This window comes from Pinus tabuliformis, chromosome Q, assembly GCF_031772625.1.
Source record: "Pinus tabuliformis cultivar Carrire ecotype Pingquan chromosome Q, CPIR1, whole genome shotgun sequence".
NCBI classification, from domain to species: domain Eukaryota; kingdom Viridiplantae; phylum Streptophyta; class Pinopsida; order Pinales; family Pinaceae; genus Pinus; species Pinus tabuliformis.
In genome coordinates this window covers 396,620,993-396,765,171 of record NC_142296.1, presented here as the reverse complement: position 1 = coordinate 396,765,171, position 144,179 = coordinate 396,620,993, and the positions used below count along the sequence as shown (strand labels likewise).

General features: G+C 38.3%; 1 protein-coding gene across 2 annotated transcripts; it reads left to right on the top strand.

The window, feature by feature from the left end:
• The first annotated feature begins 24,159 nt into the window (after nucleotides 1–24,159).
• Nucleotides 24,160–74,181, top strand: HIRA (histone chaperone HIRA-like protein). Of its 2 annotated transcripts, XM_089384498.1 has the most exons (10): nucleotides 24,160–24,623; nucleotides 69,318–69,593; nucleotides 69,739–69,990; nucleotides 70,085–70,494; nucleotides 70,606–71,656; nucleotides 71,844–72,051; nucleotides 72,227–72,467; nucleotides 72,626–72,751; nucleotides 73,474–73,591; nucleotides 73,705–74,181. In XM_089384498.1, exons 1-10 carry the CDS (start codon nucleotides 24,516–24,518, stop codon nucleotides 73,876–73,878), a joined length of 2,964 nt encoding a protein of 987 aa, XP_089240624.1. In that variant the 5' UTR covers nucleotides 24,160–24,515; the 3' UTR covers nucleotides 73,879–74,181. The 2 variants fall into 2 exon arrangements, with proteins under 2 accessions (XP_089240624.1, XP_089240625.1); XM_089384499.1 differs by lacking the exon at nucleotides 24,160–24,623 and having other exon boundaries at nucleotides 69,457–69,593; nucleotides 69,736–69,990.
• Nucleotides 74,182–144,179: the final 69,998 nt, after the last annotated feature.

Sequence of the window (144,179 nt, the reverse complement as noted above, 5' to 3'; positions counted from 1 at the left end):
AATCCACCTACATTCGATGGTGAAATCAAGAAAGGAGAAGATCACTAACTATAAAACGTCATAATCATCTATTTACTCATAATAATCCAATCTCCTGGATACGACGACAATTTCAAGATACTCCATATCCCTTATGAGGATGAATGCCACCGCTACTTTCCCTCCCATCCTTGATTGTCGAAGATCAGGTTATCACTTAAATGAGTGATCTATGTTATATGTCATTACACTTTCTTATAACAAAGGCTAAGAAACAATAATACAAGAGGCCAAGAAGGTGAGTGAGCACCCAACCAAGTAAAATCCTAGTTGTTGGGACTAAAGGAGTACTTTCATGTTCACAACTACTTGGGAAACATGAAAGCCGAAGTAGCTATATTCAACATGAGTGAAAGGGATTCTATATGGCGTGAAAACCTCAAAAATGTAAAAGGAATTAGTGAGAGGAATATAACTTGGAAACAATTTGATAAATACTTTAGCAGGAAATACTTATCAAAAAGATACTATGATGGGAATATTAGGAAGTTCCATGACCTGAAGTTGGGATAATTGACTATGGATTATTATGTCGATAGAATTTTGGAATTATTGTCCTATGTTCCATATATCAAATATGAGAAAGTAAAAAAAAAAATGTTTCTTAGCATGCTACATTAGTCCTACCTGGACTAAATAGAGTTTGATGAGCCCAAGTCTCCTGACAATATAACAAGAAAGGCCAAGTATTATTATGAGCAATCAAGGCGCTAACCAAAGCTACAAAAATCTAGGAAGAAGAAATACAAAATTAGCTCAAAAGAGGAGAGTTCAAATCACAGCAACACAAGACTTTAGGAAATGGTATGAAGATAAGTTACCTAAGCAAGGGTGCTAAGTGGGAACAAGCAAATACATACCATAAAAGAAATGAGAAGGGATTAGAAAAAGGGACCCTTGAAATGTTGGGGTTGTAGAGAAGAAATTATACTCGAAGATTGTTCCCATAGGTAAGAGGAAAACAAGAGGATTTATGACGTGTAAGAAGCTACGATCGTCAATGATGTGGCACAACCAATGCCTTAAATCCACACAGTTGTGGTGAACTAATGTACAGACAACCAGGCATTAGTGTTTGAAGTAGAAGGCATAATCACTCAATGACCTGATTCCATTTTGATTGACCATGGAGCTAACCTTAGCTATGTTGTGTCCCAAGTTGTTGATGTCTGTGTCCTTCAACAAAATAAGCATTAGAAACCATGGTTGGTCCAGCTAGCTACAAGAACAAAAGAAAAGTGAGTGAGTTAGTGGAAGCTTGAATAATTGAAACAAATGGGTTACACATGTGGAAAACATTGAACATATTGCCCTTATGTTCATATGATGTTGTGATCAACATGGATTGGTTGGTAGCATACTAGGTCAAGTTAGATTGCTACAACAATATTTTGGAATGTGTGGATGAAAATGGTCACCATAGGACCCTCAAAGGCATATCAAAAGTTATAGTTGTGAAACAATTATCAACTATCAACTAAAGATATACTACAAGAAATGACACTATTGTTCATGTACTAAAATCAACAATGTATAAAGAGACAAAGCTTTAAGACTATCCCATATTGCAAGAATTCCAAGATGTATTTCCATAAAGATACTAAGATTACCACCTAAGTGAGATATGGACTTCTCAATAGAGCTCATGCCGAGAGAAATATTATTATCTCAAGTACATTATAGGATAAGCACAATTAAGCTGGTGGAGTTGAAGCTGCAGTTAAAATAGACGTTGGACAAGGGATATATTATGCTAAGTGTGTCTCCTTAGGAAGCACCAACCTTGTTTGTGAAGAAGAAAAATGTGACACTCATTTTGTCCATTGATTATTGACAACTGAACAAAGTAAGTATGAAGAACAAGTACCCTTTGCCATGGATCAGTTTGATCAATTAAGGGGGGCCAAAGTGTTCCCTGAGATAGAATTAAGATCGGGATACCTTTAAGTCATGATAAAACATGAGGATATTCATAACACATTGTTTGGGACCCAATATGGACACTATGAGTTCATGGTTGTGCATTTTTGGCTTACCAATGTATGGGCTACTTTCATGTGCCTAATGAACAACATCCTCCGTAAGTACTTAGATAAATTTGTATTGATCTTCATTAATGACATACTTATCTATTCAAAGGCTGTGAAAGAGCACAAAGAACAACTTAAGATCATGTTGCAAGTGTTGAGGGGGTATTAGTTATATGCTAAGTTCAACGATTACGACTTCTATCAAAAGAAAAATGCATTGTTTAGGTCACTTGATCTCCAAATAAGGGTTCACAGTTGATCTTGACAAGTCAAACGTATTCATGGATTGGCCATCCTAAGGATTGTTACTAAAGTGAAATCATTCAATTCATACAAGGATTCTCCAACATCGACACTATGATCCCTTCACTGCAAATCAGAGTAGTGAAGTTTGTCCAATCAAAGGAATGTGAAGAAAGCTTCTAGAAGCTAAAGTAACTCCCTATCAATGTACTAATATGGAAGATTGCAAATCCAAACAAATATTTCTTGGTGTCACTTATGCATGCAAAGAAGGGTTGGGATGAGTCCTTATGCAAGATGGATATGCAATCAACTACAAGTCTAAGAAGCATAATGAGCACAAGAAGCATTATGTCATGCATGATTTGGAACTCACAACTATTATCCATGCCTTTAAGATCTGACAACATTACTTGCTCGGTCGTAAATTTGTATTATTCCCTTCACTATAGGTTCAAATAATTATTTAATTAGCCCCTTTTGATTTCCAGACAATCTAGGTGGATGACACTCATTAGTGAATAAAACTTTGATATTCAACACACAAAAGGAAAATAAAATTGTGTGGTGGATCAATTAAGCCATAACATGTACGTAATGATCAATACCTATGGGACTAGTTTGAGAATTAATATAAAAATGTGCTTTAAATATGATGCATGTTTTAAGCATGTTAAGGAATGCTTACAACAAAGGATTGATGGACCAATGTGTGTAGGATATCAATTTCCTAAGGATGAAGTGCTAATGTACCAAGACAAGATGTACATACTAGACATTAATGAATTGAGAAAGCTCATCATGGATAAACTACATAAAAAACCTTATTTTGGACATGCTGGTTATAAGAAGATGATTATAGCCACAAGGAAGTTATAGTATTGGCTTGGGATGAAGAAGGAAGTTGTGGAATACATTTCTAGATGTTTGGAATGCCGAAAAGTCAAGGATGAGCATAACCATTTGATAGGTTTGTTGCAACCTCTCCAAATTTCAGAATGGAAGTAGGAAACCGTAGTTATGGATTTCATCAGAGGGCTACCAAAAATTGCAAGAAAAAATGATGCAATAATAGTAGTGGTGGAAAAGCTAAGCAGCTCATTTCATTGCAATGAAATACACCTCCATGGCAATTGATATTACTGAAATGTCCATTATTATTTTTAATATTGTATTGTATGCCAAAGGTAATTGTGTCTAATCGAGACATTAAGTTCACCTCAAGATCCTGGAAAGCATTTTTTGAAGGAATTGGATTATGTTTAACATCCAATACATCCTTAGATGAATGGGAAAACATAAAGGACAAAACAGATTGTAGAAGATATGCTTCACATGTAAGTTATGGTTAAGCCTGCTAAATGGGAGGATTATCTACCATTGGCAGAATTTGCATACAATAATGGTTATTATGAATTATTGAAAATGAGTCATTTGAGGCACTATATGGTTGGAAATGTAATATCATAACTAGTTGGGACCATTCAGTGGATCGAATTACAATTGGACCTAACATGCTAAAGGAAATAGAATAGGAAGTCCCATAAACAAAGCAGAGGTTGAAGGTTGCCTAGGATCCCTAGAAGAGTTACATAAATAAAAACAAAACCCATGGGGAATTTAAGGTGGGGGATCATGTGTATCTTCGATTTAAGCCTCAAAGAAATTACTTGAGATTGGGAACCTGTGCCAAATTGGTGCCCCACTACTATGGATCGTTCGAGATTTTGAATAGAGTTGGAACAATGCATACAACTTTTCCTTACCTCCAAATGTTAAAAGACATGATGTATTCCATGTGTCTTTGTTTAAGAAATATGTTTATGATTCTAATCACATTATTTATTGGGTTGTGATCTAGGTGGAACTAGAAGGAGAATTCCATCCCAAGCCTAAATGCATACTAGATAGAAAGGAGACATTGCTTTGAAACTAATCCATCATGCCAATCAAGGTGTAGTGGAAACACTTTGGAGTAGATGAAGCCACATGGGAACTGGAGGATGCCAAAAGAGAGGCATATCCATTTTTGCTTATTGCATAAGATATTATTGTGTATATAAGAACACTAAGGACGATCTTCCTTCAAGGGGGTGGGGATTGTGACAACCCCATTTTGAACCTTGGGATTACTATAAATAATTATCTAAAATTGCTTGTAATGACATTTAAATGCCATCCTGATGACAAACCAAGTTGAACAATTTCAAAATGATGCATATGTAAATATTTCTTTCATAAGTAAAAAAGTTGAGGATCTAACCAGGAATGTGAGTACTGACACAAACTATGATATCTCGAGTGGGAACTACTGAGGGGGTTACAGGAAACTAACCATGGTTGTTATCGCCAAAACACCTCACCTGGAGATCTATGCCAACATCTAAATTTTAAGTTGTATTACCTAGTTTTCCCACTAATCCATAATTCATTGAATGAAGCAACCACCTGCCACATTTATCGAGGTTGAGTGGTGGTTGTGGAGTACTCTCATAATTCATTAGTCAGCATGAGCAAGTACCCATATCATTGAGGATTAACCCATGAATGGTGTGGGGAAATGGGGAGAAACATGTGAATTAGAGATACACAAATTCATTTAGATCATACTCGGAGAGATTGAATACACAAAGATGCCTAAAGCGGTGATTTCATGAGTAGAGAGCTACCATTTTTTAGTGGAAAGAATATTGGATTGTTTTGAGTGTTTATATGGAGTTTTGGGTGCCCAAATATGTACAAAAAAAGTTCCAACACATATTGGAACATTGTTGGTGTGTTTTGGGCTCTTCAAAAATGAATTTTGCATGCTAATTTCTCACCAAAGAACTCAAGAACTTGAGTGAGTGGTGATGGCCGCAAATTAATGAGTGTTGGACCAATGTGATAAGCAATGGGTAAGGAAATAATTGAGGATTGTAGAGTAGTGAAGGGACTTCTATATTGCTATGCTAACTAACTAAGGCACCAAAGATTTTTGGAGACCCCTGGTTTAGTAGGTAGAGTAGTTCTTTGATGTTTTTTTTTTTTCTTTTTTTTTTCTTTTTTGAGGGAGAGTTGCCTTCATCCATCCCAAATTTCTAAGTTCTAATAACTTCCCCTCACGGTATAATAACTTGGTTAAGGGTGGCCAATTGTAGAAAGCATTGGTGTAATTGAACCTACAATTGGGTGGAAAAGACTCATTCCCAAATGGGTTGTACACTTGAAATTCCATCTAATTGTTGCCTATAATTCGTATGATTGTTGTTCATTTTCTCTTTGAATTTTGTTGGTAAGATTAGAGATTGAAAATTATATTTATTTTCTTATATGGAATTCATAATGTGGTACACAAGTTAAAATTTTGTATATCTTTGATTAAAAGGTTTGTTGTGAGTGCAAGAGGATTTTCATGTTAAAGACACACACACACACATCTGTGTGTGTCTACAAAAGGGATTTGTTGTTGGATATAAGGTTGCATAATTAATGGAACCATGGTAAATTTGGGAGAAGTTTGATTATTACCATGAAATAGTGAAAGTTGTAATGTTTAATTTTCAGATCATGAAAATTTATTCATATGATTATGGAAGATATGCTTATTCATGCAAAAAAATTAAGTTATGTTTGACTTAATATGTGTCAGCCATCATTTATAGCAATTTGAGCTACAATTTTTTTGGGGGAATAATTTGATGTCTAACCATTTTCATTCCTACTTATTTATGTGTTAAGAAATGCATAAATTGTGGTGGGCACAACTCGATAAGTATGCTTAATTATGCTTAATTACATAATGTTTCCTACCTATTTTGATACAGAGACTTGCATAGATTATGGTGGGTAGTGACTCTTGGTAATTTATGTTTATTTACATGAGTTTGAAGAATGTCCGAAAATACTTTCTTTGGGAATTGAATTGAATCTTGCAATATATATACATATATAAAAACAATGTCTACATAAATTTTAGAGTTAGTAAATACTAGTTAAAAGTCATATTTATTTAAGTGAATCTTATCAATTTTGGTAAAAATCCATTTCAAAAGTTAAAATCTTTTTAATACATTATATATATGAGAATATTTATATACATGTAATTTACTTATATTCATGAATTTTCCATTTATAATGAAAACTAGGATTTTGAACAAAAAAAATTCTACTTAATTAATAACATTGAAACTTGATGCGGAGAATACTCTTAATTAGTATGATTAATTCATTCCATAAAAATAATCCTATTCAATGTATAATGAAAGTTTTCTTAAACTTAATGGAGATCTTGTTAAACCTTAAGCTTTTACCAAGTAAAAATATTAAATTTCATATATAACCCATAATCCTAGTGAAATGGGATAAAATTTCTAAGAGCCGAATATTACATTTCATGGACGATAATACCACAAGGAATTGAGCAATTAATGAAATTGGATAAAGTTTCTAAATGTAAAATATTAAACTTCATTAGGGAAATAATACCATCGAGAATAGAATTTGGATAAAGTTTCTGACAGTCAAATATTAAATTTCTCTGGAGATAATCTCATTGGGAATAGATGAAATTGGATAAAATTTATGGAAGCCAAATACTAAATTGGATAAAGTTTATCCAAGTCAAATATTAAATTTCACATGGAAGGCAATATCATCGGGAATAGGTGGAAGTGGATTTCATAGGGAAGGTAATACCATCGGGAATAGGTGGAAGTGGATTTCATGGGGAAGGTAATACCATCGGGAATGGATGAAATTGGATAAAGTTGTTAGAAATTTTTGAATTTTTTTATAAAAGTCAAATATATTGGTATTAACGAAATTGAATAAAGCCATTAAATTGGGGAGTCATTTATGAAGACGGAGGCATTGTCTGGACAGTTAAAAGTGGTGAGAATGTCGATAAATATTTTTCAAAAAAATCTTATAGAGGCAGTGTCCGAATCATGTTTTTGATGGTGGAAATGGATTCAGCGCCATCAAAAACTTCTAAAATAATTAAAATTATAAAATTTGACAATTTTTATCTAGATTCACAAAAATCATACCAGATTTTTTCAAAATATAACTAAAATTTCCATAACTTTCAAAAATACAACTTAAATTTGTGAAAGTAGATAAAGTTTCTCTAAATATTAAATTTCACACCACATATAATATACCGTAAGAATTTGATGAATAAAATTGGATGAAGTTTCTAAAAGTCAAACGTTAAGTTTCATGGATAATACTTTTTGGACCATACAAAATTGAATTAAGTTTCTAAAAGTTAAATCCTAAATTTCACAAATCGCTCATAAATTTCTAAAAGTCAAATCCTAAATTTCACGCATTGCGAATGAGCCCATAAACTTTCAATCTTAGGCACTTCTAAATTGTGCACGTGAGTAAATTATTAATTTCATAATGGTGTGATAATTAAATGTATTGTTATATAATTATATGATCTTAAATATATTAAGTTATTAATTAAAGATTTAATTAATTTTGTGTAAGTTAATTAATCACTAGGTCATATGATTTTGGTGTTAACATGGCACTACTCCTATAATAATATATAGATCTAGGGTATTATTATCTGTCGCATAGAAGTTACATAATAACACTGATATAGTGTTAAAAGTGAAAATCTTCAAATGATCATTGCAGTGATTTCAACTCTGATTTCAATAAAATTTATATCGCAAAAAAGCTCTCAACGAGTTTAAGTGATGGTGATCTCATAAAATAGTTTTGCATTGAATTAGAAAAGTGAAAATTTGGTTCCCCTTATCCTTGATCAGACTTTAAGGGATTGGATAGTTGTTAAAGTCATGAAAATTCTGAGACGTGTATAGTTGGAAATGTCACTACCTTAGTTTTCCCTTCAAGCTCTGTTTGGAAAAATTATGACTCATTTGAACCTCCCTCCAGAAGTTACACTTTCTCCATCCCTAAATACATAGGGTAGCTTTATTGACTCCACTTTGTGGGGACTATTAGAGAGCTCCTTATAGACTATAGTCCCTTAAGGAGAGACATTGACCATGGTGGGAGTTGCAGTAACGAATTTTTTTTAGAGTGATGGTCAATATTGATGCTAATTATATAGGCATGGTAATATAAGACTTGGAGGGCTAAGTGGATTTGATTAAGAAAACCCTTAACAAGTGCCAACTTCTAGTTAGTTTACTTCATGGTCAAATGCAGTTTCAAATACTTTTGGTTTTAGATCAATATGTCAAACAATACACCTACAAACACTCAGTTTTAAGGATATAAACGATGTGTACTATATTCTTTGGAAATATTTGTTCCTTACATTGGGTACTACGACAACTAAGGTCAATAGATGAAACATTAAACTAGAAGATTTGAGTGTAGTTCCCTTATATATACATATATAAATCTTTACCATTACTTAGAGATAATAAAAAAATAACGTTCTGAGACATTATAGGGACAAATTTATCTAGATCATTTTTCTTTTTAAAAGTTAGAACTTATGAGCGTAATTAAGAGGGTGCTATTTTTTTTGGTGCCTTAAATCTCCATCAACGTGTATTGATTCAAAGGGTGGTTTTCATGAAGCTTGATATAAGGAGTAAAATTATGCCTTATGTAACAAGTTATGCATTCAATACATCATTGATGAGACATTTTATTCTAAATTAACCACAAGACAAACTCATCTATGTTAGGGACATGAGATTGTTTATGTTCTCGAGTTCCAATAAGCAAGATGGCGACAATTTCACTAGAAATAAAACTTAACCTACACCCTTCCTACATAGAGGTCCCTAATAGTTCTAAGAAAGGATCCCATGGTTACCATATTCATATTTATTATTAGGCTTTTGGTTATTATTCTTGATAATTATATTTTTATTTATAATTACAAGTCATTTTCCTTATTTACTAGCTTCTCTTGAAGGTTGGACTTCCTTCATGAGTTCAACTTAGACTCTTATGAGGGGATTCTTATTTACAAATATTCCAAAACATTAGCCTGGATGTTTATTTAGTGTGCCATATTTCTTTTTAATACATTTTATTTTAAGTCAAATATGCCTATTTCTATTCTCAATAAGTACGCCCAACCTTTATGCTTTCATGAGGAACGTTGTTTTTATTTGTAGTGTCTTTTCTAGTTTGTCCTTCTTCAAGTGTCTTCTTCTCTTTTCTTTAAGCAAAACAAGATGAGGTTTGAGGCTCTTTTATTATGTTCACGTTCCAATTCTATTAGTTTGTCCATTTCGTCTTGGATGAGTTTGATATCCAACTTGCCTTTGAGATTGTTTAAAGCTAAATTATTGTTCAATTTATATTCCAACCTTTTGATTTTGTTTGTTTGCTATTTTCAAAGGCTGAAGTTTTAACCTTCCCCTTCTTGGGTATGGTTTACTTTCTTGTATTTGTTTTCCATGTCTTGTAGTTTATTCCCCTTATTTGCAATTTATTTTGCAATGTTCTTACTCTAGTTTTTCTTTATTTTTGGATCATATCTCCAAATGCTAAGAAGTTAGAACTAAGCATTTATATGTCCAATCGAAATTTAGCTCCACTCTCCTCCCTACGTCTATTTAGAGATCTAGTGTATTCACAAAGAGAGTCTATAGTCATTTTTCCAGGCCTCCCTAGTTTATCTAGGTTAGGAACTATAACTTTAATATAGAAGTGGATGCTACATCACTCAATAGTGTAAGAAAAAATAAATTAAATGAGGAATGGACATCTAAAACGAATTTCACACTAAGGGTGGTAGGTATGGGGGGGATCATATATGATCTTGAGGGATAACAAGTAATAAAGTATGCTTGGGGACTACAAGTTGTAACTAGCAATGAATTGGAGGTAATCACGATTTATCAAGGATTAGCAATGCTCAAGGAGAAAGGGTTTCACAATGCAATAGTGGTTGGAGAATCATCAATAATCATAAGGTATTTATTCCACCAATATCTTCTTTGCCTTTCCCATCTCACTTAGAGGGTTATTGCATTTCTTATGATTTCACAAAAAATAATTCTTTCAAGTTTTACAAGCATGCAACAGGGGTCCAATATCTGAGTCAATATAGGTACATAAATGGATGAAGGTTTATTAAAACTAAATGGGGACTCCTCTTTTTTCATCCCTGTTACAAAAAATTGCCACTTTTTGAGATGGGTATGTTATTCAACAACAAGTGCCTCATGAATTAGGTATAAAGAGATGGGAAGTTATGGCTACCACAATGCTTAATCCACCATTATCCTCCTCTATCGACATTTGTGTTTATGCGTAGTATGATAAGGAAGTTGATTTGTGCATGTGGGTTTATTGATATGTTCATGTTCATGGGGCCCAATGGCATTATTAACATTTTGCTCTTAGCTTTTATGGCACCAAGGATGTGATTTTGGGGGGTTTTAGACTTGGACAAATTGGTCAGGGTGTTGCATACTCTCAAGTTGACATATTATGGCACTGGGAGAGACTTGGCCTAGAACATCCATATCTCTATGAAAGAAATGACTCATTACCATTATAGGGACACATTTTATGTCCTATGTGAGCTTATGGAGTTCAAATAGGGAGTTAAATGTTGTAAGCACATGGTAGTTGAAGCTTAGTGTTGTGTGCTAAATTCCATTGTCAACTGTAATTGTTAGTAGGATGATTAAGAAAATAGTCTCAAAACCAAGAATTAGGTCAAGGACTAAGGCATAGTGGAAACTACCACTCATTTTCTTAAGTTGAAAGAACTAGAATTAAAAGTGGATTGATCGACAAAAGTACTTGAAACTTGAGTCTTAAAATAGTTATTTGCATTATTTGGTTAGTATAATTTTGGCTCAACTCCACCTCTTCCATAAGGTGATTTTCTCTCCCCTCCTTTCGTTTTCTAAATCTATTGGACACTCTTCTCTCTGTGGTTTCTCCTTCGCTAAGGATAAGGATATGGACACTTAGTGCTCCACCGCTTCATGGTTTGAAATGCTAAGAGGATGAAGACAATCCATTGTATTTAATATATCCACTTGAGAGATAGACTCAATTTCAATACCCAAATTTAATAAATCCACTTTAGAGATGTTGCTAAAGTTCATGCCACGAGGTATTTTAAGCATGAATACAATTGTATAAACCACAAGCGTTACCATTGTCTATATCATAAATAAAAATAAAAAGGCCATATAGGCAACACAAAAATAACCATTATGTTGTGATAGGTACACTCTGTATACCACATGGAGCATTTATGTCATTAAGGTTTGGGGCCAAACTATGGAACTAACTCCAACCATAGGGCATTATCATTGTTAGGACAAGGGAGAGGTGGCCAACTATAACATTCCTATTATGGTGCTTTATATGTCCATAAACAAAATGGGAAACCCTATGGAACATACCACTACTATACCTGTGAGAATGCATTGAAGTGGGATAGGACTAGACATCTAGAGGGACTTGATTCATGGTCTAAGGAGCCACCCCAAATATTCTAGAAACTTGCAAAGATGCCTTAGCCCTAGTTCTACCTTGCCATCCTACACCTGGGTTTGGGCACCATCATATGATCACCATCCCTTGTCGTACACGATTGCTTGCTAATAAAAATTAAGAAGATATCATGCTCAATCCATACACTACCCATCATTTGCAAATCTCAATCAATTAAAATAGTATTTTGAAACAAAGAAAGATAATAGGTCTGAGGAGGTTAATTAGTTAGTCAATGAAGCGAACTTACAACAATATTGAACATTTTTTACACAAAAATCATATTAAATATTTCTAAATGGAAAATAAATAAATTATGTTCTAATTAATTGTCATGTTGGCAAAACTTGAAGTCCCAGGGTAGCTTATCCCAAGAAGGAAGACTTCTAGGTGGTTGTGGTCGATAATGACTAGCTAGAGAGCCATGGATATCATATCCAAAATGACTTAACAATAAGGTAGAACTCAAACTTGTGTTTAATAATTTATTCCTTGTGACAAATGGGGTAGTTGTGTTGGATCACTCCCAAATATTGGATTTGTTGGTTAGGTGGAAGACCATCCCATGTCCAAGCTCAAGAAAGACAACTTTGTTTGCTTATAAGGTATTTTTAAAGTTTGTTAAGCTTAACATTTTCAAAACAAGTATTGTACTCCATCAAAATAACCACAAGTTAAAAAACAAAGAACATACAACTCTTAAACCCTCTTTTTTTTCAATTACTTGAAATAAGTCATTCCATTTACTTATGGGAATTGTGAATTTCAACTCTATACATTTAAAAGGAAAATTTTAGAACCTTGCATTTTTTTTTAAATTTACATTTAAAAATTATTAATCATTATCAAATGTTCTTTTAGTAATTAATAATATTATTTAATTTGTTTATATAAAATTATTAATCACTATTAAAGATTCTCTTAGTAATTAATAGTATTATTTAATTTGTTTATATAAAATTATTAATCACTATTAAATATTCTTTTAGTAATTAATAATATTATTTAATTTGTTTATATAAAAATTATTATTAATAAATTATTTTGAAACTTTATTTTACAAGAAAAGGTTTGTCTGACTCTTACATTTTTTAGAATTTTTCACTGCACCACTAAACAATATTTATTCAAATTAGGGAGATTTGACAACTTAAAATTGTAATTCCATCATTTCCTATTAAATTTTAAATATTATATAATAAAATAATTTAAATATTATATAAAAAAGTATAATTATAAGAATATTTTCAAAACACCAATATAATATTATTATTGCACATCTACATAAATATTATAATAAATATACATATCAAAATTTTGGAATCCCTAATATGTCGAAGGCGTTTTATTATGAGGTTTTGCCTCATGACATTGTTCCTAGATACATCGATCGCCACGTAAGCACGTCCATTCAACTTTAGAATCTCCCACTCAATATGATGATTTCTTTGTGGCTTGGTGGAACTGGGTTGCTCCCCTTTTATATATATGTAACCTATAGATCACACAACTCACTGACATTTGAGGGATGTTTGAGTTTTGGAGAGGGAGAAATGGCTCTTCTGATGTTTGTAGGCTTCCTTATTGTGGCGGCCTCCGTAGGTGCAACTGATATAAATTATGCAACTGGGAAGTCATATTCCTGAGAAGATGGATTGTATGGTGATTGTGTTTATGGTTACATGGGTGGATTTAGTTCTCTTCAAACTGATTCTTTCTCTAATGAACTTGTTTTGAATGGATGCACTACGTTGGAGGATGGCCACGAATTTCGTTCATCCATCAACCATCACGAAAAAAATGACTTGGAGGCTCTTATGTCCTTTAAAATGCACGGATCCATCTGGAAAGCTTTCCAATTGGACAACTAAGAATTCAAAGGAGGTATGCTCTTGGTACGCCATTACATGTAGGCCACACACTAAAAGGGTCGTTGTCGTAGTACTTCCTGGACCTGATGATTTTATATACAATGTGGATCCTAAATTGCAATTGGGGGGTATGCTTTCACCATCTCTAGGCAACCTCTCCTTATTGACACGTTGAATCTTTCTAATAATAATTTAAGAGAGGAATTCCACCAGAATTCGTGCAACTTAAAGTGCTGGCAATACTCGATCTCAATTTTAATTGGCTTGGGAGATCTATCCCAAGATCATTGTTTAACTGCACATGTCTTAAATGGATAGACCTTGCACGTAACAGTCTAAGAAGGCCCATACCATCAGAGATTGGTCATCTAGTCGAGTTGGAACATCTCTTTTTGGACGAGATTTATGGTATTAGTGGAAGTCTTCCAAATTCAATTAGCAATTGCACATCTCTCCATGACCTGACGATTGGTCCCTCTAATCTGAGTGGTCCCATCCCTTCCACTTTTGGTTCGATGAGAAGTCTAATCTTCGTTTATCTTGAAGAGAACTCATTAAGTGGTCACATCCCTCCAACTCTAGGAAATTGTAGTGAGCTATCATATCTCGACATTTTTTCGAATGATTTGATTGGGAGAATCCCAATTGAATTGGGTTTGTTGCAGAAATTAGAGTCACTCCAACTCACCTTCAACAATCTGGAGAGCGCTATCCCTCCATCTTTGGAAAACTACTCTTCACTTGAATATTTAAGTTTGGGGAAGAATCGGTTGTCCGACAACTTCCCACCCCAATTGGGCAATTTGAGAAAACTTAGAAATCTGGATATTAATAGTGAGATTCTCTATTTCAGTAAATTTGACGAAGCTAATGATATTCAAAGGGGTAATATTTCAGGTTCTATCCCTTTTGAAATAGGGAACTGCAGCAAGCTTGTGTGGCTGGATTTAAGTGGGAACATAATTCAAAGCCCATTACCCATGAGCATATTCCAACTTCTCCTCTTATGGCTACTATCTCTCAGTTCAAATAGTCTCACAGGATGCATACCTGAAGCCATTGACAATTTGAGTCAGTTGAGTTACCTAAATCTTGGTACAAATAAGTTTAGTGGTGGTATATCAGAAGCCATTACAAATTTGAGCCATCTTGAATCACTTTCTTTGGGGAACAACAATCTTAGAGGTACAATTCCAAAAGGGATAGGAAATCTTATAAATCTTACATTTATAGATTTGAATTCAAACATTTTAAGTGGATGTATTCCCCATAGAATAGGTCAATTAAAAATTCTCAGTGATATAGACATACATAATAATAATATTTTTGGAAGTATTCCAGATAATATTAGTGGTTTGGTTTCACTTATTCCAACAACTTATCTAAGACTTTTCCCACATCTCTAGCAGCTTGTACCAATATCGAGCTACTTGATTTAAGTAAAAATGAATTGATAGGGGAACTTCCTGTTTATTTGGCATCTTTTCATAACTTGAATGTTTTAAGCATTGGGAATAATAACTTTCATGGTGACATTCCAAAATGGATCACAAATTTTACCAAGTTGCATTGGTTGGACTTATCCAATAACAAATTTAGTGGGAAAATCCCATGTTCTCTTGAGAGACTTCAAGGATTTGCAATCAATGTATCTTTGCAAAATAATGAAGTGATTTCTAGAAATCACAATGCACCAAAAAATACAATATTTGAAGAAATCACAATTCAAATGATCGGTAGTGAATATAATCTACCATATGTGCTACCGACCCTCACTATCTTTGATTTATCTGACAATAATCTTATAGGGAAAATACCCACAAGCATAGGAAGTCTGAGTAGCTTGTTTTTGCTCAATTTATCTTGGAACCAATTGGAAGGGCCAATACCCACCTCTCTTAGTAACATATCAACTTTGGAAGTGTTGGATTTGGCCAAAAATAATTTGACTAGACCAATTCTAGAAGAACTCTCTAAGTTACATTGGTTGAAGTTTTTAAATGTTTCATCTAACAGACTTTCGAGGTTAATTGCATCAGGCACACAATTTTCAACTTTCAATGCATCTTCATTTCAAGGGAATTTGGGTTTATGGGGTGCCCTTTAGATCGATGCAATCAAAAAGAAAAATCAACAAATGAAGGTATTACTACTATAAATAGTGATCACATTAAAGTACAAAGATGGTGGCATCATACGAATGAAAATATATCATTGATAGCATTAGTAATAGGACTGGGGATTGGATTTGGAAATGTAATTGCTATCTTCCTAATGTGGAAGAGAGCTAGAAATTGGGTATTGGGGAAGTCTCCTAAGAAAACCCAAACCTTTTATGGCATGTATAGACCTCCTATGTAAACAAAGCATTATCTCTTATTAAATATGAATAAAGAAGTCCATTACTATTTTGAGAAGGGAATGAATGATTTGAGAAGCATGCACTTTCTTTGTTGTTTGCAAAATCCCGTTGATCTGGTCTCAGTGTGTTGAGAGGAGGTGGATATTGTAGATCACTCTGTTGCTTGATTCCTTCCTTCCATTATGGGAAAGGATGGGCATGACAAGCATGGTTAGTGAACACGTATATGCCTAGAACATGCCATGCCATTTCTGTAATCTGTGAAGTTTTTTTTGCCAAAGTGGGGAAACATTCTGGGGATTGCTATTACTACTAGTCCCACAAAACGGCTTGAAGTCGAAGTAGGCACCAGTTAACTACGACGACATCGAATGCTGTATTTCTTGTTATTACACCACACTGTTATCCTCTCTGACATTCAGATTCACATTTTAACAATAAATTTACAGTAGGAATGTCAGATTCACATTTTAACAATAAATTTACAGTAGGAATGTCAGATTCTCATTTTAACAATAAATTTACAGTATTCCTAAATGATGAATGAACTGAAAAATTCATAATCTTCCGTTAACCTACGAAGTTGGGCCCAACTTTTTTGAGCGAACCAATTCTCACAAGGTCGAGTCTTCATGGGTATGGATCATGATCCCAACAAACAAATCATTGGTAAAGAGAAGTTTATTATAATTAAAGAATTGGTACGATGAAGTTTATCATGTGTTTTCTTCTTTCCATTTTTTGGATACTATATTACATGTTACATTTTTTATCTTAAAAAAAAACTTGAACTTGGAACCTTGGGACTAAAGTCATATGTTTTCTACTTAATTTCACATCATAATTTTCTTTGAACATTTACATCACAATTATTTTTTTCTAAAACTTTCAAATGACATTCATAGACAAATTGGAACGAGTGAAATTGTAATTTGTCCACAACCGTCCCTTCAGGATTACGTGTACGTAAATATGAACATGGAAAAGACTTTGCCGTGAGACAAACTGCAGGTCTATCGTTTGAAGTTTATATTAAAAAGATTTTTCCATAATAATTTTTTTTTTAAGTTTTTATCTTTAAGAAAAAAGTTAAATATATTTTTGATAAAATTTATTTTAAATTTATCTTTGCGAAATTGTAATATTGGATTAATGAATTTTTTTTAATGTAAATATGGAGTTAATATCCTCTAATACTCTTCAATCAAACTGTGCATTATTAAAATTTAATATAATATTTGCAATTTATGAATTTGAAATGTTTTTTTCTCAAATTTAAAGTAAAAAAATACAAATTTCTTTCCCATTAATTTAAATAGCATAAAAAGAGCTGATTTATAAAGTTTTTAGACTATGTCGGAGTTATCTAATATTGTAATATTTTTCCCCCAAATCATATGGTTGGAGATTTTATATGCGCTGTGGAATGGAGACAAAAGATGTCAATGGTGACTATTTCAGAAGCTATCTTAGCTATATCATGAAGGAAAACATGCATGTAACTCCCTTGAATTCCTCCTTCATTACAGGCATGTGCGTAGTGAAATTGGTGTCCAAAAGAAGGAGATGGAGGATGCACCACCTCGAAGAATACACATAGAAGACCTCTGAAGGTTTAGAGTAGGAGGGGGAAAACATTGTTCAACTATGGATGACTATGCCTTTTGGCTCTGGGGCTTAGGATTGTTCAGTTGTGGATGGCTAAATTGTTTCATCATTTCACGTGGGTGCCTTCTCCTAACCATCTGGGGGACTTTACATATATCCTTATGATCCTTAATTCGCAAGTAAGCATTCCAACACTGAAAGAAACTGAACAGGAATGCGTTGAAATAACCATAGTAGGGGCATGGGAATTGTGAGTTTTATCCGACAAAGCATGGAAACTCTCAAGACTTTGTACGCATCTTCCTCTGAAGAAGAAGGAGACAACGACATAGAAACAATTCCAAACAAGAAAGCAAAACTGGAAGAAATGGCTTACAAGATACAATCGCTTTGCCCCTCCACCTCCTGATCTACCACCACCTGCCCAAGGGGTTGCTCTTCACACATAATTCAACTTCTACACAATGGGGAAGATGAATAAATAAATGAGAAATTTAAGTCAAAATCGCGGGTAGAGGAGTTAGAAGGCCAAGTAGTGAGCGGGTATTTTTTAAATGCACTTGGTGGGTTTGTTTATTAAAATGGACTACACAGCCCATGTCACAACAACCTTGCTTCTAAATTAACTAAGTGGTTTTTTTTTCTCAAATTGAGATGATTATTCTGTAAATATTCTTCACACAACAATTGTTAAACTAAGGAAATATTTAATATTCAACCCTGTTGTTTTGTATCCGATCAGGAATTTTCCTGTCATTTTCATAATCTGAATTGTCACCAATTTCAAGGATAAACCTTTAATTTTTTCAACAACCCCTGATTAACTCTTATTTATAGCTATATGCATTATGATAGTTTGCTTCACATTGTTTAAGGATTAACTTTTTTTTATGAGGTTGCTAGACTAGGGGACTGTTTTTGCTTAGGGTTAGGCCTATGATTGACCGTGAAACTGAATGTTCATTTCTATTTATTGCTTTTTAATGCAAGTGAGTGATACAAGAAACATATCCCGAAAAGAACATATGTCCATGTCCTTAGGTTTCTGTGCTAGGTATGGAAGGTAGCTTTCCCGCCATATTTTCCTGGGACTTGGACATAGCCTCACCTCTTCGAAACTTATGCTCTGCAGATGGGTCATACCGCATTGAGACTAGAACCCTATCAGGTGGGGCAGACCATTTTGAGAATGGAACCCTGGTGCATAGTGTAACACTCTGTTGACCTCACCAATGACTCAATACCCAATTGTTAGTAAATGTTATTTTTTTAAGTGCTACCGTTAAAGCCAAAGACAAGCGTTACAACTAGTCTAAAGAGATTGAGCACTACAAGTGGCGTGTTTACGCAGGGAAAACAACCCTTAAAGGGAAAATCACTACACCTAAGTACTTATGTTTCACTAGGCTGTTGGTTTTTAAATTTTCAAAGGTGAGGCTTGTTTTGCATTTAGATAGTTAACTGCATAACAGTTTGACTCACAAAGTAGTTTTTGTTAGGGTTATTGTTATGATCTTGTTGCCCCATATAATTGCTTGGTTCAATCTACATTTTTTTTTAGTCTTTCCTCTCTCACTAAGCACAAAAATAGACCATTGGAGTTCAAGGACAGTCACAGGTTGATGAAAGCATATTACATGAGGAGATTTCATGGTGGCACAATTGGCATAGTTGAGAAAGGAAGCCCTATAACAGGAACACCTTATTCTTATTATTCAAAAGATTATGATCATTCAACTTATAAAGTTTCGTACAACCCCAAAATATTACACAAAATAATGTACAAACTATTACCTCCCCAGTCTTCCTATCGACGTTCCTTTGCACCTCTTGGTGCAAATGCTAGTCATTATATGGCAAGCACTCTCACTTACTAAATAATCACGATTTAATAGATAATAAGATTACAAAGCTATTTGTAGCCCTGAGCATTATTATTATCATGAAAGCACTCCCACTTACTAATTAATCACGATTTAATAGATAATAAGATTCCAAAGTTATTTGTAAGTAATCTGATTATTGATTTTTTTTAATAAGGTTGTGTGGTTTATATGTAGAGATATGAGAGCCTAGCATAACTAGTTTAGGGAGGTTTTGCTTACATTAAAATAATTTGTGTTGAGTTTTTTTTCAATAATAATTTATATCAATAAATAGAGTTTCACACTATTAAAAAATTATATTTTATATACATTTATTTAACACAATACCATAAAATATGGCAAAGTTTAAAATTAAAAGTTTTTAATTTAATTTTTTTATAGTTTGATTTACAATATAATATATTATTGTTTAAATTTTAATAATTTATTGGTCACTTACAACATTATTAGTTGTGTAATTTAAAAGTGAATATTTTACTAACTACTATTAATTAACCTTTAAGATCATCCATTATAATATTAGTTAACGGTCAAACCCATGGTGCAATAGAGTTGAGTTTAAATTCTTATGACCCACTCACAACATTACCCATAGGCTATAAAGTTTGGAAGTAAGCACTTTGTCAATTATCACCGCTTGATCCTCAAGGTCATCCATTGTTATATTCATTAAGAACTCAATATATAATGAATAGATTTAAAATTCAAATCAATGTGGTCCACCATTTACTTACAACATTATTGATAGGCAAGATATGTTATGTATTAGTTAAGGAACTAATATTTAACACAACAACAAAGTGAAGCATCATGCTATCACACGCGGTGCACTCCATAGCTAATCAAAAGAGTGAAGGAGGAAGGGAGTGGAGTCAACCACCTAATATTTTACAACAACTAAGAACCATATTGGGAGGAAGGAAAGGGAGGGACACCATTAGGTTAATCATTAATGTCTTTATTGATACATCCTTGGGGTTTTGGTTGATTTTATGGGATGTTTTACTTAGGTTTCGAGGTTTCTTAAGAAGTAAAGTTTTATATAGTACAAAAAAGGAAATCTAGCTAATGAAATAAGAAAAAAATAAAAAACCATGAAGGAAATGAAGATGGAAGGAATATATCTAGACTTAAAAAAGGGTTGTAAATTTTGTTGAAGCTATCCAAGAGGGTAAACTCTCATAATATTACACACTACCACCAATCTCTTCATGCTTGTACATGGACAATGTCATAAAACACATTAATTTGTTACAATAAATGATGAACAATATTATCCTATGATAGATGCTACTAACCCTCCATTATGAGGTTCTCTCCTTGCAACAACGACATCAATAACCCTCCTTGAAGATATAATTGAAGAATTGAAGAGAAAACTCTCAAGAGTAAGCTCCCAAATCCAAATAATCAAGGGTGTAACCCTCCTCCTCCCACATTTACCCACTTTCACTGATATGCCCAAGGTAAACATGAGAAGAGGGTCACTATGATAAGACTCAACCTCCTATATGACTTAAGGAAATGGAGCTAACAACTTGAGACCTTATTGACTTCCCTCAGGTGCTATAGGACCTTCATGAGCAACCCAACCCCTTGAGGTGTCCAACCCCTGAGATAACTCTCTTTTCTACTGATCTAGAGCCTTAGTCGCTCCCTTGCCAAGGCATGCAAGCGACTATAAGCCTCCAGTCACTCCCATAGGCCTGCGTGTTAGCGCCCCGAATTTTGAGCCACTTTTTCAAGGCCAGGGCTCAGGCCTCTGCCCAAAACTCAGTGAAACTTCCAGAAATGATAAATGACATAGAAACAAAGCTTATAAACCAAAACTTGAACCGAGACTTGACTTGACCCCTCCCAATTGAGACTGACATTTTGTCAAAGACATGGTAAACATGCAATCTATAGGTCAATAATGCAAACCTGAACATGGGGATCTAAAATTTATTTGAGGTTAAATAAGAAGGACCAATGCCTTCTCACAATAGCTATCATAACACCAATTAGGTCATGCATTCATTAACTAGACATCCATTAATGGAAATATGATAAGATCCATACTTAGATATATCAATTAACCATGCTTATAACTAGCATATAACGAGATAAATAACAATGACAAAACAACCATTAGAGCTACATAATAACAAGTACATTTACTCATCAAAAGCAAGAGGAACTTAGCTCTTATTAACCACATGCAAAAGCCAACCAAGTCAGGGACTTCCACGTACCACCTGACCATAGATTGGGCTGAACCAAATCTTTCTTTCACCCAGTCACCCCCATGTCATATTCTAAGCATGAATGTGTGATCTCATGGGATAAACCAATTCATAAACAACCAAGGGAATCTAGAGGTTAAACCACCTCCACCCTCACCATACCGTGATCTCACTAAACCAGTTTCGAGATCACAAAACCAAACCGAGCTTGGATGCCTCTGAATTCCTTCACCATCCCTTGAGGAATTTTCTTGTCTCCACCCACCTGTTAAGGGCTTCCTAGAGAAAACCATCTCCACCCCAACCCTTGGGATTTTCCTGAGACCACCTCACCGAGATCCAAAACTTTTCAACAATCCAAAGCTCCACCAAGAAAGAATCCTATCACACCATGGCTATCCAGAAATGGCAAGGCAAGGCTAAAACCACTGTTAAAACCCGACAAAATCCATGCCACCGACAACAAAGAAACCAAAATACACACATGCATATGCCATGCATGCCAAAACCAGCTAGGAAATCATACATGCAATCTGTTACCTACAAGTATTCGCGTTGAAGTTGCCAGATCCAATCTTTCCTTGCTTGATCCTTGCTTCCTTTGCTTTCCTTGTCTTTCCTTTGCTTTCCTTTGCTTGATTGCTTTCCTTCTCTTCTTGGTGCTCTTCTACTCTCTGAGACTAACTCCAAAACTGAATTGACAAAAAGCTACCAACTGATGCTCTGATGTCTTTCTATTCTTGATGCCTCTAATTTCTTCATTTTTCCATTATTTTCTTCACTTTCCTCCTCACATGCACCTTGTGATCTTTCACCTCCCTTTTCTCCTAATTTCCTTTATTTTCATAAAAATATGTCAATTAATGCCTCTTTGCCTTTTCAAAGCCTTTGACATTGCCTTTGACAACTTCCCCTTAGCCATAAACACAAGAAGTGATGCCCACTAAGATATTTTGCCCAACATTCAACTTGGAATAAGTGTCCCATGACCTTGGTCTTATTTTGCCTTTATTAACTTTTATTACATGAACTTTTGACCCGGGGTTGTTACAAAGGGTAACACAGGGGATGAAACACAAAAAAGGGAAGAGCAAGCAAAGTGAGTGTAAATCCTTATGATGAGGGAGTAATGGAGACATTACTTTCAACAATCCAAGTGCTCAGGAGAAGGTGAGATACAATCCTCATTATAAATATGATAAAATTTTGGCAATATATGAAAAAGAGAGAGAAAATGTTCTAAATGATATAAAATCAAGGCTATTTATAAACATGACAATCACATAGGTGAAAACTCGTATCCCAAATAACCATCTATGAAAGTAGGAGCCTCCAAATACTTAACTATGGGTCAAACACAAGTATCTACTATTTTTCCTGGAAAAGGCCTTTGTTCTACCTATTCACAAGATGTCAGTGTGGATCGACATGTACAACCCACAAATGACATGCCATACGAAGATTGAGAAGGGTAAAGATCATTTTTGATCGTGTCAACCCTTATGGGTGTCCAAAACCAATATTTAACTAAGGGAGGGAATGAGCCTATTATTCAAGCCAATCCAACATCACATTTTTTTCTCTTCATTTCAATATTTCTCCTCAAATTTTCATTGTAGTTAGACATTTGAAAATTGACAAGAGTAGGACTAGAGTTGGGGTAGGAGTCCCTTAGTTACCTAGTCAAGGTAGACCTTCCGAGGCATAAGAATTTCAAGAAAGCACCTCTAACTGACATAGATAGAGCAAGTCAAGCACACATGCAAGGGGTTGATCAAAGAAAAATATAAATTGTCTAACCAACAAAAACCAAAAAAGTAAATAAGACCAAAAAATTCCCTTGAAAGTCAATAATGAAGATGTTGTTTAAGTAGTAAACATTAAACAGAGAAACATATTCACATATTTAAACTTATGCACATGGTTGATTTGTGTGAGATTTAGTCCCCATTAAATCTTAAATTTAAATCTCATAAAAATACGAGAAAAATTAATAATGAAACCAATTGTTAAAGTTACACTATCCCAAAATACATTAAACCTCTATCACTTCTCACACAATTTCATCGACCTATTTCATTATTAAATTAATTATTCTTCCATCCTGAAAATTAACCTTGACCTTCACACAATCTAAATTCATACTCCAAATTAAAAAATAAATGAAAACAAACAAAAACAAAACAACTACCCATTCCAAAATTCTCTCGAAATGTTTACCATAAATTCTTCATCGATGCAAAACCCAAACCCATGCACTAGGATTTGAAAAAGTATGGTGGAAATAGCTATAATAAAACTCCACAACAACCTTTGTATCCCAAAAGATATGAACTCCATTTAAATTTTCGAGAGCATCACCAAGCCCCTTTTTTGGGATTGATGTTAGATCCTCCATTGAGATTAGGGTTTTGCTTATCCTCCACTCAGGTTAGGTTTTTGGTTATGAAGTGCAAGGGCTAGGTGAAGAGTGAGGGGTAGGCCAACAAGGTATCCTCCCTCTCTTTTTGATATTCTTAGGTCTCGATAAGAACTCGCGTGATTACCCTTTGCATCATTTTGATTAATTCAAGTCTCAATTGCATCGCTCTTGGGGAACATCGTTTCGACGCCATTCGCATTCCAGTGATTTTCATATGTTGTTTGCATTTAAAGTTGGGGTGTAGATTTCGATGGAGTTTGGCACCCATTTGCGGTCAAATCTGGGAACAGATAGTTCTGTGATCCTATAGCCATCAGATTCCCACCGGAAAGCTGGGTATTAGCATTATTGATTGCAAGCTGTGTAACAAAGAGGAACGAACATGATCGTTGAGAAACCGACATGGGTGATCCATGGGGGCCTGCAGATATTCTCCATCGACATTCAGCCCGGTGGTCTTCGCTTCGCCACCGCTGGAGGAGACCATAAGGTTAGTTCATTGTCATTTTTATTATTTGTCCTGTGCTCATTCTCTCCACTATTTTCGTAAAATGCTATCCGTTGATTGAAGTACTCTGTTCTCATGATTTTATGGCACGAGCGTACTATTAGTTTTTCTGACGCATCTGATGAATTTATTACTTCTGATGAGTTCGTGCCTTGTGAGGTCCAGTCATAGCTGTTATTCCGTATCATGAAATGGCCCAACTGGAATTTGCAGAGAAAAAACAGCCCTAACCCTAACCCTAACTCTAGCGTTTTCCCACCATAACAATCGACGAGAATGGTCTCAGATGCACGATGTCTGTTAGTGCCAGTTCTAGTTCTGGGTATGGCTACAACAAGAATTTATGTTAGTTTTATGAACACTAAACTCGAACGAATGCAAACTGAAATGAAATGGGACTTTTGTTGTCGTGCTCTGAAGACCAAAACAGGATCTATGGAATGTCATGTAAAATGGAGTACACAAGATTATGCAGCTTTATATGTACTTTTTTCCCCAGGGAAAACTTCATTCTTTTTCTTTTTATTAACAAACATGATTACACATGATCCAGTGAGTCTTTGTATGCACTCGAGAAAACCAAGAGAAACTGAGCTGTAATTGTCATAAAATATTTCTCATTTGGTGTAATTTGCAAAAACAGCCCTCCTCTACCAGTGTATCCTAAATCTGTTTGCAGTGAAAGGATAATCTATCAAGCCACATCTTCTAAACAAAAGAAATTGATATCCACTGGACCAAAAGAATGAGCTAAAATTTAAAGGAACACCTCTGGTTTATAACCCCAAAATTCCCATCAGAACAGGCTGAAATGAACAGTAAAATATTAAAGGCCAGAAGCTAAGTCACATGGTTCAAATACGAGTTCAGGTTTGGATCGAATTCAAATTTTTTGATGATGTTTTGATGAGGTTCGAACTTCAAGGTTGAAGTTTCGACAAACTTTGTGACATGGGCTAGAAGTCCTCACGAAAGTGAACACCACTGGCATCATAAATCCGTACCTCATATGTGCATCCAGGAGTGAGAGTTCTTCCTTCATTGCTGCTCTATCAGCAGCACTGTTTTTCAACCTGATTATGTAAGCAATTTCAAAAGGCTGAAAACTGCTTGGTGTCAAGGAGCCTGAAGCAATATATTATTAAGAGCTGATTGCTAGCTATAGCTTCCACCACCACCTGGGAGTCCGTGTAAACATCAGGAGAAGACAGTTTGAGGAAGACTTATATTTTGAGGATCAAATAGGCAGCAGAGATATTAGATAAATTGTTTGAAGCCCAACCTAGGCCCATTTTGAAAAAGATTCTTTTGCCATTCCATGAAACCAGGCCACTTACTTCAGCCATCCCCAGGTTTCAGCTGGATGATTCAGCTAAAAACCATAGTTTACTGTGGGGAAAGAATGAGGGGATTTACCTTACACTGTCTTGGGAGCTTAATCTTTGCACTTGACTCACAAGGCAGTGCAGCCTCCAAATTAATGATCACCTGCATTTGAGATGGGTATGTAGAAAGGAAATGGAAACATTTTGACACAAAGATATTGATCACATAATCTGTAGAGGTAAGCCATGAGTATGGCTATATCCTTTACATTGAGAAAGCCAAACGTTTAGTTCTTCCACAATGCAAGGGCCATTCCTTCTCAGCTGATTATGGACAAACAAACCTAACAAGTTCCAAACATCCATTGGAAAACGGTAGTGAGTGAATAAATGAACAGTGGTTTCAGTTTTGTCATTTTACAAAAGGGATAAAACCTAGCCTTTGTCATCCTTCGTTGTGGATGACTTTAGAGGTCAAAGCTTGATTTGACACCACTAGCCAAAAGAACAATTTTACTGTTGGACGAGACTCTAACTTCCATAATATCTCTGGCCACAAAAGAACGAGAAACAAAACACCTGTGTCACTTGGGAGATTATTTGGAAACCTTTATCAACAACATACATTTTCGAGTCTATATTAGCCATCTAGATCAGCTGGTCCTAGACATTTTTGGATACAACCTCTTTAGAGATGGGTTGTCTAACATTCCCACTCCTTTGTTGTTTCACCTTCTAGTGAAACAAGAGATTGCATATTTCCGCTTACTAACACCATTTTCTAAGAGGGAAGCAGAGGATAAATGTTAAATTTGGACAACTAGGTCCAAACTCCATGTTCTGATGCTCAGATTAAGAGGCTAATATTTTTGTTGGATTCCTCTTTCTGAGAGGTGTAAAATCCATATAAAAATAGTCTTAATCCGATGAGCAGAACTTATATTTTGAATTTATTATTCTTAATAAATTATATGTGCAAGGTCAGCCAGTTTTGTAATGTAGGCTCACATGCCCAACAGATGTGTCACACACCCTCATTGATGGATATATATATAGGAAAAGTTGGAGAGAATTTCAACACAACTCACATCTTCCTCTCTCATCCTAAAAGTACGAGCTACCTGGAGGACGAATTTCAGCCCCACGTGGGAAGGACGAAGAGGATTTTTTCTGCTGCTAGGGTTTCTGCTGCTAGGGTTTCGCAGAAGTTTGACCAGCGTTGACTTTGGTCAACGCTTGGTCCAAACAAGTTGAAAACTTGTGGGAGGTTCGATTTTTGAAGGCCATACTACCTGGCACAAAAATCGAGGTCAAAGGGTTGACCGTTTTGCTGCTGCGTTGACTTTTAGCTTGCTGCCCCTGCGTTGACTTTTCAGGACAGCGTTGACTTTTGTAGAACTGACTTGGGTTGACTCATCTACTGGTTGGAGGGTTGTTGTGACACATGCTGGGCTGACTGACCAAAGGAGACTTTGCTGGTTGAAGCATCCTGTTGACCGTCGAAACGAACACATACATTTTTCTTGTTTCTGATTTGTCTTCTGTAAGATCTGCTTATATGTTCTATCTGCATTTTGCTTATCTACTTGTATGATTGCTGTGAGAAAAGTGAAATTGCTCTTAGCATAGAACATCTATAAAACTTTACATGGTATCAGAGCTGAGGTGAAGACAAACTCTATCTATAGCAATCGGAGAAGGGAATGAAGGCTCTGATCAATAAAGTCCCTCGGCTTGTCTGCGCAGTTCTAATGCGCACGGTTCAGAAGCGTAAGAAGATGAGACGCAGGTGTTAATTCCTGTCGGTGGAATTAACAGCGAGGGAAGATATTGATGACAGGATATATGGCTGATAACTGTCTCTATACGCTCGAGAGCTAAGGGTTACGCAGATCGAGGTTTGAGGCAGGATTGCAGTCAGAGCTCGACCAGCGGATTGGGCATATGGTAATGCAGGTTGTATGAATGTCGAAGTGTTCGAATAGCGGCAGCAGCAACCGGGTATCTCGACCATATTGCGTTCGGATAGTAACTGTGTATATATAGCTGCATGGGTGATAAGCGCTGAGCTTATAAACGCGCAGGGGTATACATATATATACAACGGACTGTCGAACGAAAGGATTGTTACGTGGACAGAACCGAAGTCTGTCACGTGGACAGCAGTAAATAAAATACAGGTTTATGAAACAACGCGTGGACAGTCACGGGCTTGTATATACAAGTTGGTACGTTGAGATTAAACAGAAGGATAGTCGCTGGGGTATACGATTGCGCTATATAAGCGTTGGGGCGTTTGAAGATTAGCGCAGAAGGGGATATACAACAGTGGACCAATCAAATAAAACGAATGGTCGTTTTATTAGAATTTCACGGATAGCAAACTGTGGGCGGCTGGGTGTATGTGAAGCGCAGGTTTGTTAACAACCTGTAACGTGGACAGAGATCTCCAGGACGTTGGTGGACATCACGTGAACGGGAAACGGCAAACGCTGAAGGTTGCATACACAGTGAGCGGTCAGGTTTCGATAACGACGCGTGGTCAGAGATCCAATGCGAAGAAGTGTTGATGGCCTGACGCGTGGGCAGTTAAATATACACGCGGGTTCGTAGGAGAATCCGACAGGTGTGCAGTAAAAATTATATACGCAGAAAGACACGGGAGTTGTGTGCAGAATCACTGTGTGCCAACACGTGGACAGCTGTGAACATAATAGCGGGCGGGTTTATGAGGACGCGGAATCTCCGAATAAACAGCACGCAAAAATTAAACTGATTGAGCGGTCTGTTCCGTGGGCAGAGGCAGATGATACAACGCAGGTTGGACGTGCGACTGCCACGTGGACGCAGGATACAGCGTAGATAATCTTGTGCAGATTATTGAAGTCTGTTTTGTACATAGTAGAGTACGAGACTGTGCAGAACCGAATTAAAGGCGGATTTGTGGTGCGGGTTGACCACATTCCTGTTAAAGGGGTTGGCATATGTTGTAAAGGCGGTCGGGCCTGTTTATTATCATTTCTAAGAGTGGCTGCGGATCTGCCCAGCACTCTTGTTGTAACTGTGAAAGGTTGTTATAATATAAATTGTTACGGGCGAACTCGTGTGGGAGTTGCCCTTCACATATATCTTGCGCACAATTGTTGTTATTGTGGTTTTGGTATATGGCTATTAAGTCTGATGATCAAGATTTTGAGGACTGACAATGGCACTGAATATGAGTCAAATGAGTTCAAAGACTTTTGCAGAGAAGCTGGCATTAAGAGGGAGACTACCACTGCATATACTCCTGAGCAGAATGGTGTTGCTGAACGCAAGAATAGGACTATTGTGGAAGCTGCCCGTGCCATGCTATGTGACCAAGGTCTTCCAAAGTTTCTGTGGGGAGAAGCTGCAAATACTGCTGTGTACATTCAAAACCGATGCCCTCATTCCGCTTTGGACTCCAAAACTCCCGAAGAGGTTTTCTCTGGTAAGAAACCTGATGTCTCACATTTTAGAATTTTTGGATGTCCTGTCTATTTTCATGTGCCGAAAGAAAAGAGAAGTAAGCTGGATGCTATTGGGAAGAAAGGAATGTTTACAGTGAGACTTCTAAGGCATATAGAGTCTATGTACCTGGTCAAAGGGAAGTAGAGATAAGCCATGATGTCACTTTTGACGAAGATGCTTCCCTGAAGAAAGTAGTAGATCTTCCTAGATCTGAAGAAAACCATGAAGAAAAACCTGGAAATCTGGAAGAACCCCAGGATGAGACTATGCCTGATGTTGAAGGGCCAATGGACCCTATTGATCCTTCCCCTTCTCTAGGAAAGAGGCCATCATGGCTCAGGGACACCCTCGAAGATGCTTAGGGTCATGCTGCCCCAAGGGGAACATTCCGAGAAAGCAAGAAGCCGTGTAGATACCAAGGGTATCTAGCTGCCATGAGTACTATTATACAATCTGAACCTGGATCTTTTGAGGAAGCCATCAAGCATCAAGTCTGGAAGGATGCTATGCATGAAGAATATGAGGCTATTATGAAGAATGATGTCTGGGATGTGGTCCCAAGACCGAAGGACAAATCTGTAGTCACCGCTAAGATTAAACATGGATCTGATGGGAGTGCTGAAAAGTTTAAGGCAAGATTTGTTGCCCGTGGCTTCTCTCAAAAGGAAGGAATTGACTATGACGATATATTTGCACCTGTGGCTCGATATACCACCATCCGATCCATCATAGCCCTTGTTGCTACGCAAGGATGGAGTCTTCATCAGATGGATGTCAAGACCGCTTTTCTGCATGGTGCAATAAAGGAAGAGGTGTATGTAGAACAACCTCTGGGATTTGAAGTTCAAGATCGAGACACTTATGTCTGCAGGTTGAAGAAAGCCCTCTATGGGTTAAAGCAAGCACCCAGAGCTTGGTATGAGAGGATGGATAGTTACTTGATGAAGCTGGGCTTCACTCGAAGCAATGCTGATCCAAACCTTTACTTTAAGGTTGTGGAAGGAAAGCCTCTCATTCTAGTGCTGTATGTGGACGACCTCTTCCTGACAGGTGATGACCCTCTCATTCATCAATGTAAGAGGGAGCTTGCTGCTGAGTTCGAGATGAAAGACCTAGGACTGATGCTCTATTTCCTAGGCCTGGAGGTCTGGCAGAGATCTGGAGAGATTTTCCTTTCTCAAGGAAAGTATATTGTGAAGCTTCTGGAAAGATTTGGGATGGTGGACTGTAAGTCCGTGTCGACACCAATGGAACTCAACTTTAAGAAGTTGAGTGGCAGCGCTGCAGGGCCTATCTTGGCCAATCCTACTGAGTATCGTCAACTCATAGGAGCTTTGATGTTCTTAGTGAACACCCGTCCGGACATATGTTTTGCAGTGAATACTTTGAGTCAACAGATGGTTGAGCCTCATCATTTTCACTGGGTTGGTGCTAAGAATCTTTTGAGATATCTTCGGGGCACGATAAACCATGGGCTGAGATACACTGCCGGGAGTGTGATACTCCGGGGATATACTGATGCCGATTGGGCTGGCAGTGTGGTGGATCGTAAGAGCACATCTAGATGCTGTTTCAATCTTGGTTCTGCTTCGATCTCATGGATGAGCAGGAAGCAGAATTCGGTGGCTTTGAGCACCGCGGAGGCCGAATGCATTGCTGCTAGTGTGGCCTGTTGTGAAGCAGTTTGGTTGAGGAAGCTCTTTAGTGAGCTGTTCCAACATGTGCTAGATACCACTGTAATACTCTGTGATAATCAGAGTGGGATTCGTATGACTGAGAATCCTGTGTTCCACGACCGATCCAAGCATATTGATATCAGGTACCACTTTATCCGGGATATGGTACAGCGAGGCGCCGTAAGGCTCGATCATATAGGAACTGATGAGTAGGTCGCGGATATTCTCACTAAGCCCCTGGGGAAGGTCAAGTTCCTAACCTTCCGTGAGAGTCTTGGTGTCGTGGAAAGACCCTATGATGTGGGTCCTGTTGGACGATGAGCTCTGGGAGCTCTGGGGGGCTTTGGGGATAGCTTCTCGGAGCTATAAGCACTCATAATGCTTCTGCCCCACCCTTGTGATTATTGAGCTGGTTCGCCACTCATTTAATCTGTGCCCCGTATGCATCCTACCCATTGAGTTCAGGGCTCATGGGAAGTACCTCTCATTTGGCCAATGAGGTGTGGAAAAGCTAGAGACTATTAGCAAAGACTGATGGACGCATCAGAGATTGCCGTACTCTCTATCTAGGATGGCATGGTCCAACCACTTGATCTGGGATCAAGATTTGTGAGGTCTGGGACCTCTGGACTGATTATGTCAGTCGGGGAATGATGTCTTTGTGACTGACCCACTTCTGTTCTGAAATAAAGAAGCCAACAAAGCAAGTTTCGGCGGGATGACTCACGATGTTAATTGCACTAATAGATGGAGTTCTCCCTAGTTGAGAGGGAGTGTTAAATTTGGACAACTAGGTCCAAACTCCATGTTCTGATGCTCAGATTAAGAGGCTAATATTTTTGTTGGATTCCTCTTTCTGAGAGGTGTAAAATCCATATAAAAATAGTCTTAATCCGATGAGCAGAACTTATATTTTGAATTTATTATTCTTAATAAATTATATGTGCAAGGTCAGCCAGTTTTGTAATGTAGGCTCACATGCCCAACAGATGTGTCACACACCCTCATTGATGGATATATATACAGGAAAAGTTGGAGAGAATTTCAACACAACTCACATCTTCCTCTCTCATCCTAAAAGTACGAGCTACCTGGAGGACGAATTTCAGCCCCACGTGGGAAGGACGAAGAGGATTTTTTCTGCTGCTAGGGTTTCTGCTGCTAGGGTTTCGCAGAAGTTTGACCAGCATTGACTTTGGTCAACGCTTGGTCCAAACAAGCTGAAAACTTGTGGGAGGTTCGATTTTTGAAGGCCATACTACCTGGCACAAAAATCGAGGTCAAAGGGTTGACCGTTTTGCTGCTGCGTTGACTTTTAGCTTGCTGCCCCTGCGTTGACTTTTCAGGACAACGTTGACTTTTGTAGAACTGACTTGGGTTGACTCATCTACTGGTTGGAGGGTTGTTGTGACACATGCTGGGCTGACTGACCAAAGGAGACTTTGCTGGTTGAAGCATCCTGTTGACCGCCGAAACGAACACATACATTTTTCTTGTTTCTGATTTGTCTTCTGTAAGATCTGCTTATATGTTCTATCTGCATTTTGCTTATCTACTTGTATGATTGCTGTGAGAAAAGTGAAATTGCTCTTAGCATAGAACATCTACAAAACTTTACAATAAATATCGAACTTTAGTGGCTTTTGACATTTTCTAGGAGTTGTACTTGCACTCCCACATTATATTCGTATTGGTTGTACTCTTCAGTCCCATTGACCTATGTTTTTGGCCATTCCTCAAAAATTAATAAAATTAACTTATCTCATCTACTCAAGAGTCTATTCTGTTGTAAAACCAATGACGAATCCACTCCCACTTTCATAGAGGATCCATTTCACACCATCAAGGACACGTGAGGCTTGATAACTTCGAAAGAACACATTGAAGATTCCTAGAATATATTTCCATTACAAAAGGTCTTTCTTTTGGATCTGATCTATGCAATGAGAGATTTGGGATGTATGTAATTGTTAATCATAACAAATGTCCACATCCCCCTTCAATCCACCAAATACTTGGTATCTCTAAATTGTAGTGCCTTTCACAAAGAAGTAAGATCTTTAGCCCCCACCCGTCAAGATACTTGGGGTTTGCAAATGGTTTCCCACCTTAGAAAAGGGAGATTTGGCTTTGATGAATTACTTGACCAAAGGAGTTTCTAGAAAATTGATTGCAAATTTTTAAGAACCTTTTTTTGCAATGAACACCATAGCCATCCAGTACACCATCCAATACACCAGAATGGTCTCAAGGATGCTTTGGATCAACTCCAACCTTCAAGATTATAGTCAAGGAGAGCCATCTATTCCACCCTAACATTATCCATTTTTTAACATTTTTTATTCATTAGCTACTATGAATTTGAGCAAACATAAGAAGTCAACTTAAGAAAAAGTCAAAGAATGAAAGGCCATTTGATAGATGTTTACCCCATAGGGTGAGAATTACTTAATCATTTATTGATCATGTTGTAGGATTGAATTAAATAAAATAGATAGTTTGTCTTATTATCTTTTTATTTAGTGGCAATCGAGAAAAGATCCAAGGTTTTGGCAAAATATCTTATGTTTAAGGTGGATACATCCTCATTGAGGATAAAAACACTCTCAAATTGCATGTGTGGTAAAACATGAGCATAAGTTTTGGCCAAAACTTAGATATGATCGTTTCTCATGGCAACATTTATTGACCTATTTAGGGATTTTTCCACAAGTAGAAATAATAAAGGAGAGATAGGTAGATGCATGCCAAAGACCCTAGGTCATTATAAAGAAAGGAGACAAAGCTCATTGATGAACACTACGTAGGAGACTGGATTTATGTATGCTTCAATTCAACTATTCTACAAGTGTTGTTGATTCAAAATGGATCATTATACTTCTTTTTCTTTTTCTGTTTCTTTTATGGAGTGGACAAGTTAGAGTTTTGATCTTGTGGGGCCTTCTCATGAGAGATCTTGATTTATGAAATTTTGGGTCTCAAACTTTCAAGGTTTGTTTTGAGCTTTCCTAGTGTTTTTTGCGATCCAAAACCATGGGAAGTGATCAATATAGTTTTCCACATTGTCGAGTTTGTTAAGAGCTTTCTACCAAAAAATGGGTACCCCAATTGGAGTTTGTATGTGAAAGTTATGCACTTAACAAGCACATTATATTATCCACTTCACTACCATGGGCAAGGCACATAAACTCCATGTTACTGACATGTATGTAGCTAGAAACATAAGGCTTTTTAAGAAGATTCTATAATAGTCAACAAAATCCAATACCTTAACCCTAGTGCTAATAGAGGAGTTAATGCCCTTAGTTGTAAAGGGAGAAAGGGGTTCTTTTCTATATTGCAAAGATTTTTTGTTCCATTGTAGTGCAAGAGGAGTAAGGATGATCATAGTGTAAAGCAAAAGGACTAACGTGACATTGTGGAAGTTCGTTGTAGGCCATTGTGGCCATTTACTTCATAATGAGCTAATTTTCTTTGAAATTTGCATTGTAATCCTGAAGTTAGCGAGTGCAAGAAACAATCCTCTACTTTTGGTTGTAGTTTTTTCCATGATGAGTTTTTGTAGAGAAAATCGTGTGTCCATGGGTGTGCTTACTATTGTAGTTTTGTTCTTAAATTTCAATTAGTTCAAAGAATGTGAATGGAGTGTTTTATTTTTGTTAATGGTTAAACATTAGTAAATTCTTCTAGTATAGTCTTGTGGTATTTGCGATATTATTCTCACATGAGTAAAATAACATTAGAATTTGTTGTGGTGAACTAACCATTATAATGTTCAAGGTAGTTTATTGTTAAATTTGGCAACTAGGGCCAAACATCACTTTGGACACTCTTATGAGGCAGTTGATATTTTTCTTGGGTTCATCTTTTCGAGAGGTGTCAGATTGATCTAAAGTTCATCCCATTCTGACATGTACAAATGAAGTTATGAATTTATTTGGATTATGGACAAATTGTGAAGGTCGGCCAACCATCAAATTAGCCTCCTCCAGCCTTCAACGTTGCATATAAATATAAGGTACCTCCTCCTCATTTTGGCATCACTCTCATTCATCTTTCTCTCTCTCATCTTGATTGGGTACAGATTTCTGGGCTTTTCTCTCTCTCCACACGTGCGAAGGAAGGCCTGATTTTCTAATTGCTGCGTTGACTAGATTTGACCGAAATTTCAGGAGGCCAAAATTTTAAGAGGTTGACTTTGACCAGCGTTGACTTTGATTTTATGAGGGAGACTTTTGTTTGGGCAAACCACAGTTTTGGGCACAAAAACCGAGGCAGTTTGACCCTTACATTGATCAACATTGATTGCCCTAGTTTTGGTTGTTGCATTGACTTTAGTTGACCAGGTTTGACTGGTTGATTTCAGATTGTTTTGGGCTGCATTATCTTGCTGTTGGAGGCCGAGTTGACCAAGGTTGACCGAGCTGTTTTGGAGGTCAATTTCAGACCTGTTGACCAGCGTTGACATTTTGGTTAGGGCTTTCTGTTTTTGTTGTTTTGACTAATCAGATTGGGCAAGTGAATATTGTAAAATGTACTCTCTCTTTGTTGAACTTTTGAAGAATTATAAGAAGGATTGATCAAGGGTTTCCCCACATTGGGGTTTGTCTTTGGCTGGTGCCATATCTTGTGTCCTCTTGTGTTGGCTTGTTTTCTACTATTATTGTTTATGTTCTATCTGCATTTTACTAGCATGTTGATGTGATTGCTAAACTGAATATGAATTTGGGCTAATAAAGAAAATTGAAGTAAAATTGCTCTAAGCATAAAACATACCATCGTTATCCTAAAATTAACATGCTATCAAAGCTGAGGTGAAAACAAAGCCCAAGCAAGAGTGAAGAGCAATCACTGATCAAGAACAAGTCTCAATGGCCTCCACATCCTATTTCAAGTCTGATGATAAGCTTCATGATAAGTTTGATTATCATGCAAGGAAGATGTCTCTTGATTTGACTTTAGAAGAGCAAGATGTCATGGATTATGTGTAGGGAAAGATTCCAGAACCTCCTTCAAATGCATCGACTACTGTTAAGACAAAGTACAAGAAGGGTGAAGTCAAAGCCAAGAAGATCATCAGGGATTCTGTCCATAAGCACTTAGTTGCTTACATCTTTGATTTGAATACATCAAAGGAGATATATGACAGGTTGGTTGGCATGTTCAAATCTAGCAATGCAAATCAAATTCTTTTCCTCAAGAACAAGCTGAAGGATATAAAGAATGGAAAATATGAGGATATTCAATCCTATTTCATGAGGATTACCGAGATAAAAAATGATCTTCTTTCGATTGGTGAAGCTATTGCAGATAGGGAGCTCACTCTGATTGCCGTTGGAGGTCTTCCTCTCGAATGGCATGTGTTCAACACTACTATTCTCAATAGCGACAGAATTCCAGGTTTTAAAGAATTGCTGACTAGATGTTCTTAAGAAGAAACAAGGATGATGGAATTGGAGATGCCTTTGAATAGGAATAATCCTACTGCATTCTCTGCTCATGCCAAGAAGAAGAACAATGCAGTTCCAAAGAAGCAAAGTCAAGGAAGACTAGGATTCAAAAATGGAAGGAAGGGAAGATGCTTTGTGTGCAACAAGTTTGGTCACTATGCCAGGGACACATCTCATGATGATGATCACAATCATTCTAGGGGAAACATCAACAATCAAAGGAATGGCAGGTTTAACAACAAAGGGAAAAGAAATGCTTTCGCTACTCAACTTGGAAATGATCGAGCTTTTAAAAGAACAAGAAACTCTAGGTATGATGAGTCTAATGTTGTAAATTCTAAGCAAAAGGAATTCTATCTTATATTTGCCTTCTCTACTGCCTCTCCTCCAGATACTTTGGGAAATTGGTTGATTAATAGTGGTGCCTCAAGGCACTTCATCGGGTACAAGGAAGCTCTTTCAAATCTGATAGAGAAGGATACAAATTTGGAAATTATCCTTGGAGACAATGCCACCTATCTCGTGAAGGGAGTTTGGAATGTTACCCTTCAATATAATCAAGGTAACACCATTCATCTTTAAGAAGTACTATATGTACCTGATCTAAAGAAGAATCTTGTGTCTATCTCGACGATGGAGGACAAATGATTCAAGGTGGCATTCATCGATGGAAAGGTACGTGTGTGGAATAAAAATTTCAAAGATGCATTTACACTTGGCTTCAGGGTTGATAGCCTATATCAAGTTGGAGGAAGCCCATTGGGAGCTATGTCTTGTGACACATCACTTCAATCTGAATTATGGCACCAGAGGTTTGCTTATCTTCACTATAAGGCTCTACCCGATGCAAGGAAGATGGTTATAGGTATGCCCGAATTCAAAATAGATCATGAAGGTGTATGTCAGGGATTTGTTGAGGGAAAACATACAAGGGGACCATTCCCCTCAAGTGATAGCAAGACCACAAATATTTTGCAATTGGTTCATTTTGATCTATCTAGTGCAATGCTCGTGAACTCATTGAGAGGATACTTATATTATGCAACGTTTATAGATGATTTCTCTCGCAAGACTTGGATGTATTTTTTGAAGAAGAAGGACAGTATTCTCATGGTTCCATTCTTTCAAAGCTTTGGTCGAAAATCAAACTGGGAAGAAAATCAAAATCTTGAGGACTGATAATGGAACCGAATACGAATCAAATGAGTTCAAAGATTATTGTAGAGAGGCTAGCATTAAGAGGGAGACTACTATTGCATATACTCCTAAGCAAAACGGTGTTGCTGAAAGGAAGAACCATTCTATCGTTGAAGCCACTTATGCCATGCTTTATGATCAAAGCCTTCCGAAGTTCTTATGGGCCGAAGCTGCAAACACCGCCGTGTATGTTCAAAATAGATGCCCTCATCAAGCGTTGGAATCCAAGACTCCCGAAAAAGTTTTCATCGGCAAGAAACTTGATGTTTCTCGCTTTAGAATTTTTTGTAGCCTCGTGCCAAAAGAAAAGAGAAGTAAATTGGATGCTTCTGGGAAGAAAGGAAATTTGTGGGCTACAGTGAAACTTCTAAGGCATATAGAATCTTATGTTCCTGGTCAAAGAGAAGTGGAGATAAGTCGTGATGTCACTTTCGATGAAGATGCTGCCCTTGGGAAGATTAGTAACCTTCCTCTTCCAAGGAAGGACAAAGAAGGACAAAGAAGCAGATTCCGGAAAGCAGGGAGAATTGCAGGATGAGCAAATGCCCGATGCTGAAGGACCAATGGATCCCATTGATTGACCCCCTCATGAGCCCTCCTCCTTGAAAAGGAGACCCTCATGGCTTAGGGAGACTCTCGAAGATGCCGAGAGACATGTTGCACCTAGGGGGGCATTTCGTGAAAGTAAGAAGCCAAATAAGTACCAAGGGTACTTAATTGCTATGAGCATCACTGTTCAATATGAGCCCTGCACATTCAAAGAAGCTTCCAAACTCCAGGTTTGGAAGGATGCAATGAACGAAGAGTATGAGACCCCGAAATGGCTCTTCAAGATTAAACATGGGGCTGATGGAAGTGCTGAAAAGTTCAAGGCCAGATTCTTTGCTCGAGGCTTCTCTCAAAAGGAAGGTGTAGATTATGATGAGATATTTGCACCGGTTGCCCGCTACACCACCATTTGTTCAATTATAGCCCTTGTTGCCTCACAAGGATGGAATCTTCATCAAATGGATGCCAAGACTGCCTTCTTGCATGGTTCACTTTCACTTAAGGAGGAAGTCTCTGTAGAACAATGCGAGGGGTTCGAAGTTCAAGATCGTCAGTCACATGTATGCAGGTTGAAGAAAGCCCTCTATGGGTTGAAGCAAGCACCCCGGGCTTGGTATGAGAGGATCGATAGCTATCTAATGAAGCTGGGACTTACGAGAAGTGAAGCTGATCCAAACCTTTATTTTAAGGTTGAGAATGATAGGCCTCTCATCTTAGTACTCTATGTGGACGATCTCTTTTTGACAGGTGCAGACCCTCTTATTCATCAATGTGAGAGGGAGTTGGCTTCCAAATTTGAGATGAAGAACCTAGAATTGATGCATTACTTCCTAGGGTTGGAGGTCTGGCAAAAGCCAAGTGTGATTTTCCTTTCTCCAGGAAAATATATTGTGAAGATTCTTGAAAGATTTGGGATGGTGGACTGCAAGTCCGTGACTACTCCGATGGAACTTAACTTCAAGAAGTTACACGTAAGTGTTGTCGGGTCCGATTTGGGAAATCCTTCTGAGTGTTGTCAACTTGTGGGGGCCTTGATGTTCTTGGTGAACTCCTGTCCAGACATATGTTTTGCAGTGAATACATTGAGCTAGTTTATGGTCGAGCCTCATCACATACATTGGATTACTTCCAAGAATCTCTTGAGATATCTTCGGGGTACAATCACTTATTGACTGAGATACATTGCTGGAAATGTGAGGCTCCATGGTTATTCTGATGTAGATTGGGCTGACAATGTGGTGGATCATAAAAGTACATCTGGATGTTGCTTCTCTCTAGGTTTTGCTTCGATATCTTGGATGAGCAGGAAGCAGAAGTCGGTTGCCTTGAGCACCGCTGAGGCTGAATATATTGCTGTTAGTTTGGCATTGTGTAAAGCTGTTTGGTTGAGGAAGCTCTTTAGTGAGCTGTTTAGACATGTGCTGGATACCACCATGATCTTCTGCGACAATCAGAGTGGGATTCGTCTTTCAGTGAATCCCGTGTTTCATGACCGCTCCAAGCATATTGATATCTGGTACCACTTTATCTGGGATATGGTACAACGAGGAGCAATACAGCTCCATCATATTTGGGATCGATGGGTAGGTCGCCGATATTCTTATAAAGCCCCCCGGGAAGGTCAAATTCTTAACCTTCCGTGAATGACTTGGAGTCGTGGAGAGACCCTCTTATGAGGGTCCCGTATGAGTGAGATGGATGTTGAGCTCCGGGAGCTCCAAGGGGCTTGGGGTACTTCTTGGAGCGATGAGCGACCATAGGGTGACTCACCCTCCCCTAGAGGTGCGCTGTGTAGAGGGTGAATGGTTCACCTTCCCATGTGATAACCCCATGGTGGGATATGCATAGGATGAGTGGTTCACCCTCCCCTATGGCATATGAGCAGGATGAATGGTTCACCTTCTTCTGCCAGCACATCCTACCCATGCAGTTCGAGACTCATGGGAAGTACATCTCATCTGGCCAATGAGTAGGGAAATGAGGATAGGGACCATAGTACTACTAATGGACGCATCGTGTACTACCATACTCCCTATGCCAGGATGTTGATATTGATCTGGGATCAATGGAAATTTACTATGGGTCAGTTAAGAGTGGTATGACACACTCTCTGTTGTTGGAGACTGAGTTCGGGTCAGTGGAGAAAGGTACGCTACATTCTCGATCATTTCTTCTTTCTTCATGGTTCAATAGAGCAAAGTAGTGACAGGGATGGTACAGATTGTCAGACAATTTGGCAGGTGATGTTCTCCCTAGTTGAGAGGGAGTGTTAAATTTGACAACTAGGGCCAAACATCACTTTGGACAACTCTTATGAGGCAACTGATATTTTTCTTGGATTCCTCTTTTCAAGAGATGTAGGATTGATCTAAAGATCATCCCATTTTGACATGTACAAATGAAGTTATGAATTTATTTTGATTATGGACAAATTGTCAAGGTCGGCCAACCATCAAATTAGCCTCCTCCAGCCTTCAACGTTGCATATAAATACAAGGAGCCTCCTCATCTTGGCATCACTCTCATTCATCTTTCTCTCTCTCATCTTGATTGGGTACAGATTTTTGGGCTTCTCTTTCTCTCCATGTGTGGAGGAAGGTCTAATTTTCTAGCTGCTGCGTTGACTAGATTTGACCAAAATTTTAGGAGGCCGAAATTTCAAGAGGCTGATTTTGACCAACGTTGACTTCAGTTTTGTGAGGGTGACTTCTGCTTGGGCAGGGCGCAGTTATGGGCACAAAAATCGAGGCAATTTGACCCTTGTGTTGACCAACATTCACTGCCTTAGTTTTGGTTGCTGCGTTGACTTTAGTTGACCAGGTTTGACTGGTTAATTTCAGAGTGTTTTGGGCTGCATTATCTTGTTGTTGGAGGCCGAGTCGACCAAGGTTGACCAAGCTCTTTTGGAGGTCAATTTCAATCATGTTGATCATCATTGACTTTCTGGTTAGGGCTTTCTGTTTTTGCTGTTTTGACTGATCATATTGGGCAAGTGAATATTGTAAATTGTACTCTCTCTACTGAAATTTTGAAGAATTATAAGAATGATTGATCAAGGGTTTCCTCACATTGGGGTTTGTTCCTGGCTGGTGCCATATCTTGTGTCCTCTTGTGTTAGGCTTGTCTTCTACTGTTATTGTTTATGTTCTATCTGCAGTTTACTATCATGTTGATGTGATTGCTAAACTGGGTATGATATTGGGCTAATAAAGAAAATTGAAGTAAAATTGCTCTTAGCATAGAACATACCATTATTATCCTAAAATTAACACTCATAGATCAATTGCATGTCCATTTGCATTAGCATTAGTGTTTGGAGAGATATATTCAAATTATGAATGCAAGCTTCTTTTGTGGAACAATTGAGTGAATTGACTTATGCACTAATTGCATTGCTTCATGAATTTGTTGCCCTTCTACAAACTCCTTAGAAATAAAGGAAGATAAAACAAGTTTGAAAGTGTTGCCAACACCTTTGCTATGTTTTTGTAAACAATACAAAAAAAATGACTTAGAAGAATCCAGTGATGTTAGATTTTCATCTTTAGGAATGGTGGCCATGAAAGTGGAGTTGAAAACAACAAATATCTTTCCTTCTTCACAAGATTTCTCTACCATTTCAGTTAGATTCTCCCCCATAATGTTTCAACATCCTAAGTAAAATGCCATGGTGAATTTTTGAGGCCCATTCCCTCCAAAGACTTTTGACGACTTTAGAATCTTCACCACCTCCTCTTTGGACATTGGTATGGACAATGACTCATTTTCTACTTTGGAATGGAGCACCTAAAGTTAGAAAGGCAAGCCAAAGCATCTCTCATTGTCTTTTTCCTTGGGATCTTTATAAAGTTGTGCGAAAAGATTCTTTGATTCCTTTCCTAAATCTATCTCCAAAAGTGGAACATTCTTTCCCATCAGAAACTTTGATTGATGATATATTTTGAGACAAGTTTTCGACGATAATCACATCATAATTCATTTGTCGACGTGTTTCGAACCATCCAGTGTGTTTCATCATCAAGATTCCTTACAGGCATTAGTTGCTTTGTGAAAAAACCTTGTTTTGGTGAGTCAAATCAGATGGCTTTTATTTCTCCATTTTGCTTCTACCCAACCCTATCACAAGTGTAGCTCATCTTAGATTTGAAAATACTTTGAAGGACATGAAACATTTGATCCTATTGGGGTATACAAGGTGTCAAATGTATAGGTTGGCTTGGTAGTGGGTCGACATTGGCAATGAGTGAGAATTAGGATATTTAAGATGAAAAGAGTGATTGTTGTACACATTGACTTGTGATTATTGTACTTGGATGTAATTGGGTAATTAGGAGATCTTCTCCTAATGTGTAAGGAGTTGTTGTGTAACACATCACAATAATTCTTTTGGGAACTTTACTTCATATTAATATTTGGTTTAAATTGTGAGTATGTAGGTTTATAATGCTTTTTGGTGTGTTGGGTACAATATATCGAGCACCTACAAATTGTACCCTTAACTTTCGCTAGGGATCTTCAAATAGACTGAGACTTCAAATCTTGTAAAGAAGACATATAATGTACAATATAAGTGATAGAGGTGGAAGAATCTCAATGTTAGGAGCTTTAGGTAGCTTGCAAATTGAAAATAACTATATCTTAGCAGTGGTACAAAACTTGTTAATTTTGACTTGGGTTTGCGAGTCAAACTTGACAACGCATATTAAATAGCCTTGAGTTAATTCAACAAGGAGTCAAGACTCAAACTTGCTTCTAATGAGTTTGATGTGACCATTGTGACATTGACTTGCTAGGAGTCGCTAGTCAACCATGTTTTTCTCAACATTGAGGTTTTCCGCAAATGAAATGGTAATTTTTCTTTCCTATTAATGCTATCCAATTTTTATGGAGCTTTGGTGGAATCCAAGTCAAAAACTCCCCTCGACATTTTTGTCTAGCCAAGTGTTGTAATTTTCTATCATAATACATGCACTTTTTAGATAGTAGAAATTCAAGTTAATGCTACAATGTACAATATAGTCATATAAACATAATTGCATAACAAAACCATAGATCAAGTAGAATTAAAATCATGTTTGTCAATAGGATCATGAACATCCTACCTTAGGTTCTAATGGTGCAGTCAAGGTCATCATTAACGAATGTTAGCTTCTCCATGTTCTAATTTGATGTTGGCTCGACCTCATTTATATAAATGGCTTCAATATTCTTGTTGCCCTCTATTTCTTTTGAAGATGAAGACTGTAATGAATAGAAACTAAACAATTCATCTCTTAATGAGGTAAACTATTACAATTATTGTATATGCTTGAGCATTCTCCAATTATGCACACAATCAAAAGCATTGCAAGTTTGTGTTAGCTTTTGGGGTTACTTCGAAAGTGTTTACACTATGTTTGGGGGTGCTTCATGAGAGTTGTAGTACATGGCATATGATTAACCCTTGAATGTTCCATGATGAATTTGCACTTTGGAGGTGGCTTACTTAGTGCTTGCTTGATTTATGATGCTTTCGTGACATTCTTTCTTGGAGCATTGGAGGTATTTAGATAACTTTGGGCATTTTTCGTGTTGGCCACATGTAGATTAGTTGTTTGCTTGAGAGTACACCTTGTGTTGGAGGAATGTTTAGCTTTCAATAGGTGGTTGTTGATTCGTAGACAACATGGGGTAGTTTGGATGCTTGCATGGAGTTGACTTGGGGATGCCTGAGTTGTGGCAATGTTCATGCAAGGGAAGTGGACCAAGTGGAGCATAAGGTTTAGGAAGAGTGTTGGATGTTGAGAATTATAGCTCTGACAAGAAACTTTTGTACATGTTTAGTGTGAACATGTAATAAGTAGTTCTAGATATTTCTGAAAAGTAATTATATTTTTGGAAAAGTAATTCTATTTTGTAATTCACTCTAGTAAAAATAGTGAAATTCTTATATTTAGAAGGTGAGTCTAAAGTTGTATCTCATGCATGAATTAGACTAGGAAAAATCTTAAAATAGACTCTTGTCTAAAACTATAAAGACAAAGCAAGGTAGAGGCTTTGGACAAATACACACTTGAGCAATTGAGAGATAGAGAGAGAGTAGGGAAGAGGTGTTCTTGGGCAAGACGTAGTTCATAACAATCAATACAAATCTATATAGTTGTACATAAATCATACAATAGCATTGTACATCTATACAACTCATATAACAGAGAAATACTGTTGTTGTTTTTTCCAGCAGCTATACCTCTCAAACATCTTGTAGAAGGTAAAATTTAGGGTGTTTTTGATTTTCATGTAGTCTTGTTTTCTAGGTAGCCTATGGAGGTTTCCTTCTAAGTTTTTTTGAAGGAATGAAACACTGATTTGAAGGAGTAATTACATGTGTATGTGAAATTAATTTCTATGCTTAAGTTAAATTAATTTCTAGCTATTGTGTGATTAATGCTATGGTCTGAAATTTAATTTCAACATTAAATATATTCAACAATCTACATGTTTGATCGAGATGATAAAGACATTAGTCACCCATGGCTTCAAATTTTAACGCTGGAGTCATTGGAGGCTTGTGGAATGAGTGTTGGATTAATTAGAGGCTTGAAGAAGGAGCATTGGACACACCTTGTGGAGTGTCCTTGCATTGGAGCCTTGTTTGTGTTACCACATCACCTTGGAGGTTGATATGTGTACCCTTGGAGTGTAGCACCCTACATGTGTGAGCCTACTTTTGGCTTTGTAAATTGCTTGTAAGTGTTTCAACCCACATATGGTTTTTTGCCATCCCTTATCTCTCATATATATATATATATATATAGATGAAGCAATGTTGGAAATATCTTTGATTTCTCTCGACATTTTTGATTTCTCTCAAGTTTTTCAAGTTGTCGATTTGTCTAATATTTTTAGAATTCTTCAGTTCTAAGTTTATTCTTATCATTTTTTTGTTGTTGGTTTGACCCACATGGATTTGAACCTTGAATCTCATGGTTTACATAACACTTCATAACACGACGATCAGTAACAGTTTATTCTCATCATTACTTTCTAATATTTTTTGGTATTTTCGATAAGTTTCATTATGACCCTTAATGTTATATTCCCCTAAACAATGTTTACAATATTGATATGGAGGAAGGAGAGAGTGCTTTCATCATTTTCATTCTTATCACCGTATTGGAGATGTGACTAGAGGAGCGCTCTAGTATTCCTCTCTTTTGTTTATCTTTTTTTGTACTTATCTCTCCTATGTTAGAGTTACTAGGGTTTCTTGGAGCTTGTGGAACATTTTGAATGCTATGGTTATGGTTTAATCCCTTGAAGACTTGGAGATCGAGGTTTTGTGCTTAAACCCTAGTTGAGGATTAGAGAAGAGGAGACACCTTGCCTTGGAGGACATGATATTGCGATGCTTGCTTGGTGGAGCTCCTCAGTGTACTTGCTAGTGTTGTCTTGGTTTTCCCTAGCCAAGGTTTTGGAAAGCTACTAGCCTTGGGATAATATTCTAATATGTACATGAAATTTTTTCTTTATATATATATATATATATATATATATATATATATATAAAAGAAGTTTCTAACCATATATATATATAAGAAGTTTCTAACCATATATATATATATATATAAAAGAAGTTTATTACCATCCAAAATTGTCTCTACTACATATTTGATTTATAGCCATTTATTTCTTCATGGTTTGGTAATTTTCAGTGTTTGTATGTTTTGTCGATTTGACATAAATTAAGACTGAAATTGTTAAGTGATAAAGTGAATTTACAATTGTCATAAAGTGAATTTCAGAGCTATTTTATGCATGGTAAAATTACCCTAGAGAGTTGAAACTTGTTGGCACACTTTGGTACATTTTCTCTTAATTTTCCTATCTATCTATCTATCTATCTATATATATAAAAGAAGTTTCTAACAAATGTGTCTCTACTACATATTTGATTTATAGCCATTTATTTCTTCATGGTTTGGTAATTTCCAGTGTTTGTATGTTTTTTCGATTTGACATATGTTAGGACTGAAATTGTTAAGTGATAAAATGAATTTACAATTGTCATAAAGTGAATTTCAGATCTATTTTATGCATGGTAAAATTACCCTAGAGGGTTGAAACTTGTTGGCACACTTTGGTACATTTTCTCTTCAATTGCTCTGTGGATTGGGGTTGTTAAGAGGTGAAATAGTCTACTCTTGTTGCTATTTTTTATATTTCATCACAACCCTAAGGATGAAAATTTATAGGGTTAAGATCTAAGAAAGCTCCAAGAAAGCAATGTTCTTTTTTTTGAGTTGCATTAATTGTTTGATTCGCAAAAAATTCTACATGGTATGAGAGCTTTTGTAGTTGAGTGTGAGAGGGAGTTGGTATTTAAGTTTGTAGTATATCCAAGAGAATTTCTTGACCTGTTAATATTGTTAAGTGCGAAACCCTAGATTGCTTGTGGGAAGCACTTGAATCCTTGAAAAGGTTATCTATTGCTGAATTGAGGCTTCTGTGATCCATATCAATTTTATGAGAAATTTTTCGACGAAAATCACATGAAATTTCATTTGTCGACGTGTTTCAAACCAACAAGTGTGGTTTATCGTCAGGACAAGTTGAAGAAACAGATCTAGCTTTGCCTATTAAATAGTTTGTGCAGGATCTCCAACGACTATATTTCTTGAACAAGCAACGACTATATGGACTAACGGCTAAATTAGACCAGGAAACGGTTTAGTTGAAGGGCATGACTTCTATTTCATATATTGTTGATTTGTGTACTTTTGGATTTTTAGGGATGTGTAAGATGACTTGTAATCTTAGAGAGTGTGATAGGTTGGATGGAGCTTCCATTTTGTTCCATGGAAGCTTTAGATTATAGATAGTAATGGAGGAAGTCAATCTTTGGTAGCATGTTGATAAAGTGATTCTAGAAACTACTGATCTAGTACAATTATTGGCTCATTTAAGGAAAGCTAGGGCCAAGAGAATTACTTTGAATATTGTGGAGGATCATTTCATCTCTCACTTTGCAGAGAAGAAGACATGTAAGGGCGTCTTTGGAGGTTTGATCGAGTTGTTTTAAAACTCTTGGGTTTATTGGTAGGTTCTCTTGCAAAACCAACTTTTAATTCATTTGTATGAACATTATAGATAGTGTTAAGCTACTTGATCATGAATCAAGTTGAGAAATCAATTGGTTGCCATTGGAACATAAATGGAGGATTAAGAGTTGGTGTCTATTGTTTTGACTTTTGAATTGACTTGTTCCTTTTCGGATGCCTTTTATGTAGGGTGTTTGTTCTCCTGAGACATTGCCAATCTTTGGATTGATCTTATGTGGGAAGAAATTAGAGTGTAGTCTTATTCAAGGCAACAAGGGGAAGTAAATGTGATTGGTCTCATCAGAAAGGTGAAGAAAGGTAGCAAGAAAGGCTACAAAAAGAAGGAATATACATAGAGACAAAAGGACTTGATTATTTCATTGTTGGGATTGTGGCAGGAGCAGAGGAGGATCCCTCTTAGTCTAAGATGGCTTTTTTCATTGCCTCTTGTTTGACCTCTAACATTATGTTTAGTGTTCGATGGTATGTGGTCAATGGAGCTTCGAGACATATGCCATACATTAGGTCATTATTCGACAAACTTCAGTATCAAGAGGGAGGCATGAGTGTGGAGCTTGGTGATGCTATTACTTATCTTATGAGAGGAGTTGGTGCCATTTCCTTTCAAATGCCTTCAAGTGATGTTCTCGAGTTGAGTGATATTTTGTTTCTACTTGGTTTGAGGAGGAGTCTTCCTTTAGTTTCTTATATGATAGATGTGTAGTGGAGAGTTGCATTTGAGGGTCAATGGTGGACTATTGGTGATTATAGTCATCTAGTTTGAGGACTTTGGCTAGAAGTATCCAAGGGGGTGGCATTTATAGGTCATATACTAATACACTTGTACATTCGAGAAAGAGCTTGGATGAGCCTTCTAGTTTTGAGTAGACTTGAGAACAATTATGAGTGATTAAATCTTCATTGAGGGTGAGTTTATCTCATAGGAGATATGCTAGTCATATTCGATTGGTTTTCCATATTGTATTGGTTTCTTCCATTGGTAAATAGGATTATCTTTGTGGAATGTGTTGAAAAACTCATGATGTGGTGTCTGTTGACTTTGTCTCGAGATGTTGACTTGAGGGGTTTTGGAGTTTGGCAAGTTTATTATGATTTGGAGTTTGTTCCTTTAGATTCACTATTGGTTAGCATTCTTTAGAGGTTTGAGAGGCTATGATAACATCTCATGATGGATGGGTGAGAGCTCCTTAAGGAGACAATGTTTGATTTCAAGATTGCAGCAGATACAAATTTGTAGATGGTAGGTTTGGTGGAATTGCAAAGGGAGTCAGTAGGTGTTGGTGAAAACACTTTCCTCAATAAATAGGGAGTATTAACTTGTGGGATTACTTCGAAAGTGTTTACACCATGTTTGGGGGTGTTCAATGAGATTTGGGGGACATGGTGCATGATCAACCCCTGGATACTTTATGATGGATTTTCACATTGGAGGTGGCTTATGCAATGGTTGCTTGAGTTATGTTGGATGTTTGCTTCCTTGGAGCATTTGAGAATCTTTAGATAGAGTGGGACATTCTTCAAGCTAGCCGGATGTGGATTGGTTGGTTGCTTGAGAATATGCCCTGCATTGGAAGAGCTTTTAGCATTCAAGAGGGGGGTATTGAGCCCTAGACAACATGTGGTTGCATGGATGTGTGAAGTTGACTTGGGGATGCTTGGGTTGTACAATGTTCATGTAAGGGTAGTAGACCTAGTGGAGCACATGGGTTAGGAGTGTTGGAGTCATGGGTTATGTGTTGGTGAAAACATTTTCCTCATAAATAGGGAGTATTAACATGTGGGGTTACTCCAAAAATGTTTACACCATGTTTGGGGGTGCTTCATGAGATTCAGGGGACATGGTGCGTGTTCAGCCCCTGGAAAGTCTATGTGATGCATTTGCACATTGGAGTTGGCTTGTGCAATGGTTGCTTGCGCTTAGTTGGATGTTTGCATCCTTGGAGCATTTTAGATCTTTAGATAGCTCGAGACATTCTTCTAGCCACATGTGGATTGGTTGGTTGCTTGAGAAGAGCTTTTAGCATTCAAGAGGAGGGTGTTGAGCCCTAGACAACATGTGGTTGCATGGAGGTGTGAAGTTGACTTGGGGATGTTTTGGGTTGTAAGGGGAGTGGACCTAATGGAGCACATGAGTTAGGAGGAGTGTTGGAGCCATTGGAGGCTTGTAGGAGAGGCATTGGACACATTTCATAGAGAATCCTTTCATTGGATTTTTGTTTGTGTACCACATCACCTTGGATGTTTGCATGACATTCTTCCTTGTAGCATTGGAAATCTTTACACAACATGGAACATTCTTCATGTTGGCCACATGTAGATTGGTTGATTTCTTGAAAGAATGCCCTACATTAGAGGAGTGTTTGTCATTCAAGAGGAGGCATAAAGTTGAATTAGGGATGTTTGGATTGCAACAACATTCATGTTAGGGGAGTGGACCAAGTGGAGCACATGGCTTAGAAGGAGCATTGGAGTCATTGAAGGCGTGTAACTTATAGGAGTGGTGTTAGACACATTTGTGGAGCATCCTTGCATTGGAGAATTGTTTGTGTACCACATCATTTTGGATATTGATATGTGCAACCTTGGAGTGTAGTGCCATGTGTGAACTTAATTGTGACTTTGTAAGTTGCTTGTAAGGGTCTTTAGGCCTACATATCTTTTGTTGGCCTTCCATACCTCATATATAAAGCGTAGTTTTAAAACTCGGATTGTACTTTGACTTGACAACTTATCAACTTGGGTTTTGAGTTCGACTTGAATTGAATCAAATTCAATGACTTAATTTTCAACTTGGATTGAGTTGGCTTGCAACTCGGATCAATTTGGATTGTTTGCCCAAACTAGCCCTCTCGATTTGAGTTGATCGAAGTTGAAAACTTACTAAATTGGCCCGCATAATCCAAGTTGGAAACTGACCCAAGTTGACTCGAATGATCTGAGTTGATACGAGTTGAAAATTGAGTCATTGAACTCTAGTCAATCAGAGTACCAATTTGGCCCAAATTAGCTTGAATGATCCGAGTTGATTCGAGTTGAAAATTGAGTTATTGATTCGAGTTGAAACCCAAGTGGATAAGCTGCCAAGTTGAAGTTAGAGTGATCAATTTTTCTCCCCAAGTTGAGTTGACTTGGTGGCCTATCATCTTGGTTGGTTTGACCGATTTCGAGTCAAACCTGTCTGAGTTTTCAAACTGTGATATAGACGAAGGAGAGTGTCCTTTCATAACGCTCATTCTTATCACTCTTATGTTAGATACGTGACTAAAGAATCATCTTCATTTGTATTTCATGTCTCTTGCCTTGGAGGCGTTGAGGTTTCTTGGTGCTTTTGAAGCATCTTGAATACAAGGGTTAGGGTTTCATCCCATGGAGACTTGGAGATTAGGGTTTTGTGATTAAACCCTAGGTTGTATTTCTTGAGGAGTGGAGAAAAGATGCTTTACCTTGGAGGATATGTTAGTGTGATGCTTGCTTGTTGGAACTCCTCGATGTTGGCTACTGTTTTCTTGGTTTTCCTTAGCCAGGGGTTTGGAGAGTTAGAGGATTGTACTAGTCTTGGGATGAGGTTGTAGTATATATGTGAACCTTGTCTATATATATATATATGTATGTCCATGTATATCTATATATATGTCTATATCTATAATTATCATCTTATCCAAAATTTTCTCCGTTGCAGATTTTATTTTCAGCCATCTATTGTATGTGTTGCTGATTTTACATAAGTTACGACTGAAATTGATTAACATTAATATTGAAGAATATAGGGCATTGTTGTTGTTGTATTTACAACCGTGAAAATACAAATTTTAGATCTATTTATGCATCATAAGATTGCCCTTAAAGTGCTGAAACTTGTTGGCACACTTTGGCACTGTTTGTCTTGAATCAGGGTTGTTAAGAGATAAAATATTTTGTCGGTTGTTGTTGTTTTACTTATGTTTCACTACAATCATGAGTCTGAATTTTCTCAAGGTTAAGCTCCATTATGCCTCTAGGAAAGGGGTGAAATTTTCCAAGTTTCATTAATTTCCCCAGTGCTGAAAATTCTACAGTTTGGTTGAAATCTTGCATATTGAACATTTGCAAACTAAAGTTTTGGTTGACAAAGGCCTCCCACCGTACAACTAATATATTGCAAAAATTGATAACCTATGTTGCACGAAGAGAGGGTACAAAGGAGATTTTCAAAAGGGTGTGATTTGTTAATGACACTTCACGAAATTTTAGTAATTAGGGAAACACGGGTAGCAATACAAATTTTTGTTTTTCAACATTCTAACACCATGAAAATTCATTCATAGGGAAGTAGAAATCCAAAATTCATCTTTATATATAAGACATAATAGATTAGATTTTAGTCCATGCATAAAAAGTCACTACATGTCAAAATTACCAAGGAGAGTAGATTAGGTCTAACCCATCGATAGATATTAGAAAGTGATACTAAATATCAAGATCTAGATATTATAAGATGACACTACATATGATAATCAACAAGAAATTCATCATAACACATTTGATATCCAACAATTTCGTAGTTAATCTCTCAAAAGTTGCTATAGAATCTGAAGAAGATCCTTTGGCCATAGAATAATTCTTCAAGGACAAGGTAAGATTCTCCAAAGTTGGTTTGAAATTTAAACTGTGAAGTCATTGCCCTAAGGATTCATATCACTTTTCTTTGAATTATTTAACTTGTATCCATCCTTTCTTTGAGAGATCAGTGTAGATTGGAGTGAATAAAAACCAGTGTTTTAGCCTTATGTGAACCCGACCATTGCATTTTATGGAATGAGTACAGCTAGAGGCACTCTAGTTGCTTTCAAATGTTGATTGACTAGGGACTTCAATACTATAATTGATCATCAAACAAATACTTCCATTGTCATCTTGTCTCCAATGGTAGATATTACTAAAAAGTGTCTGTCTTAGGAGCAAATTCTATGAATGAGGTCTGAATTAGTGTATTCCTTGCCACATTTGGGAAATATTTTCAATTATTGTCCTTTTCTCTAGGGACAACTCCTTTTTCCTGTGTGGGGCCTTTCTCTTCTTGCTACTGTTAAGGAAGCTAGCATGGTAAGTGTTTGGTATTGAGTCATGTGCAAAAATGTGCATAAGGGTGTCGAATTTGCCCCATTTATCATTTATCATTGAGAACAACCTTGATACATGAGATGAAGTCCACATTGATGATTTTGCCTCCCTCCTCTCTAGAATTGTGGTTAGTGCCTCTTGTTCTCCATGTCTTCGTAAATGCCTCCAACTAATGCCTATTGGTGTTTGTTTTCTAAATTAAAGCAATGATAAGGCTAATGAAAGTAGTGACTATCTCAATTAATCTTTACCAATCCTTAGTATGAATATGAACTCAAATCATGATTGCTACCAATCCACAACACTCATTAAGAATACAAGCGCAAATCATGATTGCTACTAATCCTCGTTAATAATACAAGCTCAAATCATGGTTGATACCAATCGTTATTAATAATACAAGCTCAAATCTTGATTGCCTTCATGGTTTTTAATTGCATCTAAACAATCCACATATCATTGACCAGGTGCCAATAAATAGTATTTGTCCAACCATTAGGAATAATCACAATCCCATATCTATTCCAACTAGTTTTTACACTGCCCAAGTAGCTGCCAACAAGATTCCTTTACTTTGAAGTTTGCAAACACAATTGTTCTATACCTTCTCATTATTGGGCCCCTTGCATTCCCTCAATCCTTCATTTGATAGTTGAAAGCATGTTGTTTCGATATGGTGAAAGGATGGCATTAAATGGGATCCCTCATGTGAAAATGCATGATACAATTTTGCAATCAATACTCCAATACCTGCCATGGGGTCCAATTTCTAGTTTGATCCCTCTCCTTCCTTCCTTTTTTTTAACCGTAATCGGGAGATATTATATCAAGCAAATGTTGTAGCAATGCTTGTAGCAGAAGTATAGTACAATATGTTTCAAAGCAGGACATAAGAATACCAAAAACAAAATGACTTCCAACATGAGACTGGACAACATAAGTTGGTTTAGATACAAAATTGTTCAAATTTTTTTTAATGTATAGATTCTACAGAATAGACCCAAAATTTTAATAACTTTGTAGTACTTGTTAACCTAATAGAGGGCATTTTGATTAGCAACTTCATCTACTACTTATTTTGTTGGGTTCAAGGCTTTCATGACCAATTCTAGATTCTTTGGAAGCTAGTGGACAATGTCTTCTTCCATTAGCTTTCCATAGTTAGAATTAACAAATTTTACCTAGTTAAAGGCTCTAAACTACTCACCTTTAGACAAGTTGACCACCATATTTTTGATCATATTACAATAAGCCTCCAAACTTTTATCTAATGTTTCTACTACATAAGGGTTTCCATTATTGTGGCAATTTGGGAGGTGACATCGCTATCTTGGTCATTAATTTTTTCATTGACCATAAGAATTAAGCTGTGATTATCTTGAATTTATTTCTCATGCCTTTGCAAAGCTTGTCTTATCTCGTAAGGGTTCCATGCAATCCATTTGGACAAAACAATAAACTAATCCACAAAGCCAAATGGAAATGTCACTGTATTCTTCACTGTCAATCCTTGTGATAGTAGTAGCCAAATCATGAGTAATCTAAGGTAGAAGCAAAAATGATTTTAAATTGTCCCAATGTGTGCTACTCAAATTAAGAATGAATAGGCGAATTTAGGGAGGCAACAATAGAGGTCCAAATGAGATCCTCCTGTACACCCAAACGATAGACAACAACCAAATAACTAATCGAAGCTTTGATAAAAGTCAAACTAGAAACATTAATTTTCACCGCAAGCTTTCCAAAAACCAAGATTCAATAAAGGGTTATTCTAATACCAACTCTATCAAATTGCTAACTAATAAACTTTTAAAAGAAAGGCAATATCACTAGTGAAAGAAATAGTTGCCAACACTTCCAAAATGGTACTAGATTCTAACCTTGAAATGCACAAACCTTCATGAAGGGTAGAAGAAAAAGGTGTTAGCCTACTTGAAAGATAAAGGAGTAGAGGAACTAATGTCACCACCAAGAGCCAAAGACCATAGAACACTGAACAAGTTCTCAAGTTGTGGTATCGAAAATGTTGCACGAAGACACTAGACCAAAGAGCCATGATCCTACAATGTAAAAAGGAATTATAGTTCACAGTTTCAAAATCGTGAAAATAGAGATATAAGAGCACATGAAAGGATGGGGAGCATTGCTTCACATAAGTCAAATTGCCAATAATCTCGCTTTCTGTACAATTGACCATGTGGTAAATGCATGCTAAAGTGCCTTTCCCGCTATCATATTAACATATAGGTTAGGAGTAATTCTTGCCATTTAAAAAGATGCCCCTCTATTTTATCAAAGAAGCCTAATTTGCATACATATTTGCTCATATATTGGTTTCCCACATCAAATGGTAATATTGGATTTTAGAGAATAGTTTCGAGGTACTATTAATCCTTTCTCTCATTGATGCTGGAAAAATCCATAGGAATAATATTCAATACCGTATGTTCAATGATGTTTTTGGAGTCACCTATCATGATTAGATTCCAAAGATGGTGTGGAGACAATTCTCACCCCTTACAAAAGAGCACAGGCTTTAGCTTGTTGTTGGTGAAGGTACTCAAACCTTGGGCAAGTGTAGATTCTTTTGTTCCTGTGGGGCTTATGATAACACCTCCCTAACCTACCACCTTAGTTCCTTTCGTGCTTCTTACCCTAATCAAAGTTATCGGGTGAATGATCCCTGCTCTGGAGGAAGTATTATCTTTTCTTTGGTTTCTTTAACAAAGGTGGTCTTTCCTCTCTTGTATAAAGCATTATGCATTATGTTTGGCATGTTGAGGCAAAATCAACTCCATTACCATTCATGCAAATAATGGGCCCTTACTTGAGTGTAAGCTTTAAGACCCTTGGCACCTCTTCCTATAGAGGTTTCATCTCCATTCACACATTCCTTCATCTCCAATGACAATCACGTTGATGATGTGGCACCAACGAGGATAATTGATTTGAATAGTGATTGTTTTAGCTCTTTGAGTGGCACTTCTTTATGAAGAGGTAGTGATTTTAGCATTTATAATCACCAACGAGGATAATTGATTTGAATAGTGATTGTTTTAGCTCTTTGAGTGGCACTTCTTTATGAAGAGGTAGATTCTTTTGTTCCTGTTGGGCAATATTATTATTAATGGGTGCAATAGTTATGTTGTTCCTAAAAGTGAAGCAAAAAATCTTGTAGTCTTTGGAGAAAAGACTATGTTATGGCATCAAAGACTAGGACATATTGGGGAGAAGAGCCTTCGAACACCACATGGCAATGTTATGGTAGAAGACATGTCTAATTGCTCTCTGGATATTGATTTTTGTGAACATTGTGTATATGGGAAGCAAAATCGGGTGAGGTTTTCCTCTAGTGCTAAGAGGGCAAAAGGAATATTAGAGCTAGTGCATAGTGATGTGTTTGGACTTGTGTAAGTTCCATCACTAGGAAAATCTGTGTACTGCATCTTATTTATGGATGACATATCGAGGAATAAATGGATATATTTCCTCAAGGACAAATTTGAAATATTTCACAAGTTTACATAATTTAAGGCTTTGGTGGAAAATTAGACATAGTAGAAGATTAAGGTGTTGAGGACAGATAATGGTGGAAAGTTTTGTATAAAGTGTGGTATAGCACGACGAAAGACCTCAGCAAAATGGAGTTACAGAAAGGATGAATAGGACGCTGATGGAGAAGGCAAGGAGCAGACTCAGTGGTGTTGGGTTAGGACAAGAATTCTGTGCAGAGGCAGTGGATATTGCATGTTACCTGATAAATAGATCCTTCATCAGCGTTGGGGGATAGTACTCCACATGAGGTATGGACTGGTAAGAAGCCCTCTCTCTCACATTTTAGGGTATTTCGCTGCGATGCTTATGCACATACCAAAGGAGAAAAGAACTAAGTTGGATAGTAAATTTGAAAGGTGCATCTTTTTTGGTATAAAGATGGTTTAAAAGGTTACAAGATTTGGAACCTAGAAAAAATAAGGTTGTGTATAGTCGAGATATGGTATTTAGAGAATTGAAGGATATCATGAAACAAGGACTCCTATCAATGGAAAAAGAACTAGATAACATAGAGTTTCAATTGAATGATGAAGAATCAAACTCTATAGAAGAAGAAGAATTAGAAGAAGAAGAACCACACACTTAGGTTTTGAGGAGATCAATTCAAGAAAGAAGGCAACCAGAGTGGTATACTCCATCTAATTTCCTTTCAAATTTTGCTTTTTCTATTATTGATGATTATCCTAGTACTATCAGGGAGGTAGTGGATTCAGAGGATGGAAAAATCTAGAAAAAGGCGATGGTTGAAGAAATGGTAGCCTAGGACAAGAATGAGGCTTGGGATTTGGTGAAGTTGTCGGTTGGAAGAACACCAATTGGTAGCAAATGGGTGTTTAAGAAGTTGAACGTAGAAGGCAAAGTGGAGAAATACAAAGCTTGGTTAGTAGAAAAACTCTAGAAAAAGGCGATGGTTGAAGAAATGGTAGCCTAGGACAAGAATGAGGCTTGGGATTTGGTGGAGTTGTCGGTTGGAAGAACACCAATTGGTAGCAAATGGGTGTTTAAGAAGTTGAACGTAGAAGGAAAAGTGGAGAAATACAAAGCTTGGTTAGTAGAAAAAGGTTATTCCCAGGTGTAGGGAATTGATTTTGGTAATATTTTTTTCTCTTGTCGCCAAGTTAGTTTCTATTATATTACTTTTATTGCTGTTGCTTTTGATTTTGACATAGAATAGATGGATGTGAAGACAATTCTTGCATGAGGATCTGGAAGAAGAGATCTACATGAAGCAACCAAAAAGCTTTGCAGTGAAGGGTAAGAAAGCACTGGTATGCAGGCTTAAAAAGTCTCCGTATGTGTTAAATCAATCACCAAGGATGTGGTATCAAAAAATTGATACATATATACAAGATCTTGGCTTCACAAGATCTGGAGCAAAATGCATCACTTTGTGTATTTTAAAATAGTTGGTGATCATATTATTTATTTGGTCTTGTATGTGGATGATATGCTGTTGATTGGAAATGATAGAGAAATTGTCTAGGATGTGAAGGCCGAATTATCCTCTAAATTCGACATGAAGGATCTTGGCGTTGTAAATTTTATTTTGGGCATGGAAATTAAAAGAGATCTAGCTAAGAGGAAACTTTGGTTAAATCAGAGGAAGTATGTCGAAACAATATTGCAGAGGTTTAATATGCAGGATAGTAAACTGATGAAGGTTCCTTTTCATGTAGGGGTAAAGTTATCTATGGAATAGTATCCTAAGACACAAGAAGAGGAAGAGGACATGTCCCATGTTCCATATGTGGTGCAATTGGAAGTTTGATGTACGCAATGGTTTGTACCAGACTAGACATTGCACATGCAGTGAGAGTATTGAGTAGTTTTATGTCAAAAGTAGGCAAGGAGCATTGGATGTAAAGGGGGTTTCAGGTATCTGCGTGACACTAGTGATTATGGTTTAGGCTACCAAGGAAGAGCAGGATTGGACAAAGTGTTGGACATACGTGGCTTTGTTGACACTGATTGGGTTGGATATTTGGGTATGTGTTTAACCTATTTGGAGGAGCAATCAATTGCATGAGCAAGAAACAATCTGTAGTGGCATTTTCAACCACAAAAGTTGAATACATCGCAGCCACTCATGCAAGCAAGGAAGCAGTTTGGTTGCAGAGTTTGTGTTTAGGTATGGGGTTGGCATAAAAAGCTACAAGGATAGATTGTGACAGCCAAAGTGCATTTTTCTTGGCAAAGAGCCCTGCTTATCATTCGAAGACAGAGATATGCTGTTGATTGGAAATGATAGAGAAATTGTCTAGGATGTGAAGGCCGAATTATCCTCTAAATTCGACATGAAGGATCTTGGCGTTGTAAATTTTATTTTGGGCATGGAAATTAAAAGAGATCTAGCTAAGAGGAAACTTTGGTTAAATCAGAGGAAGTATGTCGAAACAATATTGCAGAGGTTTAATATGCAGGATAGTAAACTGATGAAGGTTCCTTTTCATGTAGGGGTAAAGTTATCTATGGAATAGTATCCTAAGACACAAGAAGAGGAAGAGGACATGTCCCATGTTCCATATGTGGTGCAATTGGAAGTTTGATGTACGCAATGGTTTGTACCAGACTAGACATTGCACATGCAGTGAGAGTATTGAGTAGTTTTATGTCAAAAGTAGGCAAGGAGCATTGGATGTAAAGGGGGTTTCAGGTATCTGCGTGACACTAGTGATTATGGTTTAGGCTACCAAGGAAGAGCAGGATTGGACAAAGTGTTGGACATACGTGGCTTTGTTGACACTGATTGGGTTGGATATTTGGGTATGTGTTTAACCTATTTGGAGGAGCAATCAATTGCATGAGCAAGAAACAATCTGTAGTGGCATTTTCAACCACAAAAGTTGAATACATCGCAGCCACTCATGCAAGCAAGGAAGCAGTTTGGTTGCAGAGTTTGTGTTTAGGTATGGGGTTGGCATAAAAAGCTACAAGGATAGATTGTGACAGCCAAAGTGCATTTTTCTTGGCAAAGAGCCCTGCTTATCATTCGAAGACAGAGCATATTGATGTTTAGTATCACTTTGTGAGGGATATGGTTAAAGACAAAAAGGTGTTGTTGGTAAAGGTGGACATTTTGAAGAATGCTTGTTACAAATATAAATTACCTAAAATAAAATGAATATAAATAATGTAAATAATAAATAATCAAATATTGATTATGTTAAATAGTCATTAAGTTAAGTGAAAAGGTATGTCTAAAAGACATGCCTAGTTACGAAAGGACACTTGCTTAGGTATATATATGTGGGTCCTCATTGTAACAATCATCAATTATACATTTTATATATAATAAATTATTATTCCAAAATACCTCTCGTGTATTTTAACCTATTAAGTCAACAAGCTATTAGTTTTGGTGCTTCAGTGGTATAAGAGCCATGACGCACAATATAATCATGCGAGTCTTTGAACGTTGTTCACCGCACAATATGCCATCACATTTACGCGTTGAATGCGTTGAGCAGTGTAGTAAAATGCAAGAAGCATTTCACCGATTAGAAAAATCACATGCAGAAGTTTAAAGCATGTCGAAAGGAAATCGATAATAAGGAAGATGATAATGAAGGTGAAGAAATGAAAAAAGATCAAGATGATGATCCAGATGAAGTTGATGTTGAAACTAAAGGAGAAGGAGCAGATACCGAGCCAGTTAGAGAACTAAGTGATCAAGGTGATAATCACCATGTAACTCGTTCAACAGTAGATATGCATGATTTTTTTGGTTATTCTGGCGAGGAAGAACAACTTGAATATGCTTCTCAGCACAGTCCAGAGCAAAGCGTTGGTAGGGCTACTTCAAAGGAGGGAGGAAGTGAACAAAGGGGATTACATCCAGAAGATATAATACATGATGAAGTGGATTGGTATGAATTAGAAGAAGAGAAACAATATGAGAAAAGGAAAAAGGAGAAACTAGTAGGCCCTCCCTTAGAGTTGGAGTTTCCATTACGCCCACCTCCAGGTCAGCTAGAACCAATGGATATTCCAGATGAGGAGAAAGAGAAGGCGGCTCGGAAAGCAGAGGCACATAAGGAAAAGGAGCTTGGAAATGCAACGTATAAGAAGGAAGATTTTGAGGTTATTATTAAGGCAACGGTCTATTTGGGAATGGGGAAGTATGAAGATTGCATTGATATCTAATATAATGCACTGCGAAAGACCCCCAATACTTAAATACATAAAGAGTGAAGGGAGCTCTACTTGAATGGTTCATGAGGCACAGTACTTGTTAAGGTTTTGCAAATGGGGTAGCAAGCTAAGTGGGCTTGATTGTGGGGAAAACTCCACAGTTAAACGTGCTTGAGCCAAAGGCGATCTGAGATGGGTGACCTCCCAAGAAGTCCTGGTTACCGGGTGCAAGCCCCGAAAGTGATGATTGACGCTATGTGATTCATTTCACTAGTTTCAATCACACTTTTTCACCCCTGTGAGCGTCACCTGATGCAATGAGTGCTAAGTGGACTATTCAAAAATCATGAGAAAAAGTCAGTTACGAGTCATGACTACCTCTCATGGAAATGGTCATAGATGAATGACTTTCTTAACGTAGTTGGATCCCAAAAAATGATATCTAATATAATGCACTGCAAAAGACCCTCAATACTTAAATACATAAGAGTGAAGGGAGCTCTACTTGAATGGTTCATGAGGCACAATACTTGCTAAGGTTTTGCAAATGGGGTAGCAAGCTAAGTGGGCTTGATTGTGGGAAAACTCCATAGTTAAGCGCGCTTGAGCCAGAGGCGATTTGGGATGGGTGACTTCTCGGGAGGTCTTGGTTACTGGGTGCAAGCCTTAGAAGTGATGATTGACGCTATATGATTCATTTCATTAGTTTCAATCCAACTTCTTCACTGCTATGAGCATCACCCGATGCAATGAGTTCTAAGTGGACTATTCAAAAATCATGAGAAAAAGTCAGTTACGAGTCACGATTACCTCTCATGGAAATTGTCATAGATGAATGACTTTCTTAACACAGTTGATTCCCAAAAAATGATATCTAATATAATGCACTGTGAAAGACCCTCAATACTTAAATACATAAGAGTGAAGGGAGCTCTACATAAATGGTTCATGAGGCACAATACTTGCTAAGGTTTTGTAAATGGGGTAGTAAGCTAAGTAGGCTTGATTGTGGGGAAAACTCCACAATTAAGCGTGCTTGAGCCAGAGGCGATCTGGGATCGGTGACCTCCCGGGAAGTCCTGGTTACTAGGTGCAAGCCCCAGAAGTGATGATTGACGCTATGTGATTCATTTCGCTAGTTTCAATCCCACTTCGTCACCCTTGTGAGCATCACCTGATGAATGAGTGCTAAGTGGATTATTCAAAAATCATGAGAAAAAATCAGTTATGACTACATCTCATGGAAATGGTCATAGATGAATGACTTTCTTAACGTAGTTGAATCCCAAAAAATGATATCTAATATAATGCACTGCAAAATACCCTCAATTCTTAAATACATAAGAGTGATGAAGCGAACAAAGTTCCTTCTGCAGATTAATTACTCCAAAAGACTTGGAATATCAAGATATCCATGAGGATACAAATATTATATATTAAATATGAATAAGAATAAGAATGAGAATGAATTTACAAATGAGAACAAAAGGCTTGCTTATATATCACACAAGTGTCTCTTCATGAAGAGTCATGTCTCATTTAGACATGCCTCTTCAACCTAATTACTAGTTAACTAATAATTATTTATGCTTATTATCATTTACATTATTTTACATTATTTATATATATTTTATTCGTTACATTGCCTCCTTTCTCAAAAAGCTTTGTCCTCAAAGCTTGTCGATGAAAAAGGCTTGACCTCTTTTTCGGCTTCGAAAGTCTTTCTGTCTCGGAACAATCATCTTCGTTGATACAAGTTGATATGATCTTCTAAGTGACAAACAAAATTGTCACACTGAGAAGGGATCAAACCATCCGAGATTAATCTTCTGTGTAATATTCTGATCACTGGAATTTTGTAACGACTTGTTAGCATAAGACGGGATTGAGGTTACATCACTATTATCTGGAACATCAATTTGTTGTTTATGGTCTGAATGGTACCGATACGTAGCATGGTTGATTGGTCTACTCTCGTGATTCGAATGTTGATATGGAGTTTTTAGATTTTCTTCTGGCGAAGATGTTGTTGAATTGGTTATGGAACATTCACTTGGGATGTCCATTGTCTGAACTGCAACATCTAAGTGCGGCGTTTCTTCAACTGACTTTTCTTCTTGAGTTGTCATATTCACTGGATCGATATTCGTTCCCTTATTTTCAACTTGGACTGCTACGACTGGAGATTCTGATGCTTCTTCTTGAGTGAATTGTTCCAACTTATCTTTTAATGCTTTCTTATCATCCTTAAGCTTCTTAATTTGAGTGAGCAGACTTTGATTATGGTTTTTCAGTCGTAAAAGTTCTTTGATTTCTTATTTATCAACCTTATTTTCAGTGTTTTGAATTTTAAGATTTTCATCTTTTAGATCTTTGATTTGTTCTAACAAATTTTTATTAAGGTTCTTTAAACGCAAAGTTTCCTTTTCTTGTTCTGATAAGTGCTTCTTGAGTTATTTCTTTGTGACCTTAGTCTTCTTCACTTGCGCAAGTAATTTTTCGACGTGGTCCTTGAGACGAGAAATTTCTTCATCTTTTTCCATTATTTCTTTGTAATGCATATCCACAAGATTTTTATGTTCGTGTTCTAACACTTTCTTGTTTTGCTGAAGTTTAGCTATTTTCCCATTCTCTTGATTTTTTTGCTGCAATTTCTTGGTACATTGGATTATATCGTTTGGTAGAAGCGATGATGGGCTTTCAACTTGCAATGTGGATTCTGTTTTCTTCATTTCCTTATATCTTGCCATTAATTCTCTCATTTTTCTTGCTATTAATTGTTTATCTGCATCACTTAGAAGTTCGACTAAGGTAAAAGTTTTGTAACATTTTGTGCAAACAACATTTTGATTTCTGAATGATTCTTGACAATTAGGGTATCCTTTTGAACAAAAAGGACATAGTGCAAAGAAACCGTTGTTCTTTGTGGACGACATCTCTTTTTTTTTGTTAATAATTTATTTATTTTTTTTTATATATAATTTTTTTAACTCTCTTTTTATATAATTTCTCTTTTTATTTTATATATATCGCTTCTTTTTTTTGTTTAAATAATTTTATATATTCTCTTAATCTATAAAATATATTTCCACTTCTTTCTTATAAAAATCTAATATATATATATATATATATATATATATTTCAAATATTCTCTTCTTCTTCTTTTTTTGTTCACTCTTTTAATAATTTTTTTTTATATAATAATATTTTTTTAATATATAATTAACTATATAAGGCTTATATAGTATCCTTTTTTATAATTATAATAATATTTTTTCTCAGAAAATTTGGATGAGACGTGACTCTTGGTACGGTCACAATCTTTAGATTTGAATGATTAAAATTATTTAGATCACACCTTTTTTCTCCAATGTTATCAAAATATCTTTTACTTTTAAAATACCATGGGTTGTTTCTAAAACCTCGGTTAATGTTCTCCATGTAAAATGTAAAACTTACCATTGGTTTCTAAAACCACGGGCAATTACCATTGGTTTCTAAAACCACGGGCTTCTCCACGTAAAAAGTTTTAAATATACTTGAAAAGATTCCCGCTTATCTTTATTATGCACTTTTTATCAATAATGTAAAACCTTTGTTTATATATATATATATATATTTTTCACTTTTTGTTGGTTTGTTTGTTCAGAATATATTATTTCCCTTCCTCTTCTTTTTTATATACCCTTCTTCTTTATTCTTTATTATTATTATTTTTTTTAAAATAGTTTCTATTTAAGCAAATGGCCAAAGACCTAAAAAATGGAGAATCTCCCAATGTGTGGCGAAACGCTTCAATTATAACAGCAACATGGTTGATGATAGGTTGATAGCCAAAGGCCTGGTGATCAGCCAAACGTGGCTCTAATACCAAATGAAGCGAACAAAGTTCCTTATGCAGATTAATTACTCCAAAAGACTTGGAATATTAAGATATCCATGAGGATACAAATATTATATATTAAATATGAATAAGAATAAGAATGATAATGAATTTACAAATGAGAACGAGAGGCTTGCTTATATATCACGCAAGTGTCTCTTCATGAAGAGTTATGTCTCATTTAGACATGCCTCTTCAGCCTAATTACTAGTTAACTAATAATTATTTATGCTTACTATCATTTACGTTATTTATATATATTTTATTCATTACAACTGAAGGGAGCTCTACTTGAATGGTTCATGAGGCACAATACTTTCGAAGGTTTTGCAAATGGGGTAGCAAGCTAAGTGGGCTTGATTGTGGGGAAAAATCTACAATTAAGCGCGCTTGAGCCAGAGGTGATCTGGGATGGGTGACCTCCCGGGAAGTCCTGTTACTGGGTGCAAGGAAGCGATGATTGACGCTATGTGATTCATTTCACTAGTTTCAATCCCACTTCTTCGCTCATGAGTGCTGAGTGGACTATTCAAAAATCGAGAAAAAGTCAGTTATGACTACCTATCATGGAAATGGTCATAGATGAATAACTTTCTTAACGCAGTTGAATCCCAAAAAATGATATCTAATTGCATTGAAGACTGTGACAAGGCTGTTGAAAGGGGGGGAGTTTCATTCAGGTTTTAAAATGATTGCACGACCTTCGATTAAAAAAGGAATTGCATATGTTAAGATGGCTAAATGTTCTAAGGACTACGAGCCAACAATTGAAACCTTCCAAAAAGTACTTACAGAACATCGTAATCCACATACATTGAAGAAACTTAATGAAGCTGAGAAAGTAAAGAAAGATTTGGAACAACAGGAAGATTTTGATCCAAAGTTCGCAGATGAAGAGCGGGAGAAAGGAAATGAATTCTTTAAGCAACAGCTTCTTCCAGAAGCGATAAAGTCAGTAAAGGGCATTGCAGTGACAACAACAAATATCAAGGCCATGCATCACGGTAAAAGGCACAGAAGCGACCTTGAGCAACTGTATCTAGAACTCAAATTGTTTAAGGAAAAAGGGTACCTGAAAGCTCGAGAGTTGAATGGGAAAACTAAGGCTATGCTTACATTTCCGGAATATCATCTATAAGCATTCAAGAACCCTCCGCAAACTTCCTCTATAAGTGACATTGTGATAGTCAGTGACATAATATTTGTTCTCCATAGGCAACATGATCTTATTCCATATCTACGATATGCAAATGGAGAAATCTCACCTCTTACTCACGATACTGGGAGCCCTGTAATAATGCGTTCCCCAGATATAGTGGACTTTGTGTGCTACAATAATTATAATGATTCATTGTTAATTGTTGGTGGGGTTCCTCTTAAAATTTTCAAGAGTATTCCAATTACACTGGTTATAGCAGGACAAACGACAACATATAGAAGGTATTTTCGATTAGATAAAATACATCATTGTGATTTTGATATTCCAAATTGTAGGGGAATGATTTATAATAATAGGGAAAAGCTATTCACAATTTTCGAATTGAAAGAGTACAAAAAGTTGTATACCGTTCCAGGTGAAAGTGGCACTCCTTGGGGGAATTTACATTTTAGGTTTTTATCTCCTTGTAATAGGGAGATGGGGATGTATAACCATAATAGTTCTTTAGGTGAAATCTCATTGAAAATTTATTCCAAGTTTGATGGAAGACTCCACAAGCAAATTTCCCTCCGTTTGCACCCTCAATATTACATTGTGTTCATTGCACCATGTGGTTGTGATACGGTGCTTGTACAACAACGGGAAATGAAAATGCAAATAATCAATGTAACTTCTGAAGGCCCTGAAGTTATAAAAGCAACAGATAATTCACACAGTTCGGAAATCAGAGAAGCCGCTGTGAATTCCCTCCTGACTTCTCAAAGACCCAATCAACAACGACAATGTCTGCAAATCATCTGCAAACATTAGTGAACATATAAGGGAATTTGCTCAATATGTCATTAGAAAATCTTCTTCTCCGTTGGTGTTTTCCAACCTCAGGGGGGTGTCCCTGGCGAGTGTGCCTGCTGTCCAGACCTGTAAATATGCAGTAGATGACTGGAAAAACAGCAAGTTTAAGGCTGTTTGACCATCAAGTAAGTGACCAAACAGTTATAGAAAAGTTCGTAAAAATAATGTGGAAGAGTCCTCCACAAATCAGCCTCTAATATGATTTAACAATTTATGAAAGATAACATTGAATCAAAACAAACCTGAGTGAAACAAAATTGAGTTTTATTACAATGGCCGAAAAGTTGCATTACAGAACTTGAGACAATGATACCATGACAGTATTGAGAGAGAGAGAGGTGCTTGCTTTTGCTCAAGACAATTCCACTTGGAAGGGTGGCCTTCCTCTTGTTTAAATAATAATTTCCTTCACTAATAGTACCCAAGATTGGGAGAGGTCAAATGGCTATTATTGACCCTTAGTTCACTTGAGTGGAGAAAAAATTGAGTTAACTGACCTTCTCTCGGTGTTTTCTGATAATTTTGGCAATTAAACTCGGGTGATTTTCCCTTTTTTACCAGTTCATTCTCCTATTTTCTCTAGAAATTCAAGCCACCTTAATTTATTATTTGCACCATCTATATTTTTCCTTCAATCAATTTGAATAGTCTTAATTTTCTCTTTATTTTCCAATTTTAGAATGGCAGCTTGAGTTAACTTATAATTTCTCTTTTCATCACTTGAGTTCGGAAATCGAATTCTTGGAGGAAAGATAAGAACTTTTAGGAAAGAAAAGGAGGGAAAATAGGGAGAGTTTTAAGGGGTGAAAGGAGGGAAAATGTGAAATGAAGGAGAAAAAATAGAGGAACTAGTGGATGGAAATTAGGAGAGATTTTAGGGAAGAGAGAAAATTTAGTAGGGAAAATATATTTGCTCGAGAGCCATGTCACTAATGACTCATCCAATTCTATGCCACTTGTAAATCCTCCACTGTTGTCATGTGCCCTCCCCTGAGGCTGCCTCCTCATGCTGCTAAAACTAGACATGCCTAAAAATAAGCACTATTAAAAATAGTGCTATGTCTGCATGCCCACGTTATTATACTCATTAGTCTTGGAGTTCAATGGGGAACCTGGATATGCTGTTAGCACTGCTACATCAAGACTGCTAAAAATAGAAAGTTCTCAGAATCAGACGAGACTGCCACAATCAGACTCAGAATTTAGTGGGGAGTCCAAATATGTAATCACTGGTGCCTAGCTCCAATTGCTAAAAATGGAAAGTTCCAAGACTTGGATGAGAACAACACCATTGAATTTGGAATGTAGTGGAACTTGGATGTGTAATCAAACGTCACATGTGACCACTTCTAAAAAAAGAAAGTACTCAGAATCACATGAGTATACTCATTGGATATGTCTTTTAGTATTGAATCCAAAACTGCGATTAGAATCGTCATGCAAGCATTGCCAAAAATAGAAGGTGCTCGCATGTGGCCCATAAGTAGCTCATCGGACTCAAAATCTCACAGATACTCTAGATATATCATAATTCATTATCTCCGGCATGCGAGTCCTTGGGCAAAACTTGCTAGAATAAAATGTGTCATGCATGTGACCTGGAAAGGCCTTATTGGGAAGTCCTGAGTTCAATAAGGACTCCAATTATGTGATCCATACTGCTGTATCATCCCCGGAGCTCCCTCTTCTAGTAAGTAGGGAATCTGCTAAGAATAACAACTCTCTCCAAACTGTGCAAAAATGTGTCTCAATCATGACTGACTCAATCTTGAGGCTACTCATCCTGGGAACCAATCCCCCGGCCTATATCCATATGTGTCTTTGGACCTCCAACTGAATGATATCTGCTAGTCTTTAACCCTCTAAATTTAGGAGTTAATGCACTTTGAATTTAGCTGTTCTGCCTGATTATTGGCTGCGGATAATTTTTTATGTTCTGCATATGAATTTGCCTATAAGCTAGGATAGGTTGACTGTTGCAGGCCAACACTCTACTTTTCTATGTAGGATTTTATAGTATCTATTTTCATGAAAATCGTATCCTGTCCTTACTGTTTGGTTTGCTCCACGGTCTAGGAAAATGTGCAAAAAATTAAGAATTTAACAATTTCATTGATCTTGAATATATCCAGTTATTGTTTGCTGAGTTGTTTTAGAATAGTTCAATCCCTCCGTGTAGGGCATTGGTTAGGTTGTTGGATCCTTGAAGAAAACTTTTTGTAGTATAATGGGCATTTTATAAATTATTTTCTTAAAATTTATCTTGCATGAATGGGATGGTTACTTTTGTGAATGAATGAAAAATGCTAATGGTAGCTGATTTCTTCTTTGTATATCCTAAGCATGTCAGTTCATTTGAAAATTGGAATGATCACATTTAGGTATTTTTATCAAAATAAAGAAAACCATTCCAATAGCAGTATGCAACTTGCAGGTAAAGACATCATGCTTGTCCTCTTTCTTTGTGGACATCTTATGGGTGGTTTAAGTGACCTTCATTCTTGTATTAGTCTTGAGTGCTGTCAGACTCTTCCATGAGTTTGATAGAGTCCAAGTCAAAACACTTTTGGTGTGTATGCCTTGTGTCCAAACAACTATTGTTTTGAAAGCTTGGTATGACACCTGACAACCTCCTGTATATCATATTTTGCCATGGTGTGCCATTGAAAATGAATAGGGCCAAGTGTTTGGTTGTTCTTTTGGTTCTTTGTAAATTTTAAGTATTTTAGTCCTGTGAAATTCCAAGGAACGCTATAAAACAAGCAATAACAGGTATCATGATTATGCAGTTACTTTTAGACCATTATTCAATGCCATGAAACAGCTTTGCAAGAGTGAGATTATAGTTATGAGATAAAGCAGATGCCTTTTGTGCAATACCAAATACAATATTGAAACATTTTGGCATAACTGTCCTACCTTCTTTCATTATCTTAATTGTCTCTGAAATCTTGGTACAGCAGCCAACAAAATTCTTGATATCTTTGTCCAGGATGACCACTCTGACATCTTTCTTGATAGTAAAGGTGCATTGATTTGATTTATTCGCCTCATAATTGCACACAAAAAAGTTGGATATTTTTTAACCTGTCATAATATAACATAGGCTTCACAACATATGCAGGCCTAGTTTTAGCTGTCAGAATTATCTTATTAAAGGGTATCTCTTTTTGTAATGAAACTAACATGTTTAATTTTTATCCATGAAGGTTCGAATTTGGAATACAAAACCAGTGGGAAAAGAAGTGGATGCTGAACAAACAGCTCATACATTGCTGGCCACTATTCGTGACCACTTTGGCTCTGTTAATTGTGTCAGGTGGGCTAAACATGGTCGCTATGTAGCTTCAGGTTCTGATGATAAAGTGATTCTTATCCATGAGAAAAAACCTGGGTCTGGCACTACAGAGTTTGGTAGTGGAGAACCTCCAGATGTTGAGAATTGGAAAGTTGTGATGACTTTGCGAGGTCATACTGCAGATGTGGTAATTTTATGTTGACTGCCTTAAATATTCAAAATGTTTCAGTATGGTTTTACAGTGCAAACTTGTTGACTCATCGTTCTTTGGATTGTGATATTGGTTGCATTACTAACCGAGATGGTTTATGTGTCTGTACTAATTGAAGTAGGTGGATCTCAACTGGTCTCCAGATGATTCAATTTTAGCCAGTTGTAGTTTGGATAATACAGTCCAAATTTGGAATATGAGTGATGCATCTTCTATTGCGGTTTTAAGAGGTCACACTAGCCTTGTTAAAGGAATTTCATGGGATCCAATTGGTTCTTTTCTTGCAAGCCAATCAGATGACAAAAGTGTCATTATTTGGCGCACAAGTGACTGGAGTCTAGAACACAGAACTGAAGGCCACTGGGGGAAATCAGTAAGGCCTTGAATCAGTTACATTTTTTTAGTAAGATTGCATGTGAAAATGCTAATTGTTGTTGCACTGATTCTATTGTTTGTTAACACTGCAGGTAGGTTCAACATTCTTTAGGCGCCTTGGATGGTCACCTTGTGGGCATTTTATTACAACAACACATGGATTTCAAAAGCCAAGCCATTCTGCACCAGTATTAGAAAGGGGAGATTGGTCTGCCACTTTTGATTTTTTGGGCCATAATGCTCCTGTTGTTGCTGTGAAGTTCAACAATTTTATGTTTCGCAAACATCAACTCAATGGGTCAGGGTTAGTGGGCCATGAACAAGTTGACACCAGTGGACGTGCTAATGGTGCAGTGAAGTTGGTTTCAAAGGATTCATCACCGTATAATGTAATAGCAATGGGAAGCCAGGACTGTAGCATCACTGTGTGGACCACAGCCAGTCCACGCCCTATTTTTGTTGGGAAACATTTTTTTTCTCAGAGTGTTGTTGATCTCTCCTGGTGAGAAATTTTCTTATTGAGTGAATCTTTTTTATTTCTATGTTGGCAATATATAATTGACAGCTTTGACATTTTATTATGTATTTTAAGGTGCTCCTTTCTATGAAACAGGAGCCCAGATGGATATTCTCTTTTCTGCTGTTCTTTAGATGGAACTGTGGCTACTTTCCATTTTGAGAACAAAGAATTGGGTGACAAGATTTCGGATACTGAGTTAGATGAATTTAAAAAGAGTCGATATGGGGATGTGAGAGGTCGTCAAACAAACTTGGCCGAAAGTCCTGCCCAGTTGTTGCTTGAAGCAGTAGCAGCAAAGCAATCTGGTAGCAAAAAGGCCATTACAGGTTCCCAGCGTGGTAATTTGTCTGGGAAGCCATATACAAATTCTGGGAACTCAATTGGGGGACAGATAATAACAAAGAGTACCGATATTCAGGTATTAGAAGTTGGCAAAAAGACCAGTGGTTCAGTTTTGGGTGGTTTAAATAAAACTGCCTCTCTAAAGGCGACGAGTCCTGTGAAACAAAGAGAGTACAGGAGACCAGATGGGCGTAAGAGGATTATTCCAGAAGCAGTTGGAGTTCCTGTGCAGCAAGATATCCCTAATGGAACACATGGGCTCATGTTGGATTTAAATTCCCCCGATTCTGGTCAAAGAAAGAATGATCAAGGAGTAGCATCAAGGGATGGTACAACTGTCGAAGTTGGGCAGAAGCGACCTCTCCCTGATGGAGCTAAGGACTACCCCAATAAGCGTTGCCATTGTGGAACAGAAGATCCTGTTGGGATTTCTGCAAGGGCTAGTATTGCTGAGGGGCTGACAATAGAGATGGGCCAAAGTTCTGCAGATCGTGATGCCAGAGGGAACCTTACGCATTCAGAGCTCGTTACTGTGTTGAATAGCCAAAATCCTAAGGGTGTTTTATCTATAATTGTGTATGAAAGAGATAGGGAATCTGAAAATGCACCAACGTGTTTGGAAGCTAGGCCTTTTATAAATAATATTATTGAAACAACCAATCCTGCCGAGATCAAGGAAACAGAAGTAATTTGCTCAAAGGAAGCTGTTATACTGTGGCGTGATAAATTGGCTGGAAAAGTAACAGTTTTGGCAGGAAATTCTAATTTTTGGGCAGTTGGATGTGAAGATGGTAGCTTACAGGTATTTGCAAAGTCTTATTTGATTGATCTAAAAGTTGAACTGCACGTGAAAATCGAACATCCTAGAACTATGAAGACGTCTTTAGTAGCTGACAGCTGGAAGATTGAGAATTTTGTGTTGCATAATTTTCTTCAACTAAGTATTAAATTTGCTTCTTTTTTTTTCCCTTTTCATTTTATTTGTATAGGTTTACTCGAAATGTGGGAGGAGAGCCTTGCCAACCATGATGGTGGGATCGGCACCGACATTCATAGATTGTGATGACAACTGGAAACTACTTCTTGTCACACAGAGGGGATCAATATATCTCTGGGACCTATTTGGCTGGAAATGCCTTCTTCATGACTCTCTTGCTCCTCTTGTTACTTCAGCCACAGGTTCTTTTAAGGGCTCAGGTAGATTTTACTGAAATTAAATTGGGGATGAATCTATTTTATACCACAATATTGGTTTTATACAAAAATAGCATTAGATGGAGTTTTCAGGGCATTCAAATACTATTTTGGAGATGCAGGAGGGGTGGTATTTATTGCTCGTTTTGGTGTATCAAATTTTTTCTTTCTTTAACAGGGGTAATAAAAGTCACATCGGCAAAGTTTTCAAGGTCTGGAGCTCCTCTTGTGGTTCTTGCCACTTGCCATGCATTTCTTTTCCACATGGGCATGAAGTGTTGGCTGAGGGTAGCAGATGATTGCTTCCCTGCATCAAATTTCACAAGTTCGTGGCCAGTAAGTTCAATTCAAGATGGTGAACTTGCAGCTTTGCAAGCTGATGCTGGAAAGTTTGCCATGAGAAACATCTCTTGGAGCAGGTCAGTGTAATTTCAAACTGTGTTCCACATTATTTGATTTCAATGCAGAGTAGTTTTTTTCTTTTAACATGGTGTTATCACGCAATAGTTTTGTTCTATGGTATATTTCCATTTTTTTACGAGTGGTCTGTCTTGACATTACTTTTGTTGTGCAATAGCACCTCGAGTGAGGACAAAATGCAGACTCGTGCTCATTTAGAGGCCCAGATAGCATCGGCTGTGGCGCTGAAGTCTCCTATTGAATACCGGCAATGTCTTTTGTCTTATACTCGTTGTCTTGCAAGGTTGCTACTTATGCCACAAATATGTTATTTTCTACTTTAAGATTTATTCTGATTATATATATTTTTTTAAATAAATTCATGACTTTGTATAAATAATCCTGAGCCCTTTTTTATTATTTATCCAAGTTGTCCTCTATCCATATCCATGGAAGAAGATTCACATTATAGGCAATTGGTTCCCTGTAACTTCAGCCCTTGTTATATAGTATTGTTTATTGAAGACAGAATCCTTAGAAAAAAATATGCTTTAAAATGAATTTGGTTTGTTATTTATTTGTGTTTCATGGCAGGCAGAGAATGTTGCTAAAATCGACAGCCCTTCTGATCTTCCTTCTCACAAGCAGAGTGCTGTTGCTGACCAAAATTACTCTTGAATTTTCAGTTCATTAACAATAAATCTTTTTAGGTCTCTGGATCATTATTTCATTGTTAAGAGATTTGAATCAGTCGTAAAGGAATAACATTTCACTTGGATGGGTAGTAGATGTGTGCACTTTCAATAATAGCATGCAAATGTAGGAAAGGATTTTGGAGAGGGACATCTAGCCAGAGCTTTTGTTTTGGTTTAAGATAATGTTGAGAAACTTGTCTTCAATATCAAAAAGTTCATTCTTCTTTTATGGTAGGAAGATTTTAAAGAATTTCAGTGGTGGAGAAACTCAAATGAATGCTTTAGATACTATGTATTAAAACTTGTTTTCCTCTATCTAAACTGCTCTCAGGGAAGCAGATGAGCGCCGCCTACGAGAAGTCTGTGAGGAATTGCTTGGTCCACCAGCTGGAATGATAACATCTATGCCATCAGATTCCATTGCAACATCATGGGATCCACACATTCTGGTGAGCCTTGATTTTTATTCACCTTCATTCTGGTGTTTTGGTATTTTTCGTTCAAATTTTGAGTCATTCAGATTAAGTTCATACTACATATTTAAATTTATTCTGCACTGCAGGGAATGAAAAAGCATGACCTTCTTAGAGAAGACGTTCTTCCGGCATTGGCATCAAACAGGAAGGTTCAACGGCTGCTTAATGAGTTTCTTGATTTACTTTCTGAATATAAAACCAGAGAACCAAATTTACACAATGAACAAGTCAAAGTTTCAGATTCATACACAGGCATATAAATGTGTATATCTGACTTCGTCATACCTCATTTATGATGGTACCCAGTTATTCATGTGGAGAGTGCCATCATTGAAAGTAAATTATGTTTGATAAAATTGCCTTTCCTGTTCCATTCACACAAATATGTATCCAGTTTAATCCATGTATGATATCCGGGATGAGATATGTTCGAGGGGAATCCACAATATTCTCGTTTTTGTAAATATTGAGTCAAGCTCAATTGTTTGAGAATGGTTAAAGGATCGTAGTGTAAAATTTATTTTCTAATGCTCATTTCTAAAAGTTTTTATTTGTGAAAGAAAGATGCTCTGAGCTCAAAATTAAAGAATTACATTTGGTTTTTCTAAATACAGACTGTTAATAAAGAACAAATATGTAGGTGAATACCTGTCAAGGATGAAGATGGTAATCAACGAAAGAGGCTTTGTGGGTTGTTGGAATACCTGTCTGAACCTATAAGAGTTGACCCTATAATAAATTATAATCTATTTTATTGCTTTAGGCTATTTACTGTTAAAGATTATCTGCAAGTCTAATTCCGTTCTGGAGTGAATTTGGCTGAATTTCTTTTGTTCAGATGAACTTATTAAAATTGACCATACCTGTTATATATAGCATTTTGCCCAGAGAAAGATGCAACACAATTTGGATCTCGGCTTCATTTTTTCTGAGCCTGAGTTGCCAATTTTTGTGTGGGGATGTGCACACATACACACTAATTGATCAAATAATGAATTCCATCAAATGATGAGGTTCAGTCAAGTCATGGAGACATAATATAATATCTTATGGTGTTAGTTCGTCATAATGGCTGAAACATTACTTTCACAAATTATAGTTGGGACAAAAAGTTTCAAAACATGTAAAACTAGACGAGGCATCACATCAATGGCAATGGCAGTAGAAAGTTTGGGTTCCCATCTTTTACATATTATAGATAATCACTGCTCTCAAGCTCTATCCTTTTTACAGCGTTTGTAATTGTAGGGAAATTAACATGGTTTTGTGGCTTGATATTTTTATCTACACAATTATTTGTGAACTGGTTCCATTCCTGAGGGTAATATTTTAGGAGTTTTGTGCATTTATGCAATGGCTCCTAACAGGTCCGAGTTCAGTGTATCGTATATGGGAAAATTGAAACCATTATAGAGAACCTTACTGTTTTAGTGCAATACGTCGCACCAGTCTCATCAGTAAAGGAACGTTTTGGGAATTGGAGCCTCTAGTTGAATCGTGGGATCCACAGATAGGAGATGAAGGTTGTTGACCAAACGTTGCTTTTACCACTATTATAGTGCAATTTATTGAATGTGCTTAAATTGAAAGCATTGTGCGAGTTCTACAGTGATACTGTTCTTGGTCTTATCTTTAAAAGATGTCTTGAGCGTGGAGCCTCCAGTTGTGAAATCATGGGGTCCATATGTAGGAGATATAGTTGACACGTTGTTTTTGTAGGTCTCATTGAATTTTTGTAAAATGTGATGGCCTTTATATTTATGCAAAACAATTAAAAATATGCAATACTGGTTGCATGTGTGGTAGTCTTTGTGTCACTTTGTTGGCATCTTAAACTTCAATTTTGTAGAATGTTGTCATGTAGGCATTATGTAGGCATTGTAGCTGTTTAATCGTGCCTTTCATGCGTCCTCCATATTCAATTAGATCAACATCAAGTGATGTGAGTGGATGCTGGTGCTGCCACTACACATGTTAGGGAATGGGCATATTTTTAATTAGATCAACATCAAGTGATGTGAGTGGATGCTGGTGCTACCACTACACATGTTAGGGAATGGGCATATTTTTATTGGTAATGTTGATATGTTTTTGCATATTTTTGAACTCTACTTAAATTGTCCGTTTAGTTCGAGATTGTTACCTTTGAGAAGGCGATGTAATTCAGTGTTATGTAATATTGTCATTCGATGATGTGTGAGAATGGTAGATTGGAGGCTTTGTTCGTTGGGCATGTTGTCTTGAATTGAATTTTATGTTTTACTGCATAAAAACTGTGTGTGTGTGCGTGTTTTTAGAGTCAACATGTCATATCAAGGTACATTGTGGACTGAGAGACATTGCAAATGTTGTTGATTCTTAAGGAGGGAAATCAAATAGGAAATATATGGAAAATTCTGTGAGACGTTTTTTTTAGGAGGGAAATCAAATAGGAAATATATGGAAAATTCTGCAAAAAAAAGTCTCAAAGAAGAATTTGAGAATCGGAAGGTATGTGTTATCACCTGAAATTGTCATTGGGGAATCTTTTAGAGTAAATGCAGTTAGGGAGAGTGCCATTGTCACCTTAGTGACACACTTTGGGTTAGTGCTTGTTCATCACTAGTAATCCAAAGTGGAAATATTTGACTTTTCCCTTCAGAAACACTTCAAATCTGCAAACAATGGTTTGCTGTAAACTTTATATTAGATCATATTTCTGCTAAGAAATGCTTTCAAGACAACTACAATCCAATTTTTCACTTAATGGTCCAAAGTGCCTTCATTGTTTTGGTGTAAATTTTTTTTTTTTTTGTTTAACTATTATACTTGCAGACTTGCCTATCATCAATTTACACACTTAAAAAGGTAGTGAAGTGAACCATGCAACCAGTTTATCTTATGAGACCACTCATCAAAACATTTGTAACCAGTGATGCATTCAATCTATTGTATGCAATAGCTTCATGTATTCAACAACCAGAGAGATCAACAAAACTAAACATGCTACTCTCCAGGGAGACCAGGGAGAAGGAAGAACGTTTAAGGCTCTTATGTGTTGTGCTCTGAAATAGATACTTTACGTATTTGCTCAACTAGGTTAAACATAGCTTCCTGAATCTACACACATGATCTGAATCTACACACATGATTAGACTACATATGATTAGACTCGGGAATAGATGCTAACATAAAATTGGATTGAAAAACCATTAGTACATCAACAAATATCTCATGCTATTTGGAGATAATTGCAGATGTTTTCACCTCCTCTCTGAGAAATTTAATGTTCTTCTTCCATTGTTGGCACTCCACATTGTAGAGGTACCTCAACATCATCAACGATATATTTAGATGGACCATCAAAGAGAGGCATACCACCAAAAGCAAGGGGTTCATAGATCTCTGTCAAATTGGAAATCCATGGTGTGTCAACCATCAATATACTAAAATTGGGTCATCTTTGACTGCTGATATTTTGAAATGATAGTCGAAATGATAGCCATGGTGAGGAAAGCTAAATTTTCATGCTCTAAACTATATGCTTCTCTATATATACAACAAACCAAAAGAGGTCCATTTCATTAATATTAATTATAGGAATGAATTTCTCGAACATATTCAGTTGATCCACTTTCAATAAATGGAGGAAGCATAACATAAGCAACATTTTAGTCACCATAACTTGATGAATAATCTTATTAGAATTGGAGGATATAATAGATTAAAAGTATTTTCAGAACAACCATGCGTCAATAGAGGCACCTTCTAATGAACATAGAATTTTACATGGGAAGTTTATATTGAATCAATATTACATGCAAGTAATTATGTATATCATATGCTAGCATCATGCTGCAAGGAGATCACAAACAACTTCATATTCAATATTAAAGTGATCAAAGAATACTTTGGAACTTTGAAGATGTTGTTTCATTAAACCAAAAAACCATGAAACTTTAAAAGTAATTTATGTCTCGACAAAATCATGAACTAAGCAAGAAGATGGAATAAGATTCAAGGTTCTTGTGTCATACAATAGAGTCCAAAATATTTTCAAAACAACCATATGACAATAGTAACATCTTCGAATAAACTTAGAACTATGCATGGGAAGTTCATACTAAATTAATACTACTTACGACTCTCTATCATATGTTAGTATCACATTGCAAGAACATCACAAACAACTTTGACAACACATTTTCATGTTCAATATTAAAATGATCAAAGAATGTTTAGAAACTTTAAACTATGAAAACTCAAAATGAATTTATGTCTTAATAAAACAATGAACTTCAAAGTTCAAACTCCATGTCCACCATGTTTACTTTAAACTCTCTTTCTGTAGTGTTCTTTTAGCTTGTGTTCCCTTTCCTCTTGTAAATATGTGTGACTGTATGAACTATTTCTAAGTTGAGGGGGGTATCCATCACCAACATATCTTTCATTATTCTTTATTCCCTTTGTGATAACCTCACAATTTCTATGATGGGGAACTTTTGTGGGAATAATGCACAAAACCACCATTAGTGGTGGATTTACCCCTTTGTTTACTTAAAGTTGGTTGGAATCCTCTAAGAGAGACACTGCACTTGCATGAATATTCTAACATTGCTTGTGTGTTTGGGTCCTCGTGGATGAAATGTTTCTTCTTCACGAAAACACATTTTCTCATTATAGCCACTACTTTGGTATGCACATATCGTCTACTTCCTCCATGACTTCCTCCACTCTAGGAAAATTTAACTGTAACCAACTAAAACCATATGATCCATGAATATTCCTTTTGGATCAAATCCCTTACGTGCTTCAACTACCTTCATATTAAAATAATTAAAAGATGCAACAATCTCAACCAAGTTAGATGACCTTTTCACTAAAACGTTAGAATTTTTAAAAGGCATGGGGATGAATTGTCGTTTCCTCTTTTTATCAAAGAAATCTAGATAGCTCATAAATGAGAACCCTGTTTATACAGAATAACACATCAAGTAAGGTTTCCCTTTGAAACCAAGAAGTATGTGACTTTCTCCTTGACTACATGTATTCTTTTCCAACAAAAAAGTTTTCCACTGCCTCTGTGAGCTTGTGTCTCAACACTTGTAGGCATACATCTAAATTCACTAACAAATGAATCTTGAACTTGATAATGAAAAGCTACCTTATGTCTCCATAACATAGGGTACCAACACTAAACTAGTTCTTCATCGAAATTGACATTAATCCTCATGGGACATGCCTTCAAAAGTGTTGTGGTAAGCAAAAATTTCAAACAAGATAAGAGGTCATGAAAACCCTCTTGTTTTGAATTAAATTTGAAAGTTGATGGGCGATCTCATTAGAGATAATTTGCACCCAGTAAAAGACTGCGGCCATTGTTATAAAGAAGTGAAGAATATACAACACATACTCGGGGACAAGTGGTTTAGTGTTGACCAACCAAACACGCAGAAAACCATGTAGACTCATATGGCTCAGCGAAGTGCATCCATCAATTTGAATACCATTAATTGGCTTGACAGGAGGTTGAGCTAGAAAATCCTTGAGTAAATTCTTCTTTCTAGGTTGGGCATCCAAGAAAGAATTTGCTTTAGGGAGCCTAAGAACTTTGTTCGGTATTAGAAATCGTAACATTCTTCTAACAATATGTTGATTTGTGTAGCTTGGGAGGTACTCCCACAACCCCTGAGGCACTGGGTTTGTGAGGAGTTGACCCATAAAGGTGGTTTGTGGGCAAAGTACCCAAGCAGTGGGTTTTGTACCCAAAGTTATGGCTGCAAGACCAAGGACAAAATTGATTGTTTAATCATTGTTTGCATGTGGGGCACCCTTGAAGGGCTAAGGGGCACCTATGGTTTTGATGATGTGGCAAAATATGAATGAAATTAATTTTTGTCTTATGATTTAATGGTGTTTAAGCAAGGATGCTTAATCCAACTTTAATGATGTGGTGTGAACCTTGGTGGAAATGTGAGACAACCATAGAACACTATAAAGAGAAGGAAAGATTGAGTCATTTGAACCATCCATCCAAGAGGAATTGATCTAAAGAAAAGACAATTCTGAGGTACAAGAGATCCAAAGGAGTCAAGTTGGAGAGTGAAGAAGGATGAGTTCTTGTGTCTCTTTTTCTCTGTTTAATCTAGGTCAAATATGGGAGCTGTTGGCTGAGTTTCTTTCTATCGTTTTGGGAATACATACGAGCATAATACTCTTAGATAAGGCCAAGTCCTTTTTGTGTCTTAAAGAAGGGTGGAGTCCCTTGTAGGAGTTCTGGTCGAAGGTCATATGACCTGTGTTGGAGTTGTGATACAAGGTTGAGGGTTCTAGGAGATACAATTAAGAAAGGAGGAGCCTAAAGCTGAGGTATGTGAATGTGAACACGAGTCTTTGATGCCAAGATTAGGGTAGACTTGTGGTTGTAACAGGTGCCCTAAAGAGGGCCGATAAAATCTCAACCTATTCTCACAGGATTGAGACCTTGTGAGGGTGGAGCAGATCATAGTACAAGGCATGTTGACTTGCTTTTTATGTTGATTGCAAGGTGATGGAAATGGTATAAGGTCTTTCCTATGTGGAGGTTTGGATAGCAAGTATACAAGCCCTAAGTACAATGAATAAGGAGTAGACTTGCCACTGTTAAGAGGGCAGTCTTTGAAGCCCTAAGTCTTGTCATCTTTGGAGCAATAAAGAGACAATATGAGGGAATATTGAAGAGCTTGTGTACAGTCATATTTGAGGCAACAAAGTGACCGTGTGAAGGAAACATTTGAAGACCCTAAGAGAAACCTATCTTGGAGGAGCAAGGAGGTTTCTATAGGGCAGTTTGGAGGCCTATGTTTAGTCATTCTAGGAGTAGCTAGGAGGTTGGACGCAGATTAGTCTGCTAGAGATTCAAGCATTCTAAAGTTGCAGAAGTACTTGTGAGTAGCAAAAGAGGTGGAAAAGAACTTGCCAAATGTTCAAGGTACGTGGATTGAAAGGGCCGAGTTGAGTGTTACATCAACAAGTCAATTGTATCTTGTTAAAGGGTATATTGGTTGTCATACGTTGTTGACATCAAGCCATTATAGGATTTTTGAGGTCTAAAATGACCCCCTTAAGAAAAATGTACAACCAAAATAAACCTTATAAGAGCCAATATGATTCAATATGATGATGTCAACCATGTGGGATGAAACACCATTTTTGCAGTAAAAAAGTAAAAAGATTAAAAAATAATAAAATAGTAAAACTATTTTTTCAACTCATATTTTCAACTTATCTCCCTAATGTTTTACTCAAATTTCAAGCAGGAGTACTCGTTGGATGCAAAATTTAATTCCTCATCCAAAGAGTACCCATGTTACATACTTTCAATGTACCCTGCTACATGAAAAATGAGAAATACATGAAAAAAACGTGATTGCAACCACGTTTTTCCTGTATTTCTCATTTTTCATGTAGCAGGGTCCATCGAAAGATGCAATATGGGTACTCCTTGGATGAGAAATCAAATTTTGCATCCAACGAGTGTTCCTACTCAAAATTTGAGTAAACCCATAGGTAGAGAAGTTGAAAATACGAGTTGAAATGCAAAGTGCTTGTGTTGTGGCATTTTAGTGTGTTTGCGATTATGATTTTAGACATAGACCTGATTCTGAAGTGCCGAGAAAAAATCAACATGGCATCAGAGCTACTTTGAAGGGACAAATGAATCAGAGTGTGCACAACATACAACTCAAGAGAGAGTTGGTTGCCTTGTTGTTGAAGGCCTAATAGTAATGGTGAAGTTGGCTACTAGTTTGTGATATGAGGACAGGCTGGATGGGTTGTTAACTATAGTCCTTGGAAGGAAAGGATCAAGCTAGTATTGTTGGCGAACAAGATTTGGCAGTTTGCCAACAAGGGGATTAAGAAACCAACAAACCCTAAGGCGTTGGAAGTGTATGAGGAGTTGGATATGAAAATGAATATGATCATCCTAGATGGTGTCAACGATCACTTGATACCTCATATGTCTGGGAAGAACACTTCCCATGAGATGTGGAAAGCTCTTCAGGATCTGCTCTAGAATAAGAATGAGAACTGATTGTTGGTATTGAGAGATAAGTTGAATAACACCAAGATGTTGGATGGTGAAGGTGTGGCTTCGTATCTGACGAGACTTTCTCAAGTTCGAGATGAGCTTGCTGCCATTGATGAAGATGTTCCATATTTTGAGCTAGTGAGGACTGTTTTGAAAGGGTTTACTAAGGAATGGGAGTCATTTATCGAAGGGATCATCGCTCGAGAAAAGTTTCCATATTGGAATAGGTTTTGGGATGACTTCATTAAGGAAGAATTGCGAGACGAAGACTTTCTCAAGAAGAAGAAGACTTCTGATGATAACATGACTTTTGCAAGGATGATGAAGGACAAGGATAAGGACTTGAGCAAGCTAAAGTGTTCTGCATGTGGTGAATATGGTCATTATTCGAGCAAGTGCCTGCGGAAGAAGAAGGGAGATAATGAAAATATGAAGGGGAAGGAAGTAGCTGGTGTTGCTACATCTTCTGAGTTGGGTGACCTCTGAGAAGGTTGGAGGACGATGATTTTTCTCTAGTTTCTCATTTCTCTGATGGTACTATTGATGAGCATGCATGGTACATGGACAATGGAGCGTCGAAGCATATGACAGGTTCGCGTGAAGTTTTCGAGACTTTAACTGAATAGGACTCAAAGTTGCACATGGTGGTTGGAGACATGAGTTAGAAAGCGATAAGAGGATTAGGTGTTGTGCCATTCAGGATGGAGTTAGGTCAGCTATGTTGAAGAAAATGTAACTAGGTTCGGTATTTACAAATGTAATTTTCATCTTTGTACTTGTCAAGAAAAAGAAATATTATTGTTGTAAATTATAAGAATGAGTTCCTTGCTCATTCCAAAGGTCTAGCAAAGTCAAAGAGTCAAATACCTATGTAAAGAGATCTTCTTGAGCATATATGTAATGTATACAAGTCTATAAAATGGTATATAACATCCCTCCAGTAATGACAAGCACAATCCTCTTCACGTCAGGCAACAAATGAATGAAGTGTAAGTCATTTCAGCTCACATAAGATGACACATCCCTTCATTGGTTCATGTCGGCTAAACATGGAGACATAACAACTATAAATACTCAGCTAGGGTATCCGCAAATCATAGGTGTAGAACTCAAACTTGTCCGAGATTTTCGGATGAGATTACAATGTTTCAGGATAGCGGATAAGGTACACGAAACTAGCTTGCCTCTACACCTTCGTGGGTAATCACAAAAGCATCATTATAGTCTCAAAATACTTGTGAAGAGGAGGACAGTCTTTGTCTCAGACGCCTAATGATCACAGTCTTCAATGTAGTCATACAACATGCAGTCACTATGTAATATAGTCTCGACATACCTGTGATGGAGAGATACAATCCCAACACACTTGTAAAGAAAGTTTACGTGACATCTCAGTCAAAGTCTCAGGATCGTTGTAATGAGAATATTTCAGTGATCAAACAGAGACATACTCTATCTCGACATTCTGAACGTAGTCATAATTGAACACAGTGACAATGAATCTCAGTGATCCCGTCTCGGTGTAATTGTGATAAACATATCTCACAGTAACACGCATTGGCACGGAACATAATTACAAAATGTAGAGATGACCTCAATAGAGAAACAATGAATATCTCAGTAAGTATGTGACAATGGAGGTGTAGTAATGATCTTGTTGTTATAATGAATATCTCAATGAAAATGAAGTGATGATGACCTCAATGAAGCAATAATGATGATGATGATCTCAACAGCAACGAAGAAGAGGATTGGTGTCTTGGTCTTGGAGTGGCATAGTATGTCAAGGGTCATGGTCTTGGTATTCGTCAATTGGAATCTCTATAAGAAGAATTTTGTGCAGTTTTCCTCTCCAAGAGGGAGAGGTTTTGGCCCTGGCAGAAAGCCAACATTTTGTGTTCTTGTCTCTTTGTTATGGTAGCTATTTGATGAATTAAAGAAGACACACTAACATTAAAGAATATGCTAATAAGCTAAATGTTAAATACCTCACAAATAGTTATCATGCTAAGAAGAATCTCATTAAATCCATGCCCTAGATTCTTCAACATGGTATCAGAGATATGGTTACAGTCAAAGGAAGGGCAGAAAAGAGACATTTCAAGGATCAAGTTTCTAGCAGGACATCAAAGAAAGCTGAAGGACATCAATATTTACATTAAAGAAACAAACCCTGATCTTGATCAAACCCTAGCAATCTACAACAACAATCTACATCAGTAAGGGTTTTTGTCTATGCAATCAAGGATACAATATACAACAACAAGAACTTGTGTCTCCACAATCATCATTAGAAGGCCACCAAGACCCTCATCAAGATGTCTACAAAACAAGATAGCTCGAAGGATTTCAAAATGAAGATCAAATTAGCTTGGAGAAAGTTGAAACCCTAGCAACAATCCTGATCTACAAAAGAAGGCAAAGCATATTGAAGAAGAAAAAGCATTGTCATCATCTTCAAGGTTATAAAAGCAAGGATCATTTCCTTGCCCTAGAAGAAAATCATTGAAGGAAGGCAATGGAGAATCCTTGTAAAAAGGGAGCAACCTTTTCCATTAAATGAAGGCTTTCCATCAAAGAGAAGATCATTGAAGAGGAAAACTCCAATACATCTTCTCCAACAAGCATCAAAGCTATCAAGTAGAAGAGTTCATCTTAACTTTTCAAGTAAGTATCTTTCATTTTTATAATCAAGTTTGGTTAATTGACTTCATGATTGCAAGGAGATCTATGGGTTGGATAGGTCATCAAAAGTCCTTGCATGAAATTAGGAGGATTGTCATAATCCTCATAGATAAAAGAAGTCAGTGAACATATCAAGAAAAAGGTCTCCTTTGAATTCATGGGAAGGAACTCTTAAGGTCCTCTCATCCCTACGTAGAAAGAAAGGAGACATAAAAGAGATATATGAAATGCAGTGAAGAAGGTCATATCACTTAGACCTAGTTGAAGGTATCAAAGAATGAAGGAATATCTTCATGAGATCTCAATTAAGAGATTTGGGAAAGATGATAAGAAGACAATCATCATTGTTCTAATTGATAAGCAAGACAAAACAATGCTATGGAAATATTGTGAAAAGAAGTTCTTATCGTCAGAAAGATGGAGGAAGCTAAAGAAAAGGGTCAAGGAAAGAGGGATAAAGAAATCTCCACTATGATTAGATTTCCTCCCCCACAAAAAATAGAGGGTCATATCATAAGCTTCTAAATCTTTAGATATGACCATGATATTAAGATGCATCATGGAAACATGAGAGCATTAGAAGCAAGAGCTCGTGGCATCACCATGGGAATCATGAAGGACAAACTACATTACAGTCATACATGAAGGATACAACTCTTGAGAACCTCATTGGACATTGAAGGAAAGGAAGAAGTTATCCAGGACAGGTCTCATCATACATCAAGTCAAAAAGGAAACATCTGCCAAATGGGGATATGCAAGATCCTCTAGATTCTCTGATGGAATCCTTATCGGAGGATTCACTAATCTAGAGAGGAATCAAGTGTTTCATAAAGAACTCCAACTTATGGAATTCATGGATGATGTTATGATGACATAAGAAAAGAAGTAGATCAAGGGGTTGAAGACACTTCAATCAAGGAAGCTTCTGGAAGAACCCTAGATGACTTAATGGTAAAATGAGGTATGTATGCTTATGTTTAAATTATATAATGTCATGTCGTATGGTTGCAGGTAACATGGATCAATACTTCTATCTTGAGAAGCATGATCAGGGAAAAATGATCTCCTCCTTTGAAAGGATGCAGAAAGGCATAAGTCACAATATATATGAAATCAACATAATATGTCCTCATATAAAGTATGAAGTGATTAACTATGATTACAGAATTCTGATTAGAAACCCATGAGAATGAAATATGTGAGGAAGGAAGAGATCGTGAGTTATGCAACCATGATGAAGGCAATTAACATCCAAAAGACCAAGAAGAGTTGACTAGGAAATCTCCCTGAAAGATAAGAAGACTCTCATGGAAGTCTGGAAAAGATAGAGATCCTTGAAAATGTATATCTCTGGGAAATGTGTCAACATGTATGCATGATGTTGATACCTACAGAAAGATGTCATTATGAAGAGTCATCTTGAAAGGTACAATTTGATTTAATGTTATGCTTTGATTTCTTGAATAATATCTGGAAGTGTTCATGTAGGGCTACGAGAACAAAAGTTGTAAGTACAAGTACAACCAACATTCATGCGATGGATGGAAACTCCTGAAAGGACCATGAAGAGAAAAGAAGTAGCCATATGAAGAAGGTTCTAGATATGTACCAAGAAGGCCACTTTCCATGAAGAGAGAAATGACATGACGAATCAAGAAGGAAAGTGATCGATGGTTGTTGCCCTACAAGGAAGAAGCTCAACTGAATTTCATGACATCAAGAAGAGAAGTTGATCAAGCAGATGAAGGACCCACGAAGAAGAAGTTGCTGATGTATGGAAGAATCCCTAGCTATGAGGGAGCTCTGACAAGTTCCTGATTAAAAGGGAGCTTGGGCAAGTTTATGATCAGAGGAAACTTGGGCATATCTTTCCCAGTTGAGAGCGAGAGATAGACACAACATTCTTGTCTTCACATTGGAAGAAAAAATGGAGGATCTGGCATGCGATGCTCTTTGAGGATGTGTAGGGCATCCAAGACAAGAGTAGCAAGAGGAACGATATTCTTTGAGGGATGGGAACCTAAGATAAGAATAGTCCTAGAAGGGCATACTCAGTGAACACCCGGGTGGGTATGTACCTTGAACACCGGGGTGGGTATGTACCTTGAGAGACAATGATGAAGGTGTCTATAGTCATTGGCATCGCCAACATTTTTCTCTGATATAATAAGAGATAGAGCTGTCAGTCAAGGCCTTGCTGTGGAAAAAATGTTGGTTACTATTATTCTATAACAAAGGTTACCAATCGGATTTTTCTTATGAGAAATTCTTCAGATTGACAATGACCAAGTACCATTATAAATACCTCCCTACTTAAGAGGGTTTGTTGAAGAAATTGTAACTATTTACAAATGTAATTTTGATCTTTGTACTCGTCAAGAAAAAGAAATATTATTTTTGTAAATTATAAGAATGAGTTTCTTTCTCATTCCATAGGTCTAGGGAAGTCAAAGAGTCAAATACCTATGTGAAGAGATCTTCTTGAGCATATATATAATGTATACAAGTCTATAAAATGGTATATAACATCCCTCCAGTAATGACAAGCACAATCCTCTTCAAGCCAGGCAACAAATGAATTAAATGTAAGTCATGTCAGCTTACATAAGATGACAGATCCCTTCGTTGGTTCATGTTGGCTAAATATGGATGCATAACAACTATAAATACCCAGCTAGGGTATCTGCGAAGCACAGGTGCAAAATTCGAACTTGTCTGAGATTTTCAGATGAGAGTACAGTGTTTCAGGACAATGGATAAGGTACAAGAAACACGGTTTCCTCTGCACCTTCGTGGGTAATAACAGAAGAAACATTACAGTCTCAGTGTACTTGTGAAGAGGAGGACAGTCTCTGTCTCGGACTCTTGATGATCACAGTCTTCAATGTAGTCATACAACACACAGTCACTGTGCAATATAGTCTCGGCATACCTGTGATGGAGAGATACAATCCCATCACGCTTGTAAAGAAAGTTTACGTGACATCTCAGTCAAAGTCTCAGGATCGCTGTAATGAGAATCTTTCGGCTATCAAACAGATACATACTCTGTCTCGAAATTCTGAACGCAATCATAATTGAACACAGTGACAATGAATATCAGTGATCCCATCTTGGTGTAATTGTGATAAACAGGTCTTAGAGTAACACGCATTGGTATGATTTGAATGAAGTCATGATCTCAATGAAAACATGGTTACAAAATGCAGAGATGATCTCAATAAAGAAACAATGAAGATCTCAGTAAGTATGTGACAATTGAGGTGCAGCAACGATCTCGTTGTTATAATGAATATCTCAGTGAAAATGCAGTGATGATGACCTCGATGAAGCAACAATGATGATGATGATCTCAACAATAGTGAAGAAGAGGATTGGTGTCCTGGTCTTGGTATTCGTCAATTGGAATCTCTATAAGAAGAATTTTGTGTGGGTTTTCCTCTCCAAGAGGGAGAGGTCTTGGCCCCGGAAGAAAGCCAACATTTTGTGTTCTTGTCTCTTTGTTATGTTAGCTATTTGATGAATTAAATAAGACACACTAACATTAAAGAATATGTTAATAAGATAAATGTTAAATACCTCACAAATAGTTATCATGCTAAGAAGAATCTCATTAACTCCACGCCCTAGATTCTTCAACAATATATTGAGTCAAGATGTATTGCGGGTACTAGAGCTTAGATAGAACGTGTTGTTTGTCTCAATGATCGATTCGAAGGGGTTTGAGGTGATTTTCTAGGATGGGAAAGTGAATCTCAGGCCTAGAGGCTCTAACTATGTTGGAGCTATCATTGGATTTAGGGAGCATGGTCTATATCCGCGGATGGGAAGCCTATAGATCATGGGAAGAAGCAAGTTCCTTAGACTTAGAGGGAGTCAAGTTCGAGCAGGAGTATGCAGGTTCCGAGGGAGAATACACAACCCAAGAGGAGTGCATGATTAGTGGGAAGCAAGGGGAATTTTGATGGCAAGAAGGACCCATAGGATGGCATAAAATCTTACCAGGGAAGGATGAAGCGGGAAGTTTCTAGTGGCAGAGACACTATCGAGAAGAGTGTGGTTCGTTCTACAGGGTATGATGCAATGGTGAACACTAGAGATTAGGCTAGTGTCACTGACGGTGATGAGATACTTATGAGTGGTGGAGTACCTCTGTCAGTAAGAGGGAGTTTTGATTTGTGTAGCTTGGGAGGTTCTCCCACAATCCCTAGGGTACTGGGTTTGTGAGGAGTTGAGCCACAAAGGTGGTTTGTGGGAAAAGTACCCAAGTAGTGGGTTTTGTACCCAAAGTTGTGGGCACAAGACTAATGACAAAATTGATTGTTTAATCATTTTTTTCATGTGGGGCACCCTTGAAGGGCTAAGGGGCACAGAAGGATTTGATGATGTAGAAAAAGATGATTGAAAGCAATTTTTGTCTTATGATTTAATGGCGTTTAAGCAAGGATTCTTAGTTTGGATTTAATGATGTGGTGTGACCATTGGTGGAATGTGAGACCACCATAGAACACTATAAAGAGAAGGAAATATTAAGTCATTCAAACCATCCATCCAAGAGAAATCGGTCTAAATAAAAGACAAGTTTGAGGTACAATAAATCCAAAGGAGGTGAGTTGGAGAGTGAAGAAGGACGAGTTCTTGTGTCTCTTGTTCTATGTTTGATCTAGGCCGATTTTATTTCTATGGTTTTGGGCATATATATGGGAATAATATTATGAGATAAGGCCATGTCCTTTATGTGTATTAAAGAAGGGCTAAGTCCTTTGTAGGAGTTATGGATGAAGATCATTTGACCTATGTTGGAGCTGTGATATAGGGCAGAGGGTTCTAGGAGATACAATGAAGAATGAAGGAGTCTATACCTAAGGTATGTGAAGGTGAACATGAGTCTTGGAGGCTGATGTTAAGGCAGACCTATGACTATTACATGTGCCCTAAAGAGGGCCGAAAAATCTCAGCCTATTGTCACATGATTGAGACCTTGTGAGGGTGGAGCAGACTTCAATACAAGGTGTGTTGACTTGTTTTTTATGTTCATGATTGCAAGGTGATGGAAATGGTATAAGGTTCGTCGTACATGGAGGTTTGGAAAACAAGTATACAAGCCCTAAGTATAATGAATAAGGAGATGAATTGTCACTGTTAAGAGGGAAATCTTTGAATCCTTAAGTCTTGCCATCTTTGGAGTAACAAAGAGACAATATGAGGGCAAATTGAAGAGTTTGTGTACAATCATCTTTGAGGTAGCCAAGTCACTGTGTGAAGACAACATTTGAAGGCCCTAAGAATAACCTATCTTGGAGGAGCAAGAAGATTACTAGATGGAAATTTGGAGGCATATGTTTAGTCATTGTAGAAGCAACTAGAAGGTTGATAAAGGCATATTGGTCAACTGGAGATGCAAGCATTTCGAAGTTGTAGAAATACTTTTGAGTAACAAAAGAGGCGGAGAAGGACCTGCCATGTGTTTAACGTACGGACCGAAAGGGCTAAGTCGAGATCTCCTTCAACAATTCAAGTGCATCTAGTTGAAGGGTAGATTGGTTTGTCATACATTGTTGACATCAAGCCCTAGTTGTTCTTGTATCAAGGATAATTGTAAGTGCCATGATCATTGGTACAAGATCCCTATGTTTGCTGTCTTAATGTTTGTAATATAAAAATATTTGGGTTGAAGAATTGTCTTGTGTACTGCATTGATTCTTTGCTGTACATTTTCTACTGTGCAAAGTATTTGTGTTATGGAATTTTAATGTGTTTGTGATCATGATTTTAGACATAGACCTGATTTTGAAGTGTTGAGGAAAAATTAACACAATATTCATAATCAATGTGAACTCTGTCATTCTAGTACCGTTTAGCTCAATTAATTTGTGCTTGGGATAAAACCTACTAGCACATCATGACATCAACTCACTAAAATCAAATGCTTTCGACATGAAACTAGATTTGGCTATCCTAGTGATATAAACTTTGTTCATAAGTCTTGCTTTCCATGGAATATCAAAATACTACTTATAGATTATATACCATTGTTTTAAAAACTGGTCAGTTTGAACTGGTAATTGGTCAAATTGGCCGATCAACAACCTTCAACGAATGACCCAGTTGAAAATTCTAGTTTGGGATTGGTTGGTACCAATTAGGTACAAAACAGGTTGGTTTGGTACTCAACCAATACTAACCAGTTTGAGCCTATTAGTTTCGCTCCAAACTAGGCTGATTCAATCTCACTTATGTTGGGGGAGTTTAAAACCCAAAATGACAAATTTTTAGGTAGTTTTGGAGGAAACCATGGGATATTTCCTTCCCAGAACAATCCCCCTTTGATATAAAACCAACCCTCCCCTCTTATATCGTAAGCCTAAATAAAAAACCTAACTCAACTCTATCAATGTTGGCAATCAATTGTAATATTAAATTGTTGAAGTAGAATAATTCCTTTTACTTAAAATTTTAACATTAACATTATTTGTTTCAGGATGTTAGAGAGTGGATCCAACCTGATTAGAATTCATATGGAGAAGGTGGAATTTCATATCCTACTCAAAATACAATTCGATTTAACAGTTCTCAGGATTTTAGGATTGATATGAATGCAACAAATTTCCTTGAATTGTTTCATGTATGAGTGTATGGGATTTACATTAATCAATGCAATGGATCCCTTTATTGAACTCTCTACCATGGCTTAAAAAAAAGCGTACCGTTCACTCAAACCAAAATAATTGGTTAGGCATGCTAAGCTTTTTCTACCATATTATAAGGTTTAGGAGATGAAACCCTCACTCAAACCAAAATAATTGGTTAGGGATGCTAATATTTTTCAATTTCTACCATATGATAAGGTTGAGAAATCAAGTATAAATACTTTGACCCATATGATGCTTGTGTAACTTTTATTGATGATCCCATTTCTGGTAGTGATGAATTAGTGATGAGTTTAATGAGTGATCATGTTGATTAGTGATTTGTAGTAGGCCAATGGCCCAATAACTTATAGCATTATTTTTAGATTCTTGAGGCCATTTAGAGCCTCATTGGTTATGCATTTTGTTGTTGGTGTGGATTGCACTTGATGCTATTTTGATATATTCACCCTTACATAGTATATAAATGAACAAACTTGCATATTGTGTCTCTAATAATTTGGAATCATAGTTTTAAATCTTAACAAAATTTATTTCATTAAAATTTAATTATTTTATGTAGTTTTTTTTCACATTTGGTTCGATTTGGTTTTGGTCCAAAACTCAGTTAGATAAGTAACCCTGTTCAAAACCTAGCTCCGATTTTTAAAAATACACTATAGATCACTGCATTTCTCTATTTTCCATGGGCTAGATAATTAATTGTATCACCACAAACTGGTTTCCCCCTCCTGATATCCATCTCTTTCACTTTTAATATAGTTAGCTACACGTACGAACTGTGTATAAATTAGATTTTGGAGTTGTCTATAATGCGACTTTTTGAGATTCCGGTGACGGAATCCGGCGGAAGAAATTGAGATGAAATCATGATTTGTTGCAGTTAAAATGGTTTTTTAACTGCATATTCGGATTCAGCACCCTGAAAAACCCTGGGACGGTTTCATTGTGCAGAAATTAGCTATCAAACTTGGATTCCAATAAATTACTGCCGGATTTTCACCGGAAAAAATCGCCGGAAAGGCTTTCAAAAAGTCGCGTTAAAGACTACTCCTTAGATTTTCCATTCCATAGGAAATTACATGGTCATTAATGGAATTCTAGACAATCGTTAATAATATTAAATGAACAATCAATTTCTTCTCTCGACACTTGCCTTTATATACATTAAATGCAAGCCACTCATTAATAGTAACCACATTTTACGTGCAAGATACATTGAGGGAATGTGAGAAAGAAATGCCTCATTAATTAGCAACGACCATCATTATCGTGTGAAAGGCACCAAGAATAAATGTCATAATTACCTTGCAAGCTGAGTTTATTTCCTATGATGTGGAAGGATGAATCACCTATTGTTTGTCCACATGGGCATAAAAAATGTGTTGGAAATTTAGATGGTTGCAAAACTTGTGAATGCGTGATGAATAATGTGGGACTTGCAGTGCGAGAGACTAGCATCAAGGTAGGCAAGTATTGCATGCATTTTTCTTTCCCTTGCCTTACAAAGGATATGAAGGGCATGAGTGGGTTAATTTCATCACATGCTCAAGAAAGGAAAACTTTGTCTAGAAGGGCATAAGTGGGTTAATTTCATCACATGCTCAAGAAAGGAAAACTTTGTTTAGAGGAGGTGTGTATAAGCATTTTTAGGAAAGGAAAAAACCATCTCGGTTTGTATTAAAAAAAGAGAGGCTATTTATATTTGTCTATAACCAACATAATTTAAACTATATCTAGTGTTTAGACTAAAACATAATAGATATCACATATACATGATATTGGAAATCTGTCCCTGTAGCAGTATCTCAAAAACATAAATATATAACATGTCAAAAGTATATAACTTTATCTAATCAAATCCTCGTAGATCAACATCAAATATGAGTGGTCATTAAATAAATTGGATTTTTTCCATTCCTTTGAAATTTTCGATTACTATAAGCGGTGAAGTTGATCTCCCCCATTGGATATATGTTTCCCTTTGAAAGTGTATCAACAATGCCCAATCAACTCGTCACCCCACTAAAATGTCCAATCAACTCTCTGATTCTATTCATCGAATTTATGAGCATCGGGGGATCAAAGGTAGACCTTTCATTTTCCCAATCGATAATAACTTTTGAATCCCCAAATACATCTAATGTCTCTATGGATAACCATTTCACACAATTTAAAATTCCCCAAAGAGAAATAATCTCTACCTGCATATTTGTACTTGTACCACTGTTCCAATAAAATTGATAAAATTTTCCTGGTTGTAAGATAATGAATGCCCCACTACCACATATGTTATGATTTGCAACCACATCAAAAATCCCACTGGATATCTGTTCTAGATCTCTAATTGTTGAAAGCATCTTTGTTTTCTCTTATGTGTCACATGCCTAATCTCATTAAAGTGTGCACAAATTTTTATGCACATTCTACTAATATCCAATGGGATGTTTTTGAAAATATGTGCATTTTTGCTCCTCCAAATGCCCCATAAAATATAAAAAGGAAGTGTTATGTATTCCTTGTATTCCTTCATCCACTCCTTTAGACATGCTTCCACTATTGATGAATCCCACCCCGCATTGATGTTAATTTTTTTTAAAACATGATCCAAAAGGAAACTGCAAAGGGACACTTGAGAAAAAGGTGTGAAACATCCTCGTTATAAACCTTGCACATGACACATCTACCAAGACCTATGAAACCTCTCCTGCATAAATTTTCCCAAGTTAATATTTTTTTATGCCAAACCAACCACCCAAAACATTTAAGTTTTAGGGGAAAATTCCATTTCTAGACCTTCATGAATTACCACCTATCCCTAAACCTTTGATGTAATTTTATAAACCTGTAGGATTCCTTAATAGTGATTTGTCCCTGAACTGATTTTCCATCCCAAGTAAAGTGGTCATCCTTTTCTACCAATGTGATACCAACCAGATATAAATTCATCACAAACCTATCCCAAATCTCAGCAAATTCACCAAATAGTCCCAAGTCTCTTGAGCATATCTAGGTCAGATAATGGAATGTCAAACTAGTATCAATATGAATATGATTTAAAAAATATATACCTTTATCGTGGATGATCCTTATGAGAGGGAATGGAAAAGAATGATTATCTGATAAACTTTTGATAGGATCCAAGCCAATTTCCACTGATGTGCCTGACCCAATCTCCCACTTCAAGTTTCCTAAGAACTAATGTTTAACCTTCATACAACTTTTCCATATATATGTGAGACTTTTCTAGGAACTTGAGATCCAAACTTAATCCAATCCTGTACATACTACTTTTTAAAGTATTTTTCCACTATAATTCTTTGCGATATGCCTTCCCCAAATAAGGCTCGCCATAATCTCGTCACTGCCAATTCCCATCCAAATTTTCCAATGTTCTTTAAACCCCATCCTCCATCTTCATTCCCAAAAATTAAAAAATCGTCCACAAACATAAGCTGTGTTATGTGAATATTTTTGTTGATCTTAAAACACACAAAATATCCGCTATTTTTTGCCTCGATTATCAATTTGTGTAACTCTTCTATAACCAATAGAAATAATAGAGGGGATAGAGAGAAGCCTTGCCTCAATCCTCTCGTGGCCTTAAAGAAACTAGTTAGCACACCATTTATCAGGACATCATAGTTCATAGAAGCAATGCAAGCCACTATCCACTCAACGACCTTAGAAAGACCAATTTTATGTAAAACCATCATCAAAAAAGACTAATCAACACATTAATATGCTTTAATCAAATCCAATTTTAGTAGCAATGCCTCCTTTTTTATAATGTTTATTGAATGTATCCATTCTTGAGTGATAGCAACTGCATTCTAGATTTGTCAATGTTCTAAAAAACCAAATTGTTCAAGGGTAATTCATTTTGATAGAGCATCTTTCAACCTGGTTTCAATAATCTTCGAAACCATATTATATGAAATATTACACAGTGAGATGGGCTAATAAACCTTAAAAGAATAAACCTCATAAACCTTTGGAATCAATGCAATAAAAGTAGAAGTTAAAGCACCTAGAATTCTATGAGTCATCCTCAATTCTTCAACTAAGTGGAGCAAATCCAACCCCATGATATCCATAAAATATTAAAACAATTCCATTATCCCCCATCTGTTCCTGGGATTTTGTCCTGAGCAAAAGACACTAGTAGTGACTCAACTTCGTCATACATGATCAACCTCCTTATAATTGCATCATCCTCTACAGTAAACATCTGCAGATAAGAGTGGATGAAACCTAATTGAGTATTAATGTCCACCTCATCCCTGACTTTATATAAATTCCAAAAAAATTTGATAACCTCCTCATCGATGGCATTTTTTTTCCATTCTATAGATAAGTAATCAGGATCCGATGGGGCAAATATCAGATGAAGTTCTAGATTTATCTCAGTAAGTTCTTTTTTTTCTCCCCTTTTTTCTCCTTCCTAGATTCTGACCTCCTTTAGAGATTTTAGTTTATGAAAAACTACATCCATCAAGATATCTCTTCAATATATACCTCTTTTGTCCATGTATTGCTAATGCGCTTATTAAAATCAAGGTGTTTTAACCGTGTATGATTAAATTTAAATGGGAGACCCTTCCAAGAACATTCACCATACCATTGAAAAAATATGGGTGAATGTTCAGAAAACATAGATGTGTTGACCCATGAATACCATATTCCAAACTGTTTCAAGAACTTCTCATGTATTGAGAATTTGTCCAATCTCTTGGCTATACCATCCATACCATAACACCCATTCCTTGAAGTGGGGAGGAGTGGAATAAAAGGAATATCCACTAAATTATTATGTCGAAAAATATCCTTAAAATAACCTCCTAAATGATTCATTTTACATCTCAACGCCCCATATCTCCTCTGCAGAGACAATATATTTAAATATCCCACCATAATTAGAGACCCAATCTTCAATAGCCCACAAGTATCCAACATGTTCTAGAAATCCAATATGGAGTCGCAGGGAGCATAAAAATTTAAAATATGTAATCTAACCTTATATCCCCTTATGAATCCCATTAATAAAATTCCTACAAAATATTTAAATGTCAGGAAATTAACAATGCGTGGATCCCACAATGCTACCAGTCCCCCCAAGAGACTGAGGGCATTAATAGAACAAAATTTTCACCCCGGGTATATTTTCAAAAATACGTACATTACTTGTCATCATTGACCATTGTCTCTGGGATTAAAATTATAGATGGTCTTTGTTCCAAAATCAAGTGACACAGGGAATTCCCTTTTGGGGCAATCCAAAATCCCTAAATATTCAAGGACATAATCTTCATGGAGGGATGTTTTCATCACACAAATGCTCTTTAAGAGCCCTCACATTCAAATTTACAAGGTGTGATGACTTATAAGTATCCAACAGATCAAGGAATTTAAAAGGGTGTCCAGATTGATAGAGGTCCTCCAAGTGAACCATTTTTGACTTACCCCTCCATTTCTTTTGGATAGTAACCTTTTTCTTAGAACCCACGCTAATGGGAAAGTAGTTCATGGATACCACAAACAAGTGAATGGTGAGAGACTTAATATTGAAGTTTAGGTTAAGCTGAATAATTTCAATGTCACTACCGACTGAATTCGAAGGGGAATTTGAACCCATATATGTGCCAAATTGAATCACAGGAGAGTTGGAATTTGGAGGAAAAATTTGGACCATTTATCAATTTGTGTCTGTCATCCTTGCATAAGGGCCATACACACGTAAAACAATAAAAAAAAATTAAGACATTGTACAAATAAAAGGGAGGCTTATGAAAGCTTGTGTGAACTTACAAAAAAATCCTGTGGCTAGATTTGAATACAAGCTCAACATGTGTAACTATTAATACTCTAGACAAATATCAATGAGTATTTATGCTTAAAAAAACTGAAATACCCACAACAAAAATCAAATAATTTCATTAGACATGAAATGCACATAACTAATTGTTTTTTCTACAAATGCTTGCAAATATTGAGCATGTATGGTAGGAAAATTTTGCATCCAATCCAATTGGTAACAAATATCAAATTGTACAGTGCTCTCATCAGTAGCAACACAAATTTTGTATGCTTGGTTAAAATGGCAGAAATGATTCTCTTTGATAACCAATGAGGAAACAATGGAAAATACCAACATCCAATTTCTCAACCACTATTATTGCAACCTCTATACGCTGGTAGGGATCTTTACTCTTTGTTCAAAATCAAATATGGAGAATGATTATAATAATTTAAATCCACATAATTACGTTTTTGTGTCTACACAATTAAAGCATACAAACAACCAATACAAGAAGATGCAAATGAAGTCATTAAAGATCAATTTATTCTAATGAGTTCAATAAAGATCAATTTATTCTAATGAGGTCAATAAAGATCAATTTATTCTAATATTAATAGGTCTTGTGTGAGACCTATAATGCCAACCCAATTGAGGTAATTAAAGCCTCTAGATGCACATAAAAATTTGGATGGAAAGGACAAATTCTTTGCCACAATTTCCTTTTAGCACTTAAACCTAAAATGCTTTAAATAGCTACAGTTGCAAATGAAAACCATGTGTTGCAACTTCCAAAAGAATACAACAACTTTATAAATTCTTTCAGTCAAGCCTCAAACTTGGCCATGCTTCAAAAGGAATTGAAAACCCAATGTGACCTTCATATGTAAACATTTCAAGCATTATCCATTTATTTGTGAAAAATATAATTTCTCATCTTCAGATGTTCTGTGAAGACTATATTGACTTGGTCTTCATTATAAACACAAGGTATTCCTCCTTGAAGTTGGGTACACCATGCAGATTAAGATAACCCGCCCATGATCATACTTGTTTATAACTTTCTTGATTGGCTGAGTTATTTTATTGAGAGACCTATCATTAGCCTCTCCCTACTGCGTCAACTACCATAACTAATAAAAAATTCAAAATATAGAAAACTATGCCTTTCCAACTAGTGTACATTTATTTGTGTCCATACTGATTGCTCATAGTCGGCTTGTCACCAAAGAAACATGTACATAGGAAGGAAACATGTACATAGGACACAAAAGATCCTCTATTCTCGTTATGGCATGAAAATTCAAACATACAACCATGTGCACGAACATTCTGTTTCAAATTTTAGTAGGCAATAAATTAATTACATATCCATAAGAATCATTCTCTAATATCATGGCATAAATCAAATCATAGAGACACTATATATGATTAAATTTAAAAGTTGTCTGCAATTGAGAAGGATTAATTTTTTTTCCATGAGGTCATATGCTCAGATATCTGATAAATTCTTTTGTTGCTCTCCACCTTGTATCAAACCATGATGACATAAGGGGGTACTTTTACACCAAAAGGACTAAACACGAAGGGATGGATGATAATCTCTTTCATAACCATAAATAATCAAGGTATTCTCCTTAATCCACTGATCCAAGAACCTATTCAAATCCATAGGTGTCACCTCAGCTGAATTGCGCATTAAAAGGAAGTCCTTTGGCTGCTTCATTAGCTTATGAATACCCTGCCCTCTAAGTCCCTTCATGATTTCCTATCTAAACACCAGAAAAGACATCCCTCTCCTGGAGAGTAGATTAAGGACATGTCTATTTGGTTTTTCTGACATTAGGGCAATTGTTGGGTGTGTGTTATATTCTTTCCATGACTAGACCCATTTGCAAAGCATGTGGGTGGTAGCCCCCTTGCACGAGGTCTAGGGCAGTGACTCGGGATATTTTTTTTTGGACCCTATATTTGGTGGGCGAACCTACCTATGGTTTTGTGCATGGGTTGTACACATGGTTATGGGCATGATGGTTTTCTGCCCATGCTATTTTGTAGATCCGGTCAAGGGAACTATAGTTATGTTCTAATCCAAGGTTAATGGATTGGGGTTTATGAATGCTTTGGAATGTATATATATGTATTGTAACATTGAAGGGAATATAATGAAAAATCAATCTAGTAGTCTCGGTTTTGGGATCCAGGGGAAAATCTCTGTGTATTTGTTTTGTGTTTCTCGCCATTGTCTATTTTTCTATTTTTTAAGAATTCGTTTGTAGGTATTTTATGTACAAGTTTAAAACCTACAACAATAATACAATCTTTTTTTGCTTGGTTCAAATGGTAGTGATGAATCCAATTGATCATCAAAACAATTGGTAGGAAACAAGCCTAGTACTTGATTTCTCAATAATTGTTCCCTTAGCCTATATGTGCTGCTAAAGGACCTTACTCTCCATTCAAAAACAAATATGGAGAATGATTATATGCATCTAAAGGCAAAAATCACATTATTTGCATTTGTATAATTAAGTCATAAAACCAAACAATAAGAAATACAATTAAGGTCATTAAGATCAATTTATTTTGGTGTCAACAAATTTTGCATGAAATATACCATTTCAACTTGGTTGAGGTAATTTGAGCCCCCATATTCCCATTATAAATCATATTACGATAGAAAGAACCTAGCTCAATTCCTTTTTTTATGATTTAAACTTGAAAGGATTTTATTAACAATACCTGCAAATTAAAACCACGTGTTCCTATTTCCACAAGAATACAAATGTAGGTTTTAAAACTATGCAATCAATGGCTGCAAATAGATTCTTAATAAAGAAGAAAAAATGCAATGGAAAACACACATATTAACACAAATAATTTATCCTAGAAATGCAACTAGACAAACCAACAAAAATTTTCAATATATATTCTCCTTTACAATATTACAATACAATATATATTCTCGCAACATCCATAAAATACCAATCCATTAACCATGGATTAGAATGCAATAGATTTCCTTAATTGAAAATAAAAAACCATGAACAAAACCACAATGCACCACAAAACTGTTGAAGGTTTGAAAATTTCCAAAAGCATATGCAAAGAACCACCCCAAATATTTTTTTCAAGGGTCACGTTGCTCTCAAACCCTTCGAATAGGGGGGTTACCACCTCCCTTGTAACTCCCTTACTACACCTGATGCAACGTGAAACACATGAGTATAGTCATGAAAAGAATATAACACATACACAATATTCTCCCACTTGTCATTTTATTTGCACATAAGGGGTTGTAGGAGTACATGATCAACAATCTAGGGAAATAATGTTCATTATTTTTCTACACCAGGAGAAGTTCTCAGCATAAAAAAATTATTAATGAATATGAAATGTTCTTCAAAATGTCCACCTTCACCAACAACACCTTCTTTTCTTCAGCCACATCTCTTACAAAGTGACATTGAATTTCAATATGATACATGGGGTTCTTCGCTAGGAAGATTGCAGTATGATTGTCACATTCTATTCTCATAACTCACTATACCAAGCCAATACTTGAACATAATCTCTATAACCATATTTCTCCCCTGCTTGCATGAGTGGCTTCCATGTGTTCAACTTTTATAGTTGAGAGTGCCACTATAGACTCTCTCTTGCTCATCTAAGTGATTTCTCCTCCAAATAGGTTAAACACATACCTACTTGTATATCTTTTGCAATCCATATTTCTAGCATAGTTTGCATAAAAAAAGCCATGTATGTTCAATAGTCTATCTAATACTGGTCTTCCTTGGTAGCACAAATGCATATCTAGTAGTGCCACACAAATACCTAAAAACGCCCTTTATTTCCATCCAATGCTCCTTCCCTGGTTTTGATATATACCTTTGCAACACTCCCACTCCATGTCAAATGTCCATTCTAGTACATGTTATCACTCCGTAATTTCTTAAGGTTGTGAAAGAAACCCATAGGTAACCACATAACCACTTTCAAGCTTAGAAGCTAACCCTTCTAAACTCAGAGAGAGATCTCTCTGTTGGATTTAGATTTGTTGTAGTGGGATTTTAGGTGAGTTATTAAGTTCAGAGTTTGGTTTTTTGAAATGTTCGGTTGAAACTGCAAGGAAAGGCCATTGGGCAAGGAAGTCAAAGTCTTAAGGTGATAAAAAATAGAAATATCAGAAAGGATTGAAATAGGGCAAGGTAGGCGAGCTATTTGGATCTTTAAATATTTGTGGAATGAGAGGGAGGGAATAGATTCAGATTCCATTAAACATAGAGTTTTTTAACATGAATTCTACATTTAACTTCAGTTTGAAAACATATAAATTGCTTAAAATCCAAGACATAGTGCGATTAAACAAGTTCAACCCTTCATCTTCTTCTAAACAATTAAGATAAAAAAATATGAAAATAGAGATATAAAAAATTTAGAAAAGGAAAGACATCACCAATTAGCCTAACACATGAATCCTGGAACAATCTTCTGTATTAATGAAATGATCACTTTCAACTCAGTAAAAAACTTTACATCAAAATGTGCATTCTTGATACAAGTCCCAACATTTGTACTTCAACTTGGGAAATACTTGTTGGCTTGAGGGGGCCTGACCCAGGTTTAGCGTTAGTTAGCCAAATAAATCCCTACACTAATGGCCCTTTCGGCATCAGCCCATGGAGCGCAGACTGAAGTCTCACCCGAAGTAGTATGGGAGGATGCTAGAACCAAGTTTCTGCACCCTTGAGATAGTTGTTATGTTGGTTTATTCCAACTATACCTACCTTCGCGTAGGTTGCTTAGCCCTCCATTCCACCCTTTAGTACCTTCGTGAAAGGGTACAATTGGATTTCACGTAGCCCTAACCTGCAGCTCAGGGAATTTCGCACTGCTAGGGCAGCGAACTGTGATATCTCTAAACTAGGCTAAGTGTCTTACTTATCTTATTAACCAAACTTAGTTAGCTTCACGTAAATAGATGTTCTTACTTGCATTCACTTAACCAACACATTTACATACATTCGCGCATCATATAATCATTATAAGTGAAATTCATACTCAACATAACAAGATGCATAAACAGGGAATAAAGACACAGAAATTGTAGAATACTTCTCTTTATTGATAATTCCGGACAATTACAGATTCGACCCGCCCTGCGCACTCAGCTGCAGGGATCCGCACACTTAGCTGCGGACTTCTAGGCCTCTGCGCACTCAACTGCAGAGCCTCTACCTATGCTACAACCCGAACTTAGACTTCTACCTTAGAGATATCTCTCATACATCATATCTTCATTCTTTCTTGATTATTCTAACTACTTAAAGCTTAGCTCTATTTATACAATCCCATGGTCCGCGGACCATGGGTAGATCTTTTATAACCGACATTACAGTTCCAAAATAAGGGTGGAAAACCCTATGACTCTTTAACACCTACGCACTCCGCGACCATACAATGCGGAGTCTTTACACTTGGATCACAAAATTTGACCAAAATATGGGCTTTTAGCCCCAAAACTGCCCTTGGGGGATCCTGTGCCTAACAGCCCCCCAACACAAACATTGTGACTCGCCCTCGAGTCACTATGTAGGCACGAATATCTTAGCACGAAGACCTCCCAATTCCGTTTGGATAACCACAACCTCGGCAGCGCACTGAGCAACTTCCTGCTGGACTTCTTCCACTCATTACTTGGTGACTGCTGCTGAACTGCTACCCTGAATCTTCTGCTGAGTTGCCTGTAGTGTCGCGAGCTTTCCTTCAATGGAAGCTATGATCATATATGCCTTGTCTATCCATGGCTATAGGCGCACTTTTAGGACCGCTTCTTTGTGTTAAGTGACATCCACCTGTTCCTTAAGTTCCTTTACCTCCTACATCTGTGTGAGCCTCTATGTGAGGGTGACCATTTGCGCAGTCCCTTTGAGCTCGTCATATCTTTGTTGTAGCTCGCGCGCCTCTGTTTCTAGGCGCTCTAAATTTCGGTCCTCTTGCAGGGTGGTCAAGACCTCGAATGACTGTTCAAAAAGTCTCGTGCAGTCTGCTACTGCACTGTCGACCACCGCTATTGCTACTGTAACAGCGGTGGCACACTGTTCCCTGACTTCCAGCAAAGTTGAAGGTTGAGCCCGCAACTGCAATTCTGCGATCTGCAGGTTCAGCTCCAGCTGAATCTTGGCCATCTCTGTTCAAGCGTCACGCACCCTTGTGGCCAACTTGTGGACGCGCGCCTCAACCGGTTCTTTTGCCTGAATTTGCAACTCTGGGACCACTTGGGAGGCTTCCTCCACAACTTGCATGATTTGCTTATTTTGTTTCACTGCCTTGTTGCGCTGCAAGCCCAACTGGGGCGTGGTGGTAATGCAGCACCCAGAGCAGGTTGATAAACCCAGATTTATCTACACCCTTGAGCTATGTTCACGGCTCTAATTCAATCGTTATTGCAGTCGCGTCAATCCATGGGCGAATTAGCTGCTTAGTTGCTACATGCGGGAATTTCGCGTGATCTGCGAGGTCCTAATCTTCAAACTTTAGTACAAGAACCCGCCCTAAGTGCGGCCCCTAAAAAACAATGTCTTCTCGGAGCAAAGGAGTTTGCAGGGAGATCTTGCTCTCGTCTATGTCCTTCGGCACCTTGGCTTTGCCCTTGCGTGGAGGAACATATTCTGGTAACCTGGTAATAGGGTCCACACCCTAGGTTTCAACTTCCATTTACAAATCCTCCTCACCCACCGGGATTTCTTTAGATTCTTCCTCGGTTATCTCCAGATTAATGGCCTTCCCCTTTTCTTGCAAAGTGAGCTTGGTCCTCTATGGGTTTCTTGGTGAGACGCGCACCAAGATCATAGTCTACTTATCCTTCTTTGGTCTCGGTGTTCTGGGTGATTTAGGGACTTCGACTATCACTCCGGCACTCTCTAGGGCAGCTTCTACTACCTCAATTTCCTGCGCGGCTTCCTTGGGTGTCGACATCATTCTATTCAGGAGGTCTTGCGTTTCCTTCAGCAATCTCTCAAACGTTGAACTTTCTCTCAAAGCCTCAAAATTCGTAAGGTCCATACACACCTGATAGCGCAACAACTAAATTTTCAAAATACCAAGTGTTTTTCGCTGGATAGCCACCTGTGATTTATAGGGATTTTTGAATTCACATCCAAACATTCCCTCCACATTCAGCCCATTAATGCTAGATTTCAAGAATCTAATCCATAAATTTCGCCTTAAATGCCTGTCGCCCACTCCATTTGGCCATAATCCAACCATCAAAACATGAACAGTGACTTTAACGGTCACTTTCTGGCAGACCTGTGCGCTATTTCCACAAGTAGCGTAGCTGCCTTCACTCTATCGCGGACCCTATGACACTTTGCTGCTTCGCGCAGTCCTAAAATCCCACAGCTCCCCAACCCGGGCAATGTAGTTTATAGTCTCGCGCCTCCTTTCAGCTACCTGGAGTGCTAAGACTGTGCTACTTTCATTTATTCACATGCCGGACCGCCAGTGTATGGCTTCAAGAGATTTCCATTCACCTTTCCTGGGAAGGGTTTTCCATTTAACTTAACCAACTAGGCTGCACCACCATCGGTAATCTCCTTAATAACATAGGGCCCCAGCTAATGCATTCTGAATTTCCCTGGAAATTTATCAAACTTACTGTCATACAACAACACCAAGTCATTCACCTTAAAGGTGCGCAACTTAATATGTCGATCATGCCACGCTTTTTTGCGCTGCTTTTGGACCTGTTGATGAAATCCAGCCAAAAATATCTCTTCTTCAAGCTCATCCAACTGCGCGAGCCTCTCTTCTAGGGCTCCACGATTTGTCATACCTGTGAGCGCTGCTATGCATAGACTAGGCACAATGTATTCCATAGGCATTACAACTTCCACACCATAGATAAGCCTAAAAGGGGTTTGTCCTGTCAGTTTTTTGCATGTTGTTCGATAAGCCCACAATACTGCAGGTATGCATAGGTCCCAATCACTTCGCTGAGCATTGCAAACTTTGGTCAGTGCGGTTTCAAGCACTTTGTTGAACACCTCCACTGTCCCGTTAGTCTGTGGTTGATAAGGTGTGCTCGTTTGGTGATACACCTGAAATTCCTCCATTAGTGCGCTAATTGTCTCATTCAGGAAGTGCGTACCATGATCACTCATCAAGATCCTTGGACATCCAAATCACGTTAGTACATGTTCAAATAGGAACTTCGCGGCAGTCGCACCCGTGCAATCCTTCACCAGCTGCGCTTCTGCCCAACGAGTCAAATACTCCATCGCAGTGATAATGTACCTCGCCCCTGTCTTCCCTTGTGGTTGAATGGGTCCTACAAAATCTATTGCTCACTTTTCAAAGGGTCGTAACATTATTTTTAGATTCAAAGGCATTTCATCCCTCCATGATGGCCTGCCTGTTCTTTGACACACATCACATGCCTTGCAATACGCTTTTGAATCCTGATGCAGGGTTGACCACCACAATCTGGCACGTAGAATATTCTGCGCGGTTTCTCTCCCTACATAATGTCCTCCCACGGCGCCCCCATGAGCATCCACGAGGATGCTACTTCATTCAAACTCAGGTACATACCGTCGCAATATCTCATCAGTCCCCATCTTGTATAGATGCCTAGCAATGACAGAGAAATTTGCTGCCCGCACCACTAATTCCTTCTTTTGCTAGATAGAGTATCCTTCCGGTGCAGTTCCTGTTGTTAGGAAGTGTATTGTATCCTTGAAATGGCCATCCACGATGCACATGGCAAAGAGCTATGCGTCAGGTAATCCTTCCTCCAAGTTAGTAGGTTCCTCCCCTGTTTTGATGTGCGATAGATGATCTGGTCCCGTGTTTAATCATTCATGCTTCACAACAACTTCAAAATCGTACTCTTGGAACAATAAGATCCATCTGCAAATTCGCCCCCCCAACACAGGCTTATTGACTAGGTACTTCAGCGCGGAGTGATCCGTATACATCTTAAAGTGGCCTCCTAGCAAGTAGTGTCAATACTTCTGGAGCGCATACACCATAGCTAGCCCCTCGTGTTCAGTGGTAGAATAGTTCTTCTCTGCTTTGGATAATATGCAACTTGCGAATGCAATAGGGTGGTCCAAGCCTTCTTTGCCATCTTGTGTTAGTACTGCCCCTAGCGCTATACATGATGCGTCGACATGTACATGAAACTCTTTCTTCCAGTTCGGGAAGATTAGAATCGACACAGTAACCATCTTTTCTTTCAATATATCCAAGCTTTTCTTACAGTCATCATTCCAGCAAAACGTGACATCCTTCTTCAAGAATTTTTCCATCGGCGTAGTGATCTGGGCATATCTTTTGATAAAATTTCTGTAATATCCTGTATGTCCAAAAGTAGTGCACAACTATTTCACATTCCTCTGTGCTTCCAAGTTTAGAATCACCGTGATCTTCGTGGAGTCTACCATCAGTCCTTATCTGCAAACCACATGCCCCAATAGGTTCCCAAAAGGAACTCAGAACATACACTTCTTGAGATTGAGCGTGATCTGGTATCTTCAACAAGTATCTAGCATCAAATGCAAGCTTGCTACATGGTGCTTAACTAACCCAAATATAGTCCAATCATCAAAATATACCTTTAGGAACTTATGGATAAATTCCTTGAATGCTGTAACAACCACGCGCGAAAAGATAGTAGGCACATTCTTCAATCCAAACGACATTACAATATATTGAAAGCAACCCCACTCAGTCGCGAAGGTTTTCTTGCTCCTATCCTCTGGCACGATTTTGATTTGGTGGTACCCAAAGAACCCATCAGTGAAGGAATATTCTTCCTGGCCACCTACATTTTCCAACACTTCATCCGTGAATGGATTTGGGAAAGGATGATGCACACAAGCGTCATTCACTTTTCTGAGATCCACACATATCCTTATCTCATCCTTCTGCTTCTTCTCTTGCACCACCATTGGGCTTACCCAATTAGATTCCTCCACAGGCTCAATGATGCCTGCTGCTAGCATTTTGTCTAGCTCTAAGCAGACCTTTTCCTTGTATTTCGGATTTAGGCGGTAAGGCCTCTGCTTAACTGGCTTCGCGTCGGGTTTTAATGTGATCTTCATCACTCCTAGATCTCTGATTATTCCTTTCAAATTCGTAAACTTGGTAGGGAATAAGTCCTGATATTCACGGAGTAATTCAATGACCTTATCCACCGTCGCGTTGTCCCAGTAGTCTCCAATATTCACGAATTTGGGTTCTACCTCCGTACCAATGTTCACCTGTTTAGTTTTCATTGGCGCGATTATATTAGGGTTCTCAATCTGTGGTCCTTGAACATCGCGGTTGCCTTCTGTTTCTGGAATGTTAATCTTCCGCGGATCCTCATCCTCCTCTTCAGTAGTTACATTATAACATTGTAGTGCGCGACTCAGATGAGTAGCCCATTCAGGTTGAATCAAGTCTAAAGTATCCTGTGGTATCCTAAATATGGTTGCTTTCACCTCTTGCAGCGCTTCATCAATACTGTAAAACCCATCCTCAAAATTGAATGTCATCATGAATGCTTCGCGTAGGATATCCCATTCACCTATCCCATGGCAGAGCTCTGTTTCTATATACCAATTCATTGGGATAACATCCAGGGTATGATAGAACAGGTGCACCCACTCAGGTTGAGGCTTTGCTCCATAAGCCTGCGTCCATTTGGCCAGATGCACATGTGGATCATTCTGTCTATCATACTTGTCTTTCAGTTGCATCTTAGGCTTCCCAAATTGTGCTTGCATCATCCTCCTACATTCACTTCAATCATCAAAGCTTCCCTTGTGCATACCCCACCATCTTGCGGGCATAGCACGCAGTGCCTGATCCAAGGCCTGGAAGCGTTTCTTTTCTGGCACCTCCCTTTGAAATGCATCCAAAAGATATCTACCTCATTTACACCATCGTAAATAGGCAGATTTCTTACCTCTGATGACACACAACACAACGACCGGGTCATCATGTTGCAATTCAGCGTAGTTACTTCGTGTAACCGATTCTGCCAGTGTTCTATTTCTTCGTCAATGTTCAAAGTGCAGGAACTCTCACGATCCCACGTAATCCGTCCATACGCGGTGGGATTCACCCAATATTGGTCTCGCGCTGTTATCTTATAGATGCAGTCTAGATCATCATCACTCTCATAATCGCGGACTTGTTAGAAAATTATATATTACGGAGCAATGGAACACATAAAATATTGCAGAAATATAAACACATAAAATGCATAAAATAAGAGAGACACAGATATACGTGGTTCACCCAGTTTGGGCTACGTCCACAGAGAAACAACCAGTCCTTCTTTTATTATATTATCTAGCAAACTAAAGAGATACAACCTACAACAGATCCGCTGTAACTCCCTCTTCACTCTCAATCTCCTCTCTCTTCCTCACTCAGAATACAGATCTTCACATATACATAGACGCAATACAATTCCCTCATATATGGCGAGGGGTTGCCTTCTAGGGCGAAAAACCCTAAATTAAACATAACTTCGACCGTCAGATCATCTGCCTAATGAACGGCCCATATTGACTAGAATTCACTATACTTTTACAAGGCAATTTTACATCTATTCTTAGCTTCAGGGGAACTGCCCCCGAAAGCCCCCACCAGGGGGGGCTCCCAAAAGGTCACAGCCACCCCTCCGTCGAGCCCCCGCCAGGGGGGCTCCCAAAAGGTCGCAGTTGCCCCCCCTGCAGTGAATATTTTACGGGTGGCGTTGTTGCCCCATTTTGAACTGGGGTCCAATGTGGAGATACCTTTGAATACAAAAGATAATCAGGCTCCACACCCAGCAAGACTGGTTCAATATAGCACATTTCCTCAATAGGATCGAGGGGTATTATTACGCGCAATGACTTTCTCAAAGATCATCTTTCACTTCTTTAGATTTATTACCCCGTTCATATCAGTAGCCTAGTCAATTCCAAGGAGCGCGTAGGGTAGGGATTGCTGTCATCTACAATCTCTATTACTTCAAAATTTGCCAGCGCGCTTGTTCCCTCAATATCCATAGTCACCCCCTGGAGCTGCCCCATGGGTATGAGTTTTTGTTGATTCGCCATCCTTAGCTAAATAGGAGACCATTGCAACACAGGTCTCCCCATTCACTCCCAAGTCTGCTTTGGTAGGACATTCGCATCTGGCCTCAGGTCCAAAATGACTTGATCCATTTCATACTTTCCTATTTGTACGGTCAGTCTCATCTCCCGTCCCGTCCTTGTCTTATGCTTGCCAATCTTTCGCACTACACGCGGCTCACCTGGCGCGGTTCCAACGCATCTATTGATGAGTTCTTGTAGCCATTTTACAACCTTACTGTTGTGTAGTAACTTCATACAAGTTGCCAGGAAAGTTGTGAGCATAGAGGGATCCATCTCTGACTTAGGCTTATCCTTGCTTCCTGAAGTGGAGGCCTCAATGAAGCTCTTCTTAGCTTCCATGAAGGCTTCCCGAGTGCACTCCAAATCAAACTTAGCTTCTTTCGTCGGGGCCTTGTGAACCCATATACTATCTTCTATCTATTTCCCCTTGTCATCTTCCATCATTTCGGAGCACTATATTTACATTCGGATCTTCCTTGCGCAGCTCAGACCTCATCATCTACAGGTTCTTAGTCGAGGGAGGTGGTAGCGCCCCTTTGTCACGTATCCTAGCTATCAGCGTAGTACAGTCTTCCATTTCATGATCAAACAATGTGCAATACTTTCATGACGAATGCGTTGGATTAGTGAAATCGCGGGCACAATGCCCTGGTCCTCTACAATTGTAGCAAATTAACTGCCCTTGACCTCTACCAGGTCCTCCTCCGCCTCGGCCTCGTCCACGCCCCTGAAATCCTGTCCACGCCATCCTTGTATTCTGGTCAAGGGGTTGCGTTTCGGCCTGAACCCTATTGGCGGGAGTTCTATCCATCATTAATTCATAGATCCTGCAAGTACGCTCATCATGTCCTACCGACCTACAAAAGTTGCAGAACATCTGTTGCGGTGCTTGTACATACTTCTGTAACAAGTGGTAGTTATCTGTGGCATGTTTTCTGGCTACCTGACAAATAACGCACCATAAAGCAGGTGCCGCGCTAGGTCTTTCTTGATATTCTAGCCTTAAAGGCATTGGTCCTCCTCCTGTGAGGTAATTTGTAAAGACCGGGCAATGGTCTTTGTCATGACCTTGACTCTTGAATTTCAAGCAACATACTTCCTCGTGTACCTCTGGTCGAACTGTCCTGTCCTGCTTCAGACTTTGCATCTCAAGGCACAAATTCTTCAATTGCGCATGGATATGCTAGACTCCTAGATTAGGATCCTGCATCGGAGTCTCATGTAGTCTCATGGAAATCTCCAAGGCCTTTGCCTGAGTTGTTATCTTTTGCTGTGACAACGCACTCCTTAAGTGTGGTAGTAGCGAAGCCACAAACCATTCGCGATGCTGTCCATCTGTCAAATTCATGTTCGCTTCATGAATTGTACATTTCAGCCTCTGATCCAGCTCCCAAGGCATCTTGCCTAGTTGCATCATGATCTCTTTTAATCCCACAATCGGCTGCACATCAGATTTAGGTTTGCTAAATTCCCTATTTAGTGCTTCTTGGATGTCCGCTACTCTAGCATTCAGGTTATCGTTGGAGTATTTAATATACCAGGTTAGTGCGTGATCTTGCAGAGCACTAACCAGTGTTGCCTTCTTTATGTGATCATATGTAACACCTTGAGCTTCCCATACAAGCCTCAAAACAAACCAGAATTGGTCTGGGTCCTCATTTCCCAAGCCTTTGAATAAAGGCAATTTCACCGTGTTTGCCATACTGAATCGCGGTGGAGGTGGAGGCGGTATGGGTGAAGTTGGAGGCAATGGCGGTGAATTCGGAGGTGGTGTTGGTGGAGGTGGTATTCGCGGGAATCCTTGTCTTATTAGCTGAATAGTGCTTCGCAGAGAGACCTTCGCTATTCCTTCCTCATCTCTTCGCGGAGGTGAAATCAAGGGGCTATAATCCATACCCTTATTTCCTTCATTCCTATAAGTTTTTTCACTTCGCGTAGTCCCGAAAATCAAGGTAGCTGCATAACCCATTTTTTGCACAACAACATTTTAATCCAAGTATTCAAAGATTTTACGTACTTACCTCGTGGTCCTTTGAAAAAGCATCGCTTTGTCTCGCTATAGATGACTGAGGTGTCAACTACGAATTCAGTCACAAATCCTCCTATGACGTGATCGAGCCAATGATCGACAACGCAGGCGATCTTATCCTCCAATGCTTCCAACCTTCACACTAGCTATGGGGTCCACACAATAGGACCATCAAGTTTCCACCTTCCTGGCTATTTGATAGCTTCGCGATCCACTCGTACAACTCAACTGGAAAGGAGGCAAAAAATATTTCATGGATCTCCGTATACAGGTATCGGTCCAACCACTGTTCTTTTGATAGTTGCAAGTTTCTATTCTCTTGTGCCGCGAACTCGTTGATCCTTCTGTCCAACCAGCGTTCGATTTCTTTCTTAGTTGGATTCTAGTGATACGACATCACACATCTCTTATGCAGATTTCGGTCCCGGCAACGGAACCATTTGTTGGCTTGAGGGGGCATGACCCAGGTTCAACGTTAGTTAGCCAAAGAAATCCCTACATTACTGGCCCTTTCGGCATCATCTTGCAGAGCGCGGACTGAAGTCTCACCCAAAGCAGTATGGGGGGATGCTAGAACCAAGTTTCCGCACCCTTGAGATGGTTGTGATGTCGGTTTATTCCAGCTATACCTGCCTTCACACAGGTTTCTTAGCCCTTTGTTCCACCCTTTAGTACCTTCGTGAAAGGGTACAATTGGCTTTCACGCAGCCCTAACCTGTGGCTCAGGGACTTTCACGCTGCTAGGGCAGCGAACTGTGATATCTCCAAACTAGGCTAAGTGTCTTACTTATCTTATTAACCAATCTTAGTTAGCTTCGCGTAAACAGATGTTCTTACTTGCGTTCACTTAACCAACACATTTACATACATTTGCACATCATATAAGCATTATAAGTGAAATTCATACTCAACATAACAAGATGCATAAACAGGAAATAAAGATGCAGAAATTGTAGAATACTTCTCTTTATTGATAATTCTGGACAAACACACTCAGATGTGGACTTCTAGGCCTCTGCGCACTCAGCTGCAGAGCCTCTACCTACACTACGATCCGAACTTAGACTTCTATCTTAGAGCTATCTCTCATTCATCATATCTTCATTCTTTCTTGATTATTCTAACTACTTAGATCTTAGCTCTGTTTATACAATCCCATGGGTAGATCTTTTACATCCGACATTACATTTCCAAAATAAGGGCGGACAACCCTATGACTCTTTAACACCTACGCGCTCTGCGACCACAAAATGTGGAGTCTTTACACTTGGATTACAAAATTTTACCAAAATATGGGTGTTTAGCCCCAAAACTGCCCTTGGGGTATGTCACACCCAACAATACTTATATAAAAACTATAAAATTATCATGAATAAAAATTTCAAGATTTATTACAAAATATCCTAAACTAATTACAAACATAGTACAAAAAGATATGCAGCTGAAACTGTTGTAGTGCTATGGCACTATTTTTGAGGATGCAAATGATGACTAAGCGTGAAGAAGTGTTGCCTTGCTATTCGAAAGTGAAAACTATTTTACCCAAGTAATTTGCACAATTTGTCCCATCTGTCTTCACTTGGAGTGAGGAATTTGACAAGTTTCCTATAGGTTTTATCCACCTCAGTGTACTTTTGAAAAGTGGGATTAACAATGAACAAGTGCTTTATTTCATGTCTGATCAACAGATCAAAATCCAAATTTTCCATGAAGGCTTTTCATGTGATGCTTCCTTTGATGGTGGAAAACTTTGATTTATCCCTTGCAATGACATACAATTTTTGATGATAATATTCTAAACTGATAAGTTTTTCTCCAATTCCTATCAAACCTAGTAGTCCCTTCTGATTTATCACATTAAATTTTCTATGGAACTTCTGAATGCTTGACTCCATATTTTGACATTTATTCGCCAATTGCAGCATAAGGTTCCTTTTTGTAAGGACCCTCCTCATCTCCAAAATAGTCTCTGTCCCGTCTGGAATTTCAAATTCTTCCTTAGTCTTCAAATTCAAAATTCTGATTAGAGCAGTGGCTTCACTTGGTTTCTACCCTAAATCTGCTTTCACTTCTTCAGTTACCTCTTTGGACCTATGTATTAACTCCTATTGCTAAAAAAAATCAGAATTGAAGGCCATATTTCAGTCATGGTCTCATTTATTTCTATCCATATACTCTCTTTTTCCTGTGCCAATGTCTGTGCCATTGCAGACTCACTTTGAAACTGTTCAATCTTCTATGTTAATTTATGAGTTTTCTGCAGTTCAACTAAGTATACATTGTCAACCTTTAGTTTCTGCTCCTGAAGGTTCTTCAGCTGAGTTTTCAGCTTCTCAATTTCCTGTCCTCTAATTGACAAGTCATCCATTGCCTTGATAAGTTCCTCTGAAGAATCTATAGATTTCCCCTCAGTGATGGTTGTTGAAGTGGATTCCCTTGCTACTGATGTAGATGCAATGGGAAATGTTGTTAGTGGAATGACTGCCAACTGTGTGGATTGTTCTCTTTCCTTTAACAATTTCTCCATTTCAACCTCCATTGTTTTGATCTGTCCACTCCATTCAATAAGGATCCTGAACATGTCTTCTTTTTCCTTCTCAAGTTGTCCAACTTCCTTAGTTTGTGGGTCTTCTGTGGATGGAAGCTTGAGCTTCTTCTTGAGTGCTACAATATCACCATTCTTCGTTTTGACAATCTCTTCCACTGATTTCACATTGCTGGGATCATATCCTTTTGATTACAAGGTCTTGAAATACTTTGATCTTTGTATCTTTGGCTAAAGAGGATATTTTCTCTAACTTGAGCTGAGACTAAATGTTATTTATAGAGGTTTACAACTTAGAAGCTGCCATTGTCGAAGTTGTCAATGTAGAGTACAACATCTCTCTTGTTTTCTTGTGCAGGTCTATTTGATCAATTGGATGAATTTGATCAGTACTGAATGAAAAAATAGATTTCTTATAATCTTCAGGGGTCTTTGGGAAAGGAATTTGAGCTTGCAAAAAGGCTATCTGCATTTTCCCTTTTTCTATGTCAAAGGCAGATAGTAGCCTATGCTGTGAGGAGGTTGTTTGCTTCCAGAACTGTGTGTAAGTTGAGGCTTTTAACATTTCATTTTTCTTCTTGATCTCTCTGTATGTAGCAAATATGTTTGGTTCAACTTGGTCATGAACCAATTCTCCTGTCTGAGAAGTGTCCACTGGATCTTGGGAGGCTGAAGAGGATGGAGATCCCAAAAAAATATCCTTAGTCCTCCATGAAGCATGAGGGCCTGTCAAAACTATTGTCTGTACATTTTCCTCTTCAAAGGATCCTTCTGTTGCTGGAGTAGTCTTTTGCCTTTTCTTGTAGATTTGAAACTCCTTTTCAGGAATTTCTGTGATTGTGGGGGAAAACTCTTCCCTTGGTCTCTTGTCTTTCTTCTCCTGTGGTGTAGGAGTCTGTGTTGTAGTAGTCAAAATTACTTGTTCTTCTGCCTCTTGTAGGGTGTTTTCCTGCCACTGATCCTGGTTCATGTACTTCTCAATCTCTGGCTTGGGAGTGTGTGAGTAGGGAGTAGTCTTATGTTCTACTCTTAATTTTGAAATAATCCCCAGGGGGTCATAGGACCAGGTGAAACTGAGTGTGAAATTCATTTGCTTTAGAAGGATATCTGCTTCTTTGGTTGCTGCTCTACTATTGAAAATGAATGGGCCCACCTGTGTTTTTAGATTAAATTGTTATTTCTTCTTTTCTGCCACAAAACTCAACTTATCCATATTGATCATCTGTCTTATGTACTCCAATGAGAAAATTCTCATTGGGACAGAATTTGGTAACTTGTAAAGCGACAACTCACAACCAGACCTGATCTCTGTGTAGTTCTGGTACAAGTACCAATCACCTGTTTTAGTCTGCTCACTCAAATGAAGGAATCTCTTAATTTCTGGTCCTATTCTTGGCTCCACATTGCTGTTTAATTGGGCTAGGTGAAATTGAGTGGGAAATTCATTTGCTTTAGAAGGATATCTGCTTCTTTGGCTGCTGCTCTACTATTGCAAATGAATGGGCCCACCTGTGTTTTTATATTAAACTGTGATTTCTTCTTTTCTGCCACAAAATGCAACTCATCCATATTGATCATTTGTCTTATGTACTCCAATGAGAAAATTCTCATTGGGACAAACTTTGGTAACTTGTAAGGTGGCAACTCACAACCATAGACCCGATCTCTGTGTAGTTCTGGTACAAGTACCAGTCACTTGTTTTGGTTTGCTCACTCAAATGAAGGAATCTCTTAATTTATGGTCCTATTCTTGGCTCCACATTGCTATTTAATAAGAAGGATACCGTGTACAAAAACTGATCAACAAATTCACTGAAGGTGAATTCATTGGAATTCTTCCTTACCAAGGAAGTCCAATGAATCATTGATTGAGCATTGCCCTGCTCATCCAATTTGTGCAAGGGAAACTGAAACCTATCTGCCTGATGGTAAAGAAACAAATAAAAAAGTACTGAAGCATATTTGAAAGTTCCCTCAGTAGAGAATTTTAGGAACTGCTCATGGATTGCATCTGCTAAAAACTGATTGTAGTTGAAGGTGGAAGGATTTTCACCTGTGGTAAAGACTGATAGGAAACCAATGATGGCCTCATCAACCCACTGATCGGATTGGTAGCCAAGTAGACATGAAACAATAGAAATAATCTGCTTAGTCATCTTAGGGAACATAGAGGATGAATATGAGGGTTTTTTCTTGGGTAATTGGGCATCCTTAGGGAGAAAAGTCTAAAAAATCTTAGCTCTGTGTGGGAAGGTGAGGTTTTTGTAGAATTCCATGAGGGAATCTATTGTAAATGGTTTCAGAGAGGTAGAGATTTGCAATTGGAGCATTTGGGAGATGGATTCAACTATAATGGTAAAGAGGATGTCATTATTCTAGGCCACAATTGCCCTTTGACTGGGAATATAGCGAAATTGGCACCATGAAACGAACTCAAGGAAGTGATAGGTCTGAGGGAAAATGAATTGGGGCAAGGAGGATTCCCACAGACCCAATTCATCGCTGAGGTCTATAAAGTTCTGCTTTAACTAGTTGTGGAGTTCATAAAGGTCGAACTCACAACTGGTTTCCAAGATTTTATATTCCTGGTCTACCAGGGGTTGGTGATCTAAATCTATGACATGGGGTAGTAGGGGTTATCATTTGAGGCCTTATATTTGCCTTTAGGAGACATGATGAAAGAGGAATGAACAAGAGATTTGAATTACCTGAGAAAAATTAGATGAAGACTGGTGGCCGGATGAAGATTGGTGGCTAGATGCACAGTTGCAGTGACAAGTTCTGCTGACTGGGTGCTGAGATAGGCTCTATCTAGTTGACTGTGCACTGGAACAACTCTAATCATTTTTTACCTTGAAATAATGAAAGGAGGGTGACAAAACAAGTTTTAGTTGATATTATAGGCAAAGATGGATTTATCGTTGTAATTACCCATTTAACTGAGTGAGTACGTTATGCTAGGAACGAGTGGCTATTAAATGCTTTAACAGTTTGATGATGGGGTGATGGAGGTGCTAGGTGGTAGCAATGCATTGGGATGAAGTGGGAACGAGAAGTTATGAGAGATGAGAGAATAGGGGAACACCATGTGGCGACGTTGTATAGGAGTGAGATAGGGACGGGAGGAAACATTGATTTGGAGGAAGGGAAGTGGGGTCCGGTGATGTGAGGTGGTATAAGAAGAGTGGCACAGGAGCGAGGGGGTCAACGGTCATAATAGGTGAGAGCTGGAGCGAAGTGGAAAGGTGTTTTTGGGGGGGGGATGTTATATGGTATTAGGTTGGGGGTCCGAAAATCATCAGGGGAGGACACGTCGCAAGAGCGGTGAGCAGGAAAACCACTTTTCAGACCCCTCTTAGGTTAACCATCGAAAGGACTGGGGGGGGGGTCCAAAACTCCTCACCCGCCGTTGATCCGAGCGGGTGAGATCTCAACCATTGAAATGCGCATGCCTTTTATTACATAGCGACAAGAGCCGTCACATCAACCAAAACTTTATTTAAACTATCTAACCATGATTTAAACTGCGATTAACACTAATTGATCTAATTTTAATCCAAATCTAATTTAGACCGCGATTACATTGTGCGGTAAAAATTATTTATTCTAAACAACTTTATTTTGACTAATTTAACCACGATTAAACTCTGTGATCAAATGCTTAATTCATTTTTTGACCAAACTAACTTTATTCACCCCTAATTTAACCACGATTAAACTCTGTGGTTAAACCATTAACTTATCTAAACTTATTCTATTAACCAAGTCTAATCATGCTTAAATGGTGTGATTAAACCTCTGATTCTATTTATTTTTTCAACTCTAATGTGGCATTTAAACAAATTGCACACTTTGAACTTTCTAAAGCATTTCTTATGCATATTTTTATGTGAAATGCAATGGCATTTAAATTTGCACACTTATTGGTTTTTTTTCCTTTTCATTTTTTCATATATCTTTCATATTTTTCATTTTTCCATTTTTTCACACACACACACACACACATATATATTTATCCGCTTAGTTTTTTTTTTTTGGAAATAACTTGCAAAATGAAAGATTATTTACAACATCTCGTATACAAAATCAACAACTAATAGTCAACCCATCCTATAAAATATAGGGCCCTAACAGTACAAACCATTCCATATATCAAACTTCCAACCACACTGGCATATGGAACATGGAACATGGGACATCTTCTCTTCCTCTTCTCATGTCTTGGAACATTGTTTTGCAGATAACTTTATACCTACAAATATAGGGACCTTTCTCAGTTTCAATTCCTGCATATTAAACCGATACAAAATTGAATTGACATGTTTCCTCTAATTTAACCAGAGTTTCCTATTTTATGATCTCTTTTAATTTCTATGCCAAAAAATATTTTTCAGCATCAATATCCTTCATGTCAAATTTATATGGCAACTAAGTTTTCACTTCCTGAATGATTTCCTTGACCTTTCCAATCAACAACATATTATCCAAAAACGAGACCAAATAAACAAGATGATCACCAACTAATTTGAAATATAAACATTGACCTCCTTTGCTCGCACTGAAGCCAAGTCTCAATATATAAGTACAAATATTTGATACCATGTCCTTGGTGTTTGCTTTAACCCATACAATTTTTTTTTTTAGCGTGGATACAAGATCTTTGTTTCTTTTAATGATAAAACCTTCTAGATGCTCCATATAGATTTATTCTTTCGCATCCCCATGTCGGAATGATGTCTTCACATCAATCTGTTCTACTTCAAAATCAAAAGCAATAGCAATAGATAAAACAAATATAATAGAAGTCAATTCGAAAACATGAGAAAATATCACGAAAGTCAATTCCCTCTACCTAGGATTGACCTTTTTCTACTTACTGAGATTTTTATTTCTCCACTCAGCCTTCTACATTCAACTTATTCTTAAATACCCATTTTTTGCCAATGCGATTTCTTCTAGTTGACAATTTCACTAGATCCAAAGCCTCATTTTTGTCTAAGGCTTATATTTCTTCAACCATGGCCTTTTTTCTAGAGTTTTCCATCCTCTGAATCCACTTCCTACCTAACAGTTATAGGTTCATCATCAACAATAAACAAACCAAAATTAGAATGGAAATTGGGTGAAGTATACAATTTTGACTGTCTTCTTTCTTGAACCGATCTCCTCAATAATGGAGTATGTGGTTATTCTTATTCCGATTCTTGTTCTTTTATAGAGTAAAATTCATCATCCTTCAATTCAAACTGTATCTTTCTTGATTCTTTCTCCCTTGGTAGGTACTTCCTAGTTTAAATCATCTTTAAATTCTCTAAATACTACCTTCTTAGTTTCTGAGTTCCAAATATTATAGCCTATAGATTTTTACTTGTAGATTCAACAACTTATGTGATATGCTAAAACACAAGACAAGAATCTACTCTACTCTTCAGCGGAAACCAAAATTGATCAATGAAAATAATAAGAAGAAAAGGAAGAATATCAATCGCACATAACACAATTTTTCTTTGGATAAAGAAACTGATAAAAAGCCCCGATTATCTATATTTCATTAACCAGAAGATCTGAGAAGAAAATAAAATGCTTGTTTGTCCTGAACAATTCCTGCACTAGTACAATCTAACTGTCTGCCTCACAAACTATCTCAAGCCAAAACTTAGCCAAATCTTCCACCTTCCAAGCCCCTACTTCCTTGTGCAATCCCTAGAGGAATTAACCCATAATAGGAAATCCACTCTCCATATTTGCGCAATCCAAACATAGGTCCTCAATTGATTTCATGCACCATCTATACAACTCGGAAAATTATACAAGTGATAGTTCACTATCCCTAAACTCTAATATCAACTGGGTCTTCCTATGAACTGACATGCATGAGTTATTTGTGAGTGAATCTTCAGTTAACTGGTGTGGTACTGGTGATGCACTGGTGCACTACTCCACTACTAGACCTCTACTAGTTCCTCCAACAATTAGAACTAGTTTAACTGACTATAATTCAGTTAAACTGAGTTATCTAATTACAACTCAAAAGAACTCAACCTGGGCCCCTAACATTTAGGGATCACTCTACATGATTCTAGATAGACTTCCAACTCTAATTTCCTAAGACAATTAAGTCAATTTAACTTAATTAACTATTACAAGTTGTTATGAGAATAAAATTTCGATTTAATTCACAATTTAATTCAAGGAAAAATTAAATTGGTTCTTGTTGCTATTTTTAACACTCCCTCTAAACAAGAAAGAGATTATCAGCTAACCCGATCCTGTCTTTGTGAAACTCAAATTTTCATCTTGTCAAAGCCTTTGTCAAACTATCTGCATCCTGCTCCTCTGGGGGAATGTACTTCAACAACATAATTCTCCTCTGCACACAATCTCAAACATGATGATACCAGATATCAATATACTTGGACCAATCATGAAAAAATATATTTTCAGAGAGTTTGATACAACTCTAATTGTCACAGTAAATCACATTTGGATCCATTTGATGACCAAACAAACCAACCAAAAGCTTCGTAATCTAGATAGCTTCACAAGCTGCTTGACCAGTAGCCATGTACTCTGCCTCTGCTGAACTGAGTGCAACTGATCTTTGTTTCTTGCTGTACCAAGAAACATCTGCTGACCTAATATTGAAGATCCCTCCTAATGTGCTCTTCCTGTCGGATGGAATGCCTGCCAAATCTGCATCGGTGAAGCCTTAAAGCTTCATTCTCTCTGTTCGTCTGTACCATAAACCATACTGAGTAGTGCCTTTGAGGTATCTCAGCACATGCTTGGTTGCCTTCCAATATAACATGGTTGGATTAACCATTTCTTGACTAAGATGGTTAACCGCATAACACATGTGTGGTCGTGTGTTCACCAAATACATGAGTGAACCCACAAGCTGCCTATAAATAGTAGCTTCCACTACTTCACTAGAAGTAGCATCCTCCTTCCTCCAGTTATCTGCTAGCGGAGTCTCCATGGGTTTACTGTTGTCCATGTGGAACCTTTTTAGTATCTCCTTGGCATACTTGCCTTGAGAGACAAAAACTTCCTCATCACCTAGCCACACTTCCATTCCCAGAAAGTAGTGCATAAGCCCCAAGTCCTTCATTTCCAAATCTCTTGCAAGATCCTCTTTGCAAGACTTGATCAACTTATCGTCACCCGTCATAATCAAATCGTCAACATATAAACCAATAATAAACAATTTACCTTCAACCAAAATATGGTAAAGTTTCACATCTGCATTACTTTTGGTGAAGCCTGACCCGGTGAAGTAGCTATCAACCCTGGTGTACCAAGCACAGGATGCTTGTTTCAGCCCATACAACGCTCGCTTGAGTTGGCACACATGCGACTCTCTGTCGAAGGTTTCAAAACCTTCATGCTACTCAATATACACCTCTTCCTAAATCATGCCATTAAGGAATGTTATCTTTATATCCCTCTGACGTATCTTCCATCCCATCTGTGTTGATAGTGAAAAAATGGATATGGTTGATGAGTACGTTGAAACAGGAGCAAAGGTATCATCGTAATCAATCCCCTCCACCTGAGAAATCCTCAGGCCACAAACTTGGCCTTTTGTTTCTCCACACTACCATCTATTGCTTGCTTTACCTTGTAAATCTACCAGGAACTCACCACTGACTTGTCCTCTGGTCTTGGGACCACATCCCAAACACTGTTCTTGACAATGGATTCATACTCCTCAACCATGGCATCAACCCAAATTGGTTGCTTCATTGCTTCCTCAATAGAAGATGGCTCTCTCTCTACACATCTGCTCATAAGAGCCATGTATCCAGTGTTGTTAAAATTGGCAACTAGGGAAAAACTTCATGTGGGTCATCTTATTCATGGATGATAATATTTTTATTAGATTCCTCTCGTCGAGAGGTGTAGGATTGATATAAAGATCATCCAATTCCGAGAAGTATTCATGGAGATATCAATTTATTTTGATTATGGAATTATTATCAAGCCGACCTACAACTCATGTAGGCTCAGAAGCCCAACAGTCGCATCTATTCACCCACCAACGTTGTGTATAAATATAAGAGGACTTTTCCTCATTTAGACTCACTCATCTCATCACATCTCTCTCTCTCTACTGTGTAGATATGAGTCTCTTCTCTACTGCGCTGAAATGGGTCTCTCTCTCTCACACATTTGAAGCCGGAAACTGCTGAAACTGAAGCTACAACTGCAGAAGTAAAGATTGACTTGCGTGGCCTAGAAGATCTCCTCTTTGGAACTGTGCTGTAGGTTCATCTGAACCTCCTTTAAAAGCCACAACTTTTGGTGGTGGAATGAAGTCAATCCGACGAACGGTTTGCAAGATATCGAATGCCCTAGTTTGAAGCTGGAAACTGCTGAAACTGAAGCTGCAACTGCAGAAGTAAAGATTGACTTGTGTGGCCTAGAAGATCTCCTCATCTTAACTACGCTATAGGTTCATCTGAACCTCCTCTAGAAGCCAAAACTTTTGGTGGTGGAATGAAGTCAATCTGACGGTCGGTTTGTGAGATATCATCTGCCCTAGTTTGATAATGAAGCCGCTAATACTGATGCTGCTGATCTAGGGTTTGCTACTGCTGATATGAATCAGATTTATTGTACTATTTCTCTCTGCTGAATTATTGAAGATAAAAGAAGATTTGATCAAAGGGTTTCCCCACACATTGTGGGGTTTGTCCCTGGCTAGCCGCCACATCTTGTGTCTCTTGTCTTGGCTTGTTTTCTGTCGATCGTTTAATGTTCTATCTGCACTTTACTTTATGTACATGTGATTTCTAATCAGTGGAATATAATAAGAAAAAGAAGTAAACTGTTATAAGCATAGAACATACCATAACTTAACATGGTATCAGAGCTGAGGTGAAGACAAAGCCCAAGCAAGAGCAAGAGCAATCATCGAAGAGAAGATTGGCAAGGCTATCCTAAAAGAACTATGGGGTCCTCAACACTCTTTCCTGCTGAAGACAAGCTCCGTGAGAAAGCTGACTATCACGGATGGAAGATGTTTATCGATCTAACCCTTGAGAATCAAGGAGTGTTGGATCATGTGAGAGGCAATATTGTTGAGCCTCCATCAAATGCATCCGCTGCTGCCTGGAACAAATGAAAAAATGGAGAAGTCAAAACAATAGAAGATCATTCGGGACTCTATCGACAAGCACTTGGTGGCCTACATCTCTAAATTGGACACCTCCAAGGAAATCTACGATAGACTGGTGAGTTTATTTAAAGTTAATGATGCAAATCAAGTTTTGTTTCTTAGAAATAAGCTGAGGGAAATCAAGAAGGGTAAAGATGAAAGTATGCAAGCATACTTCTTAAGAATCACCGAGATCAAGAACGATCTCCTATCTATTGGGGAAACCATTACTGACAGAGAAATGGCACTCACAACTCTCAGAGGATTACCATCTGAATGGTATGTGTTCAGGACTACTCTTCTGAACAATAATGTAATTCCTAGTTTCGAGGAATTAATGGCTAGATGCATTCAAGAAGAAACAAGGGAAGAAGTACAAGAAATGCCCATGCCTAAAGGTCCTCCTGTTGCCTTTTCTTCTCATGCAAAGAAAAGAAATAATTCTGGGTCTAAATCGAAAAGAAAGGCTGGATTTAAGAACGATGTTTCATTTGCAATAAAGCAGGTCACTATGCAAGGGAATGCCCTGATAGAAAGGACTCTCACCGTGACGATGATCAAAATCCCTCTCATGGTAATCGAAGGAATGGAAAATTCAACAACAAAGGAAAAAGGAATGCGGGAAATCAAGGAAGAGGGAAACCATTCAAGAAGGCTAGAAATTCCAGGTATGAATCTAACACTGTTGATGATAAGCAGGCTGAATATTATCTACCAGCTGCTCTATCTACCTCCGCTCCTTCGGACTTAATGGGAATTTGGCTCATTGATAGTGGTGCCTCAAGACACTTCACTAGTTACAAAGAAGTACTCTATAATCTGGTAGAGAAAGAAACTAACCTGGAAATTTTCCTTGGAGATGACATGAAATACCCAGTGAAAGGTGTAGGCAATGTTTCTCTTAAACTGAATCAAGGTAATACGATTCACTTACAAGATGTATTATATGTACCTGATCTCAAAAAGAACCTGGTGTCCATCTCGACAATGGAAGACAAAGGCTACAAGGTAACCTTAAGCAATGGCAAGGTATGTATATGGAAAAATAATGTTAAAGATGCCTTTACTCTTGGGTTTAGTGTTGATTCATTATATCAGGTCGATGGAAGTCCGCTAGGTGTCATGTCTTGTGACACAACTCTTTATTCCGAACTTTGGCATCAAAGGTTTGCCCACCTTCATTACAAAGCTCTACCCGATGTAAGATAGATGGTAATAGGGATGCCCGAATTCCAAGTAGAGAAAGAAGGTGTATATCCAGGATGTGCCAAAGGAAATCTCAAAAGGGGACCATTCCCCTCAAGCCAAAGCAAGACCTCCGATATATTACAATTGGTTTACTCAGGGATACCTAAGGTTGGCATTAAGAGGGAGACTACTACACCACATACTCCTGAGCAGAATGGTGTGGTGGGAAGGAAGAACCACACGATGATGGAAGCTGTCCGGGCCATGCTACATGATTAAAGACTTCCAAAGTTTCTATGGGCTGAAACTACAATCACCGCCGTATATGTACAAAATCAATGCCCTCATCAAGCATTAGGTTCCTAAACTCCTGAAGAAATGTTCACCACCGGTCAAAGGGAAGTCGTGATTAGTCATGATGTCACCTTTGACAAAGATATGGCTCTCAGCAAGGTGGACAATCTGCTAACTTTGAGTAGCTCTCAAGAAGCGGACACCAGGGAATCGAAAGAAAAGGATGATGAATCAATGCCTGATGTAGAAGAACCCATGGATCCGATTGATCCTCATCCACATGAGCCTTCCTATTCTAGTAAGAGGCCTTCATGGCTTAGGGGGATACTTGATGATGCTGAAGGACATGCTGCACCCTGAGGAACCTTCCGTCAAAGTAAGAAACTTAAAAGGTATCAGGGATACCTGACCATCATGAGCACGATCATACAAAATGAACCTTCATCATTCTCAGATGTCATCAAGCATTAACTATGGAAGGATGCCATGACCATAGAATATGAGTCTATTATGGAGAATGATGTTTGGGAAGTAGTTCCCAGACCCTGGACAAGACAATTATTACTTCAAAATGGCTTTACAAGATAAAGCATGCAGCAAATGGAAGTATGGAAAAGTATAAGGTTCATTTTGTTGCTCGTGGTTTATCCCAAAAGGGAGGTATAGACTATGATATTTGCACCTATTGCCAAATATACGACCATCCGCTTGATCATAGCCCTTGTGGCTTCACAAGGATGGAACCTACATCAGATGGATGTTAAGACTGCATTCTTGCATGGTTCTATCAAAGAAGAGGTCTATGTGGAGCAACTTGAAGGATTTGAGATTTATGATTGAAAATCTCATGTATGCAGGTTGAAGAAGGCTCTCTATGGGCTGAAGCAAGCACCCCGAGCATGGTATGAGAGGATCGATAGCTACTTGATGAAGCTGGGATTCACTAGGAGTGAAGCTGATCCTAACCTTTACTTTAAGGTTGAAGATAACAAGCCTCTCATACTGGTGTTGTATGTGGATGACCTCTTTCTAATAGGTGCAAACCCTCTCATTCAAAAATGTAAGAGGGAGATGGCTTCTGAAATGAAGGACCAAGGATTTGAAGTGTGGCAGAAGCCAAGGGAAATTTTCCTATCTCAAGGAAAATATATATTGGAAAGATTCGGTATGACGGACTGCAAGCCTGTGACTACCTTGAGGATCTTAACTTTTAGAAGTTATATGGTAGTGATGTCGGACCAGACTTGGGAAATGCCTCTGAGTTTCAAAACTCATTCGCATTGATGTTCTTGGTGAACCTCCGTCCGAACATATGTTTTGCAGTTAGCATTGTGAGCTCATATTTGATTGAGCCTCACTGGATTGATTCCAGGAATCTTCTGAGATGTCTTCAGGACACAATCTCTCATGGATTAAGATACACTGCCAGAGATGTGAGACTACTTGGATATACTGATGTTGATTGGGCAGGAAGTGTGGTGGACCGTAAGAGCACTTCCGGGTACTGTTTCACCTTGGGATCTGCTTCGATATCCTGGATGAGCAGGAAGCAGAAGTCGGTGGCTTTGAGCACCGCCGAAGCAGGATATATTGTTGCTAGCATAACCTCGTGTGAGGCAGTCTGGTTGGGAAAGCTCTTCAGTGAGCTGTTTGGATTTACATTGGATACCACTGTGATTCTCTGTAACAACCAGAGGTGGGATTCGATTCTTGAGGAATCCCATATTCGTCAATTGCTCCAGCAGATAGACATCATCTGGGATATGGTAAGTCGATGAGCAAGGAATCTCCATCACATTAAGATGAAAGATCTAATCTGTGATTTTCCAAAACGACTTGGAGTCGGCAAGAAACCCTTGTACAAGGGTCCTGCATGTTGCATACATTGAGCTCTGGGAGCTCTGAGGGCTTGCGTTTCCTATTGGAGCAACATATGACCACAGGCTGACTCACCCTCCCCTGGTGGTGCACACTGGAACAAGATGATTCACTCTCTTGTGGGACAAGATGATTCGCTCTCTTGTGGAACAGGTTGATTCGCTCTCCTGTGTAGCAGGATTGATGTGTTCTCATGTGAGGCCTGGATTGATGTGTTCTCCATGGAAATTGTAGCAGGATTGATGTGTTCTCCTGTGAGGCCTGGATTGATGTGTTCTCCATGGCAACCTGGATTGATGTGTTCCCCATGGCAATTGTAGCAGGATTGATGTGTCCTCCTGTGAGGCCTGGATTGATGTGTTCTCCATGGCAATTGTAGAAGGATTGATGTGTTCTCATGTGAGGACAGGATTGATTAGTTCTCCTGTCGAGGCATCCTACCCATGCAGTCTGGGACTCATGGGAAGTACCTCTCATTTGATCAATGAGCAGGGAAATGAAGTTAGGGACCATAGTAGTACCGATGGACGCATCGTTGTAACTACCGTACTCCTTACGCTAGGATGACCTCCATTGATCTGGGATCAATGATACTGGTCTGGGACCAATGGTAGGAGTTGTACCATACTATGACGCTGACTTCGGGTCGGTTGAGACTGGTCTGGGACCAGTGGTACATACTCCGAGACTGACTTCGTGCAGTACTGGTTTGGGACCAGTGAGAGTGGTACATACTATGACGCTAACTTCGGGTCAGTTGAGACTGGTCTGGGACCAGTGGTACACTCTCTAAGACTGCGATACTGGTCTGGGACCAGTGGTAGGAGTTGTACCATACTATGACGCTGACTTCGGGTCGGTTGAGACTGGTCTAGGATCAGTGGTACATACTCTGAGACTGACTTTGAGTCAGTGGAGGATGATATTGGTCTGGGACCATTGGAGTTGTACTCACTATGACGCTGACTTTGGGTTGGTTGATACGGGTCTGGGACCAGTGGTACATACTCTGAGACTGACTTTGAGTCAGTATGATACATCCTCGATCATTTCTTCTTCTTCATAATTCGGACAAAAGCAGAGCAGAACAGAACAATGCAAGAGCAGAGTAGAACAGAGCAAAACAGTACAGATCAGTGTAGGCAGAACAAGACAAAGTAGAATAGGCAGAATAGAGCAGAGCAGGGCAAGGGTCAGGCTGTACAGGGCAGTGCATTTGATGGATGAATAGTAACGACCGATAGACAGATTGCAGATGAAGTTCTCCATGGTTGAGAGGGAGTGTTAAAATTGGCAACCAGGGAAAAACTTCATGTGGGTCATCTTATTCATGGCTGATAATATTTTTATTAGATTCCTCTCGTCGAGAGGTGTAGGATTGATGTAAAGATCATCCAATTCCGATAAGTATTCATGGAGATATGAATCTATTTTGATTATGGAATTATTATCAAGCCGACCTACAACTCATGTAGGCTCAGAAGCCCAACAGTCGCATCTATTCACCCACCAACGTTGTGTATAAATATAAGAGGGCTTTTCCTCATTTAAACTCACTCATCTCATCACATCTCTCTCTCTCTACTGCACATATATGAGTCTCTTCTCTACTGCGCTGAAATGGGTCTCTCTCTCTCACACATTTGAAGCCGGAAACTGCTGAAACTGAAGCTGCAACTGCAGAAGTAAAGATTGAATTGCGTGGCCTAGAAGATCTCCTCTTTGGAACTGCGCTGTAGGTTCATCTGAACCTCCTTTGAAAGCCGCAACTTTTGGTGGTGGAATGAAGTCAATCCGACGAACGGTTTGCAAGATATCGACTGCCCTAGTTTGAAGCCAGAAACTGCTGAAACTGAAGCTGCAACTGCAGAAGTAAAGATTGACTTGCGTGGCCTAGAAGATCTCCTCATCTGAACTATGCTGTAGGTTCATCTGAACCTCCTCTGGAAGCTGAAACTTTTTGTGGTGGAATGAAGTCAATCTGACAGTCGGTTTGTGAGATATCGTCTGCCCTAGTTTGATAATGAAGCCGCTAATACTGATGCTGCTGATCTAGGGTTTGCTACTGCTGATATGAATCAGATTTATTGTACTATTTCTTTCTGCTGAATTATTGAAGATAAAAGAAGATTTGATCAAAGGGTTTCCCTTACATTGTGGGGTTTGTCCCTGGCTAGCCGCCACATCTTGTGTCTCTTGTCTTGGCTTGTTTTCTGTCGATCGTTTAATGTTCTATCTGCACTTTACTTTATGTACATGTGATTGCTAATCGGTGGAATATAATAAGAAAAAGAAGTAAACTGTTATAAGCATAGAACATACCATAACTTAACAAGTGTACCTCTATAGTAACCTCCTCTACCTATGCTGTGATGTGGATGCTCCCACATTCTCTCTTGCATCATGCAATAACCTGTCAACATCTCTGGTGCACTTTCTCCCATCTCTGGAAGAATCTGAATGAGTGGGTGTCTCCACCCTCTGATCCTCTGCATGTGGCTACTCTGCATCAATATGAGGTTCCTCCTTAGGAGCTAAAAGATCCTCAACCACATGTAGCTTAAGATCCTTCTCAAGGGAACATCTCATGGCCTTCTCTTCATTGAATTTTACATCCATGCAAACCATTATCATCCTGTTGGTCGGCAGGTACACTCGATAGTTGTGAGGTGTATTAGTGTACCCCAAAAATATCCCCAACTCTGCTGTTGGCTCAAGCTTCTTTCGTGCATATTTGGTTACATGGCAGTAGACTGATGAACCAAAAATCCTAAAGTGACCCACATCTAGTTTCTTCCCTGAAAAAGCCTCTTCTGGTGTACTCATCCCAAGAATTTGATGAGGGCTTCTGTTCTACAAATAAACAACTATGTTGCATGCCTCAGCCCACAAGTGTATTGGTAGGCCCTGATCATGCAACATCGCCCGTGCCACCCCTACAATGCTTCTATTCTTCCTTTCAACCACCCCATTCCGCGGTGGGTTATGAGGTGCTAACAACTCTTATTGAATACCTTTTGTTGCACAAATTTTTTTAAACTCATTCGACACACACTCTCCATCTTTATCACTCCTGATAGCTTTAATCTTCCCGCCAATATCTTTCTCGAATAATGCTTTAAATTCACAAAACTTTGCAAAAGTTTGATCTTTCTTTTGCATGAAGAAGATCCAACATTTACAAGAAAAATCATCAACAAATAGAACATAATACCAGTGCTTGGACGTGGATGCTATGAAGAATGGTCCACACACATATGAGTGGACTTGATTAAGGATCGCTTGTGCTTGACTGTCTTTGTCGTGAAAAGAATCCTTGGTGTACTTTTCCTATGTACACCCATTGCATGTGTCAACCTTCTCAAGTGTACCCTTTGGAAGACTGGTAGAAATTTGCTACATGATTTTCAAAGTGCCATGATGCAAGTGACCCAACCTCCTCTGCCACAACTCACCAATGTCTCAGCTTTGCACCTTCTCTGCTTTCGTTCTCAAGGCAACACAATATGCTACCTCCAACTTTTAGAGATTCTTCACTCAAACCCTCATCCTCTTCACCTATCCCATGGCTATGTGACAAAGGAACAGTTTTCCCTTATGCTGACGGTGCTGGACCCACCAACATTCAGAGGATGTCCCTGGTATGAAGTCCCAAATAGACTTCACACCGTTTGGTGTAGGAGTCCCATCTGGTACGATGACCCAGTTTCCATTATCTTAGATATTTGCCTTAGCTCTTGCTGCTCAACACATGAGAGTGTTATGCTTGTATATTCAAAAAGCGAGGTGAGTATGCCTTGTGAGTGCGTAATGTAACTTTGTGGCTGGGTTCTCTTACTGTAAGGGAGAGGGTAAAAGTGAGCCTCTAGATGAGAGCTAGTAGTACCACCCAGGGAGAGACACACGCGAAAACAATAAGGGTATTTCTAACATCCAATGGAGTAGTCCACGATGGATGCGACAGTCATTAAAACCAAAGAGCAAGGGAAAACACGTACAACATCTAGCATAGTAGTCCACACGGGGGTGACGGTTGTTATAACAAAGAAAAACAAGAATGGTTTGTCTAATGTCTTGTGGAGTAGTCCACATGAACGAGACAATAGTGATACGAAATACAACACATATTCAACAATGTAAGTACTAAAATAACCAAAGTAGTTCAACTATCTTAGTATAGGTTAAGCGAGCATGCATTAAAAACGTTTAAAGAATAGTCTTACAAACGGATATAAAACATGTGTGAAAACGTGTTGGCCTAAAACAAGCTTAGGAATTAAGCAAAATTTCCAAGACACATCTGTACACCATACATCACTAGTCCCAGTAGTGGGACATTAGAGCCACTCCTCACTCCTCAAAGAACAAACTACAGATTCTTAAGGCTATGTGGGAGGAGCCAAGTTGAAAATTCTTTTGCTCATACAATGAGGGGGTATATATAGACAAGGGTGATGCTTGATCCTTGTGACTCTTGGACTTCCCTCATGACCGTTTAACTTCCAATGACTTTTCAATTGACGTGACTCTTCATAAATATATGCGTCTGTTGGAATTTCACTTTACCTTACATTTGATTACAACAAGTATTGCCCATAGTAGTGATGTGGCCGAGACAAATCATGACACAACTCGACATGACACTATTGACATGTACTAGCTGACTATGGTGTACATGTCAAGTCACTATGCTGCGGAATGATGGATGTGCTCTCGGTGTGTTGTGTTTTCACCTCCACATGACAAAGTGTTGTGGGGTCTTCAATGGTATTGGTCTTTGCTTGATAGTTCAGTGCATGTATCCATTTCACTCGCTGCTCGATGTGCTTTACATGTCCGTTCAGTTGCGATAAATTCTCCTAGAATGCATTCCCTCTTCATCTTGTTTGTCGTCGCACCATGTTCCATCAATGTACCTGTTCCTGCAATTCACTCATGACGAGATGACATAAAATCCAAAAATATCCTATTCTAGCATGATACATTGTTTTTGGTTCCAGTTCTAGGTGACCGGGAGGGAGGACAAGACACTGAAACTGCACAGAGCACAACTCAGGCTGGGATGAGGGGCTCTGGAGTAATGTTGGGAAAAATTGTACAGAAGTCATTGGGAGGAAAATTTACGTAATGAGGGACAATAGTGATCTAGATTTAAACAGGAACGCAACAAATTACAGAGATAACCATAAACACAGAGATGCAGTGGAAATAATACTTCATTTCATTAATGTAAAATACTGAAATATGCTTACAAACAACAATGGAAATAAACCAGCTAGGGCAATGCTAGCTTATCTCTGAGAAGAGATGTGGTGGCTACATGCCTATGAACTATGTTACAATGATGCTCGAAGGCCTATTTATTGTTGAGAAAAAATGGAAAACCCTAACCATCCAAAAACCTAACCCTAGAAGATGAAACACCAAACTGTGGGCCCCGTTTGGGTAAATTGGTACATCAACTTCCTGGGGTCGTAACTTTGGCATACGATCTTCGTTTGACGCACACAGTATCTCATTAGAAATATCTATTTGAGAACTACAACTTTGGGAAGAGCAACATCAAATGATGGAACCATGTTGCTCCCAGTTTTCCCAAAAAACGTCGTTTGGGGCCTCAAAATGGCTCCGAAAGTTCACGACCCGAAAAACTGCTAAAAATAGTAAGCTGTACTACAATTAAGGAAATTGAAAAGCTGAAAGAAACAATGGTGGGGGTCCAGGTGGACTTGGTAGGTGGCCACCAATATCCACCTAGATCATTCCTTCCCCTTAGGAAGCAATGGTCCCCATTGCGTTGAGTTCCTCCATGAGATGAGGAAACTTCTGCTGAACTTGGTCCCTGGTGAGCCACTTGCCTTGGTGAAGGAGTTGGCCTGCTTTGACAACTCGATACAATTTGATATTTTGCTGGCGAGTGTGCTTGATATGTGTGTCCATGATTCGATTAGTTGTAGCTTGTTCCATGCAATTTGGATTTAACTCTGTGGGTGTGAGCTATTCTGTAATGTTGGATGTGTCTAGTAATGGTGGAAAGTATGGCTGAAGGCGGTCCACATTGAACACTAGGTGCAGGCCAAGGAATGGGGGAATGTTGAGCTCAATTCCATTGTCTCCCACAACCTTGGTAATGGTGTAAGGACCATATCAGAGTGGTCTAAGTTTTCGATAGGCTCCAATAAGGCGTCCCCTTCGCAAATGCAACCAGACTTTTTCGCCCACCTAAAACTTGTGTGGCACCCGATGTTGATCACGTCGCTGCTTGTACTTGGCATTTGATTTCTCCAGAATGTCATGGACTTGCTGGCAAATATGCTGGATGTGCTCAATGAAGTTGTTTGCCTTATCTGTTCCAGACTAGACATGAGCTGAATCTGCGTGAGTAGCTGCAAATGGCATGGCCACATCAATGGGACATAGTGGTTGGAATCCCAAGCCCACCTGAAAAGGGTTGTGGCCAGTTGAGCTGTGGAGAGCCCGGTGGTAGCTATGCTAAACATAGGGGACGCTCTCGTCCCGTGTGCATGGATGCTTTGAGTTGTACATGAGAAAAATGTGTACGATCATCCTGTTGACGACCTCTGTCTGGCAATCAGTTTGAGGATGGAAGGCTGTAGACTTAGTGAGTTTGGTGTCGAGCATTGACCAGAGACTGGACCAAAATGTACTGAGGAACCTGCTATCCCGATCTGAGATGTTAGCCTGTGGGATCCCAAAGTGTACCCACACTCATTCAAAGAAGAGTTTAGCAGTGGCTTCTGCTGTGATATTCTTCTTGCAGGCAGCCATAATGTCCATCTTCGAGAACCTATCGACGACCACAAAAACATAGTCGTTTCCGTGCTTAGTGGAAGGAAGGCCTGACATGTAATCCATGGAGATGGATTCCCAAGGTCGACTAGGGGTAGGCAGCGGGGTATATAGGCCTTGCTTCTTGATGACTGGTTTGGCAATGGCATAGGCAGTGCATGATCTGATGTACTTCCCGAAGATTTGGCTAATAGAAATACTTCTGCAGTACTGCCACCATTTTCTCGACCCCGAAATGTCCAACAGCTCGACTGTAGTGTACTTCCCAAATCATCTTGGCACACTCGCTTGAAGGAACACAAAGGTGACCCAGGTGGCATAACAGGGCATCCTAGAGGTGAAAATCTGGAACATACTGACCCTCCAAGAGTGTCTGGTATGTGTGGCCGAATTCTGGGTTGCTTTTGTAGAGAAGTGGCCAATCAGAAGTCTCGTGCCCGACAGAGTTGAGCACAATGGCTAACGCCATGATCAGTGGTCGATTGAGGCAATCTCCAACATTATTGGTGCTACCCTTCTTATAATTGATATTTAAATGGAACTGTTGCAGGTATGTGGACCACTTCTAATGGCGATCATTCTGTAATTTCCCTTGGGTTTGTATGAGCTGCAAGGGTCGGTGGTCTGTGTGGATGACCGTTTCCTTCCCCAAAATGTAATGCTTCCATTGTTGGCAGGCCTGCACAATGGAATACATCTCTTTTTCATAAGTGGGATACTTCCGGACTGTGTCTGAAAGTGTCTCACTGTGATATGCCACTGGATGCTCATGTTGAGTAAGGACTGCCCCAATAGCATAGTCAGAGGCATCTGTCTCAACCTCAAATGGTTGTTGCAAGTCTGGTAATGAGAGCACTGGTGCCATGCAGAGGTGATATCTCAACTCTGAGAATGCCTTCTATTGAGATTTAGACCAAAAGAATTTTGCTTTCACTCCTCCCTTGGTGACTTGACTCAAGGGCCAAGTGATATGAGAAAATTCCAACACGAACCTGCAGTAGAAGTTGGCAAGACCTAGAAAGCTGTGGAGCTCTATTAGAGTGGTTGGAGATGGCTAATCTCGAATGACTTGGATATTGGATGGATCCACATGCATCCCCTGTTCATCAATAGTGTATCCCAGATACTGAACTTGGGTCATGCAAAAAGTGAATTTCTCCAAATTGGCACATAACTTGTGTTGCTGCAGTGTTTGGAGAGCCTGTAGGATGCGGTGGAGGTGCTCTTCCCAACTCTGGTTGGAGATCAGGATGTCATCCAAGTATACCACTACAAATGAGTTGGTGAATGGCCACAAAATGTCATCCATTAGCCTCATGAAGGTTGCAGAAGCATTTGTTAATCCGAAAGGCATATCCAACCATTCGAAAAGGCCCTCCTTGGCTTTGAAGGCAGTGTTCCACACATCGGAGGGTTTGATTGGTACCTGGTGATATCCTGACTTCAAATCGATCTTACTGAAATATTTTTCCCCCTTCAGTTGGTCCAAGAGGTCATCAATCCATGGGATCGGGTACCTATTATGGACAATGATCTTTTTCAATGCTCGATAGTCAATACAGAATCTCCAAGTCCCATCCTTGTTTTGTATTAACACAAACAGGCTCCCATAGGGTGATGAACTTGGACGGATGTGACCTTCCTGCAGTAGCTCCTGAATCTGCCTCTTGATTCATCATTCTCTAGAATGGAGCACCGATAGATTGGTCCATTAGGCAGCGGCGCACCTTGGGTCAGATTGATGGAGTGCTTGACCTAATAGTGCAGAGGAACCCTTGCAGGGGAGGTGAAGATGTCCTCGTACTCCTCCACGAACTTGTCCATCTGTAGTTGATGTGTGGAGGGGCCCTGTCTGGGGGTTGTGACCACCGTCTTCTTATTTCCTTGAGGGCGTATGATCAGGAAAAAAAATTTCCCGCTTTTGGAAAAGAGCTTACTACATTGTTTTGCAATAATCAAAGAGATGGCGGTAGGCGGTGCTACCTCCGGTATCCTGTACAACTTATTTCCCAAAGTAACAATAATAGCATAGGGCCTTGATTCATACACAGCATGTTGCTTCCACAAGTATGGTTGTCCTGATAATACATCACAAGCTTCAAGGGGAGTAATGTCACACAATACCTCATCCGTGAAGGGCTTGATGTTGTATGGAAGGCGTCACTGCTGGCTCATGCGAAGATCCCGTCCTTGGTGAAGCCACCCGATGGTGTACGGTTGTGGATGTGCTGTGGTCAGTAAGCCTAGCTGCTTCACGACCTTTGCCGAAATGAGGTTCTTTTGGCTCTTGCTGTCGACAATGAATGGTAGTGGGGAGCCTTTTACCCACATCTGGGAGTGCAAGAGACGCTCCTCTTCCTCTGGATCTTCGGGTTCCTCCTTTTGGATCTTCGTAGTGGCAACAGTGGCGTTGGGCTCTGCATCGATAATCTGCTTCCCTTTGTCATTCCCCTTGTCGGGTTCTGACTCAGTGTCAAAACATGCATCTAATTATGAAACCTTTAGCTTGGCCACCAGTGACTGCTTGGGTCGACACTCACTTGTGTTGTGAGTGGAGCTCTTATGGAACTCACACCACTTTCCTGTGTCCTTTTTCAGCTTCACGATGTTGTTCTTTACTTGCAACTTTGGTGGGTTGTCTTGGGTCGCCCCACCTTGGATTTGTCCTTTGTTCTATGGTTTGGGGGCACCTTTCCCTTTCTTTGGATTCACAGATCCAAAGTCTCGCTTCTTCTCTTTAAAATTTTGCTCGAACTTGATGGCATATCGGTATGCCGTGCCGAGGGAGGGGATGTTCAGGAATTCTATTTCTTCCTGGATGTACTTGTGTAGGTAGCCGCGGTATTTGAGTACCAAATGCTGCTCCGAATCCTTGATACCCAGCTTTGTGTGAAGGGTATGGAAAATATTGGTAAACTCCGACACGTCTTGGTCCCTTCCCTCCCGCAGTGTGGTACACTTTATGTATTGATCCTCATAGCTTCCAACAAGGTAGTACTACTGCTTGATGGCATCTCGGAATGAATCTGAACTGGGTGCGACTGAAAATAGTGAGCCTGTACTTTCATCTTTATGCTCGCAGTAGGTTTCCCACCAGTCCTTGACGTGGGGGGTTGCTTTGAGAAGAGCGAAAATAATCTTTTCCCGACTGGAAAAATCATGAACAGAAAAATAACCCTCTAGCAGATTTAACCATTTATCGACGACATCTACGTTTATCTGACCCTTGAATATGGGGATTTCAAAATTAACTTGTACATTAAACAATGTGGCATTTCCAGAGTAGTTGTTGGAAGCCGATGCGTCACCCTTGGGTAGCCGTTGAAGGATCTGGGCAAAGCTGTCCATCATCACGTTCCTTTGTCGCTCGAGGGCTTCTTTGAGCAATATTTTGATAGGATCTCCTGCCCCCTAATCTTTCTTTTCATATGCCATGGGAGGCTGTCAGGATTTGTGAGGCTGGTCTTGCAAAGGTTCAACCAGTTCAAGCCCTAACTCCTTATATCTTGACCTCGTTGGGGACATGCAAAGAAAAAACAAAGAAAAAGCAGACTGCTCTGATACCACTGATCCAGATTTAAACAGGAACACAACAAATTATAGAGATAACCATAAAAACAGTGATGCATTGGAAATAATACTTCATTTCATTAATCTAAAATACTAAAATATGCTTACAAACAACAATGGAAATAAACCAGCTAGGGCGATGGTAGCTTATCTCTGAGAAGAGATGTGGCGGATACATGCCTCTGAACTGTGTTACAATGAGGCTCAAAGGCCTGTTTATTGTTGAGAAAAAATGAAAAACCCTAAACATCCAAAAACCTAACCCTAGAAGATGAAACTCCAAACTGTGGGCCTTGTTTGGGTAAATTGGTACATCAACTTCCTGGGGTTGTAACTTTGGCATACGATCTCCGTTTGACGCGCACAGTATCTTGTTAGAAAGATCTATCCGAGAACTACAACTTTGGGAAGAGCATCATCAGTCCATGGACCCATGTTGCTCCCATTTTTCCCAAAAAACGTTGTTTAGGGACTCAAAACGGCTCCGGAAGTTCAGGACCCGAAAAACTGCTAAAAATAGCAAACTGTGCTACAATTAAGGAAACTGAAAAGATGAAAGAAACAATGGTGGGGGTCCAAGTGGACTTGGCAGGTGGCCTCCAATATCCACCTGGATCAAATAGTGACAGCTGCAAGGTGGAACCTAGTTGGGAAGATGTTATAGACATTTTTGTGCCTTGCAACTCCAAGCATGAAATGTCCATAAACCAAGGGCTCCTAAGTCCCTAAAAGTGTTTTTCTAACCCCTAAAGGAACAAGGTCAACAAATTACAGCTTCTCCCAGAAGTTCTCCACCAGAAACTGCTCAGAATAAGTCAAAACATGATCATTTCAGCTGTTCCACTGGCTAGGTGCGTTGCATAGCACATAAACACACTGGCTAGGTGCGTTGCAACGCACCTAAATGCACTATGAGGGTGCGTTGGGCGAGAAATGACAAATGGCAGTGTCATTCCGCGAGGTGGAGAGACAATGGAAGCTTCCAGAATCTTCTCCTATGACACTTGCCTCACTGAATTCGACCAAGGATGAGTAAGAGGCCTTCAGTCTCCAAGTGGAAGCAAGAACTGACAAAGAGAAGAAACTAATCAAATCACAAGCTGACTCATCCTCCTTGCACACATCTATATATGGATCCCTCATCCTAGAGATCCAGAGGCTGGAATTTTGCACATTGTAAGGAATTGCTGTTGGTTTTGAGACAAACTTCAGAGTATTGGGTGATTTATACTTTGTTGGAGGTGAAGAGGGGCTTCTTTGCTGGGAGGTTGATGCTGGGTCAGGAACCATCGGTTGTAACTCCTCCTGGATCTTCTTGTTTATCAATAAAAACTATTTGAGTTTTTCCTCCATGCTTTTGTATCATTGATGCTTGTTACATTTGTATGGTTAACTTAAATCTGATCCTAAGTTATTTATGAATATAGATCCATGTCTTTGTATAGTGTTCTTCTTCTGTGATCTTACAGGTACTTGGTGAAGCTGGGCAAGTAAGGGAGCAGGTAGCTGGAAGTTGTCAAAGAAGAGAGGAGTTGGATCAAAGGATTAGCGCAAGACACAGGTCGGTTCTTTCTATTCCTCTCTATCTATAGTTCATAAAGGAAATGCAAAAGTAGTTTTCTCTGTTTGTTTCTAAGGAAGCTGTCACACCTTAGTGGGATAGAGCAGTTCTAAATAGACACTTTTCCCAGTAACAAAATGGCGACTCCACTGGGGAGAATGTCTAATTAGTTTGTTTGTGTATCTCTTGTTGTTTGTTTCATAAACTTATAAGTAGCATTCGAACTGCATTTGCCATAACAAATGCAAAGTAGACATCTGCTGCTTCAATCCATTCACTGGATCTGTTTATGATTTGAATAGTTGATTCACAGACTATCTGATTGCCCTTGTGATAGCTCTTATACCCTCCTTAGATCTACCCTTGATTGTGCATTACTGATTGCTTTTACTCGGCCAAAAACCAAAGACTAAACTGCAAACTGTGACCCAGAACCCGGACAGATTCTCGTTTTTGGCCCAGCGCAGGTACTGTGAAGAGATCCTGCACTTCAACGCACTTCCCGAAAGGGCAACCTGCGCTGCAATGCAGTTTCTTTGTGTTACAAGTGCGCTGATCAGGCTAGCCCTGTGCAGCTGAGGTTCTTGTGCTTCATTCTTTCCAGTTTTGTCTCTGAATTTTGCAGCCTGTGATCAGTATATGTCTGTTTAAAACCCCTTTTCCTTACTGATATTCCGCCTCATTTGTACAAAAGAATTGTAGATGTTTTTGTGTGTTTGTTGAGTCGTTTACAGTTTTCCATTGCAAAAGTAGAATAATCGTACTGTCGTCCTTTGATTTAGATCTATCGCAAGTGTCGATTTCGATCATAGGAGAAAGTTTGGTTGCTGTTGATGGTCGATTATACTTTTACTATTGCCTTTGGTCTAAATTTGTGATTTTCTAGTGTCAAAAACGAGTACTCATTTCAAAATCGCAAGGTGTCGTAATCATCTTTATCTTTTGATTTCGAAAAGAAGCTTGTTTGTGTTTGTCGCTTGAAAGCAAATTCAGATTTGTACATCAACTTTCTTTTTAGCATCAATACTAAGAAAGTCGAAAACAAATACATGCATGTGCATTTGCATATAGACAGTCTATTTGGCTTGATTTAGGAAAGTGCATTTACAATGTGCTCTTTGCTCTTTGTGAAAAGATTGTGTCTTTCTTTTCCTCTAGTAGCTAGGATTTTCATTGCAGAAAAGAGATAAAAGTTTGTTTATCATCTTTAGATTGCATTTTAGGAATTACATCTACATCTCGTGGTGAACCCAAAAGGAAAAATTCATAAGAAAGATCAACTTAAAATAAATTCAATGAATCTAACAACGCTTTGGAACTTATTGCACAACATTTAGAGGTCTAGGCTAGAGACGTATTCCGGTGTCGTAAAGCCTGGTAACTGTTGTCCTCACTGATGGTTGGGTGATTCCTCCACTTTGAGACGATAAGTGCCAGTACGGACTTGTGCTCCCATGTACCGTCGAGTATATTTTGGGAGACCCCTATAGGCTTAAATCCTTTATCCATAGGAAGCTGTGTCTGTCGCCTTATCGATCGCAATGCACTGAACACAACATTCGGGAAGATTGACTGCCGTACCGTAAAAAGTATTCTGTAGTTTTGCGATTGGTTTGGTACTCCCTCTACCTAGACCTCCAGAGCAGTCCCTTTCGTTCCTTTTCAGACTCCTTAACGGAAAAGGTCCATCTGAGCACTTGTCACTTCAGGCTCATTAAAAATCGAAGGAGAATAGAGTCATCTTTTGTTTTTTCTCGACTCTTAAAATCTGAAAAAACAAGTTGTGTCAAAGTGTATAAAAATTTATTTTAAACGGAATATTCATTACCCTTTCCTACGTTGATCTTGGGTTGAGAAAATGGAGTCTACCAACCAAGGAATTCCCCTTGGAGGAAATCCTAGTCCCTTCTCCTCTTGGGGAGATGTTGGTGCGCCCCATATGGCCACATTGTCGCTTCCAGGGCTGACAATTGGTTTGCCTGTATGGCTCTTCTCAACCTCTGTCGTTCAGAACACCACTATTCTTGAACAATCGAATCAACAATTAGACAAATCCAGAGTTACCCACCAGCCTTCTACTTCCTCTAATTCTTCCTCTCCTCCTTCCTCTTCGCTTGATGGGGCTGGTAAAGCCAAAAGTCAAGTTCCTAAGGAGAAGAAGGAAAAGAAGAAGAAAGAGAAGAAGAAGAAGGAGCCAACGGCGAATGGGGGAAAACGAGTGTCGTCTAACGAAAATCCACACACTGCACCGACCAGGCCTAAATTGCCATGTGTCATTTGCAAAGGAGACCACTTTCATAGAGATTGTCCTTGCATCCCTCAGATATTAAGGGACTGGTCTCCTCGTTTGCACAACCCGGTGTCGTCAACCTCTGATGATCATGTTGAAAGCACACCGTCGACTAGTGAAAGTGAAGCCCTAGGAAAAAAAAGGAAAATATAGATTTCCTTGTAAACTGTGTGAAGGTGATCATGCCCTCCACCGTTGTCCCTTCTTAGATGAAGCTAAAAGAGTTTTGGATGATCGTCCGGTTTCACCGTTACGACTTCCTCTTGGATATAAACAACTCTTGCCGAGTCCGTCACTAGTTGAAAATCCGGCTGGCCCGCTCAGGTGGTCGGCTGAAGCACCTATCATTGAAGATAAACCATCTAGATCCATACCAGACGAAAGTCAAAAGGTCAAGGCGGCAGTTGACCCGATCTTGCCTTCAGAGGTTTCATCTTCAGATGATATAGTCACTGAAGAGAACAAGGATGAAACGTCCAAATTCTCTTCATAAACACAGACTCTGACGAACATGGGGGCAATTCACCCGTTCCTTTACCGCAGGAAGGAAGTTCGTCAGAACCGTACCCGACCGTCTATTCGGTCCCACCTCCAAGCAACCTAGTTGTCTCCTTCGACTGGAATCAACTAGGCAGACCCCATTTACCAGCAAGCGTACCATTCCGAATTATCGTTCAAATATATAGAATGGTTATGGCTGGTACCATCATAGATGAGGGGGCTTCTGTGAGTATCCTTTCCTCAACTGCTTGGAAAGCGCTTGGTTCGCCATCACTTTTGCCTGAGATGAGAAATCTGACAGGCTTTGACAAAGGAACCAGTCGACCTTTAGGGATCCTTCCCGATGTGCCCATAACATTGAGAGGGAAAACCATTCGCATGAACGTAATGGTAGTTCAAGGACCCCTAGATTACAATCTACTCCTTGGACGAGACTATATTTATTGCATGAGAGCCATTGTCTCATCACTCTTTAGAGTGATGTGTTTTCCGCATGAAGGAAGAGTGGTCAAGCTCGTGGACCAGCTTTCATTTCCCGGATCACGCATAGCAAATAGTCATATACCATCCCTAAATGGTATTTTCGCACAAGAAATGTCATAATCTCCAGTCCGTCCTCCCGATGAGCGCGAGTAATTCGGAGGGATATGACTGAAACCCAGGGGGCATGCACCCTGGTCTGCTTCGGCAGAAAAACTTTGGGTATAGAGTAGGTTTCCGTGGGAGAATATGACTAGTCTGTACCCCCGTCCGTGATTGGAAGAGGGGGTTATTCTAGAACAAGATTCTCTTGTCAAAGTTATGTGAGTTGGTGAGCGCCGCCACTCACCTTTGTTTATCTCGGTAGACATCGCCGAAGAAGTGTTTTGTTTGCGCCGTGAATAGAACAATCTTTGGGTAACCTGTAAGAGGTAGGCCTCTCTCGGTAAAACAAATGTTTTGGCGGAAGGAAGTAGGGGTATCCTTGAAACTCTGTTTTATACCTGGGGGCATGCAAGCCTTTTGGCATGCAAGCGAAGAGAGACTATTTATTTTTTAAATTTTTAGGACCTCTAACCCTTTAAACCCATAGGATTGGTCGTTTCCTAACTTGCATAAAGAAAGGATGTGGGGAAAAACTCTAAAAGTTGCCGTTTTTATATGAGACATTCTTATCATACGACTGGATTAATCGAGCAGTGTTACTGCAAGGTTCAAGCTCGTTAAAAAATAAACCCGCACCGAGAAAATTTTTCCACCCGCGTTTAAGCTCGTTAAAAAATGAACTATTCCCTGGTAAATAACCACCGTGAATGTAGTACTTCAGCCATTAAAGCCTTGGTCGTGTTTGCACCGTCACCTCCACTTTTTCATTGGCCGATCATTCACCTCCATTTGATTGTTTACCCATTTTGAGGAACAGCTGCAAAGAGTGATTTCACTAGCCATCCTTGTGACACTGCCGTGATTGGAAAATTCCAAACCTTACCTGGAATCAACTGCTACCCATTTTATCACTCGTTCCTCAAAAGACGAGTCTTCTTTAAGCTCTTTTCAACTGACTCGTAAAATATGAAAAGATTGCCGAGTTCTTGGCCTTCCAGCTCGTTAAAGGGACAGGAAGTGCTATCCCTCATCTAGATTTTAATCTTTTCGGACCTGAGGGATTATTGCACAAAAAGATCGAGCGCTTGTTTTGTTCGGCTCGTTAAAACTATCGAAAATTCATCCCTTCTGTATTGTTTTATACTTTTTCGGACTTAAGGGATTAGATGACGAAAAAGGAATTTTGGAGTTACCTTTACGTACCTTTTCAGACTCTCTAAAAATGAAAAGGACCGATTTATATTTGTCGTTAAACTCGTTAAAAAGATTAATAGTGACAAATTTGTCTTTAGACGAGAACGAGTTTCACTATCGCTAGGCTCGTTAAAACATAGCGATGGGTTTGCCCGAAGGGAAAATTATAGAACAAGCATATGTTATCCTCCTCAAGCTTGAAAAAAATAAAGAGGTACTGGTCAGCAATGACTGGGGAAAAATTGGGAAGAAAACTCAAAGAATCTTTATTGGTAGCAAGTCGCTCTTGAACATGACACTTCCACTCCGTGTCCGAGTCGGGTTGGGTTGTTTCATTCACCGGTCACATCGCCATGGTCACACCATACCATCCACATTTGGGGTTAATGCTACCAATCCATCACATTAGTGTCGCCGACATGTTCAAGATAATTCATCCAGAGAAGCCACCTGTGTCCCACCCACTACCATACATTATACTCCATTCTTTCATGACCGCCACCCTGAACCTTATATCATCAGATCGTTTTCACCTCCATCAAAATCATTTGCTCCGTTCCGTGTCATTGATCTGGGATTCATTAAGGCCCTCCTGTGACGGATCACTTCTTGTCGACATCAGCTCATTATCCAAGAAGTTGATCTAGGAACACCACATTCAGTACTTTGAAGCTTGCATGCCTCAATGGCAAGTTTCTCACTTCCGGCGACAGGTTTACATCAATGACCTTCGAACGAAAGATTTTGCGTGGTGTTCGACGCCAAGTCCTTTATTCACACCACGTGAATTGTACTGCAGTACCTTGAGGATCATTATCATTATCGGTGATTCCTCTCGCGCTTGTTAACAATTTACATTATTGACTGGTAATCAAGCGATGTCTTTCCATGTTCGACTTCAGGACATTTCTCACATGGATCGACTTGTACTTTGAGTGAATATCAGACGAGATTGAAGACCCCGGATCCAGTTTCATCCATCCGGGCTGCGATATATATTCAGGGAAATAAAGACATTAAATGTACAAGCATTGCAGCACAGATAATCATCCTACCAAAAGGATGATGGCTCTATCAGAATCATCAGTCTACAATCAGACGATTGTCTGTCCTATGTACATGAAAATGAATTTATAAAGCTGAGCATGGGAATGCTCACCTCAGCTAGATCATGAAAAACAGTATGAAGATAATGTATTGTATTGTATCTTATTACAAGTCTCCTCCCAGCATTGAAAGAACTTCGGATCCTCATAATAAAGCATTTCACCCGATTAACGGCCTCATACTTTAGGGGGCAACTGTTATAGACATTTTTGTGCCTTGCAACTCCAAGCATGAAATGTCCATAAACCAAGGGCTCCTAAGTCCCTAAAAGTGTTGTTCTAACCCCTAAAGGAACAAGGTCAACAAATTACAGCTTCTCCCAGAAGTTCTCCACCAGAAACTGCTCAGAATAAGTCAAAACAGGATCATTTCAGCTGCTCCACTGGCTAGGTGCGTTTCATAGCACCTAAACACACTGGCTAGGTGCATTGAAACGCACCTAAATGCACTATGAGGGTGCGTTGGGCGAGAAATGACAAATGGCAGTGTCATTCCGCGAGGTGGAGAGACAATGGAAGCTT

Coding starts and splice junctions, on each gene's coding strand:
- HIRA (XM_089384498.1), top strand. CDS start 24,516: ATGATCGTTGAGAAACCGACATGGGTGATCCATGGGGGCCTGCAGATA. Junction 72,052..72,226: donor AGGTTCTTTTAAGGGCTCAG/GTAGATTTTACT, acceptor TTTCTTTAACAG/GGGTAATAAAAGTCACATCG. Junction 73,592..73,704: donor CATGGGATCCACACATTCTG/GTGAGCCTTGAT, acceptor TCTGCACTGCAG/GGAATGAAAAAGCATGACCT.